At 45.8% G+C, this 144179-nt stretch overlaps 7 protein-coding genes and 2 pseudogenes across 7 annotated transcripts in view; 6 read left to right on the top strand and 3 right to left on the bottom strand.

The window, feature by feature from the left end:
* The window catches only part of LOC125524308, a 2421-nt gene extending 254 nt beyond the window's left edge, over positions 1 to 2167 (bottom strand). The window contains exons 1-2 of the mRNA XM_048689380.1: positions 1032 to 2167; positions 1 to 130 (exon numbers count right to left, since the gene is read on the bottom strand). The exon at positions 1 to 130 is cut by the window's left edge and continues 254 nt beyond it. Of these exons, the coding sequence (XP_048545337.1) occupies positions 17 to 130; positions 1032 to 2132 (1215 nt within the window). The 5' untranslated portion in view covers positions 2133 to 2167 and the 3' untranslated portion in view covers positions 1 to 16. The remainder of the gene's footprint in view (positions 131 to 1031) is intronic.
* A 12972-nt stretch (positions 2168 to 15139) lies between these two features.
* LOC125524500 lies at positions 15140 to 35315 on the bottom strand (annotated as a pseudogene).
* A 9910-nt stretch (positions 35316 to 45225) lies between these two features.
* Positions 45226 to 47494, bottom strand: LOC125518362 (transcription factor rlmA-like). Its single transcript, XM_048683234.1, has 2 exons — positions 47341 to 47494; positions 45226 to 46409 (listed from the first exon to the last, which is right to left on the bottom strand). The coding sequence occupies exons 1-2, from the start codon at positions 47492 to 47494 to the stop codon at positions 45226 to 45228; spliced, it is 1338 nt and encodes a 445-aa protein (XP_048539191.1).
* A 14480-nt stretch (positions 47495 to 61974) lies between these two features.
* Positions 61975 to 65279, top strand: LOC125519680 (cysteine-rich receptor-like protein kinase 10). Its single transcript, XM_048684410.1, has 7 exons — positions 61975 to 62817; positions 62913 to 63020; positions 63160 to 63341; positions 63883 to 64093; positions 64295 to 64532; positions 64626 to 64776; positions 64883 to 65279. The coding sequence occupies exons 1-7, from the start codon at positions 62046 to 62048 to the stop codon at positions 65183 to 65185; spliced, it is 1965 nt and encodes a 654-aa protein (XP_048540367.1). The 5' UTR covers positions 61975 to 62045; the 3' UTR covers positions 65186 to 65279.
* Positions 65280 to 67318: 2039 nt separating this feature from the next.
* Positions 67319 to 70593, top strand: LOC125519679 (cysteine-rich receptor-like protein kinase 10). The gene is made up of 7 exons (XM_048684409.1): positions 67319 to 68189; positions 68489 to 68602; positions 68775 to 68959; positions 69190 to 69400; positions 69590 to 69830; positions 69921 to 70071; positions 70161 to 70593. The coding sequence occupies exons 1-7, from the start codon at positions 67397 to 67399 to the stop codon at positions 70461 to 70463; spliced, it is 1998 nt and encodes a 665-aa protein (XP_048540366.1). The 5' UTR covers positions 67319 to 67396; the 3' UTR covers positions 70464 to 70593.
* Positions 70594 to 75584: 4991 nt separating this feature from the next.
* On the top strand, positions 75585 to 78397 carry LOC125518363 (annotated as a pseudogene).
* Positions 78398 to 78715: 318 nt separating this feature from the next.
* On the top strand, positions 78716 to 81196 carry LOC125519907 (triphosphate tunnel metalloenzyme 3-like). The gene is made up of 2 exons (XM_048684689.1): positions 78716 to 79750; positions 80844 to 81196. The coding sequence occupies exon 1, from the start codon at positions 78751 to 78753 to the stop codon at positions 79744 to 79746; it is 996 nt and encodes a 331-aa protein (XP_048540646.1). The 5' UTR covers positions 78716 to 78750; the 3' UTR covers positions 79747 to 79750; positions 80844 to 81196.
* A 470-nt stretch (positions 81197 to 81666) lies between these two features.
* Positions 81667 to 87438, top strand: LOC125519906 (oligopeptide transporter 4-like). The gene is made up of 6 exons (XM_048684688.1): positions 81667 to 82954; positions 83074 to 83171; positions 85171 to 85749; positions 85872 to 86124; positions 86251 to 86433; positions 86529 to 87438. Exons 1-6 carry the CDS (start codon positions 82424 to 82426, stop codon positions 87150 to 87152), a joined length of 2268 nt encoding a protein of 755 aa, XP_048540645.1. The 5' UTR covers positions 81667 to 82423; the 3' UTR covers positions 87153 to 87438.
* A 23271-nt stretch (positions 87439 to 110709) lies between these two features.
* LOC125521916 (cinnamoyl-CoA reductase 1-like) lies at positions 110710 to 112525 on the top strand. Its single transcript, XM_048686975.1, has 5 exons — positions 110710 to 110900; positions 110996 to 111150; positions 111284 to 111472; positions 111566 to 111924; positions 112107 to 112525. The coding sequence occupies exons 1-5, from the start codon at positions 110765 to 110767 to the stop codon at positions 112273 to 112275; spliced, it is 1008 nt and encodes a 335-aa protein (XP_048542932.1). The 5' UTR covers positions 110710 to 110764; the 3' UTR covers positions 112276 to 112525.
* Positions 112526 to 144179: the final 31654 nt, after the last annotated feature.

A 144179-nucleotide genomic window follows, 5' to 3' on the forward strand; every position in this document is an offset into this window, starting at 1 on the left:
TAGCGCTTTAGACTTGTTAATTCTTCTTGGAGCTGCCAGCTTCTTCATCTTTCATGCTTGTTTTCTTCTTCTTCGAGCAACCAGCTTCTTGATCCTTCAGACTTGTTTCCTTCGTGTTAGACCTACCAGCCTGAAAATGTCAAATATCAAAAGACAAAATCAAATGTGGAGTAAGTTGTACTCCATGGAGGTACAGAATTGGAGACTCCCAAATGCGATTCAAAACTGCCAACATATCATTTCATTGCAACCATTTTCATGTTTGGCTGACTGGGGTTGTAGTTTGCCGGGGATTCGCTGACTTGAAGCTGACCTGTCCACTTGTGAGCCGTCTGATTTCAAATCAACGACTCAGATTTGATGCTCACGTACGGTGAAATGATTTAGGCCACTCACATACGATCCGGCGGTTCAGAGTGGCAAGTCACGTACTGTAAGCTGTGACTTAGCCACTCTACCTAAGTCAGCCAAGCTGCGCGGGTCATAGTTATGGTATGGGCTGCTCTACCTTGACAGTGGCCAAAACAACTCGAGAATTTTAACTTTTGTCGGCCAATTTGGAGAGAACATGTGAAGAGAAGCGGAAAACACCAATGACCGTGTACTAGTGGGTAATGAGTAGTTTCTACGATTGGGAAGAAACTTTTGTCCTTCAGTTAGGCAATTTTGGAAAAAACTGTAAATGGGGTTTTTCAGTAATAGACACGGTCATTGTCTCGTAAGCAACAGAAACTACATTGTATACAATTCTTAACACTGATGCCCGGCCGGGTAACATTAGCTTGGTTAGTGGGTTCTAGCCACTTTTCTGAAATTTAGATCAGTCACCGGATCAACAACTAAGAAATCGGAAATTCACTTTGGCTCATATAGGTGCATATGCACCCATTGTCTAAATTAATACACATCCACAAACAAGTGATTATTAGCAAAATGTTCTAATAAACAGTACTACCTCTAGTAAAAGATGTTTCGCAAGAAATAAATGTGCAGTCAAGCAAGAAATGGGAGGAGAAGCTATTTTGGCGCACCTTTAGGCTGGGTGTTGGCCATGCCATGAAATAGGGATGCACCCGTGCATCGAATGTGAAGAAGTCTGCCTCCAACTCGGGCCTGGTGGTGGTGGTGCCTTCCTGGAGGACGTTCTTGAGGCGAAAGGCATAGTAGTGGAGGCCACCATTCTCCGTGCCCATGGAGAGGAGCACGACGCCGGCCGTCACGTCGCAGACCTTCTGCAATCGGCCTCGAGGCAGATACCATCTTGAAGCATTCACCTCCCTCTGTAGCAGGTTGGCCACGAGGCAGGTTGTGCCGTCCTCCGTTTCCCCTACGGCGTACGGGTACGACCGTGGCTGATTGTGCAGGTTATCCGGGAGCTCGACGTGGGAGAACTCCATGGCGCCGACGTCGAGCGAGGTGAGCTGATCTCCTGTAACGCTCCTCCAATAGATGCGCCCGCCGGCGTGCATGGGCCAGCCGAGCTTGGATTCCCTCGGTCCATTAATACCTTTGGGCGCCCACGAGTAGGAGCACCATTCGCCCTTGCGGGAGCTGTAGACGTGTGCGCGCACCCTGCCGCTCTTTTTCTCCAGGGAGAGCACACTGAAGGGGGTTGGACCGCCGCCGCAGGCCGGCAGGAAGCAGTGGAGCGACCTGTTGTAGTAGATGAGATTGTCGGGTGTTGGTATACGCAGTCGTGAGCGGGAGACGGGGTCGAACACCACCAACTGACGGTAGCTGCTGAGGAGTAGGAGGCCGTGGCGGCAGTCCATGAGGCGCCCATCGTATTCGAGATCCGTGAGATGGAAGTCGCCGCGGCGGACGACGGCGGCGAGGTGGCGGTCGCGGCGGAGGAGCGCGCGGTGGAAGGCGGGGACGGCGCCGTCGGCGGCCGACACGAAGTAGCCGAGTAACGGAGCCCGAAAAAGGAAGGGGTTCAAGACGGCAGGGGAGGAGGCCACGCCGCACAGCCGCGGGCAGGAGAGGGCGGCGCTGGCGAGCGAGGGCAGCGACGGGAGGCGGCTGAGGATCTCGGCGAGCATGTCGTCGCCGAGGGACACGAGGGAGGTGGGCTCGGATTCGCGCTTGCGCTTGGGGCCGGTGCCGGGGCCGGGCGGGCTGTTGGTTGTCATCTCAGCGGCGTAGGCGACTAGGCGGAATGGCGGTGGCGAGGTGCTCGGAGCCTGGGACTGGGAGGTGGAGGAGAGTTTATGTGGAGCAAACCATGGAGCCGGGGAAAGAGGGAGTATCTACAACTCATCTGGATGAGATATAATTTGGTGTCATTTACTTTAAAAACAAGAATAGATACAACCCACGTCCGCACACACACATCTTATAGCATCACATTCAATGTCTATAAAAAGTGAATGAGACCAAATTATATCTCATCTAAATGAGTTCTAGTAAAACTGGGGCAGATAAGATCTAGGAGCAAGCATCCAGAGCAGAGTAGGCGCTGTGGGAAAGCTGGGAGGTTTCTAAAAAATGTGGTCAAACAGGGAGGCTCATTTATATAGACATCTATATAGAAAAGCTATTGGAGATGCTCTGACCATGCAACGTCGCATCGCACCGCAGCTACTACTCCTACTGATGCCTAGCTGCTAGGCTAGCAGCGCAATCGAGTCCACAAAGGAGGCAGCTCGGCACACCCCCGACGTGATGTCTATTGACCACGGCGTTTGATGCGTTTTACCGCAGACCAGCCCAGCGAAACAAAAGATGTTACTTTACCTAGCTTCTATCCATTAGCACTGATCCAACCTAAAAGTACATTTATTGTTTACAGCTGTGGAAAGGACTAGCATTTTGCGCACCACACTAATTAAAAAAATCAAAACACTTTGGGTTCACTGTCGAAAAAGGTTTTCCCACTTTGTATTACAAAAGCAACCAACATCGATACAACCAATGATAGATCTTGGACTAAAGCAGCACTGCCACCCCCAAAAAAACTAAAGAGAAAATACAAAAGGAATAAATGCCGACAACGGTGGATCAACAAAAATGAAGAAGCCTCGCAACCGCTGCGCCCACCGGAGATCTCCCATCAAGCTCCTAGACTCCAAAGCACCAGTACCAATCAACACCTCCAAGAAGGGACGCGACGATGACGACGCTGCTGCCAAGGGTTTCCCCCGATACGCGGCGAGGAAAAAGGAAGGGTAACCCCCGACGCCCTCTAGGAAGGTTCGACGGCACCCTTAGGCGCCACTACGTCGGTGTCGGCCAGACCGACAGGGATTTCTCCCGATCTCAACCTTCACCTCGGGCGCTCCGGAGCTCGACACCATACCGTCCACCACCCCGCGCCAACATGGTCTTGATGCTTCCCACGCCGTCTCACCACGACATCGCAAAGTGGGGCCTGCACAACGAAGAAGTGGAGCCGGGATTAGGGGCAGCATCACTGTCGGCATGCGGGGGGGGGGCCAACTGAGGGAGTTCTGGATTAAGGGGTCCTTAGGCATCAGGGCTATGTGACGTGGGCCGGACTAATGGGCCGTGAAGATACAAGAAAGAAGACTTCCTCCCGTGTCCGGATGGGACTCTCCTTTACATGGAAAGCAAGCTTGGCGTTCGAATATGAAGATTCCTTCCTCTGTAAACCGACTCTGTACAACCCTAGGTCCCTCCGGTGTCTATATAAACAGGAGGGTTTAGTCCGTAGAGGCAATCACAATCGTACAGGCTAGACGTCTAGGGTTTAGCCCTTACGATCTCGAGGTAGACCAACTCTTGTATACCCCATATTCATCCAAGGCAATCAAGCAGGAAGCAGGGTATTACTTCCATCAAGAGGGCCCGAACCTGGGTAAACACTGTGTCCCTATCTCCTATTACCTTCGATTCTCAGACGCACAGTTCGGGATCCCTTATCCGAGATCTGCCGGTTTTGACACCGACATTGGTGCTTTCATTGAGAGTTTCGTTGTATCGTCGTCAGAAGGATCGATGGCTCCATCAGTCATCTACAATAATGCAGCCCTGAGGAAGGTTTTTCTCCCCGGCCAGATCTTCGTGTTCGGCGGCTTCGCACTGCGGGCCAACTCGCTTGGCCATCTAGAGCAGATCGACAGCTACGCCTCAGGTCACCAGATTAGTTTTGGAAATCTGAATTATGTCGCTGACATCCGAGGAGACTTGATCTTCCAAGGGTTCGCGACCCCAACCTTCGCTCTGGCCTTAGACCTGGAGCGCGTCACTAGGTCCGAAGACGGGATTCCCAAGCCCGCCGGACTCTCTACGGCTATTGAGCCCAGTACGGGAGAGCTGGAGGAATCAGCGTCATCGACAATTATCATGCAACCGAACTCTTCTCCGAACATTGGCTCCGAACCCTTGGAGTCAGCATCATGTGAGCTCGGCCAAGGAGTTTTCTTCCCGCTGTACTCCGCGAACACTCTCCTCCCTGACCAAACCTCGCATTTAAGCGAGGCTCTGGACTTAATGAGATCCCTTGTTATTACAGAGGGGTAGCGTCCGAACTACGCCCAAACCGGACTAGGGGCTGAGAGCAGGGAATTTTACGCCCCACCCACCACCCACTTCATAGCCACTGTCGAAGATCTAACCGACATGCTTGACCGTACCTCTGAAGACATCTATGGTATGGACGTCAATGCCAGAGACGAACAAAGCCAAAACCCGCCGCATACCCGATGCTGGGCGGCCACCTCCACATACGATGTATACATGGTGGATACGCCAAAATAGGATCGCGATGAAGATAGTAGGGATCCAATTAAGGATAATAACATTGATAAACCACCAAAGCGGCGGCATCAGCGGCGCCGTTCAAAATCACGCCGCGACAAAGAAAGCAATACCGACAATGGAGACGATAACACCCCGGAGAATGCCGAAGACCCAAACGCCCCCGTCAAGGGAGTCCTAGACTAAGGGGTCCTCGGGTGTCTGGCCTGTTATCCATGGGCCGGACTGATGGACTGTGAAGACATGAAGGCCGAAAAATGTACCTGTGTTCGGATTGGACTCTCCTTGACGTGGAAGGCAAGCTTGGCGACCGACTATGAAGATTCCTTCTTATGTAACTGACTCTATGTAACCCTAGATCCCCCCACCGGTGTCTATATAAACCAGAGGGGTTTTTCCGGAAAGGATATACTCATTACCATAGTCATACAGGCTAGGCTTCTAGGGTTTAGCCATTATGATCTCGTGGTAGATCAACTCTTGTAACACTCATATTCATCAAGATCAATCAAGCAGGACGTAGGGTATTACCTCCATAGAGAGGGCCCGAACCTGGGTAAACATCGTGTCCCCCGTCTCCTGTTATCATCGATCCTAGCCGCACAGTTCGGGACCCCCTACCCGAGATCCGTCGGTTTTGACACCGACATTGGTGCTTTCATTGAGAGTTCCACTGTGCCGTCAACGAAAGGTTCAATGGCCCCTTCAATCGTCTATAGGGACGCTGTCCAAGGAGAAACCTTCATCCCCGGACAGATTTTCGTGTTCGGCAGCTTTGTACTGCGGGCCAACTCGCTTGGCCATCTGGAGCAGGTCGATAGCTACGCCCCTGGCCACCAGGTCAAATTTGGAAGCCTAAGCTACGTCGCGGATATCCGTGGAGACTTGATCTTTAATGGATTTGAGACCGCAGTGATCGCTCCCCCTCGCCCCGATGAACATGACTTAAATCTGTCATCGGATCACATTCAGGAGATGGTCTCTGTTGCTGCAACGGCCTTAGAACTGGAGCAGATTGTGCCATCCGAGGCCACAGAGTCCGCGGCATTGGAGCCGCACACGGACTCGGCACCACGCAATATTTGCGTCAATGAAACACCGGACTTGTCTCCGGCTATAAGCCCCAGACCGGGTACGCCTGCGGACACCGAACTGGATCGGTTATCGATTTTCGAATTTAGCGCCGCAGACATCTTCCAGCACTCACCTTTGGGTGATGTGCTAAACTCTTTAAAGAACTTGTCCTTGGAGAAGGACTCACAACCGAACTATGTCCGGTTCGAGCTAGAGGCTGACAATGGAGAATTTCACTTCCCACCCGCCACCCACTTCATAGCCACTCTCGAGGACTTAACCGACATGCCCGCTTCTGGCTCCGAAGACATTGACAGCATAGACGACGATGCCGATAAGGAGCAAGGCCAAGACCCGCCAGTCAGCAAGCGTGGGACGGCCACCCCTTCATATGACGTGTACATGATCGATACACTTAAAAAGCCTCGCGGCAAGGACAAGGGAGACCCAGTTAAAACTCCTGAGACACAGTCTAAGTTTCGGCGCCCCAAACGCCGCCCCAAGTCATGCCGCAGCAACGATGGCGCTAGAGAAAATAGTACTCCGGACGGTGCCGAAAGCAATGAAGACCCTATGGGAGCAATATCCGAGCAGAAGGAACAGGAAAACGGGCAAGCCAGCCCCGATGAACAGGCCCCGCCCAGCGACGGTTCAGAGGACGACAACTACCTTTCGCTCTCCGAAGATGAGGTAAGCCTCGGTGACGAAGACTTCATCATACCCGAAGAACCCATCGAGCAGGAGCGCTTCAAGCGCGGGCTGATAGCTACGGCACGGAGCCTGAAAAAGAAGTAGCAGAAGCTTCAAGCTGACCAAGACCTACTCAATGACAGATGGACCGAAGTCCTGGTCGGCGAAGAATACGACCTCAGTGTCCTATCCAGAAGCTACCCAAAGCACAGATCGCTATACCAGTCCGATGACGGGGCGTTGGAGCCCATACCATCGTCACACAATGCGGCAGGTCGCCGACAACTCTGTCCGGATAAAGAGTCAACTCAAGCCGAACACCAGACCGCCCACCTCGCCGTAAAGGCAAGAACAACGCATGTCATGATTACCCAGACAACCTGCAAAGGGACTTGGACAATAGAGTAGGAAACGCAAGACCGATCTACAGATCGCGAAAGCATGCTTCGACACACGACGATGGCTACCTATTCGGACGTGTCAAACCTCGCCACGCCCGATCCTAAAACCGCAAAGGGACTCTTTCGGAGTTACGTCATAGTGTGGCCCAACATAGAGGCGCCGCACACCCGCTTTGTTTCACTGATGAAGTAATGGATCATGAATTCCCCGAAGGATTCAAACCTCTCAATATTGAATCATACGACGGGACAACCGATCCCGCGGTATGGATAGAAGAATTCATCCTCCACATCCACATGGCCCGTGGGGATGACCTCCACATCATTAAATACCTCCCACTAAATCTAAAAGGGCCAGCTCGGTACTGGTTAAACAGCCTGCCTGAAAACTCCATAGGCAGCTGGGAGGGCTTGGAAGAGGCCTTCCTCGATAACTTCCGAGGAACACATGCCTGGCCACCGAATGCCGATGACCTAAGTCACATTGTCCAACAGCCCGGAGAATCAGCCAGGGAGCTCTGGACTCGGTTCTTAGTCAAAAAGAACCAAATCGTCGACTGTCCGGACGCGAAAGCACTTGCGGTATTCAGACACAGCGTCCGGGACGAATGGCTTGCACGCCACCTTGGCCAAGAAGGACCTAAATCCATAACAGCCCTCACTGCTCTGATGACCCGCTTTTGCGCGGGAGAAGACAGCTGGCTCGCTCGTATAAGCAATAGCACCAGCAACCAGGGCACCTCCGAAATCCGAGACAGCAACGGCAAGCCACGAGGAAGCAAAAACAACAGTCGCAATGACAATGAAAGATCAGGCGACACAATGGTCAACGCCGGATTCAGCAACCCCATGCCCGGTCAGCAGAAGAAGCCATTCAAGGCGAATCGAGACGAACCATCCAACCTGGACAGGATATTGGACTGACCCCGCCAGATTCATGGCCACCCCGATAAACCAGCTAATCATACCAACAGAAACTGCCGGGTCTTTAAACCGGCCGGCAAGTTCAACGCCGAACACAGGGGGAGGAGGCCGCCAAGTGACAGGGATGACGGAAAGGTTCACCAACAAAACACCGGGGGTCAGAAGCAATCTCCACCCGAGGATCAACTACTCCTAGAACGAAAATAGCAACCCGGCTTCCACCGCCTACTCCGTACACCTACAAAGTTTGTACGGCGCATACATCATTACGCACTCAAGATACCATGGGCATTGGCGGAAGCACAATATGGACAAGCCTGCAAGCACTCCAGTAACTTTTTTTTATCATTTATTTTCTTTTTACTTCTTCCTTCGCCTTCTTTTAAAAACAGGTGACGAACAGGATAAACATCGGAAACTGGCTCTATCGGAGTCCGGATCCATACACTCACCTAAGGGGCTATTTCCATCAAGGATTCCCCCCACCAAGGACTGGCGACGCAGACGTGCGACAGGAGGTCCAAAATAACTTTTTGTAGACCAATATATATATATAGGAAAATGGTTGTGTACTCCTGGAAGTACGTACTCCCGCTTCTCATATACCACATAGATGAATCTTTTATACCACTTATTATTTTTAATATACTTCGTTAGTAATATTAGATACCCCAAAATGAGTTCCATGAAAAAATTCATGTGAATCTACATATTTTTAAAAGTTTACGTATATACTGATGTATTTGTACGTGAAAAAGGTATATTACAAAAAGTACATGCAGATGATATTTTTTCAACAAAACTCGTATTGAGGTATCTTAGAATATTTAATGAAGTATATTGAGAATAATAAAGAGGTATAATTAATGCGTATATGAGGTATATTGAGAATGAGAATACATACTCCCAGAAGTACAGAAGAGGAGTTATATATATATATAGAGAGAGTAGCACTATTTTGATACCGGGATTAAAATAGTTATTTGAATCATGATCGGCCCTATAAGGGCGCGCGCGAGATCCTCCCGAACCGCTGCAGCTGGCGCGAGAAAAAAGAAAAGAAAAAACGCATCACCCCACCCCACCCCGCAACCAGCCAAATCCCCCATCCCCCACATCCCCGGATCCCTCGCCGCCGATCCCCACGCCGCTTCCGCGCCCTCCCTAGACCCCCACGCCGCCCAGCGGCCTCCCCGGGAACTCCGCCGCCGCGCACCCTCCCTGGGGACCCCCGCCACTGCCATCGCCCCGCAACCGCCGCCACCCTCCCGGATCCGGCCGCCGCGATGGCCTGCCTTCCCCATCGGGCTGTCGTCCCGCCTTCTCAATCGCGCCGCCGCCAGCTTTCCCCATCGCGCCGCCGCCTACTCCCACCGCCTCGCCGCCCGGGTAACCGCACCAGCCCCTCCGCGCGCTGCCGCGGACGACTGCAGCACCCACCGGCGAGGGTCGCGCACCAGGTAACGGCCTCGCCGTTCCCATCCACCAGCCCCGGCCACAAGCCCTGCCTCAGTCGCCGTGCACCGGTCTCCCTCCATCTTCCTCTACGCATCGCTTCGGCCTTCTTCCACAGCGCCGGCGCCGGCTCTGCCTCCCTGAAGTCGCCAGTTCTCCTCTGATGTACCCGTGGTTATCCACTACAGCGCCAGCCTCCTCTCTATGTCGATGCCTGGATCCTCCGACAGCCTACATCGGCAAAAAAAGAGGGGTCGGCACCTACTTCTGCAACCGATGGTCTGAACTCTCAAATTTGTTGAAATTGAACTGATGGTGTTGATTCAGGAGAATCCATCTCTCCCTCTCTCTTTGTGAATCAGTGATGTTTCCATGTTTCAGAGATACACACATGTGCTTGCTTGATGTAACCCCAAAACAGGGAAAATTGCGTACTTGCATAGTTAAAGTGATAAAAACTTCTATTGTGTATATTTGCATAGTTCAAAATGATAATAAAAAACATGAGTTCATTATATGAAAAAAGCAGCAGTTGGTGCTCCGACCAAATGATTGTGGTTTTCTGGAAAAAATTGGGCAAAATGTTTGCAACCCACACTGCTCCCTTGCGCATGCATGTTTTCTCTCTCTAGTAACTAGCATGTTTGGTGAAATGTGTGGTCCTACTACTACTAACAGAGAAGGAAAATCGCCACTAAACCACGTTATTGAGATAGAAGTGAAACCAATTTAGTAAACTTGGGAACCCATAGTGTGTTGCCACCCATTTCTTTTATAAGATGGTCTTCCTAGAAGGTCAATTTGAAATAACCGAGAAGGTCAAAAAATCTAGAAGTTCAAAGGTAAAAACCTAAAAATTGTTTGCTTATTTAAAACCATATTTTTCTCTAAGAAGTTCAAAGTAAAATAAGAGAGAAGTTCAAAGGTTAAAAAAAACTTAGATGTTTTCTTGTTACTAAATAATAAAATGAAGAAGTTGAAATTAAAAAAAGGAATTAAAAGAATCGACCATGAGGATCAAAAATAAAAAAAGTCAAAATCATGTTTATTTCAAAATCAAAAACAAAAACTTTACTCAAAAAAATATGAAGTTTATATTTAAATAACACAGAAGTTCAAAGTATATTAAAACCTAGGATTTAGAAGTTCAAAAAACAAAAAACAATGCCATTTTGGCATGTTTCCCCAATACTAAAGATAAAAACCAAGAAGTTCAATTCTAAAAAATGAAGTAGTTCAATTCATATTAAAAAAAAATCAGTTTTTTGTTGTTACTAAATAATAAAACCAAGAAGTTCAATTTTTAAAAGCAGAGCAATTTGATATTTATTTGAAAACTCAATTTTTTCCGGTTACTAAAGAGTAAGACCAATAAGTTCTATTCGAAATAATGAAGAAGTTCTATTAAAATAACCTAGAAGTTCAAAATTTAACAAAGGAGCTCGATGTCTATCAAAAAGTAGTATTTTTTCCGTTACTAAAAGAAAATAAAACCAGGAAGTCCAAATTAAAAAGATGGAGAAGTTCGATGATTATAGAAAACTCAGATTTCCCTCGTTATTAAAGAATGGAAAACAAGAAGTTCAAAAATTAAATAACAAGAAGTTCAACTTTTTTAAAAAATAGAGCGCTTCAAAATTTCATAAAAAAGATTAAGAAAAAACCAGGAAGTCCATATTAAAAAGATGGAGAAGTTCGATGATTATAGAAAAAACTCGGATTTTCCTCGTTGTTAAAGAATGGAAACAAGAAGTTCAAAAATAAAAAAAGAAGTTCAACTTTTAAAAATAGAGCGCTTCAAAATTTCATAAAAAATGGTTAAGAAATAAAACCAAGAAGTCCATATTAAAAAGATGGAGAAGTTCGATGATTATAGAAAAACTCAGATTTTCCTCGTTACTAAAGAATGAAACCAAGAAGTTCAAAAAAAACAAGAAGTTCAACTTTTAAAAATAGAGCGCTTCAAAATTCATAAAAAAGGATTAAGAAAATTAGATTAAAAATTCATAAAAAAACTCAGATATTTTCACGTAACCGAGAGAAGTTCGGGTTGATAACTGGCAAAAGTTCACGTACTACACGGGTGTGCATTTGTATTAAAAATAATAAAAGAAGGAAAGGCTAATTTTTTTTGTTATAAGTTCAAGTCCTTGGTCGGAGAAAGTTAAAAAAAAATATTGTTTGAGACGTTTGTACAAAAGGAATATCATTTGTGTAACACTGATGGATGAGAAATTATAAACGAAAATACGTCACAGAAGTTCAACGTGAAAACAGCAGGAAGTTCAACTACTATGCTGAATGAATTCAGATGAAAAACTTTTAAAATCATCACGAGTATGAAAAAACGATCAACACGGGAAAGTTATGTGTTTACAACAGCTTTCCACTGGTATATCACTTGCTCAATTCCGGTGAGTGGATGGAGACCTATGAGCAAAAAAATCGCGTGAAAAACAAAGTGAAGTTCAGGTACACGCGCCGAGAAGTTCAGGTTCTTCACGCGGTGCATTTTTGAAGAATCTGTTTCGTGATAAAGGCAGAACGTATGATCCCACCGTTTTCGAAATTACTTGAAAACGGCTAGGAATCAAAGAAAATCATCAACATGAAAAAGTTTCTCATTTTCCGTAGCTTTTCAGCGGTATATTATTTGCCCCATTCCGATAAAGATTGTAGAAATTACGGCGAAAATACGTTTTTCTCCATTTTCAAAACTGACTTAAAACCGTAAAGAATTGGGAGAAACAATACATACCAAAAAGTTTCGCATTTGTTCAAGCTTTTCAACGCCATATCATTTGTTGCATTCAGACGAACGGTTAAAAAATTAGCTTGAAAATACGAACTCGGTAGGACTTGGACCATTTTCTAAATTACTCTTAAACCATTCAAAATTAGAAAAAAAACTTTCAAGATGAAAAAGTAGCGCATTTTCATAAGCTTTCAACGCTGTATCATATGCCTCCATTGGATTAGCCGTTTAGAAATAACATCGAAAAAACAAACTCAGCTGTTCGGTTTATGAAATTTTACATTTTTTCAAATTACTCTTTAACCATAGGGAATTAGAGAAAACTTTCAACATGTGGAAGGAGCGATTTTGCAGCGGCTTTCCAACGCCATATTATATGCCTCATTCCGATAAACGGTTTAGAAATGCGATCGAAAATACGATTCCCGTTTTTTGTGCGAAGAAAAAACGGTTTTCAAAACTGCTCTTAAACCGCTTATATTTTGTCAAAAATTTAAGTTGGGTCATGATATTGGTGTCCATAGCTTTCCAACGGTATATCACAAGCCCCATTTGGGCAATGTTGGCGGAAGTTCAACCTAGTTTACAGGAAGTTCAAAGTACTACTAGCGGGGCAGATCAGATTGTGATCAGAATATTATTCTGATCCCGTGATCAGAATAGTGTTTATGTATATATATACATATATATCATAAGTAATCATTGGCATATCGCTCAGTTCCCATTAAACAATATCCAAACTAACCACCCGCACTGTTTCCCCAACAAATATGGCTCCTACGATTATTTCACAGAAATATCTTGGCACAACCTGGCAGGGGCTGGGTGTGGGAACAAATGAGTTGCCAGTACAAATCCAAATAGCTCTATAGCATAATTCGGCGTCGCAAGTTTGGCCTTATATGCATCAACTCCGAATCATTGTCTTGGGTCAATAGTTGGGTTGCCCGGCTCCTGTGCTTGCTACCCTACGTTCCGCTCTATCGGCTAGGGTAATAAAGGGAGAACTACGTCGATTGTTCCCTGGTCTAAATCGGACGAGCACCTCAGTAGAGAAAGCCGAAAACTGACTGTCATGATGCGGCGTGAGCTGGTCAACCACTTGACGACTTCTTGGAATCTTTAGCGATTCTCCGTGTCACACGAGGGATCCTTTTCAGATCAAATATGTAAGGCACCATATGCCGCATACATACCAGGGGCTATATCGTAGCCCCACAATAAAACTCCTATGGCTAAGTGAAAGCGTTAAGGCCCTATGGATAAAGAGTGATTAAATGCCTTTTCGAACACCCCCGTACTTCCTACGAGGGAGCTGAAGCCGACGACTGAAAAACTTTCAGATTATATCAAAACGGCCGCACAGGAGGAATTCAAGCTTTAAAGCAAAACATAAATAGATTAACTATAAAATTGTCTTTTACAATTTTCATACACCTCACTCAAACATTATGTCTTTCGAGCACTGACCCTCTATAAAGCGGGCGGCCTCTAGGACGTCTTCAAAATAATGTTCCGGTTCCGCGCGGTCCTTGCCTTCGGGCGGACTCTTCGTCGCAACATCGATGGCCTTCATCTTCCCCCAGAATGTTTTGACTCGGGCAAAAGTCATTCACGCACCCTCAATGCACGATGATCGCTTCACAGCATCAATACGCGACACCGCATCAACAAGCCTCTGCACCAAACCGAAATAGCTATTCGGAACAGGCTCGGTTGGCCACAACCGGATTATGACATCCTTCATGGCAGCGCCGGATATCCTATGAAGTTCGGACCGTTGGGACATCTGTTCATTGAGCAACAGAGGACGCTTTGATGCGCCAAACTGTGACCAAAAAAGCTTCTCCGTTGCATATTCATCTCGCACTTGGTAATACTGCGCCGCATCGGTAGAACTCTTCGGCAAGTCCAAGAACTCGTCCGGAGAGCTCCATACTTGGTTAAGCTGGGCGTACTTCGGGTCATCGAACTTAGTTTGCAGCAGAAAGGGCTTTCCAGCCGCAACCTCCCTCGCCTGTCGAACCTCCTCACGGGCTGCTCTGAATTCCGACCGCACTGCTCTAGCCTCTTGTAAGGACTTTTCCAGATCAGCCGTTAAGGCTTTACTATCCTTCTTCAAAAACTCACAGCGGCCGGTAGCATTCTCCAGTTCGAGCGTCACAGTGGATATCTTCTCCTTATCTTGGCGTCGTGCAGCTTGTTCGGCTTTTAATTCAGCCGACGTCTTTTTGGCAACATCATTACTACGACGGGCTTGCTCCTTGGCCCAGGCCAGCTCCGCTCGAAGAACTTCAACGGCGGCAGCACCATCTACAGCCATGCATATTCCAGCATCTAAATCTCAGCATCATGCTTATACCACAAAAATGTATGAGGATTGACCCGAATACATACCTTGCGACTCGTCAATACGCATATTGATTAAACCAAGATCATCCCCTGCCACATCAAGCTTCCGATGCAAATCGGCAATTTCCATCGTTCGGAAAGCGGCCAAGGGAGAAGCAGCCCGTGTTCAAAGTTGATCAGGTTAGTCCTCAAACGATCCTTTTCGATCCTCCGTTTTGCTTCCCAGCGAAAGCCAACCCGAGTATTAGGGGCTACTACCTATACACAGGCGCATCTTTACAAGCCTTTTGACTCAAGCTCCGCCGCTGCTTAGAAGCATGTGCACGAAGACTTCCTGCCCGTCATCGACAAGTTCAAGCCAGCTCCGATAGGGGAGAGGCGACAACGACGCATCGGCGGCTCGATCTGACGGCGGTAGTGGTTGTTCGGTGATCCCAATCTCATGTACCTGTTTATTATGTTTAAAATGCTTTATATTTTTGATGAACTTTTATAATACATCAACAAGACACAGGATACAGGGACAGTGTTATCCACGGTAACCACGTCACGTATCTGCCCTAACATGCATACATATTGGCTACCAAATTTCATCGTAAAACCAAAAGAGAACCAGCATAATTATGGGTGCTATGTCGTGCAGGTTATTTTTGATGTTACAAGCAAGCTCGCCATAGCTACAACCTCGAAGCTATGTTTTTCGAGGTTGAGCTTCGCATGCTATCTTCCCTGCATCGTTGATGCCAAACACAAAACATCTATAGCGGGCTCACAGACGAGAGCCGTGCGGCGCCTCGAACCCCAGGCTCACCGCCGTCAGCGGCTTCAGCAGGCTCTCCGGGCCGGCCTCGATCACCTCCACCAGCCGCGGCCACAGCCTCGTGCCGCCCACGAACCACGACCCGTCCCCGCTCGGGCAGGGCACCGCCATCATCGACGCCGAGCCCAGCCGACCGTGCCGCAGCCACGGCGACACCATCCTCGGCTTCCCGAACCCCAGGTCCCCGTCGATGGCGAACGGGAGCATCCCGGAGATCACCAGCGCCGGGCTGCCCAGGCCGAGGTTCACCGCCTCCGTCCATTTCCCGCCGTCCTTGTACGCCGTTTTGTTCACCTCCACCCAGTCCACCAGCTCCTGGAACCTGTCCCTGCTCATCACGGACGCCATGGCCGCGCCCGCGGCGGCCACCACCTCGTGCAGCGGCGCGCGCAGCAGCTCCGCCACGCTCGCCTCGCGGGATGTGTAGGTGACCACGTTCCCCATGTACATGTCCAGCGCGCCCTCCGACGGCTCGATGCACCTCCGGCCTTCGAGGATCCACGCCATGCGACAGTTGGGTTCGGAGTCGCCGACGGCCCGCGCCAGGAGCTTCCAGATGTGCGCGCACAGCGCCACGAAGCGCGAGGTGCGGCGGCCGCCCCCCGGGGACGCCGCCTTCTGGAGCCCGCCGAGGTCGGCCGCGTCGATGCGGTACACGCGCCGCTCCATGGCCGCGGCCAGGAGGGGGTTGATCATGGTCTCTGGCGTGAACCTATCGAACTCGGCGTCCAGCGACGAGCTGTACCGCGGCGGCGACCGCGGGACGAGCAGGGACGACCGGTCGAGCAGCGGCCCGCGGGACAGTCCCCCGCCGGTGCGGGCCATCTCCGCGAGGCTGTTGAGCAGCACGATGAGCGCCCGGCCGTCGGCGAGCAGGTGGTTGGTGCCGACGGTCAACGAGTACCCCCCGCACGCGAACCGGACCACCTACAGAGACAGCGCGAGCCCCGCGTCGAACGGGATCTGGATCATCCCGAGCGAGCCGTCGAAGCGCGCAAAGTCGACTGCGGCGAGGCGGACCCCGGCAGCGTCGGCGACGACAAGCTCGGCGCCAGCGTTGGAGCAGGCGACCTCGGGGACGTTGGTGTCCGGGTGGCGCATGTTAGACTAAGTATATATTAGATATACGTGTTGTAACATAACTTGTATTTGTACGGTTCTCTCTTATAAATATATGACAACCGTACCTATCAAGGGTATCGAGCATTGTTCCAAACCCTAATTTGTTTAACATGGTATCAGACGACACGTTCGATTCGCGCCGCGCTTCCGCCTCCTCTGCTGCCGCCGCCGCCGCGTCGGCCTCCTCTGCCGTCCCGCCTCCCTCGACCCTGGCAACGGACTCGCCCTTCATGGCGTCCACACCACTCGCCTGGGCTCGGCAGGCGGCCTCGGACTCGCGCCCGACGGCGCCGTCCCGATCTCCCGCACTCGATCCATCTGCATCGGCTCGGTCTCCCGCGCCCTCCTACGACGCCCCGATCGTCGCCCCGGTGCACTACGGCACTGCCCCAGGCCAATCCCGCGACGCACCGCCGGCTACTGGTCTCTACGGCGCTGCCTCGGGCGATTCCCGCGATGCGCCGCTGGCTTCTGGCGCTGGTCCCTACGGCGCGTTCCCGGGCCAATCCCGCGATGCACCGCTGGCTTCTGGCCCCTATGGCGCTCCTCCACAGCAACCCTACGGCGCTCCCGTTCCGCACCCATACGGCGCTCAGGGCCTCTACGGTGCCCCTATCCAGCAGCCCTACGGCGGGGTATACCCTGCGCCGTACGTCGCTCCCTCCTCGACGCTATATGCGATGTCGCCCGTCGTACCCAGTGAGGCACTGCATGGCGCGCCTACGGAGCTCCTGGGTCACACACCGCGCCACCTCTGCAGTCCTATAGCGTGCCCTCTGTGCAGCCCTACGGTCATCACCAACACTCCCGTGTGCTGCCTCCGTCGGTCGATGCGCTGGTTCCATACAGTGCCCCTCCGACGTATGACTCGCAGCTTCCCACATCAGTGTCCGAACCAGGACCGTTCCACTTTGCTCATCTGGTGACGGTGAAGCTCTCTGCTGATAACTACCTCCCGTGGCGCGCTCAGGTGTTACCGCTGATGCGTAGTCACTACCTTGAGGGGTATGTCGATGGTACGCTGCCCTGTCCGCCGGCCATGGTTCCGGTGCCCTCAGCTGCAGGTGGTTCTGTCATGGTGTCCAACCCTGCTCATCGTCGGTGGATCACTCAGGATCAGGCTATTCTAGGTGCTATTCAGTCCTCGCTCACTCCCTCCGTGGTCGGCATGGTGGTCTTTGCCGCGACGTCGAGGGATGCATGGGCCATGCTCGACTCCAGCTTCTCTTCACAGTCGCTGGCTCGGTCTTCTGCCATCCGTAATCAGCTGGGTGAGGTCAAGAAAAATGACCTCTCCGTCACGGCCTTCTTCAACAAGGTCAAGACCCTGGCTGATACACTATCATCCATTGGGAGGCCTCTTCGTGACGAGGAGTTCACTTCATTCATTCTCAATGGGCTTGACGAGGACTATGATTCCCTTGTTGAAAACATCAACGGACGTGACACGCCGATGCCGCCTCACGATCTCTATGCACGCCTCCTCAACACCGAACAGCGACTCGCTGCTCGCAGCTCCGTTGGCGTCTACTCGGAGGGTCCATCTGCGAACGCTGCTCTTCGCGGAGGTGCTCGCGGTGCCAAGCAGAAGGCGTCGTCATCTTCGGGCAGCCAGCCCCGTCCGCCCGCTCCACCTCCACCGACGTCTGGCCGCAAGCGGCTCCACTGTGAGGCATGTGGCGATGGGGTTGAGTGTCAACTCTGCGGTATTGAGGGACACTTGGCGTCTCGCTGCCATCGTCGCTTCAAACGAGATTTTCTTGGCATTGGGAACAATGGGAAGGGCAATGAGAAGCAAGCTGCTCTCGCTACACAGGATCCTGGCTTCACTCCATCATACTCTGTGGATCCTACCTGGTACATGGACACGGGCACCACGGACCACTTGACGAGCCAGCTTGACAAACTGGCCACTCGCCAGCCCTACACCGGCCATGATCAAGTTCGCACTGCAAATGGATCAGGTATGCCCATCTCACATGTTGGTCAGGCATCTCTCCTTTCACGTACCACTAAAACCTTGCGTCTGCTTGATGTCCTTCGTGTTCTCTCAGTCACACGTAGTTTACTCTCGGTTCCTAAATTAACTCGTGACAACAATGTGTTCGTTGAGTTTTACCCTTTTTATTTTTATTAAGGACCGGGACACGAGGGACGTTCTTCTTAGTGGTCAAGCTCGTGATGGCTTATACATGCTTGATGTGCCACGAGCCTCCCAAGTTTTCAGTGGTGTTCGGGTGTCATCGTCGCAGTGGCATTCTCGCCTTGGCCACCCTGCCACTCGCATTGTGTGCCATGTGCTTCATCGTCATCGTCTTCCTGTTGAGTCGAGTAATAAGGAGTTTCTAGTGTGTGATGCCTGTCAACAAGGCAAAAGTCATCAGTTGCCTTTTTCTGTATCGAGTCGTGTTGTCACGGATCCTCTTGAACTTGTGTTTTCCGATGTATGGGGCTATGCCCAAACTTCTGTCAGTGGTCACAACTATTATGTCAGTTTCATCGATGCTTTCAGTCGCTTTACTTGGATTTATCTTATTAAGCGTAAATCTGATGTGTTTCATGTCTTTATGCAATTTCAAGCACATGTTGAGCGACTGCTTAAGCACAAAATCATCCATGTCCAGTCAGACTGGAGTGGTGAGTATCGTAATCTTAACACCTTGTTTCAGAAGCTTGGCATCTCACACCATGCGTCTTGTCCTCATACACATCAGCAGAACGGTGCTGCTGAGCGCAAGCACCGTCACATAGTTGAAACTGGTCTAACACTTCTTGCGCATGCCTCTGTTCCGTTTCGGTTCTGGAGCGATGCCTTTGTTACTGCCTGTTTTTTGATTAACAGGATTCCCACGCGACTTCTTCACATGAAGTCTCCGCTGGAAGTGTTGCTCAATGAAACTCCTGATTACTCCCTACTCAAAGTGTTCGATTGTGCGTGTTGGCCACATCTTCGTCCGTATAATAAGCATAAACTTGAGTATCGGTCCAAACAATGTGTGTTTCTTGGATACAGTCCTCTCCACAAAGGTTATACGTGTCTTCACATTCCGACGAATCATGTTTACATTTCTCGCGATGTTGTGTTTGACGAGACTGTCTTCCCGTTTTCCACACTCATGTCACGCACCGATACTCCCATCACCGAGTTGCACTCTTTTCCAGTTTTGCCTGATCAATTTGTGGATGCTGCATATTCTCCTTTGTTGTTGCCTAACCATGGTGCAGGAACTGGACGAGGCGCTCGACTTGAGCTGCTTGATGATGATGTGGACACTACTACGCCGGCTGCTACTCCGTTGACTGCCCCCGCTGCTACGCCCACTGTCCCCGACGTCGATCACGCGTGCATGTCCCATGCACGTGGAACCGACGGGGCGCCCGAGTCGCCTGGGCTGGCGGCCTCGCACATGCCTGGGGCGGCCTCTCCGTCGCCTGGGCTGGCGGCCTCGCGCTTGTCTCGGGCGGCCTCTCCGTCGCCTGGGCTGGCGGCCCCGCTGTCGCCTGGGGCGGCCCCGCTGTCGCCTGGGTTGGCTGAGCCCGCGGCGCTAATGGACAGGGCACCTGATTCCCCTGGGCCGGCGGACTCGCCATCGGTGTCCCCTGGGCCGGCGGACTCGCCAACCACTGCATCCTCGTCACCTGGCTCGTCGACGCCACCCAGCCTGTCTTCGCCGACCCTGACCGTGCCCTCTGTCGTGGCAGCTCCATCGCCACCGCCACCTGTCGTCCTGCGTCCCCATACTCGCAGCAAGAGTGGCATCTTTCAGCCGAAGAAGCGCACCGATGGCACCGTCGCGTGGCTTGCGGCTTGTGTGGCGCATGCTGAGGCTGATCCTACAACTGAACCACGACATTTTCGAGCAGCACTTGGCATTCCGCATTGGCGTGCTGCGATGGAGCAGGAGATCTGTGCTCTTCGGAAAAACAACACTTGGCGTCTCGTTCCACCTCCATCTGGTGTCAATATCATTGACTCTAAATGGGTATTCAAGGTGAAGAAGCATGCTGATGGCTCCATTGAGAGGTACAAGGCACGCCTGGTTGCCAAGGGATTCAAGCAACGGTATGGTATTGATTATGAAGACACGTTCAGTCCTGTTATTAAACCAACTACTATTCGTGTTCTCCTCTCCTTGGCTGTTACTCGTGGATGGTCACTTCGACAGCTTGATGTTCAGAATGCCTTCCTTCATGGAGTTCTGGAAGAAGAGGTTTACATGCGTCAGCCGACAGGTTTTGTTGATCCTGCTCAGCCACATCATTTGTGTCGCCTTGTCAAGGCTCTCTATGGTCTGAAGCAGGCCCCCGTGCCTGGCATGCCCGTCTTGGTGCTGCTCTTCGTGCACATGGGTTTGTTCCTTCTACAGCGGACATGTCTCTGTTTATTCTTCAGCGACCTGAGGTGACTATGTACGTTCTGGTCTATGTTGATGACATTATTCTTGTCAGTTCGTCTGCCACTGCTACAGATCGGCTTGTGTCCTCTCTTAGCGCTGAGTTTGCTGTTAAGGATCTCGGGAGACTACATTATTTTCTGGGCCTGGAGGTTCTTCATTCTGATGGTGGCTTGACTCTTACTCAGAAGACATACTCTCAGGATCTCCTGCGTCGTGCAGGTATGTTGCAGTGCAAGACTGCTATGACTCACATGTCTGCCACAGACAAACTGACAGCTCTTGCTGGTGACTTGCTCTCTCCTGAGGATGCCACTGAGTACCGCAGCGTTGTGGGTGGACTGCAGTACTTGCTCATTACTAGGCCAGACATATCATTTGCAGTTAACCGTGTGTGCCAGTACCTTCATGCACCTCGTGATTCTCACTGGTCAGCTGTTAAGCGTATCTTGCGCTATATTCGTCACACCGGTTCCTATGGACTCCATCTTCAGCCTGCACGTTCTGGACTGATCTCACCATTTTCTGATGCCGATTGGGCTGGTAGTCCGGATGATCGGCGATCCACAGGGGGACATGCTGTGTTCTTTGGACCTAACTTGATCGCCTGGCAAGCCCGCAAGCAGGCTACGGTGTCTCGGAGTAGTACCGAAGTTGAGTAGAAAGCCGTTGCTAATGCCACAGCTGAGATCATGTGGGTACAGTCATTGCTTCGAGAGCTGAAGGTCTCCCCAACTCAGCCACCTGTTCTTTGGTGTGATAACATCGGTGCGACGTATCTGTCAACCAATTCAGTATTTCATGCCCGAACGAAGCACATCGAAGTTGACTATCATTTTGTGAGGGAACGTGTTGCTTAGAAGCTCCTTCAGATTAAATTTGTTTCTTCTAAGGATCAGCTTGCTGATATTTTCACTAAACCCCTGCCCTTGCCTTCTTTTGAAGGATGTCATCGCAATCTTAACCTCCTGAGTGTTTCAGGACATAGTTAAGATTGAGGGAGGCACTAGTAGAAAACAGGGCTATGGTCCAGGCCGCCTCAGCCCATTAGTCCCGGTTCAGTGTAGAACCGGGACTAATGTGGGCATTGGTCCCGGTTCGTGAGCCCACGGGGCCGGCCGTACCACGTGGGCCATTGGTCCCGGTTCGTCTGGACCTTTTGGTCCCGGTTGGTGGGACGAACCGGGACCAATGGGCCTCGCTCCTGGCCCACCACCATTGGTCCCGGTTGGTGGCCTGAACCGGGACCAAAGGCTCCCCTTTAGTCCCGGTTCTTGCCACAAACCGGGACCAATGAGGTGCCTATATATACCCTCGCCCGCGAGCAGAGCACTCCAGTGCTCTGTTTTTCTCTGGCCGGCGAGGGGAGGGGTTTGTGGTGCTCTAGCTCACCTCCTATGCACACGAGGTGTTCGATGGAATGCCCGAGCCACACTACTTAAACTTTCTCCTCTCGAAGCTCGACCTCCAAGCTCCATTTTCCTCGAGATTTGTCTAGATTTAGCGGTCCGTCACGCCCCGTCCCCGTCTTCACCGCCGTCGATCACCCGCGCTGATCTCATCACCGACACCACCGTGGTGAGCCTCTTGTTCTTATCTTCTTTCTGAAAGGAAAAATATTCTTACTTGTCTGTTTAGATAGATACTTGTATCATTTTCTTACATTTATTATTGCATCTTATATAGTGCGATGGTTTTGGTATCCGCCCCCGTCGGCCCTCGTCCTGTCTATGATTCGGATTTGGTATGTATATTATCTTCATAACTATTGGTTCATTTATTGTTTATGAAAATTATGCCGACCAACGTGACATAGATTTTATTTATCTAGGATGTATGTGAATCGGAAATGCCAACCGACCCTATTGTCGAGAGGTTAAATTTAGTTGAAGAAGAAAACAATTTGTTGAAGGAAAAAATAAAAAAATTGAGGAGGAGAAGATGATATTGGAGTTGCATGTTGCGGATGTCGTCGATGATCACAAGATCAAGATGGATGCAATGCGCTTGAAGATTAGAAAGATTAGAAAATATGCCATTCATACCGAGGCTTGGTATCATTATGCCGTTGGATCAATTGTTACCTTTGGTTGCGATTATGATCGCATTTGTTTTCGCATTGAAATGTTTTACATAGTTTCAATGTATGGTTTAATTAATTAGATGCTCTGGAGAGCTATATGTTGTTAGATGAGAACTATGTATGCACTTTGGTTTTAATGTGATGATGAACTTCTATTAATTTGGACACTTAATTATATATAATGCACGCAGATGAACCGGCAATGGATGTACGGTGACAGACACACCCGCGAGTACATTAAGGGCGTGCATGAGTTTCTCGATGCGGCTGAGGCAAACAAGCAGAATGGTTTTATGTGTTGTCCATGCACTGAATGTGGGAATACGAGGTCTTACTCTAACCGGAAAATCCTTCACTCCCACCTGCTTTACAAGGGTTTCATGCCACACTATAATGTTTGGACGAGGCACGGAGAAATAGGGGTTATGATGGAAGACGGCGAAGAAGAAGAGTACGATGACAACTATGTGCCCCCTGAATACGGTGATGCTGCAACGGGGGGAGCTGGTGAAGATCAAGAGGAACCAGACGATGTGCCCAATTATGCTGCCACGGGTGAAGCTGCTGAAGATAAAGAGGAACCAGACGATGTGCCCGATGATGATGATCTCCGCCGGGTCATTGTCGATGCAAGGACGCAATGCATTAGTCAAAAGGAGAAGCTGAAGTTCGATCGCATGTTAGAGGATCACAAAAAAGGGTTATACCCCAATTGTGAAGATGGCAACACAAAGCTCGGTACCGTACTGGAATTGCTGCAGTGGAAGGCAGAGAATGCTGTGGCTGACAAAGGATTTGAGAAGCTACTGAAAATATTGAAGAAGAAGCTTCCAAACGATAACGAATTGCCCGACAGTACATACGCAGCAAAGAAGGTCGTATGCCCTCTAGGATTGGAGGTGGAGAAGATACATGCATGCCCTAATGACTGCATCCTCTACCGCGGTGCCTACAAGGATCTGAACGAATGCCCATGCGGTGCGTTGCGGTATAAGATCAGACGAGATGACCCTGGTGATGTTGACGGCGAGCCCCTCAGGAAGAGGGTTCCTGCGAAGGTGATGTGGTATGCTCCTATAATACCACGGTTGAAACGTCTGTTCAGAAACGAAGAGCATGCCAAGTTGATGCGATGGCACAGTGAGAACCGAAAGAAAGATGGGAAGTTGAGAGCACCCGCTGACGGGTCGCAGTGGAGAAAAATCGAGAGAAAGTACTGGGATGAGTTTGCAAAGGACCCAAGGAATGTATGGTTTGCTTTAAGCGCGGATGGCATTAATCCTTTCGGGGAGCAGAGCAGCAATCACAGCACCTGGGCCGTGACTCTATGTATGTATAACCTTCCTCCTTGGATGTGCATGAAGCGGAAGTTCATTATGATGCCAGTTCTCATCCAAGGCCCTAAGCAACCCGGCAACGAAATTGATGTGTACCTAAGGCCATTAGTTGAAGAACTTTTACAGCTGTGGAATGGAAACGGTGTACGTACGTGGGATGAGCACAGACAGGAGGAATTTAACCTTAAGGCGTTGCTGTTCGTGACCATCAACGATTGGCCCGCTCTCAGTAACCTTTCAGGACAGACAAACAAAGGATACCACGCATGCACGCACTGTTTAGATGACACTGAAAGTATATACCTGGACAAATGCAGGAGGAATGTGTACCTGGGCCATCGTCGATTTCTTCCGACCAACCATCAATGTCGAAAGAAAGGCAAGCATTTCAAAGGCGAGGCAGATCACCGGAAGAAGCCCGCCATGCGCACCGGTGATCACGTGCTTGCTATGGTCAATGATTTACACTACGTAATCTTTGGAAAGGGTCCCGGTGGACTAGCTGTTCCGAATGACGCTGAGGGACACGCACCCATGTGGAAGAAGAAATCTATATTTTGGGCCTACCCTACTGGAAAGACCTAGAGGTCCGCTCCTCAATCGACGTGATGCACGTGACGAAGAACCTTTGCGTGAACCTGCTAGGCTTCTTGGGCGTGTATGGGAAGACAAAAGATACACCTGAGGCACGAGAGGACCTGCAACGTTTGCACGAAAGAGATGGCATGCCTCCGAAGCAGTATAAAGGTCCTGCCAGCTACGCTCTTACGAAAGAAGAGAAAGAAATCTTCTTTGAATGCCTGCTCAGTATGAAGGTCACGACTGGCTTCTCGTCGAATATAAAGGGAATAATAAATATGCCAGAGAAAAAGTTTCAGAACCTAAAGTCTCATGACTGCCACGTGATTATGACGCAACTGCTTCCGGTTGCATTGAGGGGGCTTCTACCGGAAAATGTCCGATTAGCCATTGTGAAGCTATGTGCATTCCTCAATGCAATCTCTCAGAAGGTGATCGATCCAGAAATCGTACCAAGGCTAAGGAGTGATGTGGCGCAATGTCTTGTCAGTTTCGAGCTGGTGTTCCCACCATCCTTCTTCAATATCATGACGCACGTCCTAGTTCATCTAGTCGACGAGATTGTCATCCTGGGGCCCGTATTTCTACACAATATGTTCCCCTTTGAGAGGTTCATGGGAGTCCTAAAGAAATATGTCCATAACCGCGCTAGGCCAGAAGGAAGCATCTCCATGGGCCACCAAACAGAGGATGTTATCGGGTTTTGTGTTGACTTCATTCCTGGCCTTAACAAGATAGGTCTCCCTAAATCGCGGTATGAGGGGAGACTGACTGGAAAAGGCACTCTAGGAAGAGACTCAATAATATGCAGGGACGGATATTCTTGGTCTCAAGCACACTACACAGTTCTACAGAACTCTACCTTGGTGACCCCGTATGTCGATGAACACAAGAACAGTCTGCGCTCCAAACACCCGGAGCAGTGCGACGACTGGATTACATGTGAACACATCAGGACTTTCAGCAGTTGGTTGGAAACACATCTCAGAGGTGACAACACTGTTTGTGATGAGTTGTACTTGTTGTCAAGGGGACCATCTTTGACTGTATTGACTTACAAAGGATACGAGATAAATGGGAATACATTTTACACGATCGCCCAAGATCAAAAGAGCACCAACCAAAACAGCGGTGTCCGCTTTGATGCAGCAACCGAGAGCGGAAAGGACACATATTATGGTTACATAGTGGACATATGGGAACTTGACTACGGACCTGATTTTAAGGTCCCTTTGTTTAAGTGCAAATGGGTCAATCTGTTAGGCGGCGGGGTACAGGTAGACCCACAGTACGGAATGACAACAGTGGATCTGAAAAATCTTGGGTACACTGACAAACCGTTCGTCCTAGCCAATGATGTGGCACAGGTTATCTATGTGAAGGACATGTCTACCAAACCGAGAAAAAGAAAAGATAAGGAAGCGAAAACATCATACGATGAGCCAAAGCACCACATAGCTCTTTCAGGAAAAAGGGACATCCTGGGAGTGGACGGCAAGACAGACATGTCTGAAGATTATGAAAAGTTTCATGAAATTCCTCCCTTCAATGTCAAGGCTGACCCAAGCATCCTGATAAACAATGAAGATTATCCATGGTTACGGCGCAATAAGCAAATGACACAAGCAAAGAAAAAGTGAAGACTTTCTCCCGCAATAAGCAAATGCTATGTGGGTGAAATTATGATACCATCCCAACTTTCAACTTTTTCAGAGTTCATTTGAAATGCTTTCATGTCTTATGGTTCGAAACTTTGATACTTCGAAAGTGATTGTCCATTTTGTACACGAAGTGCATCAAGTTTTTGTCGTAACCCTCTCTACTTTTTGGAACATGCTATGTGGGTGAAATGATGATACCATGCCAACTTTCAACCTTTTCAGAGTTCATTTTGAAATGCTTTCCAATTTCAGAGTCATTTAGCTCAAAGAATGAATTAATAGCAAACAGAATGAACTACAAAACTTTTATGAAAATAAAAACAATCAATTAAAATATTATGTTATGATCAACTAAAATAAAACTATAATATTCTTCAATAGCAAAAAGAATATAATTTGTGTGACCTAAAATCAAACTATAAGTATTTAATTGTAAGTATAAATAAAAAATAAATAGCAAAGAAGAAAAAAATTCTAATTTTATAGTAAAGTTATTCATAAACTAGTGATTCACACAAATTTTTAAAAATTCAAATTTAAACTATTTAAAATTTAAAACTAATGGCACTAACAGAAAGTTTATAATTTTTATGACCTAAAAGCAAAAAGAAATCACTAAAAAACTGTAAGTATTTAGTTTTAAGTAGAAATAAAAAAATAAAAAACCAAAAAAATATAGAAATAAAAAAGAAAAAACCAAAAAAAAATGCCACCAACTGGGCCTCCACGGCCTGAATACGACTAGAAACCCTACATGGGCCAGGATTCAGGCCCGCAGAAGGCCCAATAGGCCCACAGGCAAAGCAGTGTCAAATTAGGCCCATAGGCCTGCTATTCAGAGGAGTTCGAGAGGGAGGAGGCAGCAGAGCTTATAAACCAGTGCCAGGCGCTCTCAACTAGCGATGTGGGACTAAACTTATGGGCGCGGGCAGCACAAGGGCATTGGTCCCGGTTGGTGGCACCAACCGGGACTAAAGGTGGCATTGGTCACGGTTCGTGGCACCAACCGTGACCATTGCCCCCCTTTAGTCCCGGTTGGTGCCACCAACCGGGACCAATGCGCTTCGCTTCCCGCCCTTTGGCCTGCCGAAAAGAGGCCATTGGTCTCGGTTCGTGGCACCAACCGGGACTAATGCCAACCTTTAGTCCCGGTTGCTGCCACGAACCGAGACTAAAGCCTCTACTATATAAGGCACACTTTGGAATTTTTCATTCTCATCTTGCAGTTGCCCCGACGCCGCCCGCCCCCATCGTCGCCGTCGCCCGCGCCCATCGTCACCGTCGCCCGCGCCGCGCGCCGCCCCGGCCCGCCCCCGTCGCCGTCGCCCTCGTCCCTGCCCCGACGCCGCCCGCCCCCATCGTCGCCGTCGCCCGCGCCGCGTGCCGCCCCGGCCCGCCCCCGTCGCCGTCGCCCTCGTCGCCCTGCCCCGACGCCGCCCGCCCCCATCGTCGCCGTCACCCGCGCCCATCGTCGTCGTCGCCCGCGCCGCGCGCCGCCCCGCCGTCGCCCGCCCGCCCCCATCGTCGCCGTCGCTGTCGCCCGCGTCGCCGTCGTCGTCGCCCGCCCGCCCCCATCGTCACCGTCGCCGTCACCGTCGCCGGACTCCGCGGTCCTCCTCTGGTCCGGCCGCGGCGCCCTAGCTATATGCTTTTTTTGTTATATGCTTTTTTTCTGTTATATGCTTTTTTTTCTGTTATATGCTTTTTTTTTCTGTTATATGCTTTTTTTCATGTATATATGCAAAAAATAGTTTTTTAGAAAAATTAGGATTTTTTTCTGTTCATAGATTTTTTTTCATATATATGCTTGTTTTTTATATATATGTATATATATGTTCTCTGTGTATATATCTATGTTCATGTATATATGCAAAAAATAGTTCTTTAGAAAAAATAGTTCTTTAGAAGAGGGGGTCGAGAGGGGGTCTAGGGTCGCCGAGGGGTCGAGGGTCGTCGAACATGAGAGGAGGAAGAGGATAAAAAAGAAGAGGAATAAGAAAAGAAAAAAGAGGAGAAGAAAGAATAGAGGAGAAGATCTCCTCTATTCTTTCTTCTCCTCTTTTTTTTTTCTTCTTCTTCCTCTTTTTTTATCGGGAACGAGGGTCGTCGAGGGTCGCCGAGCGGTAGAGGAAGAAGAGGATAAAATAGAAGAGGAAGAAAAAAAAGAGAGGGGTCGACGGTCGCCTAGGGGTCGAGGGTCGAGAGGGGGTCTAGGGTCGCCGAGAGGGGAGAGGAAGACGAGGAGAAATAAATAAGAAGAAGAAAAAAGAAGAAAAAGAAGAGGAGAAGAAGAAAGGAATAGAGGAGAAGAAGAGAAAAATAGAATATATATTCTATTTTTCTCTTCTTCTCCTCTATTCCTTTCTTCTTCTCCTCTTTTTTTTTCTTCTTTTTTTTCTTCGACACGTGGGGGGGGGGGTCGAGAACGCCGGACATTCATGAGAGAGGCGAGGAAGAAGGGGAAGAAGAGGAGAGGAAGAAGAGGAAGTCTTCTCCTCTATTCTTTCTTCTCTTCTTTTTTCTTCTTCTTCTTCCTCTTTATTTTATCGGGAACGAGGGTCGTCGAGAGGGTCGCCGAGCGGTAGAGGAGAAACCCTAAATAGAAAGTATCGTCGGTGTGAGATACATGTACCGTCGGTGTCGGACACTACATCCACATCCCACAAGTGGCGCGGGCTTCGACCCCCACGTCACTTGTGGGACGTGGATGTAGTGTCCGACACCGAAGGCCACATGTATCTCACACCCACGATACTTGCTAGCTATTTAGGGTTTCCTCTACCGAAAAGAAGAGGAGAAATAAATAAGAATAAGAAAAAAGAAGAAAAAGAAGAGGAGAAGAAGAAAGGAATAGAGGAGAAGAAGAGAAAAATAGAATATATTCTATTCTTCTCTTTTCTCCTCTATTCCTTTCTTCTTCTCCTCTTTTTTTTTCTTCTTTTCTTCTTCTTCTTCTTCTTCTTCTTCTTATTAGCCGGAAGTAGAGAGAGGTTTCCTAGTGTCAAAGTATTGAAGAAATCCATGCCTTCATCATTAGCCGGAAGTAACCAGGGCATGTTGGTACGAAGTTCTGCAAAGTTATTCTGGAATGGAGTCCCGGATAGAATAATCCGCTTTTTGGTACGAATTCAGCAAAGGCCTTCCAAATAGCGATATTCGGAAGGCTCTTGCTGAACTTTGTACCAAAAAGCAAATTATCCTATCTGGGACTCCGTTCTAGAACAACTTTGAAGAGCTTCGTACCATCATGCACATGTTACTTCCGCCTAATGATGAAGACATGGTTTTGTTGAATCCTTTGACACTAGGCAACCTCCCGACCCCTCGGCGATCCTCTCGAACATGAGAGGAAGAAGAGGGTCGTCTAGGGGTCGAGGGTTCCAGGGTCGTCGAGGGTTCGAGGGGTCGAGGATCGCCGAGGGGTCGAGAGAGGTTTCCTAGTGTCAAAGTATTGAAGAAATCCATGCCTTCATCATTAGCCGGAAGTAACCAGGGCATGTTGGTACGAAGTTCTGCAAAGTTGTTTTGGAATGGAGTCCCGGATAGAATAATCCGCCTTTTGGTACCAATTCAGCAAAGGCCTTCCAAATAGCGATATTCGGAAGGCTCTTGCTGAACTTCGTACCAAAAGGCGGATTATCCTATCTGGGAGTCCGTTCCAGAACAACTTTGAAGAGCTTCGTACCATCATGCACATGTTACTTTCGCCTAATGATGAAGACATGGTTTTGTTGAATCCTGAGACACTACGCAACCTCCCGACCCCTCGGCGATCCTATCAAACATGAGAGGAAGAAGAGGATAGAAAAAGAAGAGGAAGAAGAAAAAAAGAGGAGAAGAAAGAATAGAGGAGATCTTCTCCTCTATTCTTTCTTCTCCTCTTATTTTTCTTCTTCTTCCTCTTTTTTTTATCGGGAACGAGGGTCGTCGAGGGACATAGATGTAGTGTCGTCGTTGTCGATATATACCCTCTCCCGATAGCTTACTATGATTAGGTAGCTAGTTCTACGTTTGGCACTAATATATCCATCTATCATGTTTGAATAATAATTGCCATGTTGTAAATATTTGTAGAAACTATGGACACCGCCCTAGACAAAGCAACAAAAGAAGCGTTGTTGAGGGACATAATCGCAGAAGGAAGTGATGCCATCTCGTTGTTTCTCAACGAAACCGATGGTCTGGAAGGACAGGGTGAACAAGCTGGCTACGGTGACCTAATGCCGGTGCAAGAAGAAGAACATGAGGATGGCTCCGGTGACCGAACCGAGTCCGGCCAGGTATATATATTAGTTAAGCCTATGCTGACTAGCTGATTGATGCATTCATTGTTTTGGTATGTACACATATTAATTAAGTCTTTGTTCTTTTTTCTAGCCCTCCGGATCGAGCACAACTTCGGTAAAGAGACGAGGCCCGAAGAAAAAGTTGAGCTCGGATGAAAAGTTTGAGATCATAGCAATCGCGCCCGACGGCCAACCTATTGAACCCCTCCGGACAAAGAGCGCATTTGTTGCTCAGTGCGGGGTTCTGGTTAGGGACAAGATCCCGATAAGCATCCAGCAATGGTTTAAGCCGGCTACAGAAGACCCTGAGGTCCCTTATGTCAATGATATGCAGAAAAATGATCTTTGGACTGAGCTGAAGTCAAATTTCACCCTACCGCCTGAGGATAATCCAGAGAACCCAGTTAAAGAGAAATTAATCAAGTCTTTTGCTCTGAAGAGGATGGCAGAACTATTCAGGAGGTGGAAGAAAGAGCTGAATAAGTTTGTCGAAAATAATGAGACACCAGAATTCAAGGGCAGATATGAGAATATCAGAGATCACTGGCCCGCATTTGTGGCCCACAAGACATCGGAAAAGAGTAAGAAGATGTCGGCGACAAACAAGCAAAATGCTGCGAAGAAGAAGCTTCACCATCGCACGGGGTCAGGTGGCTACCTCATAGCTCGGCCTAAGTGGTTCAAGACTGAGAATGATCTGGTTCATAAAGGGATCGAACCAGAGACAATTAACTGGCCAGACCGTTGCCGGACTTGGTTCTTCGGGGCTGGCGGAACCCTGGACCCTGAAACAGGGAAGTGCATTTGGACGAACGATCAAATGGACATACCAGTCAGTAAGCTTAAGCAGTATATCGAAGCAGCGCAGGAAGGGACGTTCTTTCCAGACAGAGAGAACGACGAGCTCACAATGGCCCTCGGGAATCCTGAGCACCCTGGACGGACACGAGGCACGCCAGGCTCCGTTTCGTGGAAGGTTGGGTTTCTGGACGCAGGCGGTTACAAATCCCATGAGAGGAGGAAAAAAGTGCAGCAGACCCAAATGCAGGCGCTGCAAGCAAGGGTGGACGCGATAGAGGAACGAGAAGCAAATCGCAGCAAACGTACTGCCGAAGCCTCCCCCGAAGCTACCCCGCCATCTCAGCGCAGAAGCAGCGTGGCTTCCACCGAGCTGCTTCAGCTAGAGCATGCCTTGACGGCTCCTGCCAGCTATCCCGTGGATGCTATCACGGAGTCTCAAAATTGCCACCTTATGACGCAATGGATGAATTTGAAGGTCAAGGCAGCTGTTGGCTCTGTTTATCCTACTGAACCCGGCGCAACTTTTCACTGCCGGCCGATTCTAGAAGGATATGCTAGGGTGATGGTGGATGAGATAACGGAGGGATTTGAGGACCTCCAGCTTGACCACCCTACCGGTGAAGGGGAGACTCGGCTGGGGTCTGCTCTGAAGACTCCATGCCTATGGCGGAAGGACCTCATCAACCTTCCGAACTGGACGCCACCGCCTCCTCCTCCTCCTCCGGCGAGTCAGGGCACTCCGCCTCCACCGCCTCCTCCTCCTCTGGCGAGTGACGATCAGGGCCCTCGGCCGGCTCCTTCTCCGGCGCGCGGCGGCACTCCGCCTCCTTCTCCGCCTGCGCCGACGCGCCCGAGAAGCCCGCCTCCTCCTTCTCCGCCTCGTCAGCAAGGGCGGAAGAGACCTGCCGCCGCTCCAGCTACTCCGGCGCGTCGTAGTCCTTCTCCTCCGCCGCTTAAGCAAGTAAACAAGACAACCGCTACGTCTGCTCGGTCGGCGTCTAGCAGTACAACCAGAGGCGGGAGGACATACAGATTCGGTCCTTCTCTGAAGACTCCAGAGAAGTTACCATACGAGAGGACCCAGGAGGAGAACGCCGAGATCACGCGAGAAGAAGTGAAGAAATTCTTTGAAGGGGTGAAAGCAAAGAAACATCCACCTCCGGAGAAGAAGGTAGATCGGGTGAAAGTGAAGCGCACTCTGGCTGCCCTGACAAAAACACCGAAGTCTGATTCGCCGAAAGGAAACTATGACCGCATTATTGGAAAGGAATTTGCCGAAGCGGAGCGGTCGGGAAGTACTGTCAGTGATCAAAGGCTGAAACAACGACGAGCTGGGAAACAAATTGCCCAGCTCGTCGAACAAGCGAAGCAATCGTGCCCCCCGCTCAAGGTGCCTAGCCACAACATCGATAATGATCCGAGGATGGTGCCCGGTTATAGCAATCCTGCAGATTACCTGCCCGACGAAGTACATTATGACCCCATGGACGTGCAGATACAAAGATACGAGTACGGGAAGCCTCTCGTCAAAGATGAAAGATCTCTATCAACGATGATGCGAAGATTGCATGATTGGTACTTGAAAATATGCAGAGACTCTGGGGGGAGGAGTACTTTATATGCGAGAGTTAAACCGGAGCATGACCTCATTGGAATTGATCTGTTGCCTGTTCCATTTGAGGAGTTCTATCAGTTCTTCAATCAATTGGCCCTCGATAAAGCAACTGTCACCTGCTACTGTCTGTAAGTAGTACTACTTCTGTCATTAAGTTTCTCTATATAGCTTAGCTCTTTCATTGCATGTATTTATAATCATCCTCACTATATTATGCAGATTGAAGATCATCGAATTGAAGAAAAGACAAGTCGGTGATATTGGGTTCATTAACACAAATTTCATAGATGCAACTCAGGTTAAATTTCATGCCGCAGAAACCGAGGCCAGCATGCTAGAATCATTGATAATAAATCAAAACAAAGATATAATACTCTTTCCTTACAACTTCAAGTGAGTGTTACTGTCTTGTGCGTATTCGGTTTCCCTTATATATTAGTCAAGGTTATAGTAATGTAATTGATGAGTTATGCATGCGTGTGCAGTTTCCACTATATTCTCCTACATATTAAGCTTGAGCAGGGACTAGTAACCGTCTTAGACTCAAGACGAAAAGATCCCAAGGACTATGCAGACATGACTCAAATACTCGAGAAGTAAGTTAAATCGATCATTATCCACCATATCAGCAACTTTGTTCATTTCCTGATATATCAAGTAATTGTTTTCTTTGTCCGGCAGGGTTTGGAGAAAATTCACCAGAAAAGCTCCGGGACTGCCGAAGGAGCTGCAATTTAGACACCCGAAAGTAAGTACTAGCTATAGTAGCATTTTAAGTGCATCTACTAGTCATTCAAGCGCTAGTTTCATCAATACCATTTGGCATTCTTGCTTATCAGTTTGATTAACCTCTATTTCTTGTAAAGTGGTTGTGGCAGCAACAATGGAATGATTTCTGTGGTTACTATGTTTGCGAGTCCATCCGCCACACGACCTGTGAGCGGGGCTACACTGACGAACAATATGAAGTACGTAAATAACAACATTCACAATTTTATTTTATTACCATCATTTGTGTTGAGTTTCATTCATTCATATATATATGTATTGACCCCCTTCTTTAAATTAGATGTTTCGGAAGCGGGATGAACTCCTAGCACCAGCTCGCATGCGAGGAATTCAAGAGGAATTGGCGGCATTCTTTCTTGACCACGTGATCCCTGAAGACGGAGAATTCTATGTTAACCCTGAGTCCGTATGATTATATTTGTAAGAGATAATTACTGTATATATGTAGCCGGTAGTGTCAGATAGATATACGAGAACTTGTTGTTCGACCAATCTCTCGGAGAAGGAGAGGTGGTCGATATCACTTCTCTCTGTATATATGCATATATGTTCATGACGATCTTCTGTTTCCTTCGTTTGCTTACTAGCTAGCTAGCGTGTCTAGTCCTCTCTATATACGTATGTATAGTACGTAGCGTCGACCAAGCACAGACATAACAGAGGACACTTCTCTCTATTAATTATAACTAGCTAACACAATATATGAAACACCTAAATTAACCCCCTAAAACCCCCAACCCCCCCCTTTCAAAAAAAAACAAAAACCCCAGCCACAGAAGTGCTGACGCGTGGATGCCTATTGGTCCCGGTTGGTGCCACCAACCGGGACCAAAGGGTCTCCACGTGGGCAGTGCGCAGAGCCCAGTCAGGAGACCCTTTGGTCCCGGTTGGTCACCAACCGGGACCAAAGGGTCTCCTGACTGGGCTCTGCGCACGTGGGCCTTTAGTCCCGGTTCTGGATTGAACCGGGACTAAAGGGTGGAGGTATTAGTACCGACACTTTAGTCCCGGTTCCTGAACCGGGACTAAAGGCCCTTACGAACCGCGACTATAGGCCCTTTTTCTACCAGTGAGGGTGTTAGACTAAGTATATATTAGATATACGTGTTGTAACATAACCTGTATTTGTACGGTTCCCTCTTATAAATATATGACAGCCGTACCCACTAAGGGTATCGAGCATTGTTCTAAACCCTAATTTGTTTAACAGCGCACGACGCGGCCGGCGAAGGGGAAGAAGCGGGAGAGGTAGGCCGGGAGCGCGGCGCGGACGGTGGCGAGCACGGGGTCCAGGCCGCACGGCGGAGGTGGGTAGATGCTGACGAGGTAGATGGGCAAGGGGCCGAGGACGAGGTCGAGGTTGGAGGCGGCGTGCACGGCCGGCGAGCCCGGGGGAGGGTTGGAGGCCCGGACCAGCTCCCGCGACGCAATGAGCAGGTCGAAGCGCTCCAGCGGCATCTCGACGAGGTGGCAGGTGCGGCGATCTTTCTTCCTATCGTCGGAGCTCGGAGTAGGAGTACTCTGTATCTGCGTCAACGGTGACTCCACTCTGCACAACAAGCTTGAACCTCGACAGCCTCCTGAAGTTGTACTTTTGGTCAAAGTTTGTCCCTAATATTTTGGTCAAAGTCTGATCATCTACTGGACTAACGAAAACGGCCTCTTGTATAAAGGCAATAAGTTTTTTTTTCCAGTTTGGCTAAGTCTCATTATATCCCAATCAATGTTATATTTCTTCGATCTTGCATTGAGATTTGTACACAAAATTCTTTTCAGTTTTCTTTTTTCGTTTCAAATACTATATCACTTGATTGAGACTTAGACACGTCATTTTTGCCTTTTGTAAGGCATAAAAAATATTTAGAAAACACGTTTGGTGTTGGAGCTTCATGGAGCTTAGTTGTTTTGAAAAAAAAAGAAAAATCACATTTCAAAGTTTCTTCTTTTCTTAAAGTAATAATACACTCATATATAGATGTGCATTACATGTGCACAATTTTTTTATAAGAAAATACATTGAGACATGAGCTACACAGAAAGGCAAAATGGCTGTTATTTTCTGTAGTGAACAGTACATTCACTGTTCATTATTTTGCGAATGCCATTTGTCATTTTGATGTAGCTCGCTTGTCAATGTATTTTCTAAGAAAAATCTTAACACGGGAGGTATACAGGTCTATCAACTGGAGACACAACTTGAATATACACATCAATTGGTGTGTTCAAATTGAGTGATGGATTTAACACATATTTGTTCTGTTCTGCGACTTTGGTTCAAGTTTGTAAGTCTGTGCGCTGACTCACGAAATATGTTGGGGGTGCTTTTTCAGGGTCTGGCACATGCTAATTATGTCCGTATGATTATCTAAATCAATAAAATCCAACAGATAAGATTAATCTAAGGACCTACCTAGGTGCAAATAGCAATTAAATAGGCGGAGGAATCTTCTGGCGGACGAAACTTTCCCTGCCCCATTGCGGCAACTTCCTCGTATGTAAATCCCGTGTCCCTAAAATCATGGTAACCTCCTGCGCCCCTCACCACCCACCTCCCACTTCTTTTGTTCTTCGTCCCCACGCCTCGATCCCCTTCGCCCTCCTCTTCTGAAGCTGCCGGCGTCCAGCACGCGGCCTAGAACCTGAAAGATTCTTTGGTTGAAGCCAAGTCCGACATCATTGTTAAGATTCGTTAGTCTCATGTATCTCCAGCTTTAGACATGTAACCGAGTTTTCACCGTTTGAAGCTATGGCTTGCAGCCGAACACCTACAACTATTGTTTATTGTTTTCTTTAGCTTTATAACTTGCATTGGGCATTGTTTATTACTTGTTCTTGCTTAAATTGATCATTTCATATTGTCCAACTTGGAAGATGGAAATTATGTACAACTGATATTTTGTCCCATTTGGTATGCACTTTGGACTATCATGTCAGGTGTTCAATAAACTGTCTTTTCGCTTTCAGATTGGTATCGGGAAAGGTTCTAAATCTTTTGAGGAAGCACTTGCAACTGGGTTCACTGAGGAGAGCGGGACATTGGGAGACATATATGAGACGGTTTTGGGCAGATATCTTGTGCTCCCGTTCATCTCAGATTCTGCACCGGAGCGCATCTTGCTAACTAGCTTTTTGCACGATTTTAAGATTTCCTTTGTCAAGTGTTTGTTTAGACCAGACTAGCTTTCAGGATGATGTTTCCTTGGTTTAATTAATTAATTAATTAAATTTGCATGCTCTGGATGAAGCACACTACGAATCATTCACTGCATGATACATTTGTCGAGTCCCGCCATCACTTTATTCTATCCTTGTAATTGAAGTTCTCATTGGTTAGAACTAAAGAAAATGATTTGGGGTGAAGCGTTGAAGGCCTGAAGCCAAATGTTCCTGATAAGGAAGATGACCTGCACAACTCCTGTGAAACAAGGCCAATGCTTTGTGCAAGATTGTATTGCTTCATGCAGACACTTTTTATCATTCACTTTTATTATTCAAATCTCTATGGTCGCCATAGATGCTGCTGTCACATGGATTTATCACTATTTTTCATGTGTTGTTGTAAACAGAACACCCTCTATACTGATATATTTGGGAACGGAGGGAGTAGTATACAGTAAGCTTCGTTTCACGCAGGAGAGCTAATCTTACATGGAAGTTAATTAACCTCAATATGAATTCAAAAATAGATACTCACACAAATTTCATGCTTTGATCGAGACGTGTGTTGCACGTGCATACTTACTAGTGGTTACTAAAGGGCTTACTAGGAAGAACCCTATTCCGCCGAGACGAAGGCACCAAGCGTTGAAGCCTGTTCGGCTTTGCGGAGACGGAGGGACGAAAGCGTTGAAGAATAAGCAGGCCTGTTCAGCGTTGCAGAGAAAAAAAAACTAATGGGCCTTACCACCGCCCGATGGCCGCTGTTACGAGAGGAACTGGGCGGTCATCAACAGCTGAAACTGGGCTGCTATTTAGGGTGAATCCTAAATGACGCTTACTGCGACTGATTGTCGACCAAAGGGAGCTGCGTAAGACATAGTGAGATGGGCCGACCCATTTTAGTTTATTGTACTTTCTAAAGATCCGGGTTTTTAGACATTCTAGCAGGTTCTGGTCGGATTTGGTTTTTAATGGTTTCTTTAGTTTTTTTTCTGATAATTATTCTTCAATAACTAAAAAAGTGTTCAACTTTGTAAAAAATATATTGGAAAAAAGTTAAGTAGTTTATAATTTAAAATTTTGTTCTTGTTTTAAAAAATCATTTATTTTAAAGTTTTCTTCAAAACATTCAAAAAATATTTGGAATTTCCCAAATTATTTGCTTTATCCAAAAAATGCCCGTTGATTTTAAGACCTGTTCATACTTAAAAAAAGGAATTTCAAAAGTAATCATAGTTTTAAAAAATGTTCAGGAATTTAAAAAATTGTTTGAAATTTTCATTTAAAATAGAAAAAATCTACTTTTAAAAATTAAGAAATATTCATGTTTTTGCACACAAAAAGCAAAACCAATTGCAACTTTTTTAGGAAAATTAAAAAACCAGACGCGGAAACAAAAAGTGATGTAGCGCTACCGATATTGAGTTGGCTTGCCATGAGGAAGCACCCTTTGCAGGAGGCCGTCATTTTGACGCAGCATGTCATAATGGACCTCTGTTGTTCATCAGGGAAAATTATATTGTATATGTTAGGGATTATTGGGCCTGATGATCTAAGGTGTTCGAACTTAGACCCCCTGAAAACTGGGTGCCCTGTGCCATCGCGCGGGCTGCACACACATAGGCATGGCCTTGGATTTGTGCTTTTGTGGCATGCATTTAATCTACCCAGCATGGCTATTCACAATTTACCTAATGAACAAAGCTCGTCTGCTATCTGCTAAAAAGAACCGAGTTTATGAAAAGGTATACACGACTTCTAGATTTAGGTTGTTCTTGTATAAAAATGTTGGTACTTGTGTTAATTAACTGGGCGTGTCCATATGGGGTGGTCGTCACATCTTCCTAACTTTGTCGCATAGTACTTAATGAGTAGAGCTAATGCCAATATGCATGTTTGAAAAAAAAACATTTTACAATATATTCATCGAGATCTCTATACTTGGGGCGCCTTTATGTCGTTACTGGTGCGTAAATGTAGTTGTTGCCATGTCTTCGTAGACTATGGTTTTAATTTAATGACAAGACGCATTGGCATCTATTAAGCGAAACCGTTATTTGGCATAATTCCAAATTAATCTTATATTGGGTTGTTATTATTCTGTTAGTCTTATGCAATCAAAGGAAGTATTCGATGCTTGTCTCTTGAGCGGGAATTCATATTTGTACTATCTTCCAGTCTATTTAATGATCATAGCTACTATTTTTGAAACTTTGAAATGCGATTTTTTTATGTTTTTGTAAAAAAGCTCCATAGAGCTCGAGCACCAAAGGGATGCACTCCCGTTCAGGAAACACAGTATATCTATATTATTATTAAACAAGCAAATATTTTCTTTTTTACCAACACCCCATTTACTGTACATGGGTTAATTATGTTCGTCTGATTATCTAACTCAATGAAATCTAACATATCAGATTAATCTAAGGACCTAGCTGGGTGCAAATAGCAATTAAATAGGCCAACAAATCTTCTGGTAGACGAAAATTTCACTGGCCCGTTGCGGCAACCTCCTTGTATGTAAATCCCATGTCCTTTAAATCACGGTGACTCCCAAAATCATGGTAACCTCCCGTGCCCCTCACCACCCATTTCCCACTTCTTCTGTTCGTCGTCCCCACGCCCCGATCCCCTTCGCCTCCTCTTCTGAAGTGGTCGGCGTCCACCACGCAACCCCTCCTCTTCTCCACCAAGCCAGCCCGTCCCCACATGGCGAGCCCATGCAGATCGAGGCGTCTTCCATGCAGAGGACGCCGGGGCGCACGAGGAGCCTCCATTGCGCTCCCTTCCGACGGCCGCTCGGCGGTAACCCAGCGGACGAATTTTTCAAAGAAGCTTAGGGCGGTTGCTTGGGGTCCAGAAAGAATTTGTGTATTAACATGGGTGACTGGATTATGAGGTTAGCTTTGTTCTTCTATTTTGGGGGCTGGGATTGGATTGAGTTGATTTGTGGTGTGTTTGCTTGCAGATGTCCAGAAGATGGGGAGTGCAAAGTGGGTCAACTAGAGGTGCTTGGAACTGCAAAAGAACAAGACGAACACAAACTTAAGGCATGTGCAATTACGTAGAATTTGATATGCAATGCTCAACTGTTGTGTTAGGTGTTATCGCAAATATAGTTCCTTGTACGTTTAGGGCCTGATATGCTTATGTGACTGATTGGTATGTTAATATCTTCATATCCTAAAAAAAACTCTTCAGAAGATTTTGAACTGAATTTGATTTTGTCAGTTCTCGGTGTTATAGTAATCGTGTTTTGTCTTTTATTTCCTCACATATGATGGCTGGTTTCGGTATCATATTTGCATATGCTGGCTGGTTTAATACCATTAGCCTGCTGCCAATTTACGGCTTTTGAATTTAGAATGTGCACAAGTTAAATCCTTCTCTTTACCAGAAACAAATGTGCAGAATTAGCATGTACAATAATTATTTTATTTATCTTTCTTGAATAGTTTTTTTACGACGTTTATCTATAACCATTCAGGTCAGGAGCTTGTGGAACACTTTAGTCCATGAATAATCTGTTCAAAGTACCATGTTCTCGATTAAGCAAGGTTATTTTTACATTTGTAACGGTCTCCTCGCCTGACACGAGGAGGTATGCACGACCACTGCCACACCATCGCTATTGTTATCCCTCCTCGGGATTGGGTTTGACAATTTGTTTTGTGTGTGTTGTTCCCTGCAGTACATCGTGAGGGGCGGGTGGAACTTCTTCCCACTGCTCCCCGGGGCATTCAAGGGCGTCAGGCAGATCGGAGTCATCAGATGGTGCTCCCTGGTTCAGTCCCAACTTTACTTTGCTCGGGATTTACGGGTCTATCAACTTGAGGCACAACTTGAATATACACATCAATTGGTGTGTTCAAATTGAGTGATGGATTTAACACATATTTGTTCTGTTCTGCGACTTTGGTTCAAGTTTGTAAGTCTGTGCGCTGGCTCACGAAATATGTTGGGGGTGCTTTTTCAGTGTCTGGCACATGCTAATTATGTCCTTATGACTATCTAAATCAATGAAATCTAACCGATTAAATTAATCCAAGGACCTACCTAGGTGCAAATAGCAATTAAATAGGCGGAGGAATCTTCTGGCGAACGAAACTTTCCCTGCCCCATTGCGGCAACTTCCTCGTATGTAAATCCCGTGTCCCTAAAATCATGGTAACCTCCTGCGCCCCTCACCACCCACCTCCCACTTCTTCTGTTCTTCGTCCCCACGCCTCGATCCCCTTCGCCCTTCTCTTCTGAAGCCGCCGGTGTCCAGGACGCGGCCTAGAACCTGAAAGATTCTTTGGTTGAAGCCAAGTCCGACATCATTGTTAAGGTTCATTAGTCTCATGTATCTCCAGCTTTAGACATGTAACTGAGTTTTCACCGTTTGAAGCTTTGGCTTGCAGTCGAACACCCACAACTATTGTTTATTGTTTTCTTTAGCTTTATAACTTGCATTGGGCATTGTTTATTACTTGTTCTTGCTTAAATTGATCATTTCATATTGTCCAACTTGGAAGATGGAAATCATGTACAACTGATATCTTGTCCCATTTGGTATGCACTTTGGACTATCATGTCAGGTGTTCAATAAACTGTCTTTTCGCTTTCAGATTGGTCTCAGGAAAGGTTCTAAATCTTTTGAGGAAGCACTTGCAACTGGGTTCACTAAGGAGAGTGGGACATTGGGAGACATATATGAGACGGTTTTGGGCAGATATCTTGTGCTCCCGTTCATCTCAGATTCTGCACAGGTGCGCATCATGCTAACTAGTTTTTTGCACGATTTTAAGATTTCCCTTGTCAAGTGTTTGTTTAGACCAGGCTAGCTTTCAGGATGATGTTTCCTTGGTTTAATTAATTAATTAAATTTGCATGCTCTGGATGAAGCACACTATGAATCATTCATTGCATGATACATTTGTCGAGTCCCGCCATCACTTTATTCTATCCTTGTAATTGAAGTTCTCATTGGTTAGAACTAAAGAAAATGATTTGGGGTGAAGCGTTGAAGGCCTGATGCCAAATGTTCCTGATAAGGAAGATGACCTGCATAACTCCTGTGAAACAAGGCCAATGCTATGTGCAAGATTGTATTGCTTCATGCAGACACTTTTTATCATTCACTTTTATTATTCAAATCTCTATGGTCGCCATAGATGCTGCTATTACATGGATTTATCACTATTTTTCATGTGTTGTTGTAAACAGAACACCCTCTATACTGATATATTTGGGAACGGAGGGAGTAGTATACAGTAAGCTTCGTTTCACGCAGGAGAGCTAATCTTACATGGAAGTTAATTAACCTCAATATGAATTCAAAAATAGATACTCACACAAATTTCATGCTTTGATCGAGACGTGCGTTGCACGTGCACACTTACTAGTGGTTACTAAAGGGCTTACTAGGAAGAACCCTATTCCGCCGAGACGAAGGCACCAAGCGTTGAAGCCTGTTCGGCTTTGCGGAGACGGAGGGACGAAAGCGTTGAAGAATAAGCAGGCCTGTTCAGCGTTGCAGAGAAAAAAAAACTAATGGGCCTTACCACCGCCCGATGGCCGCTGTTACGAGAGGAACTGGGCGGTCATCAACAGCTGAAACTGGGCTGCTATTTAGGGTGAATCCTAAATGACGCTTACTGCGACTGATTGTCGACCAAAGGGAGCTGCGTAAGACATAGTGAGATGGGCCGACCCATTTTAGTTTATTGTACTTTCTAAAGATCCGGGTTTTTAGACATTCTAGCAGGTTCTGGTCGGATTTGGTTTTTAATGGTTTCTTTAGTTTTTTTGATAATTATTCTTCAATAACTAAAAAAGTGTTCAACTTTGTAAAAAATATATTGGAAAAAAGTTAAATAGTTTATAATTTAAAATTCTGTTCTTGTTTTAAAAAATCATTTATTTTAAAGTTTTCTTCAAAACATTCAAAAAATATTTGGAATTTCCCAAATTATTTGCTTTATCCAAAAAATGCCCGTTGATTTTAAGACCTGTTCATACTTAAAAAAGGAATTTCAAAAGTAATCATAGTTTTAAAAAATGTTCAGGAATTTAAAAAATTGTTTGAAATTTTCATTTAAAAATAGAAAAAAATCTACTTTTAAAAATTAAGAAATATTCATGTTTTTGCACACAAAAAGCAAAACCAATTGCAACTTTTTTAGGAAAATTAAAAAACCAGACGCGGAAACAAAAAGTGATGTAGCGCTACCGATATTGAGTTGGCTTGCCATGAGGAAGCACCCTTTGCAGGAGGCCGTCATTTTGACGCAGCATACGTCATATAGGACCTCTGTTGTTCATCAAGGAAAATTATATCGTATGTGTTAGGGATTATTAGGCCTGATGATCTAAGGCGTTCGATCTTAGGCCCCTTGAAAACTGGGTGCCCTGTGCCATCACGCCGGCTGCACACACATAGGCGTGGCCTTGGATTTGTGCTTTTGTGGCATGCATTTAATATACCCAGCATGGCTATTCACAATTGACCTAATGAACAAAGCTCGTCTGCTATCCGCTAAAAAGAACTGAGTTTATGAAAACACGACTTCTAGATTTAGGTTGTTCTTGTATAAAAATGTTGGTACTTGTGTTAATTAACTGGGCGTGTCCATATGGGGCGGTCATCACATCTTCCTAAGTTTGTCGCATAGTACTTAATGAGTAGAGCTAATGCCAATATGCATGTTTGAAAAAAACATTTTACAATATATTCATCGAGATCTCTATACTTGGGGCGCCTTTATGTCGTTACTGGTGCGTAAATGTAGTTGTTGCCATGTCTTCGTAGACTATGGTTTTAATTTAATGACAATACGCATTGGCATCTATTAAGCAAAACCGTTATTTGGCATAATTCCAAATTAATCTTATATTGGGTTGTTATTATTCTGTTAGTCTTATGCAATCAAAGGAAGTATTCGATGCTTGTCCCTTGAGCGGGAATTCATATTTGTACTATCTTCCAGTCTATTTAATGATCATAGCTACTATTTTTTTGTTGAATTTTAACCATGGACATATATGGTGGAGCACTGCACGTATGGTGGAGCACTGCAGCAGCTAGCGCAACTGGCCTGCGACAACGCAGCTCCATATCACCTCAAATCCTCTATCTCCACCATATTGACTCCAAGGTGCAGCAGTGGGCTAACGCAAGCCAGTGAATGGCAAGGCACTACAGTGAGCACGACAATGCAGAGCACGCGTCGTGCAGAGCGCGCATGCACGCAAGAACAAGAGCACACTGGCTTGGGGATGCAGCAAGGCAGCGTTCGAGCTAATTTTCGTGTTCCTACTCTTTTCGTCCCATAATATAAGAACATTTTTCGAGCTACGCCTGGTGTTCCTGTACACGGATGTGCAACACATGCTTTGTTCATGAGTTTTTGCAAGTATTTCTGAAAATTATGAGTAGTAATTGGAGCGTAGATTTATAGAGGTGGACAATTCGGTGGTTAGTTGGTGGCCATAGAAAATTAGTAAATAGTTCACTTTTGAACACATGACATGATCTGTACTTACGCAATGTAATTAGTAATTATGTTTTTCCAAATCAGTTATTTCAATCAAAAGGGATGTGAATGATTAAGATTCATTAAAAATTGACAATCTGGGAAGGTCTACCTTCTTCCCAAGGAAGAAAAATACTAAATGAGGTTAGGTTATTAGTGGACGTTGATTTCCATAAGTGAAGCCTAGCCTGCCATGAGGTGAAGAATGGGAGAGTTTATGTGAACGTTGCGTTTTGTCTTATGTATATGTCTTGAGAGGACATCATGGATACCATCAGGTTTGGACATGGACACAATATTTTGCCCGTGGGTTATTTCTTGGGTGGGCAGATGCTGTCTTCATGGATATGGATTTTATTTTGTTCAACCCGGTTCGAACTCCACCCATTGCCATCCTTAATGGTTTGATTGCAATATTCGAAGAGAGTATTTATTCTTTATCCAGGTTCCCTTCTTTCATCTATAAGATCATATCATCTCAACAAGAAAAATAAAATGTTTGATTATTATGAAAACAATAAGAGACACATAAATAAAACAAACTTCATGATCTGAGACATGGAATACCGAACATGCATATTATTGCCTTGAATGGGGCTTAGGAAATAGTCCAAATGATAACAATTTTCCAAATGAAAATGTAACTAGATTTTATTTCAATGTCGCACTAAAATGTAATTGCTAACTAGCATCTAAGGAAGTCCTCCATACTCTATATGAGCATCGGCATCTTGCTTGCCAGGAGAAGATTCTGGAGGAGCATCAACCCGTCCACCATTACCCATAGAAGACTGTCCTACATCGGTACCATTATAGCCCAAGTAACCATCCATCCCTAGAAATCTATTGTAGAGTTGTTGATCTGGTAGAGCAAAACCCCATTGGTCATGGCCAAATGGGTCATCCACAACAAAATCGTTGCCACTTGAGTAGACCAATAGTGGAGAGGCTTCCATATTATGCTCAGTTGTTGAGATAGGGCTTGCATTGTTTTGTGGTGGGTGCACTATGTCGCAAGGGCTTATATAGTCCTCGACATGTAAATCTGTTGGAGGCAGATCCTGTACCTGATTAGGTATGCCTTGTAGCTGGGAAGCAAACTGTGGCCCTGAAGTCGCTGATGCAACATGGAACATTTGTGGTGCCCGAGGAAAAACTGGTTCCACATTGTGATCTGGTGGTGATACTAGTGGAGTGGAAGGCATATGGTGTTGCGGAAGATGATGATCCCACATTGAGTGCACTGATGAAGGGATAGTATTCAAGCTCTTTAGTGATGGACCACTTGATGGTAGCATGTTTTGAATCACGCTTGCATCACTAGTTATGGCTTTGTAGCTATGATGCAATTTAGGCAGCCGACGTCTAGTGTCCTCATAGACACGAGAGAGTTCATTGAAGAGCTTTTTAGCATCTTCCAGGTTGAGATCTTGTTCCTTCGAGAAGATAAGGTTTGCCACCATACCTGGGTACTGTTCTTGGATTTGTTTCACGTGTTGGATGGAGAGTTCATTTCTCTTATCCTCCATCCCATGCTCCATATCAAGTCGAGCCACCTCACTTTGTAGTTGGGAAATCTTGGCACTTGTTTCCTTCTCAGTGAGTCGATTTCCTAGCGGTGCCGCTGACAAAAAAACATCGACAATGGGGCCAGCTGATGGCGTCCCGAATGAGTACATTTTCTTCTTTCCTGTCTCCAGGATGACAGCAACCCTAGCACCAGTGATGGCATTGAGGTCGGCAGCGCTCTTGAATAAACCGCCACGTCGCTTGAAGAAGGTGACATCACGCTCTTTGTCGTCATGGACATAAGCGATACCCACCCGCCTACCCCTCCTCGGCATACCAAATCCTATAATGACAAACAAACCTACTACTATAAGTAGGAACCAAAAGGATCTGCAAGATTTACTGAAACCGTTGGCTAACGACATATTCGTGGGAGATATGTGGAGATGCATTTCCCTTATATAGAAGTGGACATGTATAAACAAAATTATCACCCCAAGGACCATAAAACTTGTCCATTTTACACAAGAGGGTTTGACTAATACTACATAGTTCACTCAAAAGAGTTTCATCTATGTGTAGTCATGTTAGATCCAATTGTCAGAGACACTTTTAGAATATTGTACGAGAAACTTTGGTGATCAATAATTTTTTGCATGACATGGAAGGTATTAAAGTTCATCCTTATCCGCACATCCAAATTTAGTAGCAATTGATACATAACCGTTGCTTTTTGTGTATGGATGGATGATGCAAATCTTTAGTAAATAGTAACATACACAATTTGTAAAGATGGTAGTTTTATATAATATTGATTGTTAGCCAAACTATGCATATATGAGCACATTAATTTTTTTGGAGCCGATAATTATATGTTTTGCTATATGCGCATATTCACATCCTTATTTAGAACCACTAAAACACTTCCAAACAAATTATAAAAGTGGAACCATTAAATTGCTGCTATGTGAGCACATCCACATCCTCACTCGAGAGCATTGAGCAACTAATAAGGGGTTAAATCTAACAAAGTTTTATTGCAATGTATGACACAATTGTGGATACATCCGTTTGGTTATTAATTGCAACCAAATCCTATAGCGACCATTGATTACATTTAAAAACATTTAATCATTACATTTATAAACATTTAATGGTCAATATGGTTACATGCAAATACTCTACTAGGGATCATGTCAGCTACTGCGTAAGAGGGAGTAGAACTGGTCATCTAATACATAATATTTTGTGAAAATAATAATTGAAACTTTCTTTGGGCCTTTCGTGCCTTTACTTACGATGAGCTATTCCTTCCATTTGGGTTTTGGGGCCAAATTCCAAGATATTCACTACCATGCCTGTAGCGTAAAAGCTCCTATTCGGCGCTTTCACGCCGCCTAATCTGAATAAATATGGGAGAGGTGGGATTCGAACTTGCGTGGTCACCAACATCGCCAAAGTCTGAGCCGACCAACCACCTGGACCAAGACTACCTAGTTGTCCATAATTTATGGACACTTCGAGTTAATAATTCTTTTAATACAACATTAACATACCCATATAGACCATTTGAAAAAATAAAACGCATTTGCTTTTCTAAAAACATATAGATTTGCAAATAAAAAGTTCACCAACATGGTAAAAAAGTTAGAAAAATTGAAAAAGTTTGTTGAATTCATAAAAAGCTTCATCAATTTTGGGGAAAAGATCACCAAATTTTGAAAAAAAATCACAAATTTGAAAAAGAGTTTGTTGATTTTGGAAAAAAATCATCGATTTGGAAAAAAAGTTCATCAATTTTGAGAAAAGTTCAGCGATTTTGAAAAAAAGTTCATTGGTTTTGAAAAAAAGTTCATCAATCATGGAAAAAACTTCATCAAATTTTAAGAAAGTACACGAATTTGAAAAAAAGTACATCAAGTTTTAAAATGTCCACAAATTTGGAAAACAAAATCAATTTTCAAAACGAAAATTATGAAACTTGAAAAAAGTTCAAGTATTTGGAAAAGAAAATGCAAACAAAAAATAAAAGAAAAACCGACCAAACCGTTAGAAAAAACAGAAAAAAAATATAAAACCCAGTTTTGGAAGCTTCCCAAAATCGGGGGCTCGGTTAACTGGAGAAATAATAAAAGGAGAAAACAAAGTTTTTAGTCAAAGGTGGTGTGATGTCGTAGTTGGCGCGTGCTCTGTGAACTTAAGGTCCCTGGTTTGATTTCGTTGCCATGCACTAATTTTTGCTATTTTAACAGAAAAATAAAGAAAAGGAAATGGGCCAGCCCAGGCGTGAAGAATGTTGTGCGCCGGCTTGCAAAACACACATTAATGGGCGCCTTCAGCGCTAAATAGGGAATGCCAAGTTTTTGGGTTAAAAAATTGCCCAACTTGGGCCTCTTGAAAACCTCACATGCAGCACCCAATATGCCTTAAGCTACTCGCCTCCGCCTCTATTATGTCTTGACAACACTAGATGACCCGTTGCGCCATTGGCGCAAAGTAGAACTACGACCAGGAAGTTAAGCAAGCCATGAGCAACACATCTAATAAATGTTTGTTTTATAAATCATGCCCAAAGGGCATCAACATGAATAAGAATAGATGACCGTTGCGCCTTGGCACAAAGACCAACTGGATCCAAGAAGGGAAGCAAGTTATGAACAACATAGGTGGTGTTTGGTTCTCTAGTCTTAGGACTTTTTCTAGTCCCAACTAAAAAGTCTCTAGTCCCTGAAAAGTCCCTCCCTGTTTGTTTCCAGAGACTAAAAAGTCTCTAGTCCCTTCCTAGAGGTTATTAAATGACCATGTTGCCCCTAGTATATAGAAAAATAACAATCAAATAACACCATGGGGTGACGGGCCAATGGGTGCATGGAAGGGCATTGTTGAAAAAGTCCCAAAAAGACTCTCCTTGAGAGTCTTCTTCATTTAGTCCCAAATGCCTAGTTTAGTCCCTAAAAAGTCCCTCCCGTTTGGTAAAAAAGTCTCTAAAAAGGACTTTTTCTAGTCCCTACACAAAAAAGTCCTTGGAAACAAACACCCCCATAGTCTATGATTGATCCATAAAAGGGTGAATACCAATGCAATAGAGAACTTAGGCAAACTATTTGAATGATGTTTTTCACAATGATCCGCAGATGATTATGTCTGTGTTGCGTCTGTATTTGCCTTATATTTTGCAAACGATAGATGACGACGATCGTTGCCCATGTCATACTATGGATATATAGAAGCCGTTTGCCTCAGCGAGTGAGTTGAACCTAAGAATATATTTTCATACTACAACTGGGTCGTTAGAAATTCTAGACATTTTTTGACAAAACAAGAACACTTTAAATATATCAAATAGTTTTAAATTCAAACAATTTTTGAAAATTCTGAACATATTTCAAAATACACGACACATTTTTTGAAACAACGAACATTTTTTGTAAATGGGAACATTTTGTGAAACTCGGAACAAAATTTGAAAAAGGAAAACATTTTTATTTTATCTGCAAAAAACTTTTGAAAGCTGGAACATTTTAAAAAATCTTGAATATTTTCTGAATTTATGGAAAAAATTGAAAGTAGCAACAATATTCGAACTTTAACATAATTTTGGAAAAATGTGAACACTTTAAATTTTCTTAACAAATAAGAAAACATATTTAGTATTTGTGATTTTTTAAACATGAACATTTTTCGGAAGTTTTGAACTATTTATAAAACACATAAATATTTTTTGAACTTTATGATTTTTTAAAATCATGAACATTTTTAAAAAAGGGAAATAAACAAAACAAAAGGGAAATAGAAAACACAAAAGGAGAAAAGGAAGAGAAAAAAAGAAACAGGAAAAATGAAAAGAAAAAAGAATAAGGGGAAAAAAAAGAAACAACTTGAAAATCCAGTAGTTACTCGTCAGGATTCTTCCATGAGGTTGCCAAAACCAGATTCTACCAATCGCTCACTCGCGGCTAAAGTGGGCCAGTCCAGTTACTCGTCTGTTCCTCTTCAGTGTGTCTCCATGATAACTTGACGCGACATGCCTCATATAGAAAAACTCGTACATTCACCTATATTATATATTTTTAGATTAGGTTTCTTTTTATGGTGGTACTAATTCTTGGAGAGAAGGGTCATATCCCGCTGCTCTCCCATGCTCCAACCTTGGCCCAAAAAAGCTTGTCCACCAAGACATAAGAACAAGCTTTCGTTTGGGCTCAGTCCGGCTCTCGCCTCGCTGCCATTTTTGGGCCCAAAAAAACCCCGCTACCTGTTTTGGCCCAAAAAAATTCCGCGGTCTTTTGTAGGCCGAAAAATATAGTTGCGTGGGGATTCAATCTCACAATTAGCCATGTAGAGTATAAGGACAACGCTAATTAGATAATCCCACCTAGCCTCTTTACATGAATTCTCGCCCATTGAAATGCTTCCGTGAGTTGCCTGGAAAAACAAGGAGCCTCCTCGAGAATCAATAAACAAATATGCGGATAATTAAATTGGATGAAGGAAAAATCCCATTAATTAAATGAGTTGTTGGCTAGGAATTCTATGGCTGGATGTGCCAATGGAGAGAGAGGACCTCGATTAAATAATTGGGCATCGAAAGGAATTGGAATTAAAAGAAGGAACACATAGGTGTGGTAATTAACCTACATGTGAGTGTGTTTGAATAGTGATTTGAGGGCGCAGCGTGTGGCATTCATGCACATATTGGTGTTGAATTGGTTGGCAACAAAACATGCACACTGGAGGCGCTTGGCAACTGACCAAACTCACCGCCTTGAGAATGATCTTTGTTCCTTTTGAGCCTCATGTTACAAATTTTGCTTAGCCATGTTTACATTATACAATTTGTCCATGCTAAAATGTGATGACCAAACACACCGCCTTGAGATTTATCACGTTTGTCGTAAATAGATGGACAAGTGACCACCATCGACGATGGTATAAATTGAAAAAGTGGGAACTCATTAGGGGTGCACGAGAGTTTGTTTCTCCCGCTACAATGCACGGGCATATTTGCTAGTAGAATTAGAATGTCACCATGCAATCTTGATGTTCGTGGTCGATTTGCCACAAACATGCACGGAAGACAACAAAATATGGAACCACTTCATCTTGGGAAACGTAAGATAGAATTTAGCACAAGTTTTCTTCAGAATGCTCACATAACTTTACCACTAGAAACCATGATATGGATTAACAAGTTCTTATTCATGCCAGGAGATGGCTAAATTGGATCAACTAACATAGCAGTGCAAACCCAGGAGGCCAGAACCAAAAGTACACCCACAAAACAACTACTGTAGTGCTATTTGAAGACTCCAAATGCATACGAATTCAGTTCCTTAGTGCTTTAGACTTGTTAATTCTTCTTGGAGCTGCCAGCTTCTTGATCTTTCACGCTTGTTTTCTTCTTCGAGCCACCAACTTCTTGATCCTTCAAACTTCTGCTACCTCTTGAGCATGTGTTGGTTTCCCTTAAAAAGGAAAGGGTGATGCAACAAAGTAGCGTAAGTATTTTCCTTAGTTTTTGAGAACCAAGGTATCAATCCAGTAGGAGACAACGCACGAGTCACCTAGTACCTGCACAAACAATCAAGAACCTCGCAACCAACGCGATAAAGGGGTTGTCAATCCCTTCACAGTCACTTGCGAAACTGAGATCTGATAGAGATAATAAGATAAATATTTTTGATATTTTGTTGTATAGATTGAAAAGTAAAGATTGCAAAATAGTAAATGAGATGCGATAATAAAAGAGATGCAATATGATAAGAAAGAGACCCGGGGGCCATAGGTTTCACTAGTGGCTTCTCTCATGATAACATGTATTACGGTGGGTGAACAAATTACTGCCGAGCAATTGATAGAAAAGTGCATAGTTATGAAGATATCTAAGGCAATGATCATGAACATAGGCATCACGTCCGTGTCAAGTAGATCGAAACGATTCTGCATCTACTACTATTACTCTACACATCGACCGCTATCCAGCATGCATCTAGAGTATTAAGTTCATAAGAACAAAATAACACATTAAGCAAGATGACATGATGTAGAGGGATAAACTCAAGCAATATGATATAAAACCCATCTTTTTATCCTCAATGACAACAATACAATACGTGCCTTGCTGCCCCTACTATCACTGGGAAAGGACATCGCAAGATTGAACCCAAAGCTAAGCACTTCTCCCATTGCAAGAAAGATCAATCTAGTAGGCCAAACTAAACCGATAATTCGAAAAGACTTGCAAAGATATCAAATCATGCATATAAGAATTTAGAGAAGAACTAAATAATATTCATAGATAATCAGGTTCATAAACCCATAATTCATCGGATCTCGACAAACACACCGCAAAAATAGTATTACATCGAATAAATCTCCAAGAACATCGAGGAGAACTTTGTATTGAAGATCAACGAGAGAGAAGAAACCATTTAGCTAATAACTATGGACCCGAAGGTCTGTGGTAAACTACTCACGCTTCATCGGAGAGGCTATGATGTTGATGTAGAAGCCCTCCGTGATCGATTCCCCCTCCGGCAGATCGTCGGAAAAGGTCCCCAGATGGGATCTCACGAGTACGGAAGGTTGCGGCGGTGGAAAAGTGGTTTCTTGGCCCCCTGATGTTTTTAGGTATAAGAGTATATATAGGCAAAAAAAAGTACGTCGATGGAGCTCCATGGGGCCCACGAGGGTGGTGGCGCGCCCCCCTATCTCGTGGCTGCCTCACGAAGTTCCAGACTTACACTCCAGGTCTACTGGTTTGCTTTCGGTCCAAGAAAGATCATCACGAATGTTTCATTCCGTTTGGATTCCGTTTGGTATTTCTTTTCTGCAAAACATTGAAATAGGCAAAAAAACAGAAACTGACACTGGGCCTCTGGTTAATAGGTTAGTCTCAAAAATAATTTAAAAGAGCATATTAAAGCCCATTAAACATCCAAACTAGATAATATAATAGCATGAAACAATAAAAAATTATAGATATGTTGGAGACGTATCAACTTCCCTTCGTGTTAGAGCTACCAGCCTGAAAACGGCAGATATCAAAAGACAAAATTCAAATAAGTTGTAGGATGGAGGTACTGAATAGGAGACTCCCAAATGCGATTCAAAACTTGCAATATATCATTTCATTGCAGCCATTTCGTGTTTGACTGGTTGCAGTTTGATGGGGATCCGCTTACTTGAAGTGTATGGTGTCGCTGGCTTGGCCAGTTGTGAGCCGTCTGATTTCAGATCAACGACTCAAAGTTGAGGTTCACGCACAGTGAAATGATTTGGACCAGTCACCTATGATCCGGCGGTTCAGAGTGGCTAGGTCAAGCTGTGACATAGCCATTCTAGCTAAGTCAGCCAAGCTACGCGGGTCACAGTTATGGTATGGGCTGCTCTAAAACAACTCGAGAATTTTGTAAACTTTTATCGGACAATTTGGAGAGAACATGTGAAGAGAAGATGAAAACACCAATGACCGCACTAGTCGGTAATGAGTAGTTGATACGACTGGGAAGAAACTTTCGTCCTTCAGCTGGGCAATTTTGAAAAAACAATAAATAGATTTTTTAGTAAATATAGACAGTCATTGCCTCATAGGCAACAGAAACTACATTGTATACAATTCTTAATATTGATACCCCGGCCGGGTAACATTAGCTTGGTTAGTTAAGGAAGGGTTCTAGCCACTTTCTTGAAATTTAGATTAGTCACTGGATCAACAACTAAGAAATGGAGTATAGCTAAATAAAAGAGTGCCGACCAATCCACAAACAAGTGATTGTTAGCAAAATGTTCTACTAAACAGTACCACTGCTAGAAAAAAGATGTTCTGCAAGAGATAAAAGTGCAGTCAAGCAAGAAAATGAGAGGAGAAACTATTTTGGCGCACCTTCAGGGTGGGGCGTGGCCATGCCATGAAATAGGGGCGCACCCATCCACTGGATGTGAAGAAGTCTGCCTCCAATTGCAACTCAGGCTGGAGGGCGTTCTTGAGGCGAAAGGCACAATAGCGGAGGGCGCCATTCTCCGTGCCCATGGAGACCAGCACGACGCCGGCGGTCACACCGCAAACCTTCTTTACTTGGCCTCGGACGAAATACCATTTCGAAGCATCCACCTCCCACTGCTGCTCCCAGGACTTGTCCTCCTTCCGGAACCACATTCGCAGGAGACTGTCTTCCATGGCCACGAGGCAGGTTGTGCCGTCCTCCGTTTCCCCGACGACGCACGACGACGGATCGGAGCCTAGGTTCTCCGGGAGAGCGACGTGGCAGAACTCCATGGAGCCAACATGGAGGGAGGCGAGCCGAAGTCGTCTAGACCCCCTCCAATAGATGCTCCCACCGGCGTGCACGGGCCACCTGTGGTCGTCACTCCTTGGTGCAGTAATGCCTTTGGGCGCCAGCGGATGGGAGCACCACTCGCCCGTCCGGGAGCTGTAGACGTGTGCGAACAACCTGCCGCCCTGGTTATCCAGAGAAAGCACACGGAATGAAGTCGGACTGACACTGCAGGCCGGGAGGAAGCAGTGGAACTGGGACGAGTTGCTGGTGATGCTCTTGTGGTTGTCGGTTATGCGCAGTCGCGAGTGGGAGATCGGGTCGAACACGGCCAAGTAACGGCCGCTGCTGAGGAGTACGAGGCCGTGGCGGCAGTCCGTGACGCGCCACTCGTACTCCTCGAAATCCGCGAGATGGAAGTCTCGCCGCGGCGGACGACGGCAGCGAGGTGGCGGTCGCGGCGGAGGAGCGCGCGGTGGAAGGCGGGGACGGCGCCGCCGGGGCGGGGGGGCGACATGATCGAAGTAGCCCAGTAAGGGAGCCCGGGAAAGGAAGCGGTCGTAGACGGCAAGGGAGGAGGCAACGCTGCACAGCCGAGGGCTGGCGAGGGCGGCGCTGGCGAGCGAGGGCAGCGACGGGAGGCGGATGAGGATCTCGCCGAGCATGTCGTCGCCGAGAGACATGAGGGAGGTGGGCTCTGCATCGCGCTTGCGCTTGCGTCTGGTCGGGCCGTTGGTTGCCATCTCAAATTCTCAATGGCGCAGAATGGCGATGGCGAGGTGTGGGTGCTCGGAGCGTTGGAGGCGGAGGAGAGTTATGTGGAGCAAGCCGCAGCCCGCGGGGGAGATGGAGAGGATCTAGGAGCATTGGTAGATGCGACCAGCTGCCATGCACCAATGGTCGCATCTTGGCACCGTCCATGCCGGCCAATCGAGTAGGAGCATTAGATGCGACCTGCCATGCACCAATGGTGGCACCTTGCACCGTCCATGCTGACCAATCTAGTAGGCGCACAGCTGCACAAGTGCTTCCTTGATGATGGCACGAGGAGTCAAAGCGGCATGCGCTGCTTCATCCAATAAACAAGAACTTGGTCGCGTGGAGTTTTGTGCTAGAATTTAAAAATATATAGTTTGTGGTCATCCAAGTTGACTCAAGCGCAGATGTATCCATGTGTATGCCCAACGAAAAATAACATGTTGCCGTCTGTAAGCCGAGTGTACATTATTGTGTAAGCCAAGTAGTATCAGCAAAACTACACTCAGCTTACATAGGGCAGTCGGCTTATTTCATGGAAAACACTCGGCCCAAAAAACACTCGGTTTATTTCATGGAAAACTACACTCAGGCCAAAAAACACTCGGTTTATTTCATGGAAAACACTCGGCTTCATGCAAGACTCGGCGAACTAACTGCCATGTGGTCACTGTCACCCACATGATGGCTTCGTGACGGCGGGCACTATAATTAATTAATGCAACGCCTAACATCCAGGCGTTACACAGTGTAGTGTAGCGCCCCTATGTCAGGAACAAGCCCCAGCCAGTACAGAGAGCAAACTGGGGCTGGTCAGTCCATTTTGTCACGATATTTTCACCAACAGTTCAGTTTGTGAAATACTTTCGTCTCGAGGTCAACCGTGTCCATTTTGCCACCATAGTCATAGTTTGAAAAACCGAACGGATGAGGCCATCGTCGGATGAGATTTTTCTGATCAAACCTCCAGTTCATCGGTTCATTTGCCAAAAAAAAAGATTAAAGTGTATTTTCAATTTTTGACCACACATCAAATGAATACACATGATATTGGATGAAAACCATTAATAAATCAAAAGTATTACTAGCCTAGTTGATTAGGGGGCCTTTAGCATGCCTTACCTCAAGCAGGTCAGATCTTTGATTTCTCGTTGATGCCCTATTAATTTCTTAAATGACTTTTCAAGACGCCGGCTTTCAATTTTTTCGGTCGGACCGCCGGTTTGGTGCAGTTTTTAATACTATGTCTATATGATGCATACATCTAATCTAACCCCATCTCTCACCTAAACAGGCTTGCACCCTTTTTAGATAAAGCACAAATCAAAGTACACCTTTAAACAATACAAAGTAGTAGGATGACCCTCGTAGAAAACAGATTCCGGGTTAACCGTATAACATAAAACGCACGCTACTATGTTGTGAAAAGAACAAAGGCAGACAACACCATGCCACACCCTAAGACACCCAAACTCCACGACGCCATCATTAGGAGGGAAAACAATGTGAAGCGCCGCCCCAACCCAGTCTGGACAGAAAAGGGTCTTCATCTGGAGCCCTGACAAAGAGAGGAGAACCAGAACGACGTCCTTGAGACGAGGGCGGCGCCCGTAGGCATCGCCGCCATCGGCACAAAGCGTGGAGGTTTCGCTCAGCGGCTCATCGATCGGTGTCAGCACGAGGCATCCATGACAACTACGATGTGCATAGACCTCCAGCTTTGGATCTGGACATCACCAGTACCAACAAAAAACCAAGCGCGAGCAACCCACCACTACACCCCTTGCCGCCCACACGACCAAGAGGCATGCCACCGCCGTCGACATGATGCCCACCGGGAGAGTCAACTATGCGGACCGGCATCTGAGGCAACAACCTTAGCATCCATGGCTCAAGGACACGACCAATCGTGTACATCACAACACACAAACCTTGGTAGGAACAACAGAAGGCACTTCCTTCCACTCCTAGTCTGGCATCAGCCACGGGGTCTAGATCAGCGCCTCCATAATATAAGAGGCGCCAATGACTGCATCACCCAACCAGTCCCGGTAGACCGGGGTATAATTGTAGGGTAACGTCAGGGCCGTCCATGGGCTTGTGCGAGCTGTGCGCTCCGCAGGGCCCCCAAAATCTGGCCGAATTTTCGCTTATAGGCCCATCAGAACAACAAGTAGTGGCTTAGCCTTGCTGTCTGGGCCCTGTTAGCCTGGAGCCCCTATTTCTCGCTTCACGCGAGCCGGGAGCAAAGCTCTCACTGAAGCGTGGGCGAGCTAGGCCGGCCCACGAGCGCGGGAAGACACAACCTGTTTTCCCTATTTTTTTTACGTTTTCTGTGTTCCTTTGTACTTTTGTTTATACTTTAAAATATTCTAAATATATATATTACAAATAAAAACTCTTCAAAAAACATTTGAAATAATGTTGATCATGTATATAAAAATGTTGAGCAAGTATTTGAAAAATGTTGAAGAAGTATTTTAAGAAATGTTGAACAAATATTTGAAAAAAATGTTGAACAAGTATATAAAAAATGTTAAACAAGTGGAGGCCCACGAGTGCAAATTTCCGGGCGAACTCAATCTGGCCGATCTATTTTCTCAATTGCCTCAAAAAAAATCTAATTTCTCAAAAACAAAAAGATCTGTTCGGTCTACATGCACACGACGTAGGACAGGTGGCAACTATTTCCTCATTTTCTTTGTGGGTAGCTATTTTTCTCAATGTAACAACGCACTAGGCTTGCAGGAAATTGCATGGGCCCTGGTGCTCCATCTTTTTTTTTACTAAACCTACTTATAATTTACTAATTTAGACACCCTCAATTTTTTTACTGCTGTAGACTATTCTTTTCTGATAGATAATTATGTTAAGGTGTATACAGAATATTGAACAATTATGTTTTTCTTATCAATTCATCTTCAGAAATAATATATTGAACCATTATGTAATTTTATCATTTCCATCTTTTGTGTACATGTGCACAGGTTTATTAATTTTGTTCATGTCATCTTCTGCTATGCAGCCAAATTGTTTGTGGAAGGTATTACGAAGATATAATTGACGATTTCGTTCAAGAAATACTAGACGGATGATGCTTTTCGGTAGATCGGGAGATCAGATTATTGCTTTAGTATTACATTTATTCAGTTTTCTTTAGAATTGTATTTGATATATTTCTAAGTTTATACGAAGTAACATGTATCTGAAGTTATATCGATAAATGAGAGTATGCTTCGATAGTATCATAAGAATATTCAAAATTTTAGGGCTCCATTCCGCATTTCGCACCAGGGCCCCAAATTTCTGGAGACGGCCCTGGGTAATGTGTCACGCAACAACAAAAAATATGCTACATGATCACGCCCAGGACAACTATTAAGATGGCGGGTAACGATCAAGCTCACAAACTAGCAGAGTTGCGGAAGCCGTAAGAAGTTCGTGAAGCGCGACAATTCCCACAGCTAGGTTATACCTCCCAGCACGAGAATTTCTCTGAGACGATCTGCCGATCAAGAGTCGAAGTAGATGACCCCCTCCAAGTTATCCATGCGTGAAAGTAAAAAAAACAGAGCGTGGAATGAATGGTTTCCTTACCGTCTTTAACTTACCAAGAGTGCTACGCAAGTACATCATGCCATGTCAGTGAACTTAGACAATTACGAGTTAAACATGTCATAATTAGCATACTAACAAGCCAAAGAGAGAGCAAGTGACCCTAGGATGCACAAATAAAACATAAACATGACCATATGGACATGAATAATAGCTTATAATCCTGGAAATTGGGAATTTCCCAAGCTATGGAACCAAGCCAATACAACAAGCACAAGCACAATGCACAGAGCCATATCAACCCTCAAATACCACCTCAACAAGCTCAGGAAAATAGTACAGTGCCTCAACAGTACCCAAATAGCACAATTGGACCCAAGAGAGCACAATCACCGTTTGATGGCCATGTCACGAGTCTGGAATAGCCATGGCACAAAGCCATGAGCTTAGAGCAATCCATGGTATGACACAGGAGGAGGAGGAACTCAGCAGTGAGGTTGTAGTAGAGGCCGAGTGCAAATTTCCTTAATTATTTAATTTCCTGACATAAAGGCTAAGTTAACAATCATGCGTAAAGTAGCGCACCTCTATAGAGTGTATTGAATTGTGACTTGTTACTTCCCGAGCTGGGAAAGATCGACGATCATGGCAGAATAGGAACCATGAGAGGTTCTAACAGCTCGTGAAGTCCGATGATCACATGAAATTAACTAAGACTTGACTCCTACAAGATATTTGCAAAGTGCATTGTCGTGGCCCTTTGGCCCCAGTAGTAGTGTTAAGAGCATACATTACTCATCTGTTTTTTTTAGAATTACATTACTCATCTACTATAAATTTAGACTCCGAATATTTGGAGAAAATGCAGGAATACTCCACAGCAGGAGGGGGGTACTACTAGGAGGAGCTAGACATGTCAGGCGGAGTCAAAGTTGTCGACTATATCATAGCTTATGTTGCAAACAATGGAGAAGAGGGGGCAAGACCAATAGGCATAGTCTAGTCGTAGTAACGATTAAAGTTTTTTTGCGGGTAAAGATAAAAGTTACTATAGTAGTAACCAAGGCTGAATAAACAACCATAGATTGATCATGGTGTCACATCACAAATTCTTTTTGAATATAGATGCTCACAAACCATGCATATGCATTTCATGATTTACATGCATTTTGGAAATTTCCAGGGATTAATTTTGCTATTTAATAAACCCTAATTCATTTAGGGATTTATTTAACATCCATATTAATGCCTATCAAAAACGGATTTTAAAAACTGCATTGGTGCTGCAAATATTTTTCCTATAATTTACGATACCCAACTATTTTTGTGGAAGTATATGTGATATTTGGATTTGGAATGGCAATTTTTGAGCCACATTAACTCTCTAGTTCAAATTAAATGGAATTAAAAAGGGCACTGTTCACTGGGCCGAAACAGTAGCCACAGCAGCGCAGCCTAGCCAACTGCCCAACCACTTTAGGCCCACGAGGCCACACGCACGTTCTGCACGAACCAGAGCACCAATAGCTGCCCGGTCTAGCCTGTTAAATATCCGCTACCGCCCTGGACCAGGAGAAAACCAGAAGTCGAAATAAACCGACAACATGGCATGCTTAGTTAGCACTGAGACGAGAAAAACGAGGTAATTTGTGGTACCAGCTTGGCTAAACTGATTCATAATGTTTTTTTCTAAATAGAGTAAATATTGTCACAAATGTGAAATCTAGGGGCAAAAAATGAAATTCACTCTAAAATAAACACACTGGGAGCTCATTTTCCATTAGCTAGAAACAAACATTATCTAGGTGATAGAGTACGGTGTAACAGCTGTGAGGTGTACACTGCTAGTAGCATGAAGGACATTTAAAAAAATAGTTGTATTCATTAGAAATATCCATCACATCGTTTATGAGGATTGGTACAATTTCACTTTTTGTCTCCTCGAACCAATCAGAAATGAAAGGAAATCTAGCCAATTGCAAGTTTGTGAGCAACTTTATTTGCTTCTTCATTTCAGTGCTCGAATCTACAAATAGGAAAATCACAAGCAAAATGAAAACAATCATCAAAAACTGCCGCCGCAGCCGCCGACAATCGTCCTTCTTCCTTCATGGTATCAATCACCTCCATGCTATCCAATTTTGTTATAATGCGGTTGTATCTCGTCCTTTGCGCCAGCGATAGACCGAATTTTAGGGCCAGAGCTTCAGCCATCAGTATATCCGCGCACCAGTCAATCTTACAATTTTCCCAGCAATAAATCTACCTTTGCCATATCTTAAGACAGCCCTAATCGTACCCTTGAGTAAATCATGGTCAAAAAAAGCATTAACATTAAGTTGAACAAACCCCACCGGAGGACACGATACTGATGGTGACCAATTTGAATCCTTCTCCCAGCCAGTAGTTGCAAATGAACCTTAATTTTGAAGAACACGAGCTAGGTGGCATCAGTCTTAGTCTATTGGAAGTCAGTCATCGCTGATGGTGACCCGATAATTACTTGACCTGGCGGACACGCAGTGGTGCTGGAGACAAGTCACAATAGAGACAAAGACTTGACTCTTAATACGTCAACAGTTAAGTGCCTGAGTCAAGACGTCATGTGGAAAACTTAAAATTCAACATCAATACTTGCTCCTACATTTAAGTGAGTACTCCCTCCGCCCCGAATTACCTGTCGCAGAAATGGATATATTTCAAACTAAAAATACGTTCAGATAAATTCATTTCTCCGATAAATAATTCCGGACGGAGAGGGCACCAGGTATTGATAATGACATGTATCGATTTCCAAAAATGAAAACAGATGATGACATGTATCAATTTCCAAAAATGAAAACAGATGATGACATGTATCGATTTCCAAAAGTAAAAACGGGAGAAAATGGAGACTTCACAAAAGATCTGCACGTATTGTTTGCAATAAGAATCTCTCTTTTTTTGCGAGAAATGCATAAGAATTCTTTGGTAGCCTTTGATTATATATATATTGCTTCAAAAACTGAAAACCCATATATGAAAAAAAAAACTGCCTAGCACTGTCAGCAATTTTGCCTTAGCTTCTTGATAGAAATATTTAAGCTGAATCACTTCAAAGAAGCTCGATTCTGTATAGCGTATAGACACAACGCACAAGTAGCGCCAAACACGGGCTAACTAAACTCTCTACAAATTCCGAAACAACAGAAAAAAGAACTCTCTACGGAATAAGAAGAAAAATTAGATTCCAAAGTTAGGTGTTGACTAGTCATACTAATACTGACCAACTGAAATGGGCTGGCCAGAAATAAGCTGAAAAAAATGGTCTACTATTCCTTTTTCCAGGTAACTTGCTGATAAGTACTGTATGTGCCACGGGCTGAGTTCATCACCTGGACCGAGACAAGAACAACAGCAGGCAGTTCTAGCTAGGCATGGCGATCATCCTGCTGCTCTTGCTCAGCTGCCTCACGCCGTTCCAGGAGGCGGCCGCCGATGCGTTCTGCGACAACGTTAAGGTCCTCGCCGCCACCCTCCCCAACAAAACCTCCTCCTCCCCGGTACACTTCGCCACCGCCACCGTCGGCCAAGCCCCTGACATCGTCTACGCGCTCGCGCTCTGCCGTGGTGACATTCTCAACGACACCGCCTGCTCCCAGAGCATCGCCAACAGGTTCGACTTGGTGCGGAACGCCACGCCACCGGGCCTGGGGTGCTACAAGGTGGTCTCCTACTATGGCGATTTTATCCTCCTCTACAGCTTCAACGACATCCTTGCTCCCTCAATATACACCAATAGTACGGGAGATGAAAACGGTGGCGACCCTCCCTTTGAGAGGTGGAACGTCAAGAACGTCACCGGCGACGTGCCCCTCGTCGCCGGCCTCATCCGCGAGCTGCTGGTGGAGACCGTGGAGAAGGCGGCCAGCGCGACACCGAGGCGGTTCGCCACGGGCGTCATGGACAGCGGCACGACCTTCCCAATGGTGTACTCGTTGGCGCAGTGCACGCCGGACCTGTCCACCGGGGACTGCCTGGCATGCCTGAATCATCTCCTCGGCTTGATCAACTCCACCACGTCCCTGCGCATGGGAGGACAGATGGGCGTCATACGGTGCTACTTCAGGTATGAGGCGTCTCCGTTCTACCAAGGTCAGCCTATGGTAAGCCTCGGGCCGCCGGCTCCGACTCCAACCGAACACAAGAGTAAGCCTATACCCTTGTTGATTCTTCTAGTTATGCCAAGAATTAATTAAGAACTTGTAGAAGACTAATTCAGAGCTAACATGCTTTCATATCAGGGCGCATGAGCAAGCTGTGGATAATTGCCATAGTTTTAGTACCTCTAGCGGCGGCAGCATTTCTCTTCTTCATCCTGTACTCTCGTCATCTCACAAAGCAAAAAAAAGGTACTCCACTAACTAATTAATTAATTAAGTGCTGAAACGATGTTCCATTCCATTATTTGAATTACTTCTAGTTAATCATAGTGTCAGATACGACTAAACGTGAGGGATTAATTTCCCTTATTCTCAATCATACATCTAGGTACACTGCTGACATTACAAGGATCAAGGCGTTCTCAAGATTTGGAAGGAGACGAACAACTGGTTTGGCAAGGGGGGAATTCAGAGTTCATGGTGTTTGATTTTGAACAGCTACTAGAGGCCACAAATAATTTTTCAGAAGAAAACAAACTTGGACAAGGTGGCTTTGGCCCTGTCTACAAGGTAAATTTGTATGCTTATATGATTTCCTTATTTATTGGGAACTACTCCCTCGGTCCACAAATATAAGATGTTCTAAATTTTTTTGTGACTCGGATCTATATAGACATGTTTTAGTGTGTTTGTTTACTCCTTTCAGTCTGTATGTAGTTCATATATAACTTCATACTGAAATATCCAAAACATCTTATATTTGTGAAGGGAGGGAGTATTTAGTTAGTCTATATGAATTATATTATTGTGGGAACGAAATAATTTATAAGCCCACATTTTGTGACCAACCTTCAGCTGGCAATTTGGAATTGAGAAGCAGATTAGAGGCTCTTTTGTTTTGAGAATAGATTAGAAGCTTTTTAACCCACAGGGCAAAACGCCTGTTTCATTCACATTGAAAAGACAACCAAATTACAATAATACTACAGGCGAACAAAGCCAGCAAATGCTAACAGAAGGGGGGAAAACTAACAGCTCAACATGACCAGGATGGAAGCATAATTTACATGAGGAGGGTAGAGCCTAACTTTTGAATACATATTTTTCCCAGGGCAAGCTTACTGATGGACTAGAGATAGCAGTTAAGCGACTTGCTTCACATTCTGGTCAAGGTTTCACAGAGTTCAAAAATGAAGTCCAGCTCATAGCCAAACTCCAGCACAGCAATTTGGTTAGGCTTTTGGGATGTTGCTATCAAGACGAGGAGAAAATATTGGTGTATGAATACTTGCCAAACAAAAGCTTGGATTTCTTCATCTTTGGTATGCATTTGCATTTCTTAATTGAGTTTACATGCTTTTTTTTCTCACGGATTAGAGTGACTAGAAATTGACTCGACATTTTGTTACTGCTAGCCCCATGAGTATATATAGTTTGTATTCCCTAGGTAACTGGCCTGTAAAGAATATGATCATTTACCTTGTCTATTCCCCCTGTTATACTGATATCTAATTGACGTGCAGATGAAAAAAGAAGAGAATTACTGGAATGGTCGAAACTTGTAGCGATAATCGAAGGAATAGCACATGGACTGCTTTACCTACATAAGCACTCCCGGTTGCGTGTCATACATCGAGATCTGAAACCTAGCAACATTCTGTTGGACAGTGAAATGAATCCAAAAATTTCAGATTTTGGGCTAGCAAAAATATTTAGCTCAAACACCGAAGGAAACACAACAACAAGAGTGGTTGGTACATAGTAAGTTTCATATAAATAAAATCATCTCATAAGTATTTATCTTACATTTGAACAATACGCACTAACTTTTACATGTGTCATATACAATTTTAGTGGCTACATGGCCCCTGAGTATGCTTCACAGGGTGTCTTCTCTATCAAATCCGACGTCTTCAGCTTTGGTGTTATTATCTTTGAGATCCTTAGTGGAAAACGGAATTCTGGAAACCAACAATATGGAGATTTCATCAATCTTCTTGGATATGTGAGATTCTATACAGAAACTTAAGCATGCATTTTTTTAATTTGTTGTACAATTTTCAATTACTTAGGAATTAGAAGTTATAACACAACCTCCAATTTGCAAACAGGCATGGCAATTATGGGATGAGGGAAGGTGGATTGATCTCGTTAGTTCATCATCGTTTTCCAAAAGTCACTCGACAAAGATGATGAGGTGCATTAACATAGCACTATTGTGTGTACAAGAGAATGCAGCCGATCGACCAACTATGGCTGATGTTATAGCTATGCTAAGCAATGAGGCTATGATCATCGATGAGCCTAAGCAGCCGGCATATTTCAATGTGAGGGTAGGAAATGAAGAGACATCGACTGCTACAGAGTCATGTAGTATTAATGATATGACCATATCAGCCACACTTCCTAGATAATATTTTGTTCGTGTTACATGGTTTATATGTCGCAGTCTATATTGATGATACTACAACTCTTGTACAATTTATAAGTTTAAGCCGCCCTTCCTAATTGGTGTATAGTCCTTCATTATATTTTTGCATACTTTTACCTAGATTAATTGTTTGTTTATGATATGGGAAATGATTCTGACCACTCCGCCGATCTAGGTGCGGGTGTCCGCCGCCTCTAGCACGTGACGTGTGTCCCATGTGTGGCTCATCCATCCTTATTCCCAGCAAAATAGCATCCACGCGTTTCTCCACCACTGAACCATCTTCTTCCGTGTGAATCTCCTTAAGTTCTTTCACAATGAAGCAAACCTCTAACGTGACGGGTGGATTTGTTTGTCAGTCTGAGCCTCTCGATCTCCCCTTACTCCCGTGATCACTGATCGGTGTTCTTGTACGTAGTTGTGAGACCAAGCACTAATTTTGGTTGCCTGGAGCGATGTGGACGACGGTGGTTTGGCGCCTCGACGGCAGGCGGTGCAAAGGGCGACGGGGTTCATGATCGCTACCGCGCTCGGCGCAGCGGCGCTGACACACCACTACTACACCACCAAACGAAGCAATCCGCTGACATAGGGTCGCCCGCCGTTCAACACCGACACCGTCCTGTAGGAGCAACGGCGTCCATGGCTGCCGCCCCATCGAGCTCAACCACAACCGTCGGTGTTGCCGCAGCAATAGTTCATGCAACATGATTTCTATTGCAGAAGCAACATGACCTTTGTTGCAACACAATATGATGTTTTGCAACATGATCTCTGTTGCAAAATAATTATGCACTATGACCATGTTGCAAAAAAAACTGCAGACGTTTCTGCATGATCTCTATTTCAATTTTTTTTAACATAATCTCCGTTGCAAATGTTTCTGCAACACTACCTATGCCACAAATGTTTCTGTAGCATTAGCTCTATTGCAATGGTGATCGACGTTGTTCAGCCGCTTGATAACGCTAGATCTAGTGGCTCGCAACCCGGACGATTTTTTAAAAAGATCAGCCGGCAGACGCATAGTTATGCATGGTGTCCCAAAGGCATGGTTTTGTTTCTCTTTAGCTGATGTAGACATGATTTGGACCATATAGGAAGAGTATGCAGATACCGAACACTTGTATCTTCTTTTCCAGAAGATGGTGACCAATTGATAGAAACTTTGGCTGATCTGGTAGATATTCTGTTTTTTTTTCTCCTTTTCTTTAGTTAGAGATTTAAGAGAAGAAAAAAACGGTTCTTCCACGACAGCCACGACTTGACTTTTGAAAGTTCTGTTGGATTAATTTCCATGGAAATTTTCATTCTTGAGAGTACTAAAGAAGGTGACATCGAGAATTGACATTTGGACTAATTCATTGTTCTATTCGGTCCCGATTTTTCGTGTGGACACCCCTGAATTCCACCTAATCTTGTAAACCCAGTCCGTAAAAAGAATTTGTACGATGAAGCATTACACCGTGAAGAATTATTTCATCCAAGAAACAGGTTTTTTAGGGAAGTCCAAGAAACATGTGACGCGGATGATTGAACGTTTCTAATCTACGGATTGTCGGACTGATACTGAAAGCAACACAATGTTATTTAAAGAAAATTTGGGTTAGTATGGGTCGGTTTGAGGGGGGAAAGCTATAATTCCTGAAATAATAAGCTTTGGGGGAAAGGCTAATTGAGTTTAATTTCCTAAACGGTTTTCTTATGCAAAAATGCGAAATGTAGGACGAGCTCCATGATCACGTTCTAGGTGTCCTTTTCCCATTAATCTCCCTTTGATGTTCACGTCCTTCCCACTGTTTCACAATGTACATATTTTTAAAAATTTAATTTAAATTGCTTACCACATATGGCACGTGGTCATAATGTACATATCTAAACATGGCACATAAATGAAAAACCGACATTGCCAATGTAATTAAAAATATATCATTTTGATGACACCAGAAAGAAACAATGATAAGCATGTGGATATTTACAAAACACCGGAAAAGTTTAGTCGCTGATTTTTTTGAGGAAAGAAGTTTAGTTGCTAAATAAATAAACAATATTAATGAAGTAAACAGGTGGCACCGATGATTTACGGCTTCAAATCTATGGACTGTTGGTCTGATCGCTGAAAGCAACAAGCAAGCAAGGCAGTTAGGACAAGGAGAAATCGAGCGGCCGGCCGTGCCGCGGTTAGGTAGCTAGCATGCTGGGCGTCCTGCTGCTCCTCCTCCTGCTCATGCCGCTGCCGGCGACTGCAACGGCACAGCTCTGTGGCAGCGGCGGCAGCTACGTAGCCAACGGCACCTACGAGTCCAACCTCGCCGCCCTCGCCTCCACCCTCCCCGCCAACGCCTCATCCTCCCCGCAGCTCTTCGCTGCCGCCACTGCCGGCCAATCCCCAGACGCAGTGCACGCGCTCGCGCTCTGCCGGGGCGACTTCGCCAACGACACCGCATGCAGGGACTGCGTCGCCGCCTCCTTCCAGCACGCGCAGCGGACATGCCCCAGCGACAAGGCCGCCACCGTCTACTACGAGTACGAAGACGACCAGAGACCAGGCTGCGTGCTCGGCTTCTCCGGCGACGATGGCTTCCTCAACCCAGCGGCCAGTCTCACCGGGAACGGCACTCTCTTCCAGGCGTGGAACACGGGGAACATCTCCGGCGTCGCCGGTGTCATCGCCGCCGGCGTCCACGAGCTGCTGACCGCCACGTCCGAGGACGCAGCCGCCAACGCGACGAGGCGGTACGCCACCGTGGTCATGGATTCTGCCCCGACGCTCTACTCTCTAGCGCAGTGCACGCCGGACCTGTCCGCCAGCGACTGCCAGGCGTGCCTCCAGCGGCTCATCGGCATGGTCAACGCCACCACGTCTGTGCGCCTGGGAGGACGGATCTTCGTGCTGCGTTGCAACGTCAGGTTCGAGACTTTCATGTTCTTCGATCATCCCATGCGGCGGATCAGTCCATCGTCCAACGCTCCGGCTCCTCCCACAGGCAAGAGTACACTTTGGTTTCTGTCTCCATCCATACGTCGTTGCACAAACACAATTGAAAGGTTACAAATTCATTTGCTGGTGGTGGTTCCAATCTTGATTTAGTTGGCATGCTATCAGTAATTAGCTACTCCCTCCATTTTCTAAGTATAAGTCTTTTAAGAAATTTTACTAAAGACTACATATGGATGGATGGATGTAGACGTATTTTAGAGTGTAGATTCATTTATTTTGCTTTGATAATAGATTCATTCATTTATTTTGCTCCGTACGATAATTTGTGGATGTCGAATTTTAAAGGTCATGGAACGCAGCCTTGGGTAATTGCTATATCTGTAGCTGCTCCACTAGCACTGGTTGCTTTCTGCGTCACTGTCTACTGTCGTCGCCTCAGAGGAAGAAAGAACAAAAATGGTGGGTAAATTAGTTTCTGAAATGCTACTACGTACTATGTAGTAGTACTCCGCTAAATATAAAGAGATTTTTGATTGCTTGGAGGTTGCTCACCACATACTCCATGCATGTGGTAAATATAAAGAGATTTGATTAAGGGGGTCGCATATTGGGTCAATTCCCAATTTTTCAGGTGCAAAGATACTACGAGAAAAACGCAGTTACAAGTTGCAAGAAGGAGATCAAGAACTAGTATGGGATATGGAAGCAGGATTATCCGGCTTTACAGTTTATGATTTTCACGAGATATTGGAAGCTACAAGTAACTTTTCCGAAGAAAATAAACTTGGAGAAGGAGGATTTGGCCCTGTATATAAGGTACATACATGATATATCATACTTTATATAATCCTCACGCATTCTCTAATCAAGAGAAACAAGAATATGCTGTATGTATTTGATTTTTTCATACAATTATTTGAAACTGTGGAGGAATATTGATTGAAATTGTGATTAATTTCCTTGTACTCATTACTTGGTAGTTTTGAATTAAATTGTGCACCATAATGTAACACGATTGAGGCATAATATCATCTTTGTTTCCCTAGGGTCATTTTCTTCAAGGATTGGAGATAGCAGTCAAGAGACTTGCTTCACATTCAGGACAAGGTGTCTTAGAGTTCAAAAATGAAGTTCAGCTCATAGCCAAACTTCAACATAGAAATTTGGTTAGACTCTTGGGATGTTGCTCCCAAGGAGAGGAAAAAATATTGGTCTATGAATACTTGCCAAACAAAAGTTTGGACTTCTACATATTTGGTACATATTTGCATTCCCATATTTATATATATTGTTTAACAATGATGCTTGAAACATGATAGAAAATATGTTACTATATATTCTTTAGAAATCCTATGTGCGTAATTGCACTCTCTTGAAATTTGAGTGTGCAAATTTTATCATTTACATGTTTTTCTCTCCATGTATTAACATTTAGATCATGTGCAGATGAATGTAGAAAAGCTTTATTGGATTGGAACAAACGTCTTGCAATAATTGAAGGAATAGCAGAAGGACTTCTTTACCTACATAAGCACTCTCGTTTGCGTGTGATACATCGAGATCTTAAACCAAGCAACATTCTCTTGGACGATGAAATGAATCCTAAAATTTCAGATTTCGGCCTAGCAAAAATATTTAGCTCAAATAACACGGAAGAAGACACCACAAGAAGAGTGGTTGGTACTTAGTAAGTTCTATATCAATTAGATCGCGTACAAATATTTACATATACTAGTCAGCCATATAGTAACTTGACGTATATATTGCATCATTTTAGTGGTTACATGGCTCCGGAGTATGCCTCCGAGGGCCTATTCTCCATCAAATCCGATGTATTCAGCTTTGGTGTCTTAATTCTTGAGATCCTTAGTGGGAAAAGGAATTCTGGTAGCCATCAATGTGGAGGTTTCATCAACCTCCTCGGATATGTGAGTTCATAAACACCCATATAACATGAAGTTAAATGCTTTATTAACCTATAGTATTGTACCTAACTATATGGTGAAATTGCATATAGTCTTGGCAGTTATGGGATGAGGGAAACTGGATTGATATTGTTGATGCGTCATTGACTCCCAAGTCTCACCCAGCAGAAATGATGAGGTGCATCAACGTCGGACTACTATGTGTGCAAGAGAATGCGGCTGATCGACCGAACATGTTGGATGTTACTGCAATGCTAAGCAGCAAGACAATGCTCCTGCGGGGGCCAAAGCACCCGGCATATTTCAACCTAAGGGTAGGCGATGAAGAGGATTCCTTTGCTACCCACTCCTACAGTGTTAATGATATAACCATATCTGTAGCAACTCCTAGATAGTTTTTCTGTGTCATGTGTTTTTTCACTGAGCCAATGCAGAATCAGTGGTATAGTACACGTTGTACACCACATAATTTTGAGGGTTATGTAAGCACAATTGCTTCTCTAAATCATATAGGATTGAAGTGCATTTGCAGTGTGGAAGTAGTCAATCAAAACCATAATTGTGTTTGTTATAAGCTTTCGTAGAAATATAGTGCGAATGGATCAAAATATTAATTCTAAAAACTATTATCAACCTCCTCAGATATGTGCGAATGGATCAAAATATTAATTCTAAAAACTATTATCAACCTCCTCCGATATGTGAATCAAGACCCAAAAGTTTTGGCTTTATTACAAACAAGGCCAAAATTTGGACAAGTCGTGGCTAGAAATTTCGACAGCATAACGCGTCGTAAAGAATCCAAATCAACAAGAATGGTGCAGCGTTCATTCCAAAATTAATTCATGCAATCCAAGTGCAAGTCAGTCAATACACTGGATGAAACAGTCCATATCATCATCCTATCAAATCATTTCCCCGACACCACCACCACGAAGCCTAGGGCTAAAACTAAACGGTTATAAATAACGCTAATGAACACTACCTTGAAAAAAATACCTCAAAAAAAGGCCAAATACCACACATCTTGAGTTTCTATTTTTTTTCTTATTAACAAATAAAAATTGACTTCAAATTTTTTTTTTGAGGGAACTACGGCGGGTTGAACTCATTTTATTGATTTTTTTTTAACAGAGTATTTACAAAGAAGGCGAAAGAGAGAAAGAGAAATTGACTTCAATTTAACACCACCACCCCATTGATTCGGCTCATACAAAGGAACTATGGGCAATTAGTTGATACGACAAACAAGAGAGATTACCTAAATCACCCATCAACCAGTCACGGAGATGGAGCAGAACAGGATGACAAAATAGGAGGGCTGCTCCGATGATGCGAGATGAACCAAGATACAAAGCGAGATGATCTGGAAAGTCCGAGCTCCGGGCGTCCGGTCTGTCGAGCAGGGAAACGCGTGGGGCGGCGCACGAACGGCATCAGGCGAGAGATGAAAACGCTAGCGATCGATTTTTTGCCCTAGAAAATGGAAACACTAGCGATCGATTCCCTTCGGCGATTCGTGCGTGATGGGGGCTCGGTTGGGTTGAGAAGCTGTGTGGGCTGAGGCATGGGGCTGTGTTAGCACGCCTATGGCTGGGCCTCTATAGGGCTACAAATCTGACCAAAATTCCTACTAGATGTACAACACTAGTTGGGCCACAGCTGGGGACTATAGCCCCCCAGCTGCCCCTGGCCCAATTCCGCCCCTGGATTTACTCCCTCCGTCCCATAATGTTTATGACGTTTTTTACACTACACGAATGTGAAAAAAGTGTAAATAAGAATAAGCGGTGTTGCTCCTTAACCCCAACTAGCTAGCAAATTTGTCCAGTCTGCATATCATGTGCACTATTGGAATCTGTTTCTTTGCCGGCTATCCAGTGTACTTGGCGAAGGGCCGAGTATTGCGGTCGGCAAAAGGTGCTTGGCATGCACCCTTCAGGCGAAGCGGGCTTTGTCGGGTTCCTATCATGGGGAACTTGGCAAAGCCTTTGTCAAGTGTTAGACATGCGGACTCGGTAAACTAAAGTGGCTTGATGAACAGCAAACAGAACGACATTTGCCACATTGCACCAACATTTGTCGACTACCTAAGGCCCGACAATACTCGGTGAAGACCGATCCATTGGAGAGCTCCACATGACATTCAAGTTTGTAAAGTACCGACGGCAGGACACTCAAAAAAGAGCCGAGCTTCGTTGTTGAGTGCCCGACACTCGGCGAAGGTTGATTCACCTGAGAGCGACGTGTGTCCTTTTGTTTGCCTAGTACCGTTCCCGACACTTGGTTTCCTTGCCAGCTGGCACACTCCCAAAGCCTTCCATGTGGTAGCCTTTGTCGAGTGTCGCAGGCAGGTGCTCGACAAATACTACCTGGCTACCATAGTGCGCCACATGGCAGACTTGTCGAGTGTTACACTCAGCATACATGCATTTGGCGTGTGTAACACTCGGTAAAGCTACCGTGAGCGGTTTTTCAAAAAGATTCCCAGGGTTTTTTTGAGGGGTAAAAAAATGTTTCATAATTATCCCTGCTTTCAAGCGTATATTATCAATTCATATATCTCACATCCCGATGTCTTGTAAGTGCACAATGCTTAGTTATAGCCTTTTCAAAATAAGAGTATCAATCCCCCCCCTCCCCCCCACAAAGCTTAGGAAATGGTATAAAGGTTTATCTAAATGTGCCTATGAATTATTTTAGATCCCAATCTAAAGCAGTGTGTAAGTGAAATTATTGCAATAGCATGCTGACAAGAATTAAAGTGCGCTAGAATATCACTGAAGAACAAGAGAGTAAGGCTAAAGGCGTTCTTAGGGAGTCCGGATTCACCACTAAAATTTATGCTACTTAATCGTGTGTACCTAGGAAGTCTCTGATATGAACCCTCTTTAATGGCTTTTGTTTAATTCACCAAATAATTGCTTTAGTTGTTCTTAGTCTTAGTAAAATCTGACAAGGTTAGAGCGAGACTGAAAGAGTGAAAAAAATATAGTCAGAGGCCCACTGGCGGTTGTTGATCTAGGCTACTTTCTGAAATATATATAGTAACTAAAAAATTGATAGATATTTTCAGGAAAAATACTGCATAGTATTGTAAATTTTCAACTTGTTGCGTCCAAAAGTAGAGTATACAGTGCTATTTCACGGTGTTGATTCCTTTTAAGCACAGATAAAAAAAGAGGAAGATCAAGCTTCATTAACTCGAAATAGGCTTTTGTCTCGCTTCATAAATAAGGCAATCATGTCCATAGAAGTAGTTCAAGTGCGAGAAAGTTTAGGGCCTGTTCTGATCTCCTCCAGCTTCCATCTTCTCAAATTCCTGGAGTGAATCTGTCTCGAACGGTAGAAGCCAGGGAAACCTAGCTCCACGAAAGCAAAAAGTGAGAGTTGAGAGTATTTACAGCGGTGTTGCCACCGTTGAAGAAAACGATTTGTTATTCTCTCCCTCGAAACAGAAAACGATTTGCTAGAGGAGCGGCTCCCTCTCTCCGAAATCACTAATTAAGGAGTACTCGTTGCAAAGAACACTTCACTTTCTCAGGTCGCGACAAGTGGTGCACATGCCGTCACTTGTCGCAACCTGAGAGTTTTCCCTTTTTTCGTAGATCCGTTTATTCAAAATATTTTATCTCTTAAACCGTGCGTTCAAATCTCGAACCGTTTTCACCATTGGATTCCTCGCGTCGAGATCTTCAAAACTAGATCCCATGTTGATAGGTTTTGACGAACTTTTTTTCACGAAAAAACCGGACCAAAGAACCGGGTGAAAAAACCGAACGGGGAGCATGGTTTTTTTCCCTTTCCGAAAGAGGCACGCCCGTGCCTCTCGCGAAATCACAACCGTGCCTCTCGTGAAAGCAAAACCGTGACTCTCGTGGAAGGGAAAAAAACAAAAAACGTGTTTTTTTCGTTTCCGAGAGGCACGGCCGTGACTCTCGAGAAGGCACACAACCGTGCCTGCGAAGCAAAACCGTGACTCTCGCAAAAAAACAGAAAATGTGTGTTTTTCCCTTTCCTAGAGGCACGGTCGTGACTTTCGCGAAAGCACAACCGTGCCTCTCGCGGAAGCAAAACCGTGACTCTCACGAAAGAAAAAAAAACAGAAAACGCATTTTGTTTTTCCCTTTTCCGAGAGGCACGGCCGTGACTCTCGCAAAAGCATAACCGTGCCTCTCGCGGAAGCAAAACCGTGACTCTCGCGAAAGAAAAATAACAGAAAACGCGTTTTTTTTTCATTTTTGAAAGGCACGGTCGTGACTCTCGCTAAAGCACAACCGTGCCTCTCGCGGAAGAAAAACCGTTACTTTCGCGAAAGGAAAATAAAAGAAAACATGTTTTTTTCATGCAAAAAAAATTCAAATTTTTTTGATCGAAAAGCTAAGAAAGACTGGGGGAAAACTAAAACGTCGAAAAACCCGTTTAAAAAGCCGAAAACGCGTGCGGAAAAATAAAAAAACTAAATCCGAAGGAAGCATCCAGAGCGCGACACGTGACGAATGGCTGAGAGCGTGCCAAGTGGCGCTGATCGTTGCGAGGCTCCCAAAGGAGCGCTCGTTAACTAGTTGCTTCCCTCTCTCTCTCTCGTACATAATAGAGCTGGCCGAACTGGGCTGGCTCCAGACGGCCCGTTATGGCGCTTAGGCAGGCCAGCAACGCTGCCAGCCCATGATAGCGATGGAGGAGAAGCGTAGCTATGCTGCCGAACGGAATGACTTCTCTACGTGGAGAGAGAAGCTGGATTCGTGGAGTTTGGAGAGTTGGGATGAGTTCCGAACTTGAACTAAATAAGAGATTTGCTGGGGCAACAATACACACATGCCACATGCCAGGAAGCAGAAGAAAAAGGCTATACCCGATTCCTCAGAGTAAAAAGATCAGGATTCATTAACTATATTTAAGCTCAGATCGAAAAAGCAGTACAAATTTAAGCGTATATTGAGCAAATTACTTCTCTGCAGGAGAAGTGTAGACCTCAAGCATATATACACGGCTGCCTAATTAACGTGTGACCTGCTAGTTTCAGATCATAATATATAGTAGTACCAAATCTCTGACCCAACATACACCATTTGCACATATGTAAACGAAGACTATCTATACTGGGCTGGACAACAACGATGCAACCAAACTGAAAACGCTAAGCAAACTACAAAAAAACTGAAAATCACTCATCGATCTAGAGTATCAAACAAATTTAACCCTGCATGTTGATGGCGATCAGGCAGACCGAGGCCCCGTCCTCGATGCCATGGTCCGCGAGCGTCCGGGCATCCTCCAGCCCCTGATCGGCGAAGAAGAGGAGCTGCTGCTGCGGGGGAACCCCCTCCTTCTCCATGATCTTCGCCTTCACGCTGCCGACGGTGTCCGAGCCCTCGACCTCGAGATCGTGGGCCGTGTTGTTTAGCAACCTCACGTGGATCTTCATCGATCTGTCCAACAACAAGCACTTCAATCAGCAACCAAGTACTTCGAACGGTAGCGAACTAGCGATCGGTTGCTGTTTAGATCGGGACATGCTTAGAAGCTCGCGTGCGTACCTTGAGCGATTCTTATGGAGGGGGCGGCGCGCCGGCGATTGGTTCCTGGGCGGCGGCTGGGCGGTCGTCGGAGAGCGGGGTCGAGATAGGTCTGAGTTTTGGCTGCGTACAGGGAGGAGACCGCGCGGTGAAGATTTTATAGGCATGTTATGTAGGGTCACGGGCCCACGAGCATCCGAATTGGACTCGCGCGTGTTGCTTTCCGGGAACGGCGCGTGTTTGCCTCTACTACGAGCTATCTCCGCTCTACGCATAAGACGACGAATCATAAAAGGAACCCAAATAGCAGATATTATTCATGTTTTTGACTTTGATGTGAAAAACGCTCTTATATTATGGAACGGAAAGAGTAATTTTAACAAAATCCATTTTCTTATGTACACTTAGTAATTTAAGTTGACTGAACATATTCCACCACATAGAAAAACACCGCACGCCATCTCTTCTTCCACCCCTTCAAACAGCCACACACCATCGCCGTCTCCCAACCGTCGTCGCCCACCTCCTCAGTGACACCCACACTCACCCCCTTGACCAACCCAAAATCCTAGGAGGCTCATCCTCCTCCGTCGCCTTCTCCCCGGCCGTATCCCACCCCACGTGCGCCCTCGCCGTCTAGGGCGTGTGGTGCCATGGTCGCAGCCTCGGCCAAGGTTGGCGCCACCCATGCCGTCGCTCGACATCGACACCGCCATGTTCAACAAGGAGAAGGTCTCCCTTGTCAGCCACAAGGAGGTACGCACCCCCGCTCCCACACCATCACTCTCGTTATCCCTCCCATGATTAGGTTTTGACGTTTTGTTCTGTGTGTGTTGTACCCTGTAGTACATCGTGAGGGGCAAGCGGAACCTCTTCCCGCTGTTTTCCGAGGTGTTCAAGGGCGTCAAGAAGATCGGAGTCATCAGATGGGGCTCCCAAGTTCATCCCAGCTTCACTTTGTTCCCCTCGCAGTACAGTTTCTTCCCTCACTCTCGAGATTTAAATGTCTATCTGCTCGAGACACCACTTGAATGTAAACATCAGTCGGTGTGATCGAATTGGGTGACAAATTTCACACATATTTGTCATGTTCTGCTACTTGGGTTCAAAGTCCGTAAGTTTGTGCGCTGGCTCACAGTTTTCGGAGTGCTTTTTCAAGGTCCAGAACCTGAAAGATTATTTGGTTCAAGCCAAGTCTGACGGCATCGTTAAGGTTTGTTATTATCATGCATGTCCAGTTTTAGACATGGGATTGAGTTTTTGCCGTGTGTTGAGTGAAAACCTCCGAAGCTTTCGCTTTGCAGCCCTGAGTGAAAAACCACAACTATTGTTTATTGTTTTTTTGGTTTTACAACTTGCACTGGGCACTATTTATCACTCGTTCCTGCTTAAAGTGGCATTTGATATTGTACAACTTGGAATATGAAAAGCATGTGACAGCCGATATTCTGTCCCATTTGGTATGTACTTTGGACTATCATGTCAGTTGGTCTATAAATTGTCTGTTCGCTTCCAGACTGGTCTCAGGAAAGGATCTAAATCTCTTGAGGAAGCACATGCAGCTAGATTCACTGAGGAGAACGGAACACCGGGAGACATTTCCGGGCAGTGATCTTCTGCTTCTGTTGATCCCAGATTCTGCACAGGTGCGCATCATGCTCACTAGCTCTCTCCGTGATTTTAAGATTTCCTTTTCAAGTGTTTGTTTGGATCAGGCTTAGGATCAGGATGATGTTTCCTTGCATCCTGTTGGTTTAATTAAATAATTTAACTTGTATGCTCTCTCTGGAGCATACTACTACCTCTGTACGTACGGAGGGAGTATTTATTATTCACTGCATGATATAATTGTCGAGTCCCGCCATCAGTTTATGCCTTGCAGGCAGACAACTATGAGAAAATCTTCTCTCACATGTAACCAAAGAATATTCTTTGTTTATCTCATGGATTTCTTCTTGGACATTTGCAATCACATGGCCATGATTTCCAAAAGAACATCTGTGTGGTGGTTGTATGCCCAACGGGAATGGGCCCATGGGTTCGGATGTTGTATGTTCAGGGCAAAGAAGTAAATGGTGCTGGCATCAACGCTAGCTTTACTATTCACCTGGTATGGTATTTTGAACACTTCTCAACTAACGATTTGGTGTGAAGACATGCAGCTATGCACTAAGCACATGCGTGCATTTGCTTTTGGATGGTCGGTGCACTAGGCTGTTGATAGAAGGACAACCAATGTTGCTCTTGGATGGTGAGTTGCACTAGGATCCCCGTTCACCTTTGCTACTACTCTAGAACAAGGAATACAAGAGCGATATCTTTGGGGAAAGAGGTGAACCTATTTTCCTCTTCATGACATCTATGGTGCCTATTATATTTTGCATTGTAACTAACCAGTCTGTGTCTAGGAATTTTGTTGGTCGCTGTCCATGGCATTGCGGAGGCTCTGTTTAAGAGATACATAGAGCAAGGGATGGATGACGAGTTTGATTGTTCTCAAAGGCCATCTCAAAGAAGGTATGCCGCCATCAATTATTATCTTTTTGCAGACATCTTCCATCTTTACTTGCAATTTCCCTCTTTTTACCAGGGGGATGCTTGAAGTGAACAAGTACTTGAGTGCAAAAAGGAGTTCAACAAGGCGTATTGTGCATCATTTTATCCCTCGAATGGACATACTGTACGAATATTATGAAGATAGTGTCTCTAGAAGTGAAATCAGGAGTGTTGTGTTGGGTGGCCAGAGGTTTTATGTAGATCTTTTTGCTATTGAAACTACAACTTTTCATCCTGATTCTGTCCATGATTAAGTTGGATGCGATTATGTTGACTGCAACACTGCCCGTGCTGAAATAGTTGACCAAAAGTTCGTGTCAGGCAAGTTGAAGGTGTCTACGACATGACCCATGTTGCAATGGGTGGGCGCAACATGACCCATGTTGCAATTGTTTATGACCGAGTTCGGCGCAGAAGGGCCAACAATAGAGGGGATTTATTGCGATCATAACTATGGGATCACACTCATGTAAGAAAAAAAAGTATAGGATCACACCCTAATTTGTGTGGTGTTTGTCACGTATAAGGATGCAAAACTAGAATGTCACGCGCGCGGCGCACGGCTCGCCTCAAAGGAGAGGATCCGGATAGATATGCAACCGCACCAATGCGTCCACGCATCGTTCCCCTGATCGCTACCCTCGCCCGCTCGCCGCACCCCAAACCCACAGGGCCATCCCCATCCAGATCCATCCGTCGATGCTGCGCCGCCAGCCCACCCGCATCGACCTCCGCAGCTCCGACCGCGACGAGCTCGAGGAGCACCTCCGCTCCAAGGCCGCCGCCGCCGCCGCCAAGTCCGCCGCCGAATCCACGCCCCTCTCGACCCCGCGCCCCTCCAACCCCATCTCCAACCCGCTCCTCCGCCTCCTCCACCCGCCGCCCGACGCCGCGCCCTCCAAGGCCCAGCGCATCGGCCTCCACCCCCCGCCCCCGCAGCCCTAGCCGCCGCACCCCCACCCCCATGGAGGTCGAGATCAAGCTCCGGCTCCCGGACGCGGCCGCGCACGGGCGCCTCTCCGCCTTCCTCGCGCCGCGCCTGCTCCGCACCGACGCCCAGCGCAACGTCTTCTTCGACGCCCCCGCGCGGCCCCTCGCCGCCGCCACCGCGGCCCTCCGCGTCCGCCTCTACGGCCCCGACGACCGCGCCCCGTCCCGCGCCGTGCTCGCGCTCAAGCGCCGCGCGCGTATCGACGCCGGCGTCAGCCGCGTCGAGGAGGTCGAGGAGCCCCTCGACCCGGCCCTCGCCCTCGCCTGCCTCGACGACCCCGCCCGCCTCGGCGCCGTCGACTCCCCCATCGTCCGGCTCGTCTCCGACGAGTACGGCGTCGGCGGGGACAGAGCGCCGTTCGTCTGCCTCGGCGGGTTCCGGAACACCCGCGGCGTGTACGAGCTCGGGGAGGGCGAGGGGCAGGGGCTCGTGCTGGAGCTCGACGAGACGCACTTTGATTTCGGCACCAACTACGAGCTCGAGTGCGAGACCGCGGAGCCCGACCAGGCCAAGGAGGTCCTCGAGCGGCTGCTCACGGTCGCTGGGGTGCCGTATGAGTACTCCCGGAGCAATAAGTTCGCGTGCTTCATGGCCGGGAAGCTGCTTCCATGACTAGGTTTGTGGTTGGTCTTTAGCATGTCTCGTATGATGATTACACCATGACTGCTATAAAACTTGTGTTTCATTAGCACTTTCTTGCGACAATAAGCTTGTTCTGTGGCGAGTGATTTCAAATCTCTCAAATGTAATGTTTAGGTCTGTTACATTCTGGAGTTTCTGGTATCCAAGAATACTATCTTCGGTGGCAGCATAGCAACACAAGGGTTTGCATTTAATCCTCGTAAATAAACTTGTCCTGAGCATGATCGGACAACCGCTGGGTAGAAGGCGGGGTGGTATGGCTGGTTGGGGGGAGGACTGAATTTCATCTCTGTGTCCATTTATATACAGGAACAACAATCTAGGTTAGGAACAAACTGAATGTCGTATATCTGCCACACCTTAGACAGAGTTCCTTCTCTTATGGTTATGGGCAATGAGTCTGTTGTTGCTTTCTCACCACACCACACCGCATCACATCTGATGTGCGTCATTCTGCTCTCTGGATTGCAAATGGTGCATCCTTAATTTCATCACCTCCCTAATAAGCTGCTTCTTTTTCTTGACCCACCTATGGGAGACCAGCCGTTCTCTTGTTCTGATACAGCATGGAGGCAGCTGGGCTGTTGGGGTAGTGCGGACAGGATCCTTCGCCTTCTCCCTTGGCAGTCTCTTCAACACAAGGAGACACCACTGCTTGCGCGGTTGTGCCAATGCTGATAGTGAGGCTGCTACTGTTTCCTGGTAGGCGCTTAGGTAAATTGCAACTTGTGTTGCTGCCTCCACTTGTCGCACCTGGGTGCACAAAACTTTCACAGTATTAATCTGAACGATCAGTTTTATCACATAAAGATGCTGGACTTTAGTGATAACAGGGAAGACAGGTATACATGTCTGCTGACTGCAGTATATCTGGGCAAACATATGTACAGTTTTGCTGGATATATATAGTGCAGCAAAATTCCAGGTTTAGTTTCCTTGAAAGATGTGACGCTGCTTGTCCACCAGGGGTACCATCCTTGCCATAACCTGATGGTATCTGGGCTCTCAACCTTGAGAACGAGGGTCTCACCAGTCAACTTCTTGATGAACATTCTCTGGATGTGCAGAACGAGGTGGAGAGTCGATGCATCCTTTTGATGTCGTAATCTGCCAGAGCGCGTCCATCGTTGATCCTGGATCTTTGCCTTGACACCGTGGATGGTCTCTGATGGATCGACACCGATGATAGCTGTCCTGCGGATCATGGTCTCGACAAAGATCTCCATCTGTTAAACTAGAGCACCGAACTTCTGTAATCTCAACATATAGTATAGCATGGGACAACAGTTGTTGTTTCACTCATGCAAAACTCGTAATGATGCCTGCTTTAGGAAAGTTTTCCCTGCTGTTCCCACTAGTGCGATTTCTGTTATTGCTCCGTACTCACCATTCCGGGCAAATTTTCAGAAACCAAGACTTCGAAAATGACAGTGCGGCGGAGCAAGGTTGCCGGTCGAGATGGCCACTGAGGTGTTCCATCGACGACTCATGATAAATTCTTGAGCAACTTGTTGCCTCGTGGTTTGATGGTCCGGCTAGCTTCTGCTGTTCTGTTTTGCGCTGTTGGTTGTTAATCTTCAGAATTGTTCTTGTTCCCTGGGTGTGGGAGGATGTCTCTGCTGTGATGCGTTGGTCCTTTTTATGGTGCTGAGTTGATAGCTCTTCATAGTTTGATATCCTTCCAGTGTTCGTTAGCCTCTGTGCTTCCGCAAAAAACCTGGTGTACAATTTTGCTGGGTCGTGAACTGGTTGGGTTGCATTTGTGTTATCAGTTTCAGCAAATGAAATTAGGAGCAAGGCTCTGTTTCTAAGAAAAGAAAAGAAAATGAAAAGCCACCGTCAGGAATTAGAACTTGTTCAGATTCAAGGACTAATTAACAACAAGGGTGACTTGGTGAGAAATCCTGTTTTGATGAGAAGAACTATGTGATTTGCGTGCTCATTCGTACCTATAACCCGATGGAGATTGCACCTAAATCCTTCTAGTAGTGTGCATCATTTGGCATATCAAGTAACTCATTCCAAACCACCAACTTACGCACGAACAATACCCGACGCTACAAGGAGGAACCCGAACAATACACATCCACAGTGTTTTGGGTCGTCTAGATGTGAGGTTCATTTTGGGTCAACGGCCATGTTACGCCATATATTGGCATGCCAGTGGACCTCCGTCCATATATATATATATCAGCCTATCAGCATTCATTGATACGAAAGTTTTGCACCGCATGTTATAGAGAAACAATGAATTTTGATATCACCACTTGGATTTTCTAGGAACTAATTGCTTGATTGATACTCCAGCACGCAGTATATTCCAGATTGACAAGATTCACCTTACATATACGTAGGACAGCCAGATTTCAGTCTTTATTTCCTTTCATCTAGGAGACCACTCTTACCTTACCTATAGCACGCAATGCAACCACAACTGGCCGCTTACCACGCGCCCTAAATGCCCAGCAAAAATAAACTGGACGCCACGATCGAGGTCCATAGAACCTGGACACACTACGTGTACGTAGAGAGGGTCACCCTACCCAGCTTCTGCTCATATAATCACGCGCGCGCGGCGGCCCTCAGCTCCTCTCCGGCACGACGCACTACAGAGCACAACACACGACCAAGCTAGGCATTGGGCGCAATGAGCGAGATATCGTCGTCGTCGGCGGCGGCGGCGGACGAGCGCGGGCTGGCGGGCGGGAAGCAGGGGCCGTCGACGGGGCCGGCGGCGTGGGAGACGTCCCCGGTGGAGGAGGTGCGGCTGACGGTGCCCGACGGCGACGACCCGACGCTGCCGGTGTGGACGTTCCGGATGTGGGCCATCGGGCTGCTGGCCTGCGCGCTCATGAGCTTCCTCAACCAGTTCTTCTCCTACCGGACGGAGCCGCTGGTGGTGACCCAGATCACGGTGCAGGTGGCGTCGCTGCCCGTGGGCCACTTCCTGGCCCGCGCGCTGCCCCGCCGCAGGTTCCGCGTCGGCGGCCGGGAGTGGAGCCTCAACCCGGGCCCCTTCAGCATGAAGGAGCACGTGCTCATCTCCATCTTCGCCAACGCCGGCTTCGCCTTCGGCAACGGCAACGCCTACTCGGTGATGATCGTCGACATCATCCGCGCCTTCTACCGCCGCTCCATCTCCTTCCTCGCCGCGTGGATCCTCATCATCACCACCCAAGTACGTACCTTGTTCTCTCCGATGATGATTAGCCGCTCCATTATCGGCACAATTAGTACGTGGATCATGTTGGACGGTCCAAGTGAATGAAATGAAATGAAATGGATGATGATTTGCAGGTGCTCGGGTACGGGTGGGCGGGGCTGATGCGCAAGTACGTGGTGGAGCCGGCGCACATGTGGTGGCCCAGCACGCTCGTCCAGGTCTCGCTCTTCAGGTGAGCATGCACCACCATACTCTACTCCCTTTCCTTTGGTTCACCATGGCTGTGTGCGTCCCTCGATGCAGAGACGGGGTTATCCTTTTTTTTTTCTTTTCTCTAAATCATCGGCATCTAATTCTTGATGCTCCGATGAGTTTGTCCCGAGGTGGGTGTACCTCTCACATGGCGCCTAGGTAGAAATAGCACCAGGGCGTTGCAACTTTACGTTTTATGGCACTGCTTCCTGGTTTCTCGATCGGTGAAGTGGATAGAAGAGGTAGCGCCAGAAATAGGCCGCGCACATGGTATTACGAGTCGTCACCAAGGTGCATAATTATTGGCTTCGGATTGGAGAATCTGGCCCAACTTAGTATACACGGCCATCTCAATTGTCCAAGAAATAACTACCAGAAGAATTCTATGAGACCAGGTCTCACGCGATCTGCAAGTCTTCATTCTGGCAGCCATTTATTCTCATTATTCTAAAATGAGACATTTTCTGATGACTAGATGATTGCAGCAGGGGGCATTCATATTCTAGCAGGGTAACATGTGAGTTTCTGCCCATATTAATATGTTTCTGTAAAAGAAGAAGGTTCTATTTGCTGAGAACTTATTTGGTAAACACTCATTGACACATCAATAGGAGGTGCTTCAGGAGACGGTTTTAGGAAAAAAACTGGTGGAAAAAAAAGCAGAGATAAGATGAAAAGAAAAACTTATGTTTTGTTTTTTACCAGGACAAGGCCCCATCTTATGTCCATTGACATTCGTTTTCCAATTATGATTAAAAAAAGACACTCGATTTCCAACTTCAAACGAAAAAAACTTACACTCTTACTCCCTCCGTCACATAATATAAGAACGGTTTGGATCTGCCCATTTGAATCTTTTTATATTGGTATAGATATAGATATAGATATAGATAATGACACTCGTTTCCTTCTCTAAACCAAGCTGTGACTTTAGCTGGGCCCTGGGCGCCCTTGAAGTTTCTCTTACGCACACATAGGCTTCAGTTTCGTCCCGGGATCCAGCCCAACTCTCGCCCACTAAGCACAAGGCACGAGGGCCCAAAGCCGACAGGCGCTCGGTCCCTTCGGCCCTTCCCACGCGACCTAGCAGCTCTCATCCGCCCCCGCCGGCTACCGCCTCTGCTGCGCCGCCGGCCCGTCGCCCTCCCCGTGCCTGCTCGCTGCTCCGCCTCCACCCCGTCCCTGCTGCCTCTGCCCCTGCCGCCGGACTGCGCCGCGAAGCCGAGGGGGAGCCCCCGACTGGCGGTCTCGCGCAACCGCAGGAGCTGATGCCAGGTTCTACATTCAGCTCTGAACATGGACATGGTAATCTCTACCTCTGATGCATGATTGAGCTGAAACTGAATCAGGGGACTCAACTGAACTGAAATGTAGCATGCTTATATGTCTAGAATTGAACTCAAAACTGATCCTCACACATGGCTGCGACCCTGCTGCTTTCACTGAAATAGAGCGCTGCGTCTCCTGGCGACCAGTTAGTATCGTCGTGCCAAGTGGCAACCTAACCAACTATTCTCTGGTCCTAGTGTTTCATTTCATACAAGGATGGCTTAGTGAACATGGTAAACAGCCGGGCCATGTGGCCAAGGGTTTGGTTGCCCTTGATAAAATGGTGTCATGGTGCGGTGCTTGCAGTTCTGGGCTCAACTCACCAGGAGACCGCTGGATATAATGTAGCCTCAGCTTTTCAATGGAAAAAGCATATCGACAGAATACATCAGGCCGCTTATCGACCGGCCATCAATTGTTCAAGCAATGCAAGACCCAGAACATTCGACATGTGTTGTAGAGGTAGAATGGCATGCTAATGTAATGTTTCTACTTATTTTTGTATGTGCTCAGTTTTTCCAGAACTTCTTGATGAATGATGATCGGTGAATCGCTTTGTTTACATGGCAACCTTTCGCATCAATATGTAATTTTGGAAGCCACTCTGTACGACGTAGCAATGACACTAACAGCACCTTTGGATGTACCAGGACACTGCACGAGAAGGAGGAATTTACCGGGGGCTCAAAGCGGATGTCCCGCTCCAAGTTCTTCCTGGTGGTGCTCATCTGCAGCTTTGTGTGGGCCTTCGTGCCGGGCTACCTCTTCCAGTCGCTGACCTCCATCTCGTGGGTGTGCTGGGTCTTCTCCAAGTCCGTCACGGCGCAGCAGCTCGGCTCGGGCATGAAGGGCCTGGGTCTCGGAGCTTTCACGCTCGACTGGACCGCCGTCTCCTCCTTCCTCTTCAGCCCGCTCATCTCGCCCTTCTTCGCCACCGTCAACGTCCTCGTCGGCTACGTCTTGTTCATGTATGTGGTGATGCCCACGGCGTATTGGGGGATGAACCTCTACAACGCCAAGACGTTCCCCATATTCTCCTCTCACCTCTTCGCCTCCAATGGGTCGCCCTATAAGATCGCCGACATTGTGAACCAGCAGTTCCGGCTTGACACGGAGGCGTACTCCAAGCTCGGACGCATAAACCTCAGCATCTTTTTTGCAATCTCTTATGGCCTCAACTTTGCCACCATCGCCGCAACCATCACGCACGTCGGCCTCTTCTACGGCAAGTAAGTAAAGCTTCTTCTTTTTTAGTCTGTCTGTACATTAATAAACCGAGACAAGTAGTCAGCTGTGAATGATTACATGAGGTTTCTGAACTGAAAGGTGCACGTCTGCAAATTTTGTGCAGGGAGATCTACCACCGATTCCGAGCTTCGCAGCAGGAGGAGCCTGACATCCACACAAAGCTAATGAGGAAGTACGAGGACATACCAGCGTGGTGGTTCTACTCTGTCACGGCATTGTCGATGATAGTGTCCCTCATCCTCTGCACCCTCCTCAAGGACCAGGTTCAGCTCCCATGGTGGGGCTTCCTCTTTGCCTGTGCCATGGCCTTCACCTTCACGCTACCCGTAAGCATCATTTCTGCAACCACTAACCAGGCAAGTCTATTTCAACAATTTTAATTAATGCCTCTTCTTCATTTCTCCTGCACGTACGTACTCTCATGATTTTATTTCTGCAACAAAAGAAAAAACTGACAAAAGCCTTCGAAACTTGATGCGCAGACGCCTGGTCTGAATGTCATCACTGAATACGTCATGGGGCTAATAATGCCTGGATACCCCATCGCCAACGTCTGCTTCAAGGTGTACGGCTACATCAGCATGTCGCAGGCAATCTCCTTCCTCGCAGACTTCAAGCTTGGACACTATATGAAGATACCTCCCAAATCAATGTTCATTGTTCAGGTAATTAATTGATCTTCCTTCTCACCTTTGTAAAGCCAATGAGTGATGTATAGAAACATAGAGTTTACTGACATCCCTGTAATTTATGCATGCAGTTTGTCGGTACAGTGGTGGCCGGGACTGTCAACCTCATCGTCGGATGGTGGCTACTTGGCTCGGTCGAGAACATCTGCCAGGACCAACTGCTCCCACCAAACAGCCCATGGACATGCCCCAACGACCGTGTCTTCTTCGACGCATCGGTCATCTGGGGCCTTGTTGGCCCCAATCGCATCTTCGGGTCAAATGGCAACTACATAGCCCTCAACTGGTTCTTCCTAATTGGCGCGGCAGGCCCTGTCATCGTGTACATCCTCCACAGGACATTCCCCACTCACAAGTGGATACTACTCATCAACATTCCGGTGCTCACCGGCGCTACGGCCTTAATGCCGCCAGCGACGACCGTAAACTTCAACTCGTGGCTGCTCTACGGCATCATCTTCAACTTCTTTGTGTTCCGGTACCGCAAGAAGTGGTGGCAGAGGTACAACTACATCCTCTCGGCCGGGCTCGACGCGGGCGCCGCCTTCATGGGGGTGCTGCTCTACTTCACGCTCACCATGGAGAACCGGACAATCAACTGGTGGGGCACGGGCGGCGAGCACTGCCCTCTCGCCTCATGCCCCACTGCCAAAGGGGTAGACCTTGGACCGGACAGTGTGTGCCCCGTGTTCTAAGCTGGAGTGAATCTCTATCATGCCTGCCTCAAGGTAGAGCTGCAAGTTAGTAATTATCCACTACAGTTGTGTTAATTAATTAGTGTCATATCATTACATATTTCTATTGTACTCTCCAACAAAAGAGAGATTCTGAGTGTGCACAGCTTCTCCATATGTGTGTAAAGGTCGTGCAAAAACTATCGGCAGCAGTGGTGTGGTGATCAGTCATTTCGGCAATGCCTGCTGTTAGTTCCTCCTGCAGCAGCGAGGAGTACAGAGTGTATGTCAATTTATTAGTGCCAGCTTTTCGCACCACATTGTGAAGGCAGTGTCAAATTAGAGAAAATAGAGAACCGGAGCATCCTCTTGCTCCGATGCCAAACCCTGATTACTGGTTTTAATTCAACTACCAAAGGCAAACTGCCATCACATAATGCCACTTTATTCCACGGTCGGTCCATAGGTAAAATAATACAAAGAATGTTAACGCGCTGACGTAATGGTGCTTGCGCGACGTCGGCAGTTTGATCGCCACGTGAATCTCCACACACCGATGACATTCGCTCACGAACTTCACCAGCGCGCGACGCAATCTCATTAGTTCAATCAGACGAACGATCGCCACGTCGTCGCATCCTCATGCCAGCGCCGGGGAAAGGGCTGATGACTCCTCGCCATTGCGACTACTCCTTCCCCTCATGCTACAATGATGAATGCTCTAAAAAAAACAATGATGAAGGCGACCCCTCCTCGCTGCTGAAGCTGCTCCTTGCACTCAGTCAACAGCTAGTAGTTATTTATGATTTTTTTAATGTTTTTACTAATTAAAGAAACCCATGTAATTTTAACAGGCACTCACATATGTTAGAAAATATTCATGGAATTTTAACTATTGTTCTGCCATGTTTTCTAAATTTTCATGTAATATTAACAAGTGTTCACACATTTAAAAATTATTTATGTGATTTAAAAAACGTTTTACATTTTGAAAATAATCATGTAATAAAACATAAGTTTTTATGGATTTTTTAAATAATATGTGCGTTATTTTACAAGGTGTTCATGTATTTTTTTCATTTTCAAGTTGTTCATAAATTTTTAAAAAGTGTTCACTCATGTTAGAAGATATTCATGTAATTTTATATAAGGTTCACACTATTATTAAAATATTCGTATAATTTTAAATAAGGTTCACACTTTAAAAAATAATATTCATGTAAATTTAACAGGTGTTCGCGCATTTAGAAATTATAGTTGTACTTTAAGAAGTGTTCACACATTTTTACAAAATGCTCATGTAATCAAAATAAGGGTTTATATATTTTAAATAATATATCCTTGTAATTTTAAATGGTGTTCATGTCTTTTTAAAAATGTTAATATAACTGTAAATGTCCTCACACATTATTAAAGACGATACTCCCTCCCACCGTACTAAATCAACAATTAATTTGGATCGAAGGGAGTAGTATTTTTCCGCGACACAATCTCATTCGTTCAATCAGACGAACGATCACCACGTCCTCACGCCAGCGCCGGGGAAAGGACTGATGACTCCTCGCCATTGCGACTACTCCCTCCCCTCATGCTACAATGATGAAGGCTCTCGAAAAAAAACAATGATGAAGGCGACCCCTCCTCGCTGCTGCAGCTGCTCCTCGCACTCAGTCAACAGCTGGTAGTTATTTATGATTTTTTAATGTTTTTACTAATTAAAGAAACCCATGTGATTTTAACAGGTGCTCACATATGTTAGAAAATACTCATGGAATTTTAACTATTGTTCTGCCATGTTTTCTAAATTTCATGTAATTGTAACAAGTGTTCACACATTTAAAAATTATTTATGTGATTTAAAAAAAGTTTTGCATTTTGAAAATAATCATGTAATAAAACATAAGTTTTTATGGATATTTTAGATAATATGTGCGTTATTTTACAAGGTGTTCCTGTCTTTTTTTTTCCATTTTCAAATTGTTCATAATTTTTTAAAAAGTGTTCACTCATGTTAGAAAATATTCATGTAGTTTTAAATAAGGTTCACACTTTTTTAAATATTCATGTAATTTTAAATAAGGTTCACACTTAAAAAAATATATGCATGTAAATTTAGCAGGTGTTCGCGCATTTAAATATTATAGTTGTACTTTAAGAAGTGTGTGATGAAAATACGGGTTCATGTATTTTAAATAATATATCCTTGTAATTTTAAATGGTGTTCATGTCTTTTTAAATTTTTTAATATAACTGTAAATGTCCTCACACATTATTAAAGATGATACTCCCTCCGACCGTACTAAATCAACAATTAATTTGGATGGAAGGGTTAGTAAAATGAAATTAAAAATACAGAAAAATGAGAAAAATAAAACCTAGAAAAGCAAACCTAATCCTGATAAAATAAAATGAAAACCACATGAAACCAGATTCCAGAAAACCGAAAGAAAACCAGTGAAAGCACCGTCTGACAAAATACTGGCGTATGGGCCGGCGCGCACGACCGCCAGTGGGCGAGTAGTATATATTGCTCGCAGTAAGTGGTATACAGCGTTTGCGCTGTTGGTTCATGCATGGTTCGGCGGACAAACATTACAAACGGAGAGAAAAATTTGAATAAAGCCACAGACGAAAGGTGTGCTTCTTCTAAGGTCGAAATGAAGAAGAAGCATGTCCATCTCAAGACGCATTTCAATATTTCCCCCACACATATCCAATTAATTCCTTCATTGTGCGGCTACTCTACCAACCACAACACACCTACCAACCTCAAAGAAGAACTCCAACTTGTTGGTAATATCGTATATTTCCTCTCACTGGCACTGTCAGCCTGTTAGCTTGCTACAAGCTAGTTGACAGGAACTCAATCGTCTAACAACGACGTACCAACAGAACATTAGCTCCTTCCTCCATCTTACAGAGGGTGGATTTGCAATGGCGTCTTCCTAACTGCCGCCCGATCGTCCGGTCTCTCTCTCGAGGGGGTTGGCAGATATCTCGCCGGCATCTTCACCAAGAAAACAAGGGATAAGTTTCTGTCATGTGAGCATGAGTCACTAGTTTCTGTCATGTAAGCAAGGTTCTCGAGGGAGAGCATGATTCACTAGTTCGCCAGTCTAACGTGAGCATGATTCACTAGAGGCGTGTGCATCAGTGCATGCGTGCAACACTCTACTGTAATATATGCAAATAATCACAGGTGTACTGTGATCACGATATTTGTTTTCAGAATTCTATGAAGCTTCTCTTTCGCAAAAGGAATAAAATATTAAAACGTTTCCTTCTGTATCAAGTGTCATACAAATCGTACCATTATCTATTGTAACCTAATTTGGATCTGGTATACCAAACTTATTTTCAGAACCTCTCATATGCCAAGCTTAATCTAGCGAGTTTGACTTTTTTTGTACCGAAAAATGTGGAGAAATTGTTGCTCAACACTAAAAATCAACTCTAAGGTCACAATACAAGACTAGAAAAATAAATGATCGACCCAAAGCTTTCAACACGGAATCTGTGATCTAGAAACCATACCTAGAATCCTTTTTATCCGACAATAATCGAAGTAGCTCCATAGCCACAAGGGTTATAAAATGCATAAAAGTACCCTTTTTGACTAATACCAAAATGCTAGAAAATCTGCCGAATGCCTGATCCTCTCACACCGTCGAGCCAAATAGTGTAACACTAGTAGAAAACAGGGCTATGGTCCAGGCCGGCTCAGCCCATTAGTCCCGGTTCAGTCTAGAACCGGGACCAATGTGGGCATTGGTCCCGGTTCGTGAGCCCAGGGGGCCGGCCAGGCCACGTGGGCCATTGGTCCCGGTTCATCTAGACCTTTTGGTCCCGGTTGGTGGGACGAACCGGGACCAATGGGCCTCGCTCCTGGCCCACCACCATTGGTCCCGGTTGGTGGCTTGAACCGGGACCAAAGGCTTCCCTTTAGTCTCGGTTCATGCCACCAACCGGGACCAATGAGGTGCCTATATATACCCCCTCGCGCAAGAGCAGAGCACAGTGCTCTGTTTTTTCTGGCCGAGGGGGAGAGGGCTTTGTGGTGCTCTAGCTCACCTCCTATGCACATGAGGTGTTCGATGAAATGCCCGAGCCACACTACTTAAGCTTTCTCCTCTCGATGATGATGAACTTCTATTAATTTGGACACTTAATTATATATAATGCACGCAGATGAACCGGCAATGGATGTACGGTGACAGAGACACCCGCGAGTACATTAAGGGCGTGCATGAGTTTCTCGATGCGGCTGAGGCAAACAAGCGGAATGGTTTTATGTGTTGTCCATGCACTGAATGTGGGAATACGAGGTCTTACTCTAACCGGAAAATCCTTCACTCCCACCTGCTTTACAAGGGTTTCATGCCACACTATAATGTTTGGACGAGGCACGGAGAAATAGGGGTTATGATGGAAGACGGCGAAGAAGAAGAGTACGATGACAACTATGTGCCCCCTGAATACGGTGATGCTGCAACGGGGGGAGCTGGTGAAGATCAAGAGGAACCAGACGATGTGCCCAATGATGCTGCCACGGGTGAAGCTGCTGAAGATCAAGAGGAATCAGACGATGTGCCCGATGATGATGATCTCCGCCGGGTCATTGTCGATGCAAGGACGCAATGCATTAGTCAAAAGGAGAAGCTGAAGTTCGATCGCATGTTAGAGGATCACAAAAAAGGGTTATACCCCAATTGCGAAGATGGCAACACAAAGCTCGGTACCGTACTGGAATTGCTGCAGTGGAAGGCAGAGAATGCTGTGACTGACAAAGAATTTGAAAAGCTACTGAAAATATTGAAAAAGAAGCTTCCAAAGGATAACGAATTGCCCGACAGTACATACACAGCAAAGAAGGTCGTATGCCCTCTAGGATTGGAGGTGGAGAAGATACATGCATGCCCTAATGACTGCATCCTCTACCGCGGTGCATACAAGGATCTGAACACATGCCCGGTATGCGGTGCGTTGCGGTATAAGATCAGACGAGATGACCCTGGTGATGTTGACGGCGAGCCCCTCAGGAAGAGGGTTCCTGCGAAGGTGATGTGGTATGCTCCTATAATACCACGGTTGAAACGTCTGTTCAGAAATGAAGAGCATGCCAAGTTGATGCGATGGCACAGTGAGAACCAAAAGAAAGATGGGAAGTTGAGAGCACCACTGACGGGTCGCAGTGGAGAAAAATCGAGAGAAAGTACTGGGATGAGTTTGCAAAGGACCCAAGGAATGTATGGTTTGCTTTAAGCGCGGATGGCATTAATCCTTTCGGGGAGCAGAGCAGCAATCACAGCACCTGGCCCGTGACTCTATGTATGTATAACCTTCCTCCTTGGATGTGCATGAAGCGAAAGTTCATTATGATGCCAGTTCTCATCCAAGGTCCTAAGCAACCCGGCAACGAAATTGATGTGTACCTAAGGCCATTAGTTGAAGAACTTTTACAGCTGTGGAATGGAAATGGTGTACGTACGTGGGATGAGCACAGACAGGAGGAATTTAACCTTAAGGCATTGCTGTTCGTGACCATCAACGATTGGCCCGCTCTCAGTAACCTTTCAGGACAGACAAACAAAGGATACCACGCATGCACGCACTGTTTAGATGACACTGAAAGTATATGCCTGGACAAATGCAGGAAGAATGTGTACCTGGGCCATCGTCGATTTCTTCCGACCAACCATCAATGTCGAAAGAAAGGCAAGCATTTCAAAGGCGAGGCAGATCACCGGAAGAAGCCCGCCATGCGCACCGGTGATCACGTGCTTGCTATGGTCAATGATTTACACTACGTAATCTTTGGAAAGGGTCCCGGTGGACTAGCTGTTCCGAATGACGCTGAGGGACACGCACCCATGTGGAAGAAGAAATCTATATTTTGGGACCTACCCTACTGGAAAGACCTAGAGGTCCGCTCCTCAATCGACGTGATGCACGTGACGAAGAACCTTTGCGTGAACCTGCTAGGCTTCTTGGGCGTGTATGGGAAGACAAAAGATACACCTGAGGCACGAGAGGACCTGCAACATTTGCACGAAAAAGACGGCATGCCTCCGAAGCAGTATAAAGGTCCTGCCAGCTACGCTCTTACAAAAGAAGAGAAAGAAATCTTCTTTGAATGCCTGCTCAGTATGAAGGTCATGACTGGCTTCTCGTCGAATATAAAGGGAATAATAAATATGCCAGAGAAAAAGTTTCAGAACCTAAAGTCTCATGACTGCCACGTGATTATGACGCAACTGCTTCCGGTTGCATTGAGGGGGCTTCTACCGGAAAACGTCCGGTTAGCCATTGTGAAGCTATGTGCATTCCTCAATGCAATCTCTCAGAAGGTGATCGATCCAGAAATCGTACCAAGGCTAAGGAGTGATGTGGCGCAATGTCTTGTCAGTTTCGAGCTGGTGTTCCCACCATCGTTCTTCAATATCATGACACACGTCCTAGTTCATCTAGTCGACGAGATTGTCATCCTGGGGCCCGTATTTCTACACAATACGTTACCCTTTGAGAGGTTCATGGGAGTCCTAAAGAAATATGTCCGTAACCGCGCTAGGCCAGAAGGAAGCATCTCCATGGGCCATCAAACAGAGGATGTTATCGGGTTTTGTGTTGACTTCATTCCTGGCCTTAACAAGATAGGTCTCCCTAAATCGCGGTATGAGGGGAGACTGACTGGAAAAGGCACTCTTGGAAGAGACTCAATAATATGCAGGGACGGATATTCTTGGTCTCAAGCACACTACACAGTTCTACAGAACTCTACCTTGGTGACCCCGTATGTCGATGAACACAAGAACAGTCTGCGCTCCAAACACCCGGAGCAGTGCGACGACTGGATTACATGTGAACACATCAGGACTTTCAGCAGTTGGTTGGAAACACGTCTCAGAGGTGACAACACTGTTTGTGATGAGTTGTACTTGTTGTCAAGGGGACCATATTTGACTGTATTGACTTACAAAGGATACGAGATAAATGGGAATACATTTTACACGATCGCCCAAGATCAAAAGAGCACCAACCAAAACAGCGGTATCCGCTTTGATGCAGCAACCGAGAGCGGAAAGGACACATATTATGATTACATAGTGGACATATGGGAACTTGACTACGGACCTGATTTTAAGGTCCCTTTGTTTAAGTGCAAATGGGTCAATCTGTTAGGCGGCGGGGTACAGGTAGACCCACAGTACGGAATGACAACAGTGGATCTGAAAAATCTTGGGTACACTGACGAACCGTTCGTCCTAGCCAATGATGTGGCACAGGTTATCTATGTGAAGAACATGTCTACCAAACCGAGAAAAAGAAAAGATAAGGAAGCGAATACATCATACGATGAGCCAAAGCGCCACATAGTTCTTTCAGGAAAAAGGGACATCCTGGGAGTGGACGGCAAGACAGACATGTCTGAAGATTATGAAAAGTTTCATGAAATTCCTCCCTTCAATGTCAAGGCTGACCCAAGCATCCTGATAAACAATGAAGATTATCCATGGTTACGGCGCAATAAGCAAATGACACAAGCGAAGAAAAAGTGAAGACTTTCTCCCGCAACTATTATGATGATACCATGCCAAATTTGTAACAGACGAACATGCTACTATTGTCCGTTTTATACATGCACATGCTATGTGGGTGAAATTATGATACCATCCCAACTTTCAACTTTTTCAGAGTTCATTTGAAATGCTTTCATGTCTTATGGTTCGAAACTTTGATACTTCGAAAGTGATTGTCCATTTTGTACACGAAGTGCATCAAGTTTTTGTCGTAACCCTCTCTACTTTTTGGAACATGCTATGTGGGTGAAATGATGATACCATGCCAACTTTCAACCTTTTCAGAGTTCATTTTGAAATGCTTTCCAATTTCAGAGTCATTTAGCTCAAATAATGAATTAATAGCAAACAGAATGAACTACAAAACTTTTATGAAAATAAAAACAATCAATTAAAATATTATGTTATCATCAACTAAAATAAAACTATAATATTCTTCAATAGCAAAAAGAATATAATTTTTGTGACCTAAAATCAAACTATAAGTATTTAATTGTAAGTATAAATAAAAAATAAATAGCAAAGAAGAAAAAAAATTCTATTTTTATAGTAAAGTTATTCATAAACTAGTGATTCACACAAATTTTTAAAAATTCAAATTTAAACTATTCAAAATTTAAAACTAATGGCACTAACAGAAAGTTTATAATTTTTGTGACCTAAAAGCAAAAAGAAATCACTAAAAAACTGTAAGTATTTAGTTGTAAGTAGAAATAAAAAATAAATAGAAAAAAAATTCTATTTTTATAGTAAAGTTATTCATAAACTAGTGATTCACACAAATTTTTAAAAATTCAAATTTAAACTATTCAAAATTTAAAACTAATGGCACTAACAGAAAGTTTATAATTTTTGTGACCTAAAAGCAAAAAGAAATCACTAAAAAACTGTAAGTATTTAGTTGTAAGTAGAAATAAAAAAATAAAAAACCAAAAAAATGTAGAAATAAAAAAGAAAGAACCAAAAAAAATGCCTCCTACTGGGCCTCCACGGCCTGAATACGACTAGAAACCCTACATGGGCCAGGATTCAGGCCCGCAGAAGGCCCAATAGGCCCACAGGCAGTAGCAAGTTTAGGCCCGAAAGCCTGCATTAGAGAGGAGCTCGAATGGGGGGGCACACCAGCGCTTATAAACCAGTGCCGGCGCCCTTCAGCTAGCGATGTTGGACTAAACTTTTGGGCGCGGGGCAGCACAACGCCATTGGTCCCGGTTGGTGCCACCAACCGGGACCAATGGCCTTCGCTTCCCGCCCTTTCGGCTGCTGAAAATTGGCCTTTGGTCCCGGTTCGTCGCACCAACCGGGACTAAAGGGAGCATTAGTCCCGGGTCGTAGCACGAACGGGGACCATTGCTCTGGCTATATAAGCCAACACTTGTGAAATTTTGGCCAACCGCCTCCCATTCGCCCCGACGCCCCCAGGCCGTTCGTCGTCATCGTCGCCGCCCCGAGCCCGTCGTCGCCCCGCGCCGTCGCCCCGCGCCCGCCGCCGTCGCCCCGCCCCGTCGCCGCCCCGAGCCCGCCGCCGTCGCCCCGCCCCGTCGCCGCCCCGAGCCCGTGGCCGCCCCTCCCCGTCGTCGCCCCGCGCCGGCGCCGGCCCTTTAGGTTGATGATGTTGATGATATGATGATATGATGATGTTTTTTTTCTGTTGATGATATGATGATGTTTTTTTTCTGTTGATGATATGATGATGTTTTTTTTTCATATATGTATTAATTTTTTAAGTTGTTAGTAGATATCGATTTTAGGTTAGTGCATTTTATCACTGATTTTAGGTTAGTTGAGCCTCTTTAGTGCATTTTATGTTTGTTGCATTTTAGGTTAGTGCATTTTATGTTAGTGGAGAGGAAAAAGTAAAATAAGGAAAACGAAAATAAGTAGAGAAAGAAGGAGAAGAAGAAGGAGAAGACGAGGAGAGGAAGAAAAGGAAGAGGAGAAGAAGAAAAAATAGAATTTTTTTTCTATTTTTTCTTCTTCTCCTCTTTCTTTTCTTCTTTTTTTTCTTCGATCTTCTCCCCCTCCCGATAGGAAAGTTTTATATAGAAAGTTACAATTTTAGTTTATGTATGCAAAAATTACAATTTTAGAAAAAGAAGGATAGGAAAGAAGAAAATAAGAAGAGGAAAGAAAGAAGAAGAGGATAGGAAAAGAAGAGATTCTAGAATCTCTTCTTCTCCACTATTCCTTTCTTCCTTCTCCTCTTCTTTTTCTTCTTTTTTCTTCTTTTTATTTATTTTTCCTCTTTGAGGGGTCGAGGGTCGGGAACTAGGGTAGAGGGTCGAGGGTTCCAGTAGGGTCGTCTAGGGGTCGAGGGGTCGAGGATCGCCGAGGGGTGGAGAGAGGTTTCCTAGTGTCAAAGTATTGAAGAAATCCATGCCTTCATCATTAGCCGGAAGTAACCAGGGCATGTTGGTACGAAGTTCTGCAAAGTTGTTCTAGAATGGAGTCCCGGATAGAATAATCCGCCTTTTGGTACGAATTCAGCAAAGGCCTTCCAAATAGCGATATTCGGAAGGCCTTTGCTGTATTCGTACCAAAAGTCGGATTATTCTATCTGGGAATCCGTTCCAGAACAACTTTGAAGAGCTTCGTACCATCATGCACATGTTACTTTCGCCTAATGATGAAGACATGGTTTTGTTGAATCCTTTGACACTAGGCAACCTCCCGACCCCTCGGCGATCCTCTCCAACATGAGAGGAAGAAGAGGGTCGTCTAGGGGTCGAGGGTTCGAGGGTTCTTCTCCTCTATTCTTTCTTCTCCTCTTTTTTTTTCTTCTTCTTCCTCTTTTTTTATCGGGAACGAGGGTCGTCGAGGGACATAGATGTAGTGTCATCGTTGTCGATATATACCCCCTCCCGATAGCTTACTATGATTAGGTAGCTAGTTCTACGTTTGGCACTAATATATCCATCTGTCATGTTTGAATAATAATTGCCATGTTGTAAATATTTGTAGAAACTATGGACACCGCCCTAGACGAAGCAACAAAAGAAGCGTTGTTGAGGGACATAATCGCAGAAGGAAGTGATGCCATCTCGTTGTTTCTCAACGAAACCGATGGTCTGGAAGGAGAGGGTGAACAAGCTGGCTACGGTGACCTAATGCCGGTGCAAGAAGAAGAACATGAGGACGGCTCCGGTGACCGAACCGAGTCCGGCCAGGTATATATATTAGTTAAGCCTATGCTGACTAGCTGATTGATGCATTCGTTGTTTTGGTATGTACACATATTAATTAAGTCTTTTTTCTTTTTTCTAGCCCTCCGAATCGAGCACAACTTCGGTAAAGAGACGAGGCCCGAAGAAAAAGTTGAGCTCGGATGAAAAGTTTGAGATCATAGCAATCGCGCCCGACGGCCAACCTATTGAACCCCTCTGGACAAAGAGCGCATTTGTTGCTCAGTGCGGGGTTCTGGTTAGGGACAAGATCCCGATAAGCATCCAGCAATGGTTTAAGCCGGCTACAGAAGACCCTGAGGTCTCTTATGTCAATGATATGCAGAAAAATGATCTTTGGACTAAGCTGAAGTCAAATTTCACCCTACCGCCTGAGGATAATCTAGAGAACCCAGTTAAAGAGAAATTAATCAAGTCTTTTGCTCTGAAGAGGATGGCAGAACTATTCAGGAGGTGGAAGAAAGAGCTGAATAAGTTTGTCGAAAATAATGAGACACCAGAATTCAAGGGCAGATATGAGAAGATCAGAGATCACTGGCCCGCATTTGTGGCCCACAAGACATCGGAAAAGAGTCAGAAGATGTCGGCGACAAACAAGCAAAATGCTACGAAGAAGAAGCTTCACCATCGCACGGGGTCAGGTGGCTACCTCGTAGCCCGGCCTAAGTGGTCCAAGACTGAGAATGATCTGGTTCATAAAGGGATCGAACCAGAGACAATTAACTGGCCAGACTGTTGCCGGACTTGGTTCTTCGGGGCTGGCGGAACCCTGGACCCTGTAACAGGGAAGTGCATTTGGACGAACGATCAAATGGACATACCAGTCAGTAAGCTTAAGCAGTATATCGAAGCAGCGCAGGAAGGGACGTTCTTTCCAGACAGAGAGAACGACGAGCTCACAATGGCCCTCGGGAATCCTGAGCACCCTGGACGGACACGAGGCACGCCAGGCTCCATTCCGTGGAAGGTTGGGTTTCCGGACGCAGGCGGTTACAAATCCCATGAGAGGAGGAAAAAAGTGCAGCAGACCCAAATGCAGGCGCTGCAAGCAAGGGTAGACGCGATAGAGGAACGAGAAGCAAATCGCAGCAAACGTACTGCCGAAGCCTCCCCCGAAGCTACCCCGCCATCTCAGCGCAGAAGTAGCGTGGCTTCCACCGAGCTGCTTCAGCCGGAGCATGCCTTGACGGCTCCTGCCAGCTATGTCGTGGATGCTATAACGGAGTCTCCAAATTGCCACCTTATGACGCAATGGATGAATTTGAAGGTCAAGGCGGCTGTTGGCTCTGTTTATCCTACTGAACCCGGCGCAACTTTTCACTGCCGGCTGATTCCAGAAGGATATGCTAGGGTGATGGTGGATGAGATAACGGAGGGATTTGAGGACCTCCAGCTTGACCACCCTACCGGTGAAGGGGAGACTTGGCTGGGGTCTACTCTGAAGACTCCATGCCTATGGCGGAAGGAGCTCATCAATCTTCCGAACTGGACGCCACCGCCTCCTCCTCCTCCTCCTCCGGCGAGTCAGGGCACTCCGCCTCCACCGCCTCCTCCTCCGGCGAGTGACGATCAGGGCCCTCGGCCGGCTCCTCTCCGGCGCGTGGCGGCACTCCGCCTCCTTCTCCGCCTGCGCCGACGCGCCCGAGCAGCCAGCCTCCTCCTTCTCCGCCTCGTCAGCAAGGGCGGAAGAGACCTACCGCCGCTCCAGTTGCTCCGGCGCATCGTAGTCCTTCTCCTCCGCCTCTTAAGCAAGTAAAGAAGACAACTGCTACGTCTGCTCGGTCGGCGTCTAGCAGTACAGCCAGAGGCGGGAGGACATACAGATTCGGTCCTTCTCTGAAGACTCCAGAGAAGTTACCATATGAGAGGACCCTGGAGGAGAACGCCGAGATCGCGCGAGAAGAAGTGAGGAACTTCTTTGAAGGGGTGAAAGCAAAGAAACATCCACCTCCGGAGGAGAAGGTAGATCGGGTGAAAGTGAAGCGCACTCTGGCTGCCCTGACAAAACCACCAATGTCTGATCCGCCGAAAGGAAACTATGACCGCATTATTGGAAAGGAATTTGCCGAAGCGGAGCGGTCGGGAAGTACTGTCAGTGATCAAAGGCTGAAAGAACGACGAGCTGGGAAACAAATTGCCCAGCTCGGCGAACAAGCGAAGCAATCATGCCCCCCGCTCAAGGTGCCTAGCCACAACGTCGCTAATGATCCGAGGATGGTGCCCGGTTATAGCAATCTTGCAGATTACCTGCCCGACGAAGTACATTATAAACCCATGGACGTGCAGATACAAAGATACGAGTACGGGAAGCCTCTCGTCAAAGATGAAAGATCTCTATCAACGATGATGCGAAGATTGCATGATTGGTACTGGAAAATCTGCAGAGACTCTGGGGGGAGGATTACTTTGTATGTGAAAGTTAAAAAGGAGCATGACCTCGTTGGAATTGATCTGTTGCCTGTTCCATTTGAGGAGTTCTATCAGTTTTTCAATCAATTGGCCCTCGATAAAACAACGGTCGCCTGCTACTGTCTGTAAGTAGTACTACTTCTGTCATTAAGTTTCTCTATATAGCTTAGCTCTTTCATTGCATGTATTTATAATCATCCTCACTATATTATGCAGATTGAAGATCGCCGAATTGAAGAAAAGACAAGTCGGTGATATTGGGTTCATTAACACATATCTCATAGATGCAACTGAGGTTAAACTTCATGCCGCAGCTACTGAGGCCAACTTGCTACGATCGTTCGTAATAAATCAAAACAAAGATATAATACTCTTTCCTTACAACTTCAGGTGAGTGTTACTGTCTTGTGCGTATTCGGTTTCCCTTATATATTAGTCAAGGTTATAGTAATGTAATTGATGAGTTATGCATGTGTGTGCAGTTACCACTATATTCTCCTAGAGATTAAGCTTGAGCAGGGAGTAGTAACCGTCTTGGACTCTAAACGAAAAGATTCCAAGGAGTATGCGGACATGACTAAAATCCTCAAGAAGTAAGTTAAATCGATCATTATCCACCATATCAGCAACTTTGTTCATTTCCTGATATCAAGTAATTGTTTTCTTTGTCCGGCAGGGTTTGGAGAAAATTCACCAAAACAGTTCCGGGACTGCCGAAGGAGCTGGAATTTAGACACCCGAAAGTAAGTACTATAGTAGCATGTTCCACGCATCTCCTAGTGATTCAAGCGCTAGTTTCATCAATACCATTTAGCATTCTTGCTTATCAGTTTGATTGACCTCTATTTCTTGTAAAGTGGTTGTGGCAGGAACAAGGGAATGATTTCTGTGGATACTACATCTGCGAGTCCATCCGCCACACGACCTGTGAGCGGGGCGGGTACTCTAACGAACAATATGAAGTACGTAAATAACAACATTCACAATTTTATTTTATTAACATCATTTGTGTTGAGTTTCATTCATTCATATATATATGTATTGACCCCCTTCTTCAAATTAGATGTTTCGGAAGCGGGATGAACTCCTAGCACCAGCTCGCATGCGAGCAATTCAAGAGGAATTGGCGGTATTCTTTCTTGACCACGTGATCCCTGAAGACGGAGAATTCTATGTGGACCCTGAGTCCGTATGATTATATTTGTAAGAGATAATTATTGTATATATGTAGCCGGTAGTGTCAGATAGATATACGAGAACTTGTTGTTCGACCAATCTCTCGGAGAAGGAGAGGTGGTCGATATCACTTCTCTCTGTATGCATATATGTTCATGACGATCTTCTGTTTCCTTCGTTTGCTTACTAGCTAGCCAGCGTGTCTAGTCCTCTCTATACGTATGTATAGTACGTAGCGTCGACCAAGCACGGACATAAGAGAGGACACTTCTCTCTATTAATTATAGCTAGCTAACACAATATATGAAACACCTAAATTAACCCCCCAAAACCCCCAACCCCCCCTTTAAAAAAAAACAAAAACCCCAGCCACAGAAATGCTGACGCGTGGATGCCTATTGGTCCCGGTTGGTGCCACCAACCGGGACCAAAGGGTCTCCTGACTGGGCTCTGCGCACTGCCCACGTGGAGGGCCTTTAGTCCCGGTTCTGGATTGAACCGGGACTAAAGGGGGGAGGTATTAGTACCGACACTTTAGTCCCGGTTCCGGAACCGGGACTAAAGGCCCTTACGAACCGGGACTATAGGCCCTTTTTCTACCAGTGTAACCGAGTACTCTACTGAAAGCATATAACATATCCTGCATACTATATTTTCAGACTAACTCAAAATTATGGACAAAAACAGCCCAGATCTCTACTTGAAATTCATTGCACCATACTATCAACGGAAACCTGTACTAAGGTGTCGAAATGTGCTACTCCCTCCTATCCAATATAAGTGTCATGGTTTTGAACAAAGGTCTGTCAACCTTAGTTCAAAATTGCGACACTTATTATGGAACGGTGGGAGTAACACACTGAACCTGAAATTCTAAACACCTAACAATTGACCAGCATGCACACTATTGTGTGACTGTTTTTAATGTTCTTGACACGGTAGCGTGAACCAATGGAATTAGGCAAGCCCAACAACAATAAAGCTATACCATTCCTTAGGTTTAACTTGTCAGTTATTAACTAAAACTGACACTATCAGTTCTGTCCGTATAGAAAAGGCAAGATAGAATCAACATAGCTTAAGCACCGCCCTTAAAAGGAAAATGGTAGACACACGGGCTCATTACGGGGTAACAACGGACCTCTCCAACAAACTAAACTTGCCCCCGCCCCCCGCCACCCCCCCCCCCCCCCCCCCCCCCCCCCCCCCCCCCCCCGATTTTCAGGTGGGTGGGGTCCAGTCATCTACCTTAATCCAATGACTGTTTGCCATATCAAATTCAGCCCGTGGAAGCCCGTTGATGTGGCATTGCTCGCCCTTAAAACAATACGCCAAGCATATGAGACCACGCTCTCAAGTCTGAATCTGTGGACTGAATCACAGAAAACAATACTAAACCATCACCAAAATCAACCATCCCAACTGCCCCCAAACGTTACATATGCAATTCCTTACTTTAATCAATCAAGAGGTTAAAAGAGGGAGGGAAAGAACTGTTTAAGCTCAAACCCAATCCACCGATTAGCTAACGGGGCACCATATCATTATGTCGTCGTCGGCAAAGACCTTGACAATGATGAACAGACTATGTCACCTGCAAAAAGAAAACCCGATGAACATACTATGTGAAAGTGGCGAAACTACGTGTAATCTGTGGGGTCAACTGACCCCATATGTTTTTTTGAAACAGTTTTTACGGTACATTGTACTATATATAGGTTTTAAGGTGTAGTATCTGCCCGCTTGATCACAGATATAAACCGTCCAAAATGATTTAATAAAATCTAAAATACCATATTTAATAAAATCTCATGTTGAAATTATGTACCAAATATACAAAGGTGTTTTTTTTACAATTACTCTACGTATCTACTCCATGGTTTCACTTCCACATATACCACACACGTGGTCGAAATATCCTACCAAAACATCTAGGCCCACTACAATTTCCCAAGCAGATAGTCTCTCTCTCCGCTCTCTACCAGAGCGCGCGCGCACACACAGACACACACACATTGTTAGAGCATCTCTAACAGATCCCGCAAACTGGGTCATCCGGTATAATAACCGCCGGTTTGCAAGATGGAGCCCGTAAGCGTCCCGAGTAGATCCCCAAAATTCGGTTGTCCTGATTTTTTTGTTGAATCCCGAATCCGCGAGGCCATTTCCTCCATATCTATGGGATTGAGGGCATTTTTTGCAGGACCTGGAAAATAAAAAACGGTTGGCAGGAGGGAACTTTCAGCTCCCGTCACGGTCTTCCCCGAGCGTGACCTCGCCGGAACGCCTCGACACGGGTGTCGGTGTCAAAACCGGCGGATCTCGGGTAGGGGGTCCCGAACTGTGCGTCTGAGGTCGATGGTAACAGGAGACAAGGGACATGAAGTTTTACCCAGGTTCGGGCCCTCTTGATGGAGGTAATACCATACGTCCTGCTTGATTAATATTGATGAGTATGGGGGTTACAAGAGTTGATCTACCACGAGATCGTAATGGCTAAAACCCTAGAAGTCTAGCCTATATGATAATGATTATGATTGCCTCTACGGACTAAACCCTCCGGTTTATATAGACACGGGAGGGGACTAGGGTTGTACAAAATCGGTTACAGAGAAATGAATCTTCATATCCGAACGCCAAGCTTGCCATCCACGCCAAGGAGAGTCCCATCCGGACACGGGTGAGAGAATCTTTAGTCTTGTATCTTCATGGCCCAATTGTCCGGCACATGTCCAACAGGCCAGACGCCCGAGGACCCCTTAGTCCAGGACTCCCTCAGTAGCCCCTAAACCAGGCTTCAATGACGAGGTGTCCGGCGCGCAGATTGTCTTCGGCATTGCAAGGCGGGTTCCTCCCCGAATACTCCAAAACAGCTTCCGAACACAAAGAATGTGTCCGGCTGTGCAAAACAAGCACCACACACAACCGCAGAGAGTATAATATTCCATGAGTCAAATCCGCTGACAACTTTTTGTAGCGTGACACCGCATCACCACCCGATCATTATTTCGAACTGTTTTTCGGCCTGCCGCTTCATATTTCGAGATGCGGCTTTATTGGCACGTCTTATCAAAGCAGAGATCGTATCCCCTTATTACGAGATTCTCATCAATACGGGCGTGGGTAATCCAACCATACCGCCTGCACGGCCCTTGAGAAACAAGCGAGTTTTAAGGCTAGTGGGGAGGCGCTTGATATTCGCTGCCTTTATAAAGGGATAAGGACTCACCCCTTTCACCCATGCCTTCTCTCTCTCTCTCTCTTCCCATCAGTTCTCGAGCTCCAGCTAGCGCCCAAGCTCCCATCCTTTCCGCCTCCAAACAGCACTCCAGTCATGTCCGGATCTGGAGCGCAAGGCAAGTGGATGGTGTCCTCTGTCAAGGAGAAGGACATCACCAGGCTCCGGGAGGCCGGGTATCTAGCCAAAGAAATCACCCACCGGCTTCCGGCCAAGGGACATATCGTCCCCACCCCAGAGCCCTATGAGAGGGTCGTGTTCATCCCCCACTTCATCCGTGGGCTGGGATTTCCTCTCCACCCATTTGTCCGCGGTCTCATGTTCTACTATGGGCTAGATTTTCATGATCTGGCCCCCAATTCCTTCCTCAACATCTCGGCATTCATTGTCGTGTGCGAGGCCTTCCTCCGTATCCCTCCCCACTTCATACTGTGGCTGAAGGTCTTCAACGTGAAGCCGAAGGTGGTGGATGGCCAACATGCAGAGTGCGGAGGCGCCATGGTGAGCAAGCTGCCCAATGTCACATGGCCCAAAGGTAGCTCTGTGGAGACCGTCAAGGGGTGGCAACAGCAGTGGTTCTATGCCACAAAGCCCCGTGATACCACTTGGGCCGCAGCTCCTGAATTCCAGTCCGGCGCCCCGATGCGGCTCACCTCCTGGCTAGAGAAGGGCCTAGACTGGTCTTCGTCGGATGAGATGACAACACTCCAAACGCGCATCAAGCACATGGTGGACAAGGACGTCAAGCTTGTCAACATGATTCAGGTGATGCTCGCTCGCTGGATCCTTCTGTGCCAAAGCCGGACTTGCCACTTGAGGGAGTTCGACCCGGCCAAGCACCGGACCCTGCAACAGTTCTTCGGCACTACGCACGAAGACATATGGAAGGTGCTCTTCAAGGCCAACGAGACATGGTCAGCGACGACCGAGGACCGTGGGCACGACCTGGCCCATCCCGCTAGTGCGGTAAGTGTTCCATATTTCAAGGTGTATCCTTTACTTGCATACTCAAGGAAGATGTCTAAACTTTCCTGTTTTGTTTTTTCAGTGCTGGACAAAGAAAGCGGAGCGGATTCAGTGTCCGGCTCCGCTGCCCGAAGAACCAGCAATCCCGCTTCTGACGAAGATGCTGGTTCCAGCGCCCTATCAGGCGCCGAAAAAGAAGGCCAAGGGGACCAGGGATGGTCTCCGCCGCAAGGGCACTTCGGACGTGACGTCCGAAGATGCCGACACCCACTCCCCTCCCGCCATCGATGACGAGGAAGAGGAGGAAAGCGATTCTCCCTCTGAAGGGGGATGGAAGAAAAGGGCGTCCTCCACGCATCTGGAGGCAGAGGTGTCCAAGAAGGGGAAGGCCTCCGCCACGGACAACCCCGCGTGGGATATCAACAGCAGCTCCGAGTGGCGCCCCAGGGATAAGCCCCTAGACGAATCGTAAGCACGTCGGTAGAACCAGTCTCGCGTAAGCGTACGCGTAATGTCGGTCCGGGCTGCTTCATCCAACAATACCTCCGAACCAAAGTATGACATGCTGGTAAGCAGTATGACTTATATCGCCCACAACTCACTTGTGTTCTACTCGTGCACAACATCAACGCATAAAACCTAGGCTCGGATGCCACTGTTGGGGAACGTAGTAATTTCAAAATTTTCCTACGCATACGCAAGATAATGGTGATGCATAGCAACGAGAGGGGAGAGTGTTGTCCACGTACCCTCGTAGACCGAAAGCGGAAGCGTTAGCATAACGCGGTTGATGTAGTCGTACGTCTTCACGGCCCGACCGATCAAGCACCGAAACTACGGCACCTCCGAGTTCTAGCACACGTTCAGCTCGATGACGATCCCCGGACTCCGATCCAGCAAAGTGTCGGGGAAGAGTTCCGTCAACACGACGGCGTGGTGACGATCTTGATGTTCTACCATCGCAGGGCTTCGCCTAAGCACCGCTACAATATTATCGAGGACTATGGTGGAGGGGGGCACCGCACACGGCTAAGAGAACGATCTTGGAGATCAACTTGTGTGTCTAGGGGTGCCCCCTGCCCCCGTATATAAAGGAGCCAAGGGGGGGTGCGGCCGGCCCTAGGAGGAGGCGCGCAGGAGGAGTCCTACTCCTACCGCGAGTAGGACTCCCCTCCCTTTCCCTAGTTGGATTAGGACTTGGGGGAAGGAGGAGAGGGAAGAAAGGAAAGGGGGGGGGCGGTGCCGCCCCCCTCCTTGTCCAATTCGGACATGGGGGGAGGGGCGCGCGGCAGCCCCTAGGCCTCCTCTCCTCTTCCTCCACTAGGCCCATTAAGGCCCATTAGGTTACCGGGGGGTTCCGGTAACCTCCCGGTACTCCGGTAAAATGCCGATTTCACCCGGAACACTTCCGATGTCCAAACATAGGCTTCCAATATATCAATCTTTATGTCTCGACCATTTCGAGACTCCTCGTCATGTCCATGATCACATCCGGGACTCCGAACTAACTTCGTACATCAAAATATATAAACTCATAATGAAACTGTACCGTAACGTTAAGCGTGCGGACCCTACGGATTCGAGAACAATGTAGACATGACCGAGACATGTCTCCAGTCAATAACCAATAGCGGAACCTGGATGCTCATATTGGCTCCCACATATTCTACGAAGATCTTTTATCGGTCAGACCGCATAACAACATACTTTGTTCCCTTTGTCATCGGTATGTTACTTGCCCGAGATTCGATCGTCGGTATCTCAATACCTAGTTCAATCTCGTTACCGGCAAGTCTCTTTACTCGTTTCGTAATACATCATCTCACAACTAACTCATTAGTTGCAATGCTTGCAAGGCTTATGTGATGTGCATTACCGAGAGGGCCCAGAGATACCTCTCCGACAATCGGAGTGACAAATCCTAATCTCGAAATACGCCAACCCAACATTTACCTTTGGAGACACCTATAGAGCTCCTTTATAATCACCTAGTTACGTTGTGACGTTTGGTAGCAGACAAAGTGTTCCTCCGGCAAACGGGAGTTGCATAATCTCATAGTCATAGGAACATGTATAAGTCATGAAGAAAGCAATAGCAGCATACTAAACGATCGGGTGCTAAGCTAATGGAATGGGTCATGTCAATCACATCATTCTCCTAATGATGTGATCCCGTTAATCAAATGACAACACATGTCTATGGTTAGGAAACATAACCATCTTCGATTAACGAGCTAGTCAAGTAGAGGCATACTAGTGACACTTTGTTTGTCTATGTATTCACACATGTATTATGTTTCTGGTTAATACAATTCTAGCATAAATAATAAACATTTATCATGAAATAAGGAAATAAATAATAACTTTATTATTGCCTCTAGGGCATATTTCCTTCATGCATATAATGCTGAAATTCGAGGTGCCGAACTGTACTGTAAAAGTGTTCGGACTTTATTGCCATATAATAGAGCGTAGTAAAGCTCCTGGCGATTTAAGGCGTACCGAAGTGTACGAGCGCAATTGATTAGATTATCAAGAAAAAATGAAGTAGCAAGCTAGTGCTGCAAAAGTTGGTCCGCAAACTGTTTTCATTATAGTTTGATTAATACATCAAAGCATATTTTGTAGAAATAGTGCGATAAGCAACAATGTCTATTTAACATGCCAAGACCAAGGAGGAGCTGCATACGGGTCCTGAAAGCAGGTAGAATGATCGTTGAGAAGAACATCTAGAGATTCCCCCACACGTCTGTGCTGCTTGCCACCTTGGTATATCCTTCCTTCGAAAGGACCGATTATGAGGTTGTCGAGAGGGGCCTGCGGAAAAGAAACCTGAAAAGGATAAAAAGAAAAGTAAAAGTATGTGTGTCCAAGAAAGGTTGAGCCATATTGTGGACCACGGTCTAGTTATGCCTCCGTCTCTGCCCATGGTATTTTTAATGCGTAGCTATGTACGCGCGGTACGTATGCCGCCACTTGGTCGGGACTGAGACGGAGGTCGAATTGCTAATCGAGCTCCTGACGAGCTGGACTGTCCTGCCGCAGAGTAGCCCGGACTCGTTTGACAGTGTCCGGGAGTATGTCCACCGAATTAAGGTTCTGCTTGTGAAGGCCGCTATGTACCTCTGCTGCCAGGGAAACGATGTGCTCCTCGGTACGGAGGGAGCGCTCCATGTTTCCATTGACTGTTATGACACCGCGTGGTCCGGGCATCTTGAGCTTGAGATAAGCATAGTGCGGCACCGCATTGAATCGGGCAAACGTGGTTCATCCGAGCAGTGCGTGATAGCCACTGCAGAAGGGGACGATATCGAAGATTAACTCTTCGCTTTGGAAGTTGTCCGGAGATCCGAAGACGACCTCCAATGTGATTGAGCCCGAGCAGCGGGCCTCTACACCTGGTATAACTCCTTTAAAGGTAGTTTTGATGGGCTTGATCCTTGATGGATTGATTCTCATTTTGCACATTGTATCCTGATAAAGCAGGTTGAGGCTACTGCTACCGTCCATGAGGACTCGTGTGAGGTGGAATCCATCAATTATTGGGTCAAGGACCAGTGCGACTAACCCGCCATGACAAATACTAGTCAGATGGTCCCTGCGATCAAAGGTGATCAGGCATGACGACCATGGATTGAATTTTGGGGCGACTGATGTCGGTGTCAAAACCCGCGGATCTCGGGTAGGGGGTCCTAACTGTGAGTCTGAGGTTGATGGTAACAGGAGACAAGGGACACGAAGTTTTACCCAGGTTCGGGCCCTCTCGATGGGGGTAATACCCTACGTCCTGCTTGATTAATATTGATGAGTATGGGGTTACAAGAGTTGATCTACCACGAGATCGTAATGGCTAAAACCCTAGAAGTCTAGCCTATATGATTATGATTGTGATTGCCTCTACGGACTAAACCCTCCGTTTATATAGACACCGGAGGGGACTAGAGTTGTACAAAGTCGGTTACAGAGAAAGGAATCTCCATATCCGAATGTCAAGCTTGCCATCCACGCCAAGGAGCAGTCGGAGCAGGAGCTGGCACCGGCTCCGGGCTTCAACATGGAGGATGTCGAGGCGGAGTTTGCGGTCGCCCAAGCGGCCGAGATGGCGGAGCAGCAGACCATCCTAGAGTCCATCCAGGATGAGGCCTATATGGAGGCCAACCGGCCGTTCATCCGGTAGGAACGAGTGGCGACCGACGCATTCTTAGACGAGGTTGGAGCAGAGATGGATGCGGAGGAGCCACATGAGCCGGAGTTGCGGCCGCCACCCATGTACCCGGAGCCGGGCACAGAGATAGTGGACACCTCCGACGAGGATTAGGGTAGTTCATCTGCGTAGTACGTGGATTTTATCATTTGCATGTTTTTGTATGGATTTAAGATTTCTAGCATGATATATCCGGATGTAGATGAGCAAATTTGAGGACAGACAGGTCATTGTCCGCGGACGCGCCCGGGTGCGTCCCCGGGTATTTGAGGGCCCGGATTTGCCGGGTAGATGCTCTAACTTGATTTTAACCAAAAAAATGAGACCAACCCAAGGGCTAACCTTTGTTGGCATTTTTTTATAGAAGAAACTCCGCGAGCACCGTGCGTCCGTGCCGGGACTCGAACTCGGATGAGCTGGCAGCAACCTTAGCTGCCCAACCAACGGGTCGACGCCCCGTCCTCCTCTAACTCGATTTTGAGACACAAAAGATGCTAGACCAAGTCTTATCTACAGAAAAAAAATAAAAATTCTAGACCAGTCAACACAACGTAAACTCCTTTGCAAAGGAGGGGAAAACTATGGGCGCCTTTCCTTGTTCAAGAAAAAAAGAGAGAAAAAAAGGATTCTAGACAATTCAACACAATTTATGGAAGGTATCGTCAGCACTGATCGTCAGTGCTGGCCTTTGAGAGCAAGAGATCCCATCTTTGCCGGAATCGTCAGATTCTTCTGTATTCGAAGACATGCCACCAACCACAAACGCAATCTATAAGTACTGTATGTATCAACTTGAGACACACATAGATAGAGTAGTGCTTCCCACTGCAGGCCCTTGGGTATAGTATCTATTACCAACACATACATTCACCTAACCCAGCATGACAGTCGGCGCCGAGTCCACGGGCCACGGGCAGACGGTGTGCGTCACCGGCGCCGGCGGGTACATCGGCTCGTGGATGGTCAAGCTCCTCCTGGAGAAGGGGTACGCCGTGCGCGGCACCGTCAGGAACCCCGGTACGTAGAATGCCATGCATGCATGTACGGCGACGGCCGGCGACGTGTTTACTGGCTGGCGACGTACTTAACTGTTGTGTTACGTACGCGTGCAGATGACGCGAAGAACGCGCACCTGAGGGATCTCGCCGGCGCGGCGGAGAGGCTGGTGCTGTGCAAGGCCGACCTGCTCGACGGCGACGCGCTGCGCGAAGCCATCGCCGGCTGCCACGGCGTCTTCCACACCGCGTCCCCGGTTACCGACGATCCAGTACGTTTTACCTTTTCTTTTTTGGGGAAGTTGGTGTACTCTATTTTTGCTTTAGGGTTTGCCAATTGGCATGCAACCATGCATGCATGCAGTGAACGATGCTTCTTAAACGGGTGCGCGCGCATGCATGCAGGAGGAGATGGTGGAGCCGGCGGTGAGGGGCACGCTCTTCGTCATCGACGCTGCGGCGGAGTCTGGCACCGTCCGCCGCGTCGTGCTGACGTCGTCGATCGGCGCTATTGCCATGGACCCCAACCGCGGCGCCGACACCGTCGTCGACGAGTCCTGCTGGAGCGACCTCGAGTTCTGCAAAAAGACCAAGGTACCTGGTACAACAATACCCATTTTTGCATGCACCAGCCATGCATGGACGCCGGCGGCTCGTCGCAATCTTAACTTGGAGTATGTCGATCAGAACTGGTACTGCTATGGGAAAACGGTGGCGGAGCGGGCGGCGTGGGAGGCGGCGGCGGCGCGCGGGGTGGACCTGGTGGTGGTGAACCCGGTGCTGGTGCAGGGCCCGGCGCTGCAGCCGGCGGTGAACGCCAGCCTAACGCACGTGCTCAAGTACCTCAACGGCTCCGCCAAGACGTATGCCAACGCCGTGCAGGCGTACGTGGACGTCCGCGACACCGCCGCGGCGCACGTCTGCGTCTTCGAGGCCCCCGCCGCCGCCGGGCGCTACCTCTGCGTCGCCGACGGCGCCGTGCTCCACCGAGAGGACGTCGTCACGATCCTCCGCAAGTTCTTCCCCGAGTACCCCACCCCCAGCAGGTTAGTAAATGAATTAGATGACGTGTGCTAGACCCTTCCATGTCAATTTATAATCGAACCACCTACCAAGTGTATCCGTAGAAATTGTGTGTTGGATGGTTTGGTGACGTGCTTAATATAGTAATCTATATTAGTGATTGCTAGCAGTAGTTGTCTCAATATTTTTACCGCGCCCCATGCAGGTGCTCCGACGAGGTGAATCCGAGGAAGCGCCCGTACAAGATATCGAACCAGCGGCTCCGTGACCTGGGGCTCGTCTTCACGCCGGCGGCACAGTGCCTCTACGACACCGTCGTCAGCTTCCAGGACAAGGGAGTCCTCCCAGTCCCGGCACAGCACAGCCATGCTTAATTAATTGAAAGATCAGACACAGCTTCTAAGAAGCAAAAAATTGTTATGTGTGGATAGGTGAAGTCTCTCGCTATGTATGGACGTGTGATTTTTGTGTCAGCAAGCTGTTCAAGTACTCCCTCTGCGACTTTTTATAAGCCGTTTTTGTAAATAAATTAGGGGATGCAAACGGCACAGTAACAATTCGAATTATTATTGGCATGCCGTTTTGTTGTTCTCCTAATTAAATAAATGGGTTGAAAACATGAAATGGATGATTGTACTCTTGGTTTTACATAAGTTTTCGAGTAAATTGCAAAAAATCACCACATTAGGGGATGCTAAAATAGAAAACCACCACCTTTCATTTTTTTTCAAAAAACCACCACGTTTGAGCTGACAGTTTTCAAAAAACACTGATCGCACGGTTTGACGCGTCTGAGTGAAAAACTGACCTGTTGGGCCCAATGTCAGGCGTCACGTGGACAGGGGGAGACGGCGCCCATCACGCGCGCCGTTAGACGGCGTCGCACTGACCTAATGAGCCGGCCCGACCCAGCCTGACTCGTTCGTCCATTCCCCTCTCTCTCGGCCGCCTTCTTCTCTGTCTGCGGCGCGTTCTCCACCGCCTCCGCCGTCCATTTGTCGTCGCCGGCCGCCGCAGCGATGGTGTCCTGGAAGGACGGTGAAACTAGCAGCGAAGATTCTGTGTCCCCCCTCTTCAACTCGCACGCGGACGAGACCTACGTGAGTATCATTTCTCTTTGACTTAGGGTTAGGGTTTTCTTCGGTTTGAGCTTAGTTTTAACGGATTTGAGTTGGGATTTGAGCACTGTTGCAACATTGTAGATCCCACAGACCATTGTTGACTCGGAGTGGTGCGGTATTGTTGCCGGAGGACCGATGTGCTGTCACAACCTTCTTGTTCATAGGGCTATTGTGTTCCAAGGAATCAACACTGGCCGTAGGTTTTATGGATGCGGTAATCAGGTTAGTGGCAGGTCCTCTCTTGTACATGTACATTATACAAATCCTTTTTTGATGCTCAGTGAACTGAATATAGGTTGATATGTCTGTGAACTGAATATAGTTCTGTACTTAGTTTACTGAAGATGTTGTTTTATCAGCTGTTTTGAGGGGAAAAGGTGTCAACTTTAATCAATGCTTAACTGAATGTGTCTGGTTTTAAATGACCTCAGTTAACTAAATATATGTAGCTATTAACTGAATGTATGTAGCCGTTTAACTGAATATATGTAGCTGTTAACTGAATATGGTGTTAACTGACTTCTCTGAATGTGGCTGTTAACTCTGGTTTTGTCTGAATTATTATAGGAAGGTGACAATTGTGGTCTGGTTCAATCGATTGATCCAGAATGGCCAGAACCCATGAAAAATGCACTTCGCAAACTTTGAGATATGTATGAGCAGAGTAGCAAAGAGAATGATGCTAAAGAAAAGCTCATACTCAAGCTAGGAGAAGAGAAGAAGCTAATCCAAGAGAAGCACCACAACCACATCAAAGAAACAAGTAATTTTTTTGCTACAATTCACAAGAATGTGATGAGAGAGAATTATCAGAAGATTATGCAGGATGGTGATGTAGAGAGTGCTGTAGCTCAAGCCCAGGAAGAGAAGGCTAAACTTGAGAAAGACAGTATTGAGCTTAGGACAGCACTGCAAGTGATTAAGCAGAGCAATGATGAACTTGTTAGGAATTGGAAGCAACATGTAGCAGATGGAGGTGTTCAACAGATTGAACAGATGAAGAAGGATAAGCAGAAGTTAGAGTATATCATAGCTGATTTTCTTAAGGATGGGGAGGCAAACAAGATGAAGATGAGGAAAATCAAAGAAATATGTGATGAGTGAGTAATTTGTTGGCATAATGTATGAGGGCAACAAGGTTGAACTAAGTTTGGTTGGTTGTATTGTGTTGAACTATGTTGTTTCTGTTGAACTAAGTACTCTATTTTCAGTAATGGAGTTAATCTAAATCTTATTAGTATGTTGTTTAGTTGTAATGGATTATGATGTAAGATGTGAACACTAAGTTGTTTGTTGGATGTGATCAGTCTGGTCTAGTTTGATCTTGTTGATGGAATTTTATTTATAAATTATTGTTGTGATGGAATGAAATGATTGACGGTTGTCGAGAGGATAGGTTTAGCCTAAAAAGGTTGGTGCCTTTCGTCGACGGTTGTCGAGAGGATAGGTTTAGCCCCAAAAGGTTGATGCATTTCGTCGACGGTTGTCGAGAGGATAGGGTTAGCCTAAAAAGGTTGGTGCCTTTCGTCGACGGTTGTCGAGAGGATAGGGTTAGCCTAAAAAGGTTGATGCATTTCGTCGACGGTTGTCGAGAGGATAGGGTTAGCCTAAAAAGGTTGATGCATTTCGTCGACGGTTGTCGAGAGGATAGGGTTAGCCTAAAAAGGTTGATGCATTTCGTCGACGGTTGTCGAGAGGATAGGGTTAGCCTAAAAAGGTTGATGCATTTCGTCGACGGTTGTCGAGAGGATAGGGTTAGCCTAAAAAGGTTGATGCATTTCGTCGACGGTTGTCGAGAGGATAGGGTTAGCCTAAAAAGGTCGGTGCCTTTCGTCGACGGTTGTCGAGAGGATAGGGTTAGCCTAAAAAGGTTGATGCATTTCGTCGACGGTTGTCGAGAGGATAGGGTTAGCCCAAAAAGGAACCAACCACTTTGTGAAGAGCATAATCATTAAAAGAACATAATCATTAGAAGAGCATAATCATCACAGCAACATCATTAAAAGAGCATAATCATCACAACAACAAGGAGTACTCCAACAACAAGTTTTGCCCAAAATACCATAGCTTGCCAACATGACAGCAAGATATCAATAAGAGCAAGTTAAACATGTCCAGTCTACCATAACTTGCCAACATGACAACAATATATCAATAAGAGCAAGTTAAACATGTCCAATCTACCATAGCTTGCCAACATGACAGCAAGATATCAAGTCTACCATAGCTTACCACAACACAAGTTTTGCCCAAAATACAGAACATACCATGATTAACTTGCTACCACAGCACAAGTTTTGCCCAGAATACAGAACATATCAAGCCTAACTAATTGCCACTAGCATAGAAGTAGTCTCTGAACTTGCTTGGCTTCTTCCTGAGCCTTGTAGAACCAGATGCACTAGCAGCAGCAGGCCTTGGAGGAGCAAATGAAGAAGAAACAACTCTTCTTGGAGCAGTAGAGGCAGCAGCAGTTCTTGGAGCAGATGAGGAAGCAGCAGTTGTTTGAGCAGATGATGCACCAGCTCTGGGACCTGCAGCAGTTCTAGGAGCACCATAAGCAATTCTTGGAGCCGCAGCAGTAGTTCTAGGAGCACCAGAAGCAGTTCTTGGAGCTGCAGCAGCAGTTCTAGGAGCACCAGAAGCTGCAGTAGTTGCTCTTGCACCAGATGGAGGGGATGTTCTTGCTTCCTAAAACATGTCAAGTATTTGCATTATTTTTTCAGTACAATATTATATACAGAACTAAGCATGGCAAGCACAACAATTAATTATTATACCTTGTGCTTGTTCTTCCTAGCAGCAAGGGATGGCTTCAATTGATCACCACAGTTTGTGTATCTATGCCCTTGCTTCCCACAGTTGCTACAGGTGATGGTTCCAACTCTTGAACTGTCCTTGGGTTTTGGCACTTCAAATTGACCCTTTCTTCTTTTAGTCTGATTTTTGCCCTTCTTCTTATAGATTGCACAGACAGCATGGTTACATGGTACACCTCTCATGTCCCATTTTCTGCAACCACATGTCCAATTCTTCAAGTTGACAGCATATGATTTCTCACCACTATTCACCTCATATAGATCAGGCCCTGCCATCATAGCTTTGCAATTCCTAGCCCATTCCTTTGACTCCTCTAGCATCTCCATATATGTTGGGGTAATTTCCCATCTTGCTGATTCCCCCCCTGTTCTTTTTTCATTGAACTTCACCATTAATTTGGACCTAGCCCCTTCAACCATAGTTTTAATAGGTTTGCCCCTAATGTCCAAGATCATCCTATTGAACACCTCACTTATGTTGTTCACTACTAAATCAGTTTTACATGTGGTATCCATAGAATATCTAGCCCATGTTTCTACAGGTATTTTCTTAAGCCAGAGCCAAGCACCCTCACTTTCCTTTTTTATTTCTTCCATTGCCTCATCAGACCCAAACTTTGTGTAAGAATAAGCTGCTGCATCCATATACTGCTTAAGCTCTTCTCCTCTAAATCCAGCACTTTGGAAATTTGCATATATATGCCTTAAACAATATCTTTGAGGACAATTAGGAAAAACTTGGTCAATGGCATTTAGCAGACCCTGGTTAAATATATGATACATCATTTAGCAGTTCTAGGAGCAGCAGAAGTTCTATGTTGTGCAACACACTTAATGAAGTAAGGAAATTAAATTAGAAAAACAGTTTACAACATTACATACCTTCTGCTTGTCTGAAATTATTGTGTACTTTCCAAATTGTCCTTCTTCTCCACCAAGAACTATCTTCAATTGTGTTAAAAACCAACACCAAGTTGGAGTGTCCTCCTTCTCAACAACTCCAAAGGCAAGAGGGTATATATTGTTGTTTCCATCTCTACCAGTTGCAACTAAGATCTGTTGCCCTGTGTTTAGTTTCACAAAACACCCATCTAGACCTGAAATAGGTACAACATAAGAGATGCAACAATGTATAGGTCAATAACAAATTGCTATAGAGACAAACATACCAATGAAAGGTCTACATCCTGTAAGAAAACCATCTCTTTGTGCTGCAAGACAGATGAACAGCCTATGAAATCTGGGATTTTTGCTTGCATGCTCTCTCACAACTCTAGTAGTTACAATGCATCTGCTCCCAGGGTTTCTGTCCAACACAGCTTGAAGATGGTCTCTAATCCTAGTGTACTATGCTTCCTGATCACCCCGAACAACACTGAGAGCTTGCTGCCTTGCCCTGTATGCCATCATCTTACCAACCTCCACACCATACTTCTCCTTTGTCTTGTCAATGAGTGTTTGAATTCCTGCTTTAGGATCTGTCCTGAAGCATTCTTCAACTGCTTTGGCCACAAACCTAGCAGGAACCTTGCAATTCTCACCACTTGGAGCACATGTATGCTCTAATTGTAGCTTCCTAATACAAAATGTTTTCTCTTGCCCAACTACAGATGCAACCATGTGAAAGGGGCAACCTTTGTCCACACAATCAACTATGATCCTATCTTTGTTGTTCCTGTGGTAATGGAAGTTCCTTCTCTGTGTCACATGCAAGTTAACCAATGCTCTTCTAAACTGGTAAACATCAATAAAACACATGTGCCAGCAAATTTGTTCCTGTGGCATAAGCCTATTTTCATCATACCATATCCTGGCTTTCTTCTTTTTTGCCCTAGACTTTCTCCCAGACGAGGAACAATACAACACTACTTCTTCATCAGAATCATTTTGAAGTTCATCATCTATATCTTCATCAGATAAGGGAATGTAGTCTGCCTCAAGTTTGGCCTGGGAACTGCAGTGTGATCTACTTGTTGGACCTCTTCTAACAGGTAATTTCTCAACTGGTGCTGCTTCAACAAACCCCTCTTCTTCATCCTCCTCCTCAGCCTCACAAAACAGATCTTCTGGCTCTGAATCACCTTCATAAACCCTCTTCCTCTTGAGATCTTTTATTTTCTGCTGCAAATCTACATCATCTTGCTCCTCTTCATCTATCTCCTCTTCAGAGCTATCCACATCATTCTCCTCTGTCTCCATCAACTCATCCTCTTCCATTCTTTCTTCTCCTTGTAGTACTAGACTGTCATCAGCAAACTCATTAAGAAAATCATCTAACTCTTTGACACCAGCTATGTCCTTCCCCTTTTTAACATTGCAACTCTGCTGAGTGAAGAGATATTCTCCATAAGAGTCCTCTGTATGAGCACTAACAACTGGAGCACACATATCTGATGTATGTTCAGTGGTCTGACTTTGGTAGAGCACACCTGCATCATCTATATTGTACACCTTTGGACAACCAATCTCAGAAATTGGAATCTGCTTTTCACATCCATCTCCAATGTTGATCTGGCACTTTGCCATCTCTGAGTCTCTTCCTTTCATTACTGTGATAGTAACACACCTCTTCTCCTCATACAATATCAACATTTCTTCTACATCTTCCTCAGATTGGATTAGCTGCATGCCTGCCATTCCTACACCTTCTTGCTTCACATAGTACATTGAATCCTTTTGATCATAGCCCTCTATCCCAATAATAGCTAACATGTTGATATATGTGATATCTGATTCACGTAAGGTCCTTTCCAGATTGTCACAGCCTTGGAAATGAAACCTCATATCCCATGGTTCATCATCATCCAAACTGCAAGTTCAGTTAGCATTACATTCAGTTAAGACCATTCAGTTTTAACAGTAAATTCAATAACACTAAATTCAGTTAACAGTCAATTCAGATAACAGTAAATTCAGTTAACAGTCAATTCAGATAACAGTAAATTCAGTTAACAGTCAATTCAGTTAACCACAATTAAGCTCATATTCAGTTAACAGTAAAAATCTGATTTATGTTAAAACTCAACTAAGTTAAAACTAAATTAAAACTAAGTTAACAGTGAAATTCAGTAAATTCAGTTATCCACAGTTCAGTAAATTCAGTAAAAATTTGCTTTAAGTTAAAACTGAGCTAAGTTAAAACTAAATTCAGTTATCCACAAATTAAGCTAAGTTAAAACTAACTGAGCTAAGTTAAGTTAAAACTAAACTAAATTCAGTTATCCACAATTAAGTTAAAACTGAGCTATGTAAACACAACTAAGCTAAGTTAAAACTAAATTCAGTTATTCACTTAACAGTACATTCACTTCATCAAAATTATTCTGTTCAACTGTTGAAAATGAGATTCAAACCCTAATTCCTAAATTGAGATTCATACATAGGAAAGAGTCTAGCTACACTAGCAAAATCACTCAAAGTGTTCAAGTACAGTAGCATAATCACTCAAATTGTTCAACTACACTGGCATAATCAAAAAGAGAATTTTGGAAACACTCACTCCACGCCGCCGAGGCCGGATGTGATGTGGTGGCTCCGCCCTGGATTGGCCTTCCAGACCTGGGCCAGTTTGGCGGCCGCACGTGCCTCAATGTCGTCAGACTTGAAGATGTTGCAATCCTCGCCGCGCTCATCTCCGCTGACGCCGGTGGATCGAGAGGCGCCAAACGTACCAGGAGCGCCGTCGGAGAGCGAGGAAGGACGGGGCGGCCACCAGCATCGGCGATGGAGAGGTCGCGGTCGTCCCTACCGTCACCGGATGCGCCTCCGTCGTCAACGCCGCCGCCGCCACCGCCGGTCGCCATGCAGGAAGTGACCTAGGACGACTAGATGCGATCTGGGCGAAATGGCTGGGTCGGGCCGGCTCGTTAGGTCAGTGTGACGCCGCCTAACGGCGCGCGTGAAGGGCGCCGTCTCCCCCTGTCCACGTGGCGCCTGACATTGGGCCCAACAGGTCAGTTTTTCAATCAGACGCGCCAAACCGTGCGATCAGTGTTTTTTGAAAACTGTCAGCTCAAACGTGGTGGTTTTTTGAAAAAAAAACGAAAGGTGGTGGTTTTCTGTTTTAGCGTCCCCTAATGTGGTGGTTTTTTGCAATTTACTCTAAGTTTTCTGGTCCAGAATCTATGCTCAGTCAACTCTCGGAATATGCGTTCGCCCCGCTTTATAGATAGTCAATCAGCCCAACACAAGACGAACGTCATAAACAAGGCACTAGAAATGCACTAGTGGACGCCGCAAGTATGTCGCCTAGGAAAAGCACATGAGTAGCCACAACAGAACTAGAAGTGAACAAGGCAGCTGAAGACCAACTAACTCGTGACTCTTGGATGAGATCACCAGGCTACGCTGCACTCCCCACCAAACTGCTGCCAGAGAGGGCCCTCCGCCCTCTCACCCCCAGACCATGGAGCACCAATCGAGACGGCTAGCAAAAAGGACCGAGAAAACCGATGACGCAATCGCGTGTATAGGAAAGGAGGAAAATAAGCTCTCTAAGCAGTGGCGTCGAGAAAGAACCTACCCACGCTCGAAGCCAGTCTAAAGCTGCCGCTGCGACCGGAGATTTGAACTCATCGATGAAGCCCCCAAGAGGGTAATCAAGCAAATCATCACCCAGTGCACTCACATGGGGAGAGGCACAGGCCGGTTCTGAGATTTTGGGGACCCGGGACAAGACAAAAAATTGAGGCCCCCCTAATATATATAACCAATAACACTTTAATGCAACCAATTTTGATACTATTTACGTTCAATACTTTCTACATATTATATTAGAAGTTTCTTTTAAAATCCCACTGGCCATCCGGGACCTAGTAGTAAGGCCATGATTCGTGTCAAGAGATCAGCCATTCTTCTGTAGGCGAAACATGTTAGACATCTATTTATCCTAAGAAACATTTGAATAACTAGGCTACAGAACGACTAAACAAGCAAAGGACAACAATATATATAAGATCTAGTCTCTTAAAATAATTCTCGATACAAATCCACTTATCATAGGGTCAATGTCAATTTTATCCAACAATTTTTATAGATGTGTAATATTGCCAAATCATTTAGCAGTGGAAGATATATATGCATCGTCTTATATGTATGTGAAGGTAAATTACTTCATCAGCAGCATAAATAATAGGGAATAGTACGAGTGATATACCTCTTCTTTTTTGCGGGTACAAATGATATACCTCAAACCAATCGCATCAGCGTCCGTGATTAGGCACTCAACAACGACGCTATATGGATGTCAGGCAAGAGGCACCCGGCAATATACTTCCAACACCTAGAAAGTGGATAACGAACGCACTCGGTGCTATCAATTGCCATGGCCTGGTGATGTGCGTGTGAGTCCTGCGTGGCTGCGTCCAGCTACTCGAGCTGCCGGCGGCCAGCGACTTTTGATCTAAAGTTCGGGACCAGGGAACAGAGAATAGGGCAGTGGATTAGGGATGCGGTCTCACGTCGCAAGAGTTACGCCGTGATTGCGTGCGTACATCAATGTGGGTCTAGTTTTGTTTATTACTTAGCTAATTTCATAACGGGAGAGGAAAGTAATGAATTCCTGATTGCGTACTTGCGCCTAGGGCTACCTCTTTCCTTTGTTTGAGCTAATTTTCTTTCAGAAAATGATATGGGCCTATGGGCTGCCTTCGTACCAGATCTGGAAGGGGGCCCCTGGATTTCGGGGGCCCGGGGCGACCGCCCCCCTGCCCCCCCATCCGGGCCGGGCCTGGAGAGGCACAACGGTGCACCCAGGAGGACGGGACAACCGGCATGCATCGTCACTGCCGATGCCAAAGCGCGGAGCTTTGACTAAGCACCTCCCTCACCCATAGCGATGAACCCTGGCCACCGGGCCCATCACGATGGGATACTGAAATAGAAGTTAAGGAATTCACCAGGATCGTTCACATATGCTATATCATCTGGTTTGCTAATTATGACGTGGACCCAGATTGTAACCAACCTGATTTTCGATAAAATGCAAATGACCCTTTTCAAATAACTGATATATTTTAGTTCTAATTGCAAAGGTGAGTTCCCCGGAACTTCTTGCTTAATTTCATCCCATAAGTCACTGTAACGTGCTTTACATAACCCTATCATTAATTATTCTAGACATGTCAAGTCAGCCCCCGCTAAGTGTATGCGTGGAAGTTTATGTGTTGGATTACTTAGTGATATGGATGCTTACTAAAATTTGTCATGGAAACTTCCATAGCTTATAGTAATATTTTAGCGCCTCTACGACACCGTCGTCAGCTTCCCAGTCTGCCACAGCACAGCCATGATTGATTAACTGAAAGAGACAGTGATTTTAAGAAGCATGTATGGGTGATGAAGTCTCTAGCTATGTATGGATGACATGTGATTTTTGCGTCAGTAAGCTTTTCCTAGAAAAAAGTTAAGGGACGCAAACAACAGCGACAGTTTGGACTTCAATTGGAATGACGTTTTGTTCTCTGAATAAACTGATGAGTTGAAAACTGTAAATGGATAGTTGCGCTCTCGGTTTATCTATGGCTCGGCCAAAATCTTCTGAAACGAATCGACCCGCTAACGATTTATTGCTCAGTCAAAGAATTTTGTCCAGCACAAATTGCTTCCGCCCTGGACGCCGTAGATCAATGATGACGTGGGCCTGTTAAATCGTTTTGTTTTGGGCCTGAAGCTTTTCGTTCATGGGCTGAGCCCACAGAAGTTTCTTATGATTTATTTCTCTATTGTTCCAAATATTTTTCCAGCTTTGCCTTTTTTCAGTTTGTTTCCTTTTCACATCTCTACTTTTGTATGGAAATATATGAATACATTTTTAGAAATATTAGAACATTTAATTGTTACACGTGAAATATTTTCATATTGATAAATTTACCTTTATGTCACAATTCCATGTCTGAACAGATTTTTTGAAATATATGAATTTTTAATATATATGCAATTATCTTTCCTAATGCATGATCATTTTCTAAAATACACGAAAAAATTAGGTGAACATTTTCAGTCTTTTGCAGCACATATATTTCCTAATTGAATCTAATTTACAAATTTATTAGAAACCAAATATGAATTTAAAGATTCATAAAAGAAAATAAAAGGAACTGTACCTGTTAATGGGCAGCACGAGTGCCTCTCTCATTATGTGTTCCTTCAGAACCCTGGTCAAGGGGAATTAGTTTTAGAGTATTTCTGTGTCGCGCATATTGGGCCATATTTACCTGTGTGTGTCGATTCAGGGGCCCAAGCATGGACGACCGACTTGCCTAGGCGAGTTACCCTGGTTCCCTTAGAACTCACTATCTGTCCTTGCTGGTTAGGTCGAGTGATGGCGGCCCTCATGCGTCCTTATTTTCATGAAGGTGACATGCTTAATATAGTACTACATTAGTGATTGCTAGCAGTAGGTGCTCCGACGAGGTGAACCCGAGGAAGCGGCCATGCAAGATATCGAACCAGCGGCTTCGTGATCTGGGGCTTGTCTTCACACCGGCGGCTTCCACGATAAGGGCGTCCTCCCGGCACAGCACAACCATGCTTGATTAATTGAAAGACTTCTAACGGCATGTAGAATGCATTGTTTCAGGGTGATGCCTGTATGTCATGTAGGATCGAATATCAGGTAAAGTAGGTTCGGATGGGGAAGCGGGATCCTCTGCAAGAGACGGGTGCTTGAAGAGAAAACATGTGGTCTGGTGTAAAAAGCTGAAAAGGCTGCAGTGAAAAGTAGAGATGCATGTGTACTAGAGTCTTTATTTTTTATTTCTTAATGAGACCCACTAATTGTAGCTTGCATTGGGGAGAAAAAATAAATATAGGTGTCTCAAACTACTTTTTGTCATGGGCATCTGTATCCATATCCCACCATTGTATATACCCTAAAAAGCAAAAAAATTGCTATGTATGGATGTGTGAAGTCTCTCACTATGTATGGCGTGCGTTTTTTGTGTCAGCAAGAAAGTACTCCCTCTGTGACTTTTTACAAAACCATTTTTGTTAATAAGTTAGGGGATGCAAACGGCGCAATAACAATTCGAATTTTTATTGGCATGCCGTTTTGTTCTCCGAATTAAATGAATGGGTTGAAAACTTGGAATGAATAGTTGTGCTCTTGGTTTTACATGGCGTTTAGATAACTTTGATACAAAACTATTGAACGCCGCAAGTATGCTGCCTAGCAAAAACACATGAGTAGCCACAAAACAACTAGATGCAACCAAGGCAACTGAAGACCAATGAACTCGCGACTCTTGGATAAGGTCACTAGACTACGCTGCACTCCCCACCAAACACATGTCGGAGAGGGCCCTCTACCCTCTCGCCCCAGACCATGGAGCACTGATCCAGACGGCTAGCAAAAATGACCGATCAAATCATTGACGCAGTCGCATGTATGTGAAAGAAGGAAAACAAGCTCACTAAGCAGCGGCGTTGAGAAAGAACCTACCCACGGTCTAAGCCAGTCTAAAGCTGCCGCAGGGACCGGAGATTTGAACTCATCAATGGAACCCCCAAGAGGGTAATCATGCAATCATCACCTATTCCCGGCACAGCACAGCCATGCTTGATTACTTGAAAGATCAGACACTGCTTCTAAGAAGCAAAAAATAGTTACGTGTGGATGGGTGAAGTCTCTTGCTATGTATGGCGTGTGATTTTTGTGTCAGCAAGCTGTTCCTCAGAAAGCACTCCCTCTGTACTTTTTATAAGCCATTTTTGTAAAAAAGAAAATTAGGGGATACAAACGTGTGACGCCCGGATAACCAAGCTACAGTAACCTCTGCTAATGATGTCACGTCACCTTGATTATTGTTGCTAATCTCACGTTAGTTTGAAACTGATTCAAAATTCTAATTCAAAATATGGCAAACAACAAAAGTTTTCAAATATCAAAACTAAAATGTTCGGAGTGAGCCAAATATTACATACATAATTATGATGGAGAAACTACACCTTTATAAAATATTAAAATACTATTAGATGAATAAAACAACAGCATAAACAATTTATTAAATACCTTTTGTAATTAATAAACTGTCAAAATAATTTATTTGTGGATTAGACTTTTTGTGACTATGAGTTGAGATCCTAAATTAGATGCTAAGCGTACGTTTTACTAAAACTAAAATAATTGGAAATAAAGTAAAAGAATAAAAGGTAGATAAATAGAAAGACAGAAAAGTAAAATAAAACAAGAAAAAAAGGAACCCCCGCCAACTGGGCCAAACGGCCCAGCCGGCCAGCCCAACCAGCCCAGCTGGCCTCCCACCAGTCCGGCCCACCCCGGTCCCCCCTTATCCCCCATGTGACCAAACCCTAACCACCCGGTCACCCCACTCCCTCCCCCACTCTCCCACATCGCTCTCTCCTCCCTTCCCGATCCAATCGGGATCGGGGGAATCGTGCTCGGCGCCGCGCGCCGCTCGCCCGACCCTGTCGCCCCCGACGACTGCGCCTTGCGCCTCGATGTCGGCGCCCGTCCTCGATGCCGCCCCGCCCCGTCATCGGACCTCCTCCTCGCCCCTCCTTCTCCCTGCACGTCGCCCGCCCGAAGGCCTCGCCGACGCCGGCCATCGTCGCTGCTCGGATCGCCCTCTGCCCCGCTTCTCCGACCTCGTCGCCCGCTTCCCCAACCTCCTCCCCGCGCCCCACTGCCTGAGACCCTACAGCCCCGGCATGAGCTCCGGCCTCCCTCCCTCTCTCCCCTGGTTCTCTGTCCCCGGCCATCGCCGCTACCCGCCCGGCTGCGGCGCCTCGCCCGCGCGGCCCAGCTCTGGTCGCCGTTGTGTGCTCGTCGTACTGCGCTGCTCCCCACCCCGCGCTGCAGCTCTGCGCCAGCTCACCCGCAAAGCCCGCGCCCCTGCTCGACGCCTGCCTCGCCTCGCCCGACTCTGACCCCGCAGCCCTGCTGTCGCGCCGCCCCCGCGCCTGCTCTGGTCGCCGCCGCCCGCTCGCGCCCCGTTTCCCCTGCGCCGCTGCTCCTCCCGGTGGCCGCCCGCACGCCGCACGACCCCGCTCCCCCTCGACGTTGCTCGTCGGCCGCGCCTCGGGCCTCCCTCGCTCGCGCCCAGCTTGGCCTGCACCCGCGTGCGCCCACGCACTCCGCCCGCTCACCGTTCCAACCCTACCCTTGGCCGCTGCATGCGCCGCTCGCCGCCTGTGCCGCACGCCGCCCCCTGCACCTGCCTCTGCGCCCGCCCGCTTGCAGGCCAGGGCCTCGCTCTCGCTGCCCCCAGCTGGCGCTGCTGCTTCGCTGCAGCGGCGGCCTCCCCCCCGCGCCTGAACGGGCTTCGGCCCCGATGGGGGGCCGCCCGTTAACCGCCCTGCACCGCTAGGCCTCTGTGCCACTGGACAGCGGGCCCTCACCCCTAGAATGAAAATAAAAATGGGTTTAAAAAATAATAACTAATTAATTAATTAATTAATTAAATGATTAACTTAATTAATCTTGATTAATTATACTAAACAATTAATTAAACTAATTAACCATGATTAAGATTAACCAAATAACTAATTAAACTAGCTACTGTTAGTAATTATGTAGTCAATGACAATGGGGCCCACACATAATTAATCATGTTTAGATTAATTAAAACTGGATAATTAAATGTGTCAATGACGAACGGGACCCACACGTAAGTTGACCAGTCAACACCTCTGTTGACTGCCGACGTCATGTTGACATCAGCATGCACTGTTCTGGATAATGTTGTTTTAAAATAATTAAATAAATCCTAAAAATGATTTAAATCTTTTAAAATTAATATAAAATAAACCGTAACTCGGATGGGAAAACTTTGTACATGAAAGTTGCTCAGAACGACGAGACGAATCCGGATACGCAGCCCGTTCGTCCGCGACGCATCCCTAGTATAGCGAACACACAACTTTCCCCCTCTAGTTCATTTGTCCGAAAACGCGAAACACTGGGAATACTTTCCCGGATGTTTCCCCCTTCACCGGTACCACCTCGTACCGCGTTAGGGCACACCTACCATCACGCTTTGTCATGTCGTGCATCGTCATGCATTTGTTTGCATTATATTTATTGTTTCTTCCCCCTCTTCTCTCGCTAGACATCAAGACCGACGCCGCTGCTACCCAGTACGACTACGGTGTTGACGACCCCTCTCTCTTGCCAGAGCAACCAGGCAAGCCCCTCCTTGATCACCAGATATTGCCTACTCTTCTCTATACTGCTTGCATTAGAGTAGTGCAGCATGTTACTGCTTTCCGTTAATCCTATCCTGATGCATAGCCTGTCCTTGCTACTACTATTTTTACCTTTACCTGCAATCCTAATGCTTAGTATAGGATGCTAGTTTATCATCAGTGGCCTACATTCTTGTCCATCTGCCATGCTATACTATCGGGTCGTGATCACTCGGGAGGTGATCACGGGTATATACTATATACTTTATACATGATACATGTGATGACTAAAGTCGGGTTGGCTCAAGGAGTACCCGCGGTTGATTCACGAATTGGGGGCTGGAAGGACATACTTTCCCGACAGCCCTCTGTGTGGATCTTTGTGGCGAAGCGACAAGGCAGGTTGAGACCACCAGGGAGGGAGGTGGGCCTGGCCCTGGTCGGCGTTCGTGGTTATTTCAAAATAACACACTTAACGAGATCTTGGTATTTGATCTGAGTCTGACTACTGGCCTATACGCACTAACCATCTACGTGGGGACAGTTATGGGCACTCGATGTCGTGGTATCAGCCGAAGCCTTCGTGACATCAGTGACTGAGTGGCGCGCGCCGGGTTGGACTAGAACGCCTGCTCTTATATAAGGGAGGCTAGGTCTGCTCACCGGCCGCGTACGCAACGTGCAGGTGTGCAATGGGCGATGGGCCCAGACCCCTGCGCCATAGGATTTAGACCGGCGTGCTGACCTCTCTGTTGTGCCTAGGTAGGGCTGTGACGTGTTGATCTTCCGAGGCCGGGCATGACCCAGAAAAGTGTGTCCGGACAAAGGGGGTCGAGCGTGCTGGGAAATGTGGTGCACCCCTGCAGGGAAGTTAATCTATTCGAATAGCCGTGATCTTCGGTAACATGACGACTTGGAGTTGTACCTTGACCTTATGACAAATAGAACCGGATACTTAATAAAACACACCCTTCCAAGTGTCAGATACAACCGGTGATCGCTCTCTCACAGGGCAACGAGGGGAGGATCATCGGTTAGGATTATGCTACACGATGCTACTTGGTGAACTTACCATCTACTCTCTTCTCCTGCTGCAAGATGGAGGTTACCATAAGCGTAGTCTTCGAAAGGATTAGCTATCCCCCTCTTATTCTGGCTTTCTACACTTCAGTCCACATATGATACCCTTATTCCATTTGATACCAATGCATACATATGTAGTGTAGCTCCTTGCTTGCGAGTACTTTGGATGAGTACTCACGGTTGCTTTGCTCCCTCTTTTCCCCCTTTCTATACTCGATTGCTGCGACCAGACATTGGAGCCCAGGAACCAGACGCCACTGTCGATGACGACTACTACTACTCGGGAGGTGCCTACTACTATGTGCAGTCCGCTGACGACGACCAGGAGTAGTTTAGGAGGATCCCAGGAGGAGGCCTGCGCCTCTTTCGATCTGTATCCCAGTTTCTGCTAGCCTTCTTAAGGAAAACTTGTTTAACTTATGTCTGTACTCAGATATTGTTGCTTCCGCTGACTCGTCTATGATCGAGCTCTTGTATTCGAGCCCTCGAGGCCCCTGGCTTGTAATATGATGCTTGTATGACTTATTTTATTTGTAGAGTTGTGTTGTGATATCTTCCCGTGAGTCCCTGATCTTGATCGTACATGTTTGCGTGTATGATTAGTGTACGATTGAATCGGGGGCGTCACAAGTTGGTATCAGAGCCGACTGTCTGTAGGAACCCCCTTCCCAACTCCTTGGACGAAGTCGAGTCTAGTCATTGAAAAACTTTTACTAACATGGCCGTGTGGCCTACGGGCCCACGTCGCCATTGGGTGGTATTAGGATCTTTTACTCCTTGTCTATACTCTGGGACTCTGATCTCTCTTCTATTCGGGTTAAATGAATTTTGCTAAATCTAACATTAGGATCTCGTTATCACTTTCACCCGGAGAGCCCCTTATTACTGATGATCGTCTGCTGCACGTGAAGACCCTGAAGATATTCTCCGCTGTTAACCCGAGAACTTGTGTTCATCGCGTTTGCAATTCCCCTTCCACCGTCAACCCTTATGGATAACTACTTGCAGTTGTTATGCTTACATACATCCCAAGTTGGTCTTGTTATTACAAGATACCCCGAAATACTCGTCATTGTTTCGATAATCCTTTGAGCTTACTGCCTTGCTGTTCTTTGTCATATGAATACCCCTATGGATAATTCTCGCACTTATCGAGTATCCGCTCATCCCCCAGTTGTTCATGTGTTTCACAATGGTCTTCAAAATACTATTCGATCCTCCAAAAATCCTTAGTAGCTTATTGCTCTGCAATACTTGTCTGCTTGCATTATGGATGCTTTCCATATGTCTGGCAATATTCGTTAGTATCCTTAGACACCGTCATTTTGATCCTATTGATTCAACATGAGTGCGAATGCACGCAGTCATCAGTTGATCCTTTTAAATTATCTTTCTGGCTCAGACGTCATTTTTGAACATAAGCTTGTTCTCGACCAATCTGTTTGCCGTCAATTGTACCTTAGGTCTATTGAACTTATCCACCCTTGATTAGAGCGTCTGCTTCTGATCCTTCTATTTGGAAATCATAATTCCTTTGATATCTAAGCATCGAATCATTCAGGTGTCCTATAATCTGATGCCCTTGCATCCTTTCTTCAACTGACTGTATGCCGATGCTCACATCAGCTCCGCTATGGACTGTTAGATCCTTTATTGGATTATTATTCGACAGTGTCCTCCTTATTCAATAACCTTGTGAGCTTTTCCTTGGATACATAATGCTTTTGGTAAATTGTATCCTCTATTTTCTCAACCATGCTCTGTTTTCGAGCTGGTGGTATTTACGATTGAAGCTTGTGGTATATGTTTCCACGATACCCTGATGGGTTGAACCTATGCCTTTCTTAATCTGTGAGAACCCGAAAGTTTTCACGGGTCATACTCCTCTGGTAATTCACCAGGTAGGTTTTGACACTGAAATCATTTTTATCTAGAGCAGTGAATGAAAGGTTATGCATTGAAGAAGTGGGAGTCGACCTTGAACTTTGTGTTCATGCCCATGGACACGATGTAGATCTTATCATTAGAGCTTCTCTTAAATTAATTATTCCTTTGGTATAAGTTAATCTTATATCTGGGATCTGGCCTTTTGCAATCGTGGTTCCGATTGTTGGGGAACGTAGTAATTTCAAAATTTTCCTACGCACACGCAAGATCATGGTGATGCATAGCAACGAGAGGGGAGAGTGTTGTCCACGTACCCTCGTAGACCGAAAGCGGAAGCGTTATAACAACGCGGTTGACGTACGTCTTCACGGCCCGACCGATCAAGCACCGAAACTATGGCACCTCCGAGTTCTAGCACACGTTCAGCTCGATGACGATCCCCGGACCCCGATCCAGCAAAGTGTTGGGGAAGAGTTCCGTCAGCACGACGGCGTGGTGATGATCTTGATGTTCTACCGTCGCAGGGCTTCGCCTAAGCACCGCTACAATATTATCGAGGATTATGGTGGATAGGGGCACCGCACACGGCTAAGAGATCTCAAGGATCAATTGTTGTGTCTAGAGGTGTCCCCCTGCCCCCGTATATGAAGGAGCAAGGGGGAGGGGCGGCCGGCCATGATGAGGCGCGCCAGGGAGGAGTCCTACTCCTACCGGGAGTAGGACTCCCTCCTTTTCCTTGTCCAAGTAGGAGAGGGGGAAGGAAGGGAGAGAGGAGAGGAAGGAAAGGGGGGGCGCCGCCCCTCCCTCCTTGTCCAATTCGGACTAGGGGGAGAGGGGGCGCGTGGCCTGCCCTGGCCGCCCCTCCTCTTCTCCACTTTAGGCCCATGAGGCCCATTAACCCCCCGGGGGGTTCCGGTAACCCCCCGGTACTCCGGTTTTATCCGAAACTTCCCGGAACACTTCCGGTGTCCGAATATAGCCGTCCAATATATCAATCTTTATTTTTCGACCATTTCGAGACTCCTCGTTATGTTCGTGATCACATCCGGGACTCCGAACTAACTTCAGTACATCAAAACTAATAAACTCATAATATAACTGTCATCGAAACCTTAAGCGTGCGGACCCTACGGGTTCAAGAACAATGTAGACATGACCGAGACACGTCTCCGGTCAATAACCAATAGCGGAACCTGGATGCTCATATTGGCTCCCACATATTCTACGAAGATCTTTTATCGGTCAGACCGCATAACAACATACGTTGTTCCCTTTGTCATCGGTATGTTACTTGCCCGAGATTCAATCGTCTGTATCTCAATACCTAGTTCAATCTCGTTGCCGGCAAGTCTCTTTACTCGTTCCGTAAAACATCATCTCGCAACTAACTCATTAGTTGCATTGCTTGCAAGGCTTAGGTGATGTGCATTACCGAGAGGGCCCAGAGATACCTCTCCGACAATCGGAGTGACAAATCCTAATCTCGAAATACGCCAACCCAACATGTACCTTTGGAGACACCTGTAGAGCACCTTTATAATCACCCAGTTACGTTGTGATGTTTGGTAGCACACAAAGTGTTCCTCCGGCAAACGGGAGTTGCATAATCTCATAGTCATAGGAACATGTATAAGTTATGAAGAAAGCAATAGCAACATACTAAACGATCGGGTGCTAAGCTAATGGAATGGGTCATGTCAATCACATCATTCTCCTAATAATGTGATCCTGTTAATCAAATGACAACACATGTCTATGGTTAGGAAACATAACCATCTTTGATTAATGAGCTAGTCAAGTAGAGGCATACTAGTGACGTTTAGTTTGTCTATGTATTCACACAAGTAATATGTTTCCGGATAATACAATTCTAGCATGAATAATGAACATTTATCATGATATAAGGAAATAAAATAATAACATTATTATTGCCTCTAGGGCATATTTCCTTCAGTCTCCCACTTGCACTAGAGTCAATAATCTAGATAACACGGTAATGATTTTAACACCCATGGAGCTTTGGTACTGATCATGTTTTGCTCGTGGAAGAGGCTTAGTCAACGGGTCTGCAACATTCAGATCCGTATGTATCTTGCAAATCTCTATGTCTCCCACCTGGACTAGATCCCGGATGGAATTGAAGCGTCTCTTGATGTGCTTGGTTCTCTTGTGAAATCTGGATTCCTTTGCCAAGGCAATTGCACCAGTATTGTCACAAAAGATTTTCATTGGACCCGATGCAGTAGGTATGACACCTAGATCGGATATGAACTCCTTCATCCAGACTCCTTCGTTTGCTGCTTCCGAAGAAGCTATGTACTCCGCTTCACATGTAGATCCCGCCACAACGCTTTGTTTAGAACTGCACCAACTGACAGCTCCACCGTTTAATGTAAACACGTATCCGGTTTGCGATTTAGAATCGTCCGGATCAGTGTCAAAGCTTGCATCAACGTAACCATTTACGATGAGCTCTTTGTCACCTCCATATATGAGAAACATATCCTTAGTCCTTTTCAGGTACTTCAGGATGTTCTTGACCGCTATCCAGTGATCCACTCCTGGATTACTTTGGTACCTCCCTGCTAGACTTATAGCAAGACACACATCAGGTCTGGTACACAGCATTGCATACATGATAGAGCCTATGGCTGAAGCATAGGGAACATCTTTCATTTTCTCTCTATCTTCTGCATTGGTCGGGCATTGAGTCTTACTCAATTTCACACCTTGTAACACAGGCAAGAATCCTTTCTTTGCTTGATCCATTTTGAACTTCCTCAAAACTTTGTCAAGGTATGTGCTTTGTGAAAGTCCAATTAAGCGTCTTGAGCTATCTCGATAGATCTTAATGCCCAATATGTAAGCAGCTTCACCGAGGTCTTTCGTTGAAAAACTCTTATTCAAGTATCCCTTTATGCTATCCAGAAATTCTATATCATTTCCGATTAGTAATATGTCATCTACATATAATATCAGAAATGCTACAGAGCTCCCACTCACTTTCTTGTAAATACAGGCTTCTCCAAAAGTCTGTACAAAACCAAATGCTTTGATCACACTATCAAAGCGTTTATTCCAACTCCGAGAGGCTTGCACCAGTCCATAAATGGATCGCTGGAGCTTGCACACTTTGTTAGCTCCCTTTGGATCGACAAAACCTTCCGGTTGCATCATATACAACTCTTCTTCTAGAAATCCATTCAGGAATGCAGTTTTTACATCCATCTGCCAAATTTCATAATCATAAAATGCGGCAATTGCTAACATGATTCGGACAGACTTAAGCATCGCTACGGGTGAGAAGATCTCATCGTAGTCAATCCCTTGAACTTGTGGAAAACCTTTTGCGACAAGTCGAGCTTTGTAGACAGTAACACTACCGTCAGCGTCAGTCTTCTTCTTGAAGATCCATTTATTCTCAATTGCTTGCCGATCATTGGGCAAGTCAACCAAAGTCCATACTTTGTTCTCATACATGGATCCCATCTCAGATTTCATGGCTTCAAGCCATTTTGCGGAATCTGGGCTCACCATCGCTTCTTCATAGTTTGTAGGTTCATCATGATCTAGTAGCATGACTTCCAGAACAGGATTACCCTACCATTCTAGTGCGGATCTTACTCTGGTTGATCTACGAGGTTCGGTAGTAACTTGTTCTGAAGTTTCATGATCATTATCATTAGCTTCCTCACTAATTGGTGTAGGTGTCACAGAAACCGGTTTCTGCGATGTACTACTTTCCAATAAGGGAGCAGGTACAATTACCTCATCAAGTTCTACTTTCCTCCCACTCACTTCTTTTGAGATAAACTCCTTGTCTAGAAAGGATCCATTCTTAGCGACAAATGTCTTGCCTTCGGATCTGTGATAGAAGGTGTACCCAACAGTCTCCTTTGGGTATCCTATGAAGACACATTTCTCCGATTTGGGTTCGAGCTTATCAGGTTGAAGTTTTTTCACATAAGCATCGCAGCCCCAAACTTTCAGAAACGACAACTTTGGTTTCTTGCCAAACCACAGTTCATAAGGCGTCCTCTCAACGGATTTTGATGGTGCCCTATTTAACCTGAATGCGTCCGTATCTAAAGCATAACCCCAAAACGATAGTGGTAAATCTCTAAGTGTTGGAAATATGCCCTAGAGGCAATAATAAATTGATTATTATTATATTTCCTTGTTCATGATAATCATTTATTATCCATGCTAGAATTGTATTGATAGGAAACTCAGATACATGTGTGGATACATAGACAACACCATGTCCCTAGTAAGCCTCTAGTTGACTAGCTCGTTGATCAATAGATGGTTACGGTTTCCTGACCATGGACATTGGATGTCATTCATAATGGGATCACATCATTAGGAGAATGATGTGATGGACAAAGACCCAATCCTAAGCCTAGCACAGGATCGTGTAGTTGTATGCTAAAGCTTTTCTAATGTCAAGTATCATTTCCTTAGACCATGAGATTGTGCAACTCCCGGATACCGTAGGAGTGCTTTGGGTGTGCCAAACGTCACAACGTAACTGGGTGGCTATAAAGGTACACTACAGGTATCTCCGAAAGTGTCTGTTGGGTTGGCACGAATCGAGACTGGGATTTGTCACTCCGTGTAAACGGAGAGGTATCTCTGGGCCCACTCGGTAGGACATCATCATAATGTGCACAATGTGATCAAGGAGTTGATCACGGGATGATGTGTTATGAAACGAGTAAAGAGACTTGCCGGTAACGAGATTGAACAAGGTATCGGGATACCGACGATCGAATCTCGGGCAAGTATCGTACCGCTAGACAAAGGGAATTGTATACGGGATTGATTAAGTCCTTGACATCGTGGTTCATCCGATGAGATCATCATGGAACATGTAGGAGCCAACATGGGTATCCAGATCCCGCTGTTGGTTATTGACCGGAGAGCGATCTCGGTCATGTCTACATGTCTCCCGAACCCGTAGGGTCTACACACTTAAGGTTCGGTGACGCTAGGGTTATAGAGATATTAGTATGCGGTAACCCGAATGTTGTTCGGAGTCCCGGATGAGATCCCGGAGGTCACGAGGAGTTCCGGAATGGTCCGGAGGTAAAGAATTATATATAGGAAGTGCTATTTCGGTCATCGGGACAAGTTTCGGGGTCACCGGTATTGTAACGAGACCACCGGAAGGGTCCTGGGGGTCCACCGGGTGGGGCCACCTGCCCCGGAGGGCCACATGGGCTGTAGGGGGTGCGCCTTGGCCTATATGGGCCAAGGGCACCAGCCCCAAGAGGCCCATGCGCCAAGAATCAAGGGAGAGGAAGAGTCCTAAAAGGGGAAGGCACCTCCGAGGTGCCTTGGGGAGGAGGGACTCCTCCCTGGCCGCACCCTTCCTTGGAGGAAGGGCCAAGGCTGCGCCTCCCCCCTCTCCCTTGGCCCTATATATAGTGGGGGGAAGGGAGGGCAGCCGAACCTAAGCCCTGGCGCCTCCCTCTCCCTCCCGTGACACATCTCCCTCCTCCCGCAGCGCTTGGCGAAGCCCTGTTGGAATCCTGCTACTTCCACCACCACGCTGTCGTGCTGCTGGATCTCCATCAACCTCTCCTCCCCCCCTTGCTGGATCAAGAAGGAGGAGACGTCGCTGCTCCGTACGTGTGTTGAACGCGGAGGTGCCATCCGTTCGGCGCTAGGATCATCGGTGATTTGGATCATGATGAGTACGACTCCATCAACCCCGTTCTCTTGAACGCTTCCGCGCGCGATCTACAAGGGTATGTAGATCCACTCCTCCCTCGTTGCTAGATGACTCCATAGATTGATCTTGGTGATACGTAGAAAATTTTGAATTATTGCTACGTTCCCCAACAGTGGCATCATGAGCTAGGTCTATGCGTAGTTTCTATGCACGAGTAGAACACAAAGTAGTTGTGGGCGTTGATTTTGTTCAATATGCTTACCGTTACTAGTCCAATCTTGATTCGGTGGCATTGTGGGATGAAGCGGCCCGGACCGACCTTACACGTACTCTTACGTGAGACTGGTTCCACCGACTGACATGCACTAGTTGCATAAGGTGGCTAGCGGGTGTCTGTCTCTCCCACTTTAGTCGGATCGGATTCGATGAAAAGGGTCCTTATGAAGGGTAAATAGCAATTGGCATATCACGTTGTGGTTTTTGCATAGGTAAGAAACGTTCTTGCTAGAAACCCATAGCAGCCACGTAAAACATGCAAACAACAACTAGAGGATGTCTAACTTGTTTTTGCAGGGTATGCTATGTGATGGGATATGGCCAAAAGGATGTGATGAATGATATATGTGATGTATGAGATTGATCATGTTCTTGTAATAGGAATCACGACTTGCATGTCGATGAGTATGACAACCGGCGGGAGCCATAGGAGTTGTCTTTATTTATTTATGACCTGCGTGTCAATATAAACGTCATGTAATTACTTTACTTTATTGCTAACCGTTAGCTGTAGAAGTAGAAGTAATAGTTGGCGAGACAACTTCATGAAGATACGATGATGGAGATCATGATGATGGAGATCATGGTGTCATGCCGGTGACGATGATGATCATGGAGCCCCGAAGATGGAGATCAAAAGGAGCAATATGATATTGGCCATATCATGTCACTATTTGACTGCATGTGATGTTTATCATGTTTATGCATCTTGTTTACTTAGAACGACGGTAGTAAATAAGATGATCCCTCATAATAATTTCAAGAAAGTGTTCCCCCTAACTGTGCACCGTTGCGAAAGTTCGTCGTTTCGAAGCACCACGTGATGATCAGGTGTGATAGATTCTTACGTTCGAATACAACGGGTGTTGATGAGCCTAGCATGTACAGACATGGCCTCGGAACACAAGAGACCGAAAGGTTGAGCATGAGTCGTATGGTAGATACGATCAACATGAAGATGTTCACCGATGATGACTAGTCCGTCTCACGTGATGATCGGACACGGCCTAGTTGACTCGGATCATGTAATCACTTAGATGACTAGAGGGATGTCAATCCGAGTGGGAGTTCATAAGATGAACTTAATTATCCTGAACATAGTCAAAAGGTCTTCGCAAATTATGTCGTAGCTCGTGCTTCAGTTCTACTATTTAGATATGTTCCTAGAGAAAATTTAGTTGAAAGATGATAGTAGCAATTATGCGGACTAGGTCCGTAAACTAAGGATTGTCCTCATTGCTTCATAGAAGGCTTATGTCCTTAATGCACCGCTCAGTGTGCTGAACCTCGAACGTCGTCTGTAGATGTTGCGAACATCTGACATACACATTTTGATAACTACGTGATAGTTCAGTTAAACGGCTTAGAGTTGAGGCACCGAAGACGTTTTGAAACGTCGCGAAACATATGAGATGTTTCGAGGGCTGAAATTGGGATTTCAGGCTCGTGCCCACGTCAAGAGGTATAAGACCTCCGACGATTTTCTTAGCCTGCAAACTAAGGGAGAAAAGCTCAATTGTTGAACTTGTGCTCAGATTGTCTGAGTACAACAATCGCTTGAATCGAGTGGGAGTTGATCTTCCAGATGAAATAGTGATGGTTCTCCGAAGTCATTACCACCAAGCTGCTAGAGCTTCGTGATGAACTATAATGTATCGGGGACATATATGATGATCCTTGAGATATTCGCGATGTTTGACACCACAAAAGTAGAAATCTAGAAGGAGCATCAATTGTTGATGGTTTGTGAAACCACTAGTTTCAAGAAGGGCAAGGGCAAGAAGGGATACTTCATGAAACGGCAATTCAGCTGCTGCTCTAGTGAAGAAACCCAAGGTTGAACCCAAACCCGAGACTAAGTGCTTCTGTAATAAGGGGAACAGCCACTGGAGCAGAATTACCCTAGATACTTGGTAGATGAGAAGGCTGGCAAGGTCGATAGAAGTATATTGGATATACATTGTGTTAATGTGTACTTTACTAGTACTCCTAGTAGCACCAGGGTATTAGATACCGGTTCGGTTGCTAAGTGTTAGTAACTCGATATAAAAGCTACGGAATAAACGGAGACTAGCTAAAGGTGAGCTGACGATATGTGTTGGAAGTGTTTCCAATGTTGATATGATCAAGCATCGCACGCTCCCTCTACCATCGAGATTGGTGTTTGCGTTGAGCATAGGCATGATTGGATTATGTCTATCGCATTACGGTTATTCATTTAAGGAGAATAATGGTTACTCTGTTTATTTGAATAATACCTTCAATGGTCTTGCACCTAAAATGAATGGTTCATTGAATCTCGATCGTAGTGATACACATGTTCATGCCAAAAAAATATAAGATAGTAATGATAATACCACCTACTTGTGGCACTGCCACATAAGTCATATCGGTATAAAACGCATGAAGAAGCTCCATGTTGATGGATCTTTGGGCTCACTCGTTTTTGAAAGGTCTGAGACATGCGAACCATGTCTATTGGTGTATATGCATGAAGAAACTCCATGCAAATGGACCGTTTGGACTCACTTGATTTTGAATCACTTGAGACATGCAAATCATACCACATGGGCAAGATGACTGAAAGCCTCGTTTTCAGTAAAATGGAACTAGAAAGCAACTTGTTGGAAGTAATACATTTTGATGTGTGCAATCCAATGAGTGCTGAGGCATGTAGTGGATATCGTTATGTTCTTACTTCACAGATGATTTGAGTAGATGTTGAGTATATTTGCTTGATGAATCATGAGTCTGAATTATTAAAAGGTTCAAGTAATTTCAGGGTGAAGTTGAAAGATCGTCGTGACAAGAGGATAAAATATCTATGATATGATCATAGAGATGAATATCTGAATTACGAGTTTGGCACAGAATTAAGACATTGTGGAAATTGTTTCACAACTAATACAGCCTGGAACACCGTAGTGTGATGTCCGAACATCATAACTACACCCTATTGGATATGATGCATACCATGATGTCTCTTATCGAATTACCACGATAGTTTATGGGTTAGGCATTAAAGACAACCCCATTCACTTTAAATAGGGCACCACGTAATTCCGATGAGATGACACCGTATGAACTATGGTTTAGAGAAACCTAAGATGTCATTTCTTAAAAGTTTGGGGCTGCGACGCTTATGTGAAAAAGTTTCAGGCTGATAAGCTCGAACCCAAAGCGGATAAATGCATCTTCATAGGACACCCAAAACAGTTGGGTATACCTCCCGTCTCAGATCCAAAAGCAGTAAGGGATTGTTTCTAGAATCGGGTCCTTTCTCGAGGAAAAGTTTCTCTCGAAAGAATTGAGTGGGAGGATGGTGGAGACTTGATGAGGTTATTGAACCGTCTCTTCAACTAGTGTGTGGCAGGGCACAGGAGTTGTCCCTGTGGCACCTACACCAATTGAAGTGGAAGCTTATGATAGTGATCATGAAACTTCAGATCAAGTCACTACCAAACCTCGTGGGATGACAAGGATGCGTACTACTTCAGAGTGGTACGTAATCCTGTCTTGGAAGTCATGTTGCTAGACAGCAATGAACCTACAAGCTATGGAGAAGCGATGGTGGGCCTGGATTCCAAAATGGCTCGAGGCCATAAAATCCGAGAGAGGATCCATGTATGGAAACAAAGTGTAGACTTTGACAGAACAGCTCGATGGTCATAAGGCTGTTGAGTGCAGATGGATTTTAAAAGGAAGACGAACAATGATGGTAAATGTCACCATTAAGAAAGCTCGACTTGTCGTTAAGATGTTTTCCGACAAGTTCAAGGAGTTGACTACGATGAGACTTTCTCACTCGTAGTGATGCTAAGAGTCTGTTGGAATTATATTAGCGATTACTGCATTATTTATGAAATCTTGCAGATAGGATGTCAAAACAGTGTTTCCTCGATGATTTTCTTGAGGAAAGGTTGTATGTGATACAACCGGAAGGTTTTGTCAATCCTGAAAGATGCTAATAAGTATGCAAAGCTCCAGCAATCCTTCTAAGGACTGGAGTAAGCATCTCGGAGTTGGAATGTATGCTTTGATGATGATCAAAGATTTTGGGTTTATACAAAGTTTATGAGAAACTTGTATTTCCAAAGAAGTGAGTGGGAGCAATATAGAATTTCTGATGAATATATGTTGTTGACATATTGTTGATCAGAAATGACGTAGAATTTCTGGAAAGCATATAGGGTTATTTGGAAAGTGTTTTTCAATGGAAAGCCTGGATTAAGCTACTTGAACATTGAGCATCAAGATCTATAAGGATAGATCAAAATGCTTAATGGTACTTTCAAATGAGCACATACCTTGACATGATCTTGAAGGTGTTCAAGATGGATCAGTCAAAGAAGGAGTTCTTGCCTGAGTTGTAAGGTATGAAGTTAAGACTTAAAGCTCGACCACAGCAGAAGAAAGAGGAAGGACGAAGGTCGTCCCCTATGCTTTTGTCATAGGCTCTCTACAGTATGCTATGCTGTGTGCCGCACCTGAAGTGTGCCTTGCCATGAGTCAGTCAAGGGGTACAAGAGTGATCCAAGAATGGATCACAGGACAGCGGTCAAAGTTATCCTTAGTAACTGGTGGACTAAGGAATTTTCTCGATTATGGAGGTGGTAAAAGAGTTCATCGTAAAGGGTTACGCCGATGCAAACTTTGACACTAATCTAGATTATTCTGAGTAGTAAACTAGATTCGTATAGTAGAACAGTTATTTGGAATAGCTCCAAATGTAGCTAGTAGTTGCATCTACAAGATGACATAGAAATTTGCGAAGTACATACGGATCTGAAAGATTCAGACCCGTTGACTATAACATCTCTCACAAGCATAACATGTTCAAACCCAGAACTCATCGAGTGTTAATCACATGGTAATGTGAACTAGATTATTGACTCTAGTAAACTCTTTGGGTGTTAGTCACATGGGGATGTGACCTTGAGTGTTAGTCACATAGCGATGTGAACTAGATTATTGACTATAGTGCAAGTGGGAGACTGTTGGAAATATGCCCTAGAGGCAATAATAAATTGATTATTATTATATTTCCTTGTTCATGATAATCGTTTATTATCCATGCTAGAATTGTATTGATAGGAAACTCAGATACATGTGTGGATACATAGACAACACCATGTCCCTAGTAAGCCTCTAGTTGACTAGCTCGTTGATCAATAGATGGTTACGGTTTCCTGACCATGGACATTGGATGTCATTGATAACGGGATCACATCATTAGGAGAATGATGTTATGGACAAAGACCCAATCCTAAGCCTAGCACAAGATCATGTAGTTCGTATGCTAAAGCTTTTCTAATGTCAAGTATCATTTCCTTAGACCATGAGATTGTGCAACTCCCGGATACCGTAGGAGTGCTTTGGGTGTGCCAAACGTCACAACGTAACTGGGTGGCTATAAAGGTACACTACAGGTATCTCCGAAAGTGTCTGTTGGGTTGGCACAAATCGAGACTGGGATTTGTCACTCCGTGTAAATGGAGAGGTATCTCTGGGCCCACTCGGTAGGACATCATCATAATGTGCACAATGTGATCAAGGAGTTGATCACGGGATGATGTGTTACGAAACGAGTAAAGAGACTTGCCGGTAACGAGATTGAACAAGGTATCAGGATACCGACGATCGAATCTCGGGCAAGTATCGTACCGCTAGAAAAAGGGAATTGTATACGGGATTGATTAAGTCCTTGACATCGTGGTTCATCCGATGAGATCATCGTGGAACATGTAGGAGCCAACATGGGTATCCAGATCCCGCTGTTGGTTATTGACCGGAGAGCGATCTCGGTCATGTCTACATGTCTCCCGAACCCGTAGGGTCTACACACTTAAGGTTCGGTGACGCTAGGGTTATAGAGATATTAGTATGCGGTAACCCGAATGTTGTTCGGAGTCCCGGATGAGATCCCGGACGTCACGAGGAGTTCCGAAATGGTCTGGAGGTAAAGAATTATATATAGGAAGTGCTATTTCGGTCATCGGACAAGTTTCGGGGTCACCGGTATTGTACCGGGACCACCGGAAGGGTCCCGGGGGTCCACCGGGTGGGGCCACCTGCCCCGGGGGGCCACATGGGCTGTAGGGGGTGCGCCTTGGCCTATATGGGCCAAGGGCACCAGCCCCAAGAGGCCCATGCGCCAAGAATCAAGGGAGAGGAAGAGTCCTAAAAGGGGAAGGCACCTCCGAGGTGCCTTGGGGAGGAGGGACTCCTCCCTGGCCGCACCCTTCCTTGGAGGAAGGGCCAAGGCTGCGCCTCCCCCCTCTCCCTTGGCCCTATATATAGTGGGGGGAAGGGAGGGCAGCCGAACCTAAGCCCTGGCGCCTCCCTCTCCCTCCCGTGACACATCTCCCTCCTCTCGCAGCGCTTGGCGAAGCCCTGTTGGAATCCCGCTACTTCCACCACCACGCTGTCGTGCTACTGGATCTCCATCAACCTCTCCTCCCCCCCTTGCTGGATCAAGAAGGAGGAGACGTCGCTGCTCCGTACGTGTGTTGAACGCGGAGGTGCCGTCCGTTTGGCTCTAGGATCATCAGTGATTTGGATCACGACGAGTACGACTCCATCAACCCCGTTCTCTTGAACGCTTCCGCGCGCGATCTACAAGGGTATGTAGATCCACTCCTCCCTCTTTGCTAGATGACTCCATAGATTGATCTTGGTGATACGTAGAAAATTTTGAATTATTGCTACGTTCCCCAACAGTAAGAGACATCATAGATCGCACCATATCAAGTAAAGTACGATTACGACGTTCGGACACACCATTATGCCGTGGTGTTCTGGGTGGCGTGAGTTGCGAAACTATTCCGCATTGTTTCAAATGTGGACCAAACTCGTAACTCAAATATTCTCCTCCACGATCAGATCGTAGAAACTTTATTTTCTTGTTACGATGATTTTCAACTTCACTCTGAAATTCTTTGAACTTTTTCAAATTTTTCAGACTTATGTTTCATTAAGTAGATATACCCATATCTGCTTAAATCATCTGTGAAAGTGAGAAAATAACGATATCCGCCATGATCTTCAACATTCATTGGACCACATACATCTGTATGTATGATTTCCAACAAATCTGTTGCTCTCTCCATAGTACCGGAGAACGGTGTTTTAGTCATCTTGCCCATGAGGCACGGTTCGCAAGTACCAAGTGATTCATAATCAAGTGATTCCAAAAGTCCATCAGTATGGAGTTTCTTCATGCGTTTTATACCGATATGACCAAAACGGCAGTGCCACAAATAAGTTGCACCATCATTATCAACTCTACATCTTTTGGTTTCAACATTACGAATATGTGTATCACTACTATCGAGATTCATCAAAAATAGACCATTCTTCAAGGGTGCATGACCATAAAAGATATTACTCATATAAATAGAACAACCATTATTCTCTGATTTAAATGAATAACCGTCTCGCATTAAACAAGATCCAGATATAATGTTCATGCTCAACGCTGGCACCAAATAACAATTATTTAGGTCTAATAATAATCCCGATGGTGATGTAGAGGTAGCGTGCCGACCGCGATCACATCGACTTTGGAACCATTTCCCACGCGCATCGTCACCTCGTCCTTCGCCAGTTTTCGCTTAATCCGTAGTCCCTGTTTCGAGTTCCAAATATTAGCAACAGAACCAGTATCAAATACCCAGGTGCTACTGCGAGCTCTAGTAAGGTACACATCAATAACATGTATATCACATATACCTTTGTTTACCTTGCCATCCTTCTTATCCGCCAAATACTTCGGGCAGTTCTGCTTCTAGTGACCAGTCTGCTTGTAGTAGAAGCACTCAGTTTCAGGCTTAGGTCCAGATTTGGGTTTCTTCTCTTGAGCAGCAACTTGCTTGCTGTTCTTCTTGAAGTCCCCCTTCTTATTCCCTTTGCCCTTTTTCTTGAAACCAGTGGTTTTGTTAACCATCAACACTTGATGCTCCTTCTTGATTTCTACCTCCGCAGCTTTGAGCATTGCGAAGAGCTCGGGAATAGCCTTATTCATCCCTTGCATATTATAGTTCATCACGAAGCTCTTGTAGCTAGGTGGCAGTGATTGGAGAATTCTGTCAATGACGCAATCATCTGGAAGATTAACTCCCAATTGAATCAAGTGATTATTATACCCAGACATTTTGAGTATATGCTCACTGACAGAACTGTTCTCTTCCATCTTGCAGCTATAGAACTTATTGGAGACTTCATATCTCTCAATCCGGGCATTTGCTTGAAATATTAACTTCAACTCCTGG

Source organism: Triticum urartu, chromosome 7 (genome assembly GCF_003073215.2).
Source record: "Triticum urartu cultivar G1812 chromosome 7, Tu2.1, whole genome shotgun sequence".
In the NCBI taxonomy this organism is placed as follows: Eukaryota; Viridiplantae; Streptophyta; class Magnoliopsida; order Poales; family Poaceae; genus Triticum; species Triticum urartu.

Excerpts from the sequence above, each read along its gene's own strand:
- LOC125518362 (XM_048683234.1), bottom strand. The coding sequence starts at position 47,494 with ATGTTGGTGACCACGCAAGTTCGAATCCCACCTCTCCCATATTTATTC. Across the intron at positions 46,410-47,340 it reads AATGGAAGGAATAGCTCATC|TAGTAGGTTTGTTTGTCATT; the intron begins GTAAGTAAAGGC and ends TCCTACTTATAG.
- LOC125519680 (XM_048684410.1), top strand. The coding sequence starts at position 62,046 with ATGGCGATCATCCTGCTGCTCTTGCTCAGCTGCCTCACGCCGTTCCAG. Across the intron at positions 63,342-63,882 it reads GCTTTGGCCCTGTCTACAAG|GGCAAGCTTACTGATGGACT; the intron begins GTAAATTTGTAT and ends TATTTTTCCCAG. Across the intron at positions 64,094-64,294 it reads CTTGGATTTCTTCATCTTTG|ATGAAAAAAGAAGAGAATTA; the intron begins GTATGCATTTGC and ends ATTGACGTGCAG.
- LOC125519679 (XM_048684409.1), top strand. The coding sequence starts at position 67,397 with ATGCTGGGCGTCCTGCTGCTCCTCCTCCTGCTCATGCCGCTGCCGGCG. Across the intron at positions 68,190-68,488 it reads CGCTCCGGCTCCTCCCACAG|GTCATGGAACGCAGCCTTGG; the intron begins GCAAGAGTACAC and ends CGAATTTTAAAG. Across the intron at positions 69,401-69,589 it reads TTTGGACTTCTACATATTTG|ATGAATGTAGAAAAGCTTTA; the intron begins GTACATATTTGC and ends GATCATGTGCAG.
- LOC125519907 (XM_048684689.1), top strand. The coding sequence starts at position 78,751 with ATGCGTCCACGCATCGTTCCCCTGATCGCTACCCTCGCCCGCTCGCCG.
- LOC125519906 (XM_048684688.1), top strand. The coding sequence starts at position 82,424 with ATGAGCGAGATATCGTCGTCGTCGGCGGCGGCGGCGGACGAGCGCGGG. Across the intron at positions 85,750-85,871 it reads GTCGGCCTCTTCTACGGCAA|GGAGATCTACCACCGATTCC; the intron begins GTAAGTAAAGCT and ends AATTTTGTGCAG. Across the intron at positions 86,434-86,528 it reads AATCAATGTTCATTGTTCAG|TTTGTCGGTACAGTGGTGGC; the intron begins GTAATTAATTGA and ends TTATGCATGCAG.
- LOC125521916 (XM_048686975.1), top strand. The coding sequence starts at position 110,765 with ATGACAGTCGGCGCCGAGTCCACGGGCCACGGGCAGACGGTGTGCGTC. Across the intron at positions 111,151-111,283 it reads CCCCGGTTACCGACGATCCA|GAGGAGATGGTGGAGCCGGC; the intron begins GTACGTTTTACC and ends GCATGCATGCAG. Across the intron at positions 111,473-111,565 it reads AGTTCTGCAAAAAGACCAAG|AACTGGTACTGCTATGGGAA; the intron begins GTACCTGGTACA and ends TATGTCGATCAG.